Consider the following 121896-nt stretch of genomic DNA (forward strand, 5'->3'; position numbering starts at 1 on the left):
GATTATGTACAGCAGTTGTTTTTTTTAATTTTAGAATGTTGACATCTGTAGTATTTCACTTTTAATGGAGGGTGTTCTGTTTGCATTACAAAAAAAAACAGAATTTATGTTCCAATTTCATTGTGTTAAGTGAGCAAACATCGGGAAAAATGACAGAAGATGGAGAAAAGAGAATCAATTGGTAACTACGAATATTAAAGCACAAATCAAAATGTCATCAAACTGAAAAATACCTGTACTTTTCCTCCTTTGTAAAATGGCTCAATTTTGCTGGAAATAGCATAGCTGGAAGAGATGCAAATATTGAATTAGTCATAGTCATACTTTATTGAGCCCAGGGGGAAATTGGTTAAAATTACACAGTATTTACACAGTATTATACAGAATTACACAGCAATCAAGAAAATAATTAAAAACTACTAAAAAAAACTAAATTGGATTGGAAATAAAGTAAACACTTATCACATGTTCATCCAGTAATGCATCATGGCCAGAGCAGCAGGAATACCCATGCATAGTCCTGGAAGGGCTTATCTGATGACCAATCCTGTCATTTATTAAGTAAATCAATATCATTTCACCCATCAGCGGAGGATCCACAACTTTGAGGGATGGACACAAGATATAATTACAGCATTCTCACTATATGAGCCATACATCAGATCTCTATCTGCACTGTATTCTGTGCTAGGCATTTATTGTGTGTATTATTGTAACTAGTCAGGTGAGTGGGGGGCGCGGTAAATGCATAAGGGAACAAGCTATGTATTTATGCTTTCTTCCAGGCTGCTTGGAACTGGGGACCGATGGATGTCACATCTTTTGTTGGCCTCTTGAGTATGCTTAATTGCATCACTTCAAGGTTGTACGTCTTGCTAGTTGCTAGTAAAGGATCAAATAAATTTCTTCGACTTTGTGAAACATCATTACTGGAAAATTGCGGGGCACATCATACAAGAATAATAATCCGTGGGGGTCACCAGCAGCGGGATTGGTTTGTTACGCTCTGTCAGCAATGATTGGCTGCTACACCCACCCCTCAGTTTACATTCATTGCTTGCTACCTGCCCATCCCTCACTTTCCTGCAAAGACTTCCAGCATGGACTCACGGTATCATATAATTCCACTTACGAGCACTAAGGCACCCAAAGTCCTCAGTAATGCATAAAACCGATCCAGTTTTAATGATTTCCTCACTACTCCATGATCCAATTAATCTTGTATAGTGTCACAACTAAGATCACATACACTTAATAGCTCATTTCAGATTATTTTTTGCAGAAACTCAGCTGGACCAGCCATATAAATACAGTGGCTACAAAAGCTGAGAGGCTGGATGTCCTGTAGCAAGTGACTGTTCCCCTGACTACCCAAACACAAGTTAGGAATGTCATGGAATACTCTCCATTTGCCTGGATGACTACAGCACTGACAATTCTCAAGCCTAACACCTTCCAGGACTAAGCAGCCTGGTTGATTAGCACCCATAAACATTCATTTTCTCCATCAGCAATGAGAGTAATGCGTACCATCTACAGAATACAATGCATTTATCCACGACAGATCCTCCAAAATCTACAACCTGTGCCACCAAGGATAAGGATACCAGGTATACAGGAAAACCACCTGCAGGCTCCCTTCCAAGTCACACATGACATGAGTCTCCTCAGGGGCTCAAGTGTGTTGTAGATAGTGATAGCTGTAATTTAATTGAAAACTGGAAATAGTGTATATTATGAAGTCTAAATATTGCATAATACTGCGATATTGTAGTTATTTGAATAATCTTTTACATAAAAAATTGACTGAAGTACAGAGTATTCTGATTAATTGAGCTATTGGTTAATTGGAACAAATGCTTATTTGGGACAACTCTTAAAGAACAAAAACTAGTTGTTAAAATAGCCATGATTCCCTTCTTTTATTTGGGACACGATGCTGCTTAACTGGGACAGGAGACTATTGCCATACAGTTTCTAACTAGCATCAGTCGTGTGCACTTGAGTGGCCATTAATCACTGCACCGCGCTTAGAGTGAACAGTTTTTAAGTAGCGTGAGGTGCATGTGTTGTGCGTTCAAAAAGCAGTAATTTTTAAATACTGATAGCTGGCAAGAAATTAGCAGTGAGACAATTTAAAATCGTTTTGCTCACTGCAATTTCAAGCTTGGAGATGCCAGAAATGCACAGGAGTAAAAAATAAACAACTTCACGACTTCAACAAGTTAGAAACTACGAAGAATTTGAAGGTATCAACAATAATCTTGAATAATACAATGAAGGTGAAGATTTGGAGGATGCAATATTCAAAAACATTGCATGAAAGCAGTGCATTATCTACACTAGGTATCGGCGCTGATTGTGCTAATTTACAGTCAGTCAAAAGGACATGGCAGTGAACACTGGATGAATTCTATTGATAACTATTTGGAACTAATACAGTTTTATAGTACTGTAGTAGTTTTGGTAGTGTTCTAATTTGTTCTGTATTTCATTTAAATGCATAATTTGTTACTCAGTTTGTCTTTTTTTAAATACATTTTTAACCATTTCCATGAAACTTCAGCTAATTAGGACAGCCACTTAATTGGGCCAAATAACCAGAATCCACTGTATATTGCTAATACTTTATAATACTGGGTCTTAATGCAAAACATTGGCAATTCCTTTGCTTACAGATGCTGCTCAACCTGCTTAATTTCTCCTATGGTTTGTATAATTTCTCTTGATTCCAGCATCTATAGTCTCATGTTTCTGTATGGTGAAACTTCCTACTAAAAGCACTGTGGGAGTATCTTAATCAGAAATGCAGCTATTCAAAATAGCAGATTACCACCATCTTCAAAGACAATTAGCGAAGAGCATAAATACTGCCCTTGCCAGCAATAATCGATCACCAAAACTAGTAAAAACACTAATTCAGGATTCACAATAGTACAAGTGTAAATCCAGTTTGACTCAGTACAGAGTCCAGTGTCACATCAACACACATCAAAGTTGCTGGTGAACGCAGCAGGCCAAGCAGCATCTGTAGGAAGAGGTGCAGTCGACGTTTCAGGCCGAGACCCTTCGTCAGGACTAACTGAAGGTAGAGTGAGTAAGGGATTTGAAAGTTGGAGGGGGTGGGGGAGATCCAAAATGATAGGAGAAGACAGGAGGGGGAGGGATAGAGCCAAGAGCTGGACAAGTGATAGGCAAAAGGGGATACGAGAGGATCATGGGACAGGAGGTCCAGGAAGAAAGACAAGGGGGGGGGGGACCCAGAGGTTGGGCAAGAGGTATATTCAGAGGGAGAAAAAGGAGAGTGAGAGAAAGAATGTGTGCATAAAAATGAGTAACGGATGGGGTACGAGGGGGAGGTAGGGCCTTATCGGAAGTTAGAGAAGTCGATGTTCATGCCAGCAGGTTGGAGGCTACCCATCGGAATATAAGGTGTTGTTCCTCCAACCTGAGTGTGGCTTCATCTTTACAGTAGAGGAGGCCGTGGATAGACATCTCAGAATGGGAATGGGATGTGGAATTAAAATGTGTGGCCACTGGGAGATCCTGCTTTCTCTGGCGGACAGAGCGTAGATGTTCAGCAAAGCGGTCTCCCAGTCTGCGTCGGGTCTCGCCAATATATAAAAGGCCACATCGGGAGCACCGGACGCAGTATATCACCCCAGTCGACTCACAGGTGAAGTGTTGCCTCACCTGGAAAGACTGTTTGGGGCCCTGAATGGTGGTAAGGGAGGAAGTGTAAGGGCATGTGTAGCACTTGTTCCGCTTACACGGATAAGTGCCAGGAGGGAGATCAGTGGGGAGGGATGGGGGGGACGAATGGACAAGGGAGTTGTGTTGGGAGCGATCCCTGCGGAATGCAGAGAGAGGGGGGGAGGGAAAGATGTGCTTAGTGGTGGGATCCCATTGGAGGTGGCGGAAGTTATGGAGAATAATATGTTGGACCCGGAGGCTAGTGGGGTGGTAGGTGAGGACCAGGGGAACCCTATTCCTAGTGGGGTGGCGGGAGGATGGAGTGAGAGCAGATGTACGTGAAATGGGGGAGATGCGTTTAAGGGCAGAGTTGATAGTGGAGGAAGGGAAGCCCCTTTCTTTAAAAAAGGAAGACATCTCCCTCGTCCTAGAATGAAAAGCCTCATCCTGAGAGCAGATGCGGCGGAGACGGAGGAATTGCGAGAAGGGGATGGCGTTTTTGCAAGAGACAGGGTGAGAAGAGGAATAGTCCAGATAGCTGTGAGAGTCAGTAGGCTTATAGTAGACATCAGTGGATAAGCTGTCTCCAGAGACAGAGACAGAAAGATCTAGAAAGGGGAGGGAGGTGTCGGAAATGGATCAGGTAAACTTGAGGGCAGGGTGAAAGTTGGAGGCAAAGTTAATAAAGTCAACGAGTTCTGCATGCGTGCAGGAAGCAGCGCCAATGCAGTCGTCGATGTAGCGAAGGAAAAGTGGGGGACAGATACCAGAATAGGCACGGAACATAGATTGTTCCACAAACCCAACAAAAAGGCAGGCATAGCTAGGACCCATACGGGTGCCCATAGCTACACCTTTAGTTTGGAGGAAGTGGGAGGAGCCAAAGGAGAAATTATTAAGAGTAAGGACTAACTCCGCTAGACGGAGCAGAGTGGTGGTAGAGGGGAACTGATTAGGTCTGGAATCCAAAAAGAAGCGTAGAGCTTTGAGACCTTCCTGATGGGGGATGCAAGAATATAAGGACTGGACATCCATGGTGAAAATAAAGCGGTGTGGGCCAGGGAACTTAAAATCATCGAAAAGTTTAAGAGCGTGAGAAGTGTCACGATCATAGGTCGGAAGGGATTGAACAAGGGGTGATAAAACAGTGTCGAGGTATGCAGAAATGAGTTCGGTGGGGCAGGAGCAAGCTGAGACAATAGGTCGGCCAGGACAGGCAGGTTTGTGGATCTTGGGTAGGAGGTAGAAACGGGAAGTGCGGGATGTGGGAACTATAAGGTTGGTAGCAGTGGATGGGAGATCCCCTGAGCGGATAAAGTCAGTGATAGTGTGGGAGACAATGGCCTGGTGCTCCTTAGTGGGGTCACGATCGAGGGGTAAATAAGAAGAGGTAAGCACCACTAAGCACATCTTTCCCTACCCCCTCTCTCTGCATTCCATAGGGATCGCTCCCTACACAACTCTCTTGTCCATTCATCCCCCCCATCCCTCCCCACTGATCTCCCTCCTGGCACTTATCCGTGTAAGCGGAACAAGTGCTACACATGCCCTTACACTTCCTCCCTTACCACCATTCAGGGCCCCAAACAGTCCTTCCAGGTGAGGCAACACTTCACCTGTGAGTCAACTGGGGTGATATACTGCGTCCGGTGCTCCCGATGTGGCCTTTTATATATTGGCGAGACCCGACGCAGACTGGGTCTTTGCTGAACATCTACGCTCTGTCCGCCAGAGAAAGCAGGATCTCCCAGTGGCCACAAATTTTAATTCCACATCCCATTCTCATTCTGACATGTCTATCCACGGCCTCCTCTACTGTAAAGATGAAGTCACACTCAGGTTGGAGGAACAACACCTTATATTCCATCTGGGTAGCCTCCAACCTGATGGCATGAACATCGACTTCTCTAACTTCCGATAAGGCCCTACCTCCCCCTCGTACCCCATCCGTTACTCATTTTTATGCACACATTCTTTCTCTCACTCTCCTTTTTCTCCCTCTGAATATACCTCTTGCCCAACCTCTGGGTCCCCCCCCCCTTGTCTTTCTTCCCGGACCTCCTGTCCCATGATCCTCTCGTATCCCCTTTTGCCTATCACTTGTCCAGCTCTTGGCTCTATCCCTCCCCCTCCTGTCTTCTCCTATCATTTTGGATCTCCCCCTCCCCCTCCAACTTTCAAATCCCTTACTCACTCTTCCTTCAGTTAGTCCTGACGAAGGGTCTCGGCCTGAAACGTCAACTGCACCTCTTCCTACAGATGCTGCTTGGCCTGCTGCGTTCACCAGCAACTTTGATGTGTGTTGCTTGAATTTCCAGCATCTGCAGGATTCCTGTTTTTTCCAGTGTCACATCATCCTGTTTTTGCACCTATACCAATCCAGTTTCAAATTAAATACTGAGAGGAGAGTTTCTTCTCCCATACTCTGGTGAAGAAATGGCAGAATACAGCCACTAGCATGTCCACAGATCTACTTTTGCTGGAACCCAAAATGCCTTGACCAGCCACGCTGTGAATACATACTCGTCATCAATTAAAATTCTTATTTGTATTTTGTCTCATTATATAAATTAAGCCTCTGCCACCTGAACTGGACAAAATGCTTTTCCACAGCAAAAAAAAAATGAGCTGCTGAAGGAATACCATCATCCCCACAATCCTGATTGAGAAATTGCAGAACCTGGGCCTCTGTACCTCCCTCCGCAATTGGATCCTCGACTTCCTAACAGGAAGACTACAATCTGTGTGGATTGGTGACAATATCTCCTCCACGCTGATGATTAACACTGGTGCACCTCAGGTGTGCTTAGCCCAAATGCTCTACTCTATATACCCATGACTGTGTGGCTAGGCACAGCTCAAATACTATCTATAAATTTGCTGATGATACAACCATTGTTGGTAGAACCTCAGATGGAGATAATAAGGCGTACCAGAGCGAGATATGCCAACTAGTAGAGTGATGTTGCAACAACAACCTGGCACTCAACGTCAGTAAGATGAAAGAGCTGATTGTGGACTTCAGGAAGGGTAAGACGAAGGAACACATACCAATCTTCATAGAGAGATCGGAAGTGAAGAGAGTGAGCAGCTTCAAGTTCCTTGGTGTCAAAATCTCTGAGCACCTAACCTGGTCCCAACATATCAATGTAGCTATAAAGAAGGCAAGACAGTGAATATACATCATGAAGAGTTTAAAGAGATTTGGTATGTCAACAAATACACTCAAACACTCCTATAGATGTACCGTGGAGAGCATTCTGACAGGCTGCATCACTGTCTGGTATGGGGGGTGGGGGGGGGGCTACTGCACAGGACAAAAAGAAGCTGCGGAGGGTTGTAAATTTAGTCGGCTCCATCTTGGGTACGAGCCTACAAAGTACCCAGGAGATCTTCAAGGATTGGTGTCTCAGAAAGGCAACGTGGATTACAGTATTAAGGACCTCCAGCACCCAGGGCATGCCCTTTTCTCACTGTTACCATCAGGTAGGAGGTACAGAAGCCTGAAGGCACACACTCAGCGATTCAGGAACAGCTTCTTCCCCTCTGCCATCTGATTCCTAAATGGACATTGAACTCCTGAACACTTTTTAAATATGTATTATTTCTGTTTTTGCACAATTTTAATCTATTCAATATACGTATACTATAGTTGATTTATTATTTTATTTTGTTATTTTCTTCTATATTATGTATTGCATTGAACTGCTGCTGCTAAGTTAACAAATTTCACGACACATGCCGGTGATAATAAACCTGATTCTGAACTCCACGCGCCAGGCAGCATCTGTAGGAGTGGACAGTCAACGTTTCACGTTAATACCCTTCACGTAAACACATGAAGATATTCGCGTCTGCATAAAGGGCCTGGACCAGAAACGTAGACTGCTAATTTCCCTTCATAGATGCTCAATTGCTGATTGATCAGGCTGAGTTCCTCCAGCACTTTTTGTCGTTTTCAAAGACATGTGAAATATGAATATCCAATATAAAGAATGCTTATTTATGAAATCCTGAATTCAGTAACCTTAAAGTCACGTTACATGAAAGATTACAGCAACAGGGTAACAGGGAAGCAGCGTTCATGACCGGATGAAAAAAAAAGCTGATGGCAAACCCACTTAAAGCATGTAGCGGCACTCATCTCTTAACGGGAGAAGGGTTTGCTGGCGGCACTCACTTTGTCTTGAACTGCACTCCACCGGCAGCCATCGTTTCGGCCCCTTCACTTCACGCTCACACCACATCAGCAGAAAACAAGCAGATCTCCAGCAGGCTGCTGCCTCGCAGCACGTTTCCAGCAACCGGACACTTCCGGTGCGCTCTGATGACATCACGAACAGCGTCCACATCATTTCGTTCCCTCGTTCCCATAGCAACAGGTCCGTCTGCTCCCTGTCAGCGTCCATCTCTGGTTCAAGCTGTACACGGGAGGGGTTTTGTTTTGGCCAGGTGAGTTTCGTTTTAACAAACACGAGACAATCTGCAGATGCTGGAAATTCAAGCAACACACACAAAATGCTGGAGCAACTCAGCAGGCCAGGCAGCATCTTTGGAAAATAGTAAACAGTCGACGTTTCGAGCCCAAACCCTTCTTCAGGACTGAGTTTAGTTTTATAAGCACGTTTGCCAATAATATTGCACTCATTGCCATTGTCTCAGCCCTATGAAGCAACACACCAAGCTGGTCAAGCTGCATTTGTGGGGGCAAATAGACAAGTGGACGTTTCGTGTCCAGACCCTTCATTTGGACACCCCTCTGAACATGGGAGCACAAGTAGGAACACAAGGAAAATATTGTCCCATTCGAGCCTGCGCCCCCATTCAAAGTTCAAACTAAAATTATTCTCGAAGTACATACATGTCACCATATACAAAACATAATAGAATCAATGAAAGATTGCACCCAAGAAGACAAACAACCAACCAATGGGCAAAGGACAACAAATTCTGCAAATACAAAGGAAAACATAAAAAATAATCAAAAATGAGAGAAAATGAGATGGCAGTAGTTCAGTGATGGGGCAAGTGAAGTTGACCGAAGCTGTCCCCTCTGGTTCAAGAGCCTGATGGTTGAGGGTCGTGACTCATAGCTGTTCCTGAACCTGCTGGTGTGGTTCCTGAGGCTCCTGTACCTCCTTCCTGATGGTGGCAGCAGGGAGAGAGCATGGGCAGGGTGGTGGGGGTTCTTGGTTGATGCTGCTTTCCTGCGACAGCACTCTATAGATGTGTTCAATGGTGGGGAGGGCTTTGCCCATGATGGACTGGTCGTGGACAAGAAAATCTGCAGACACTGCATATGCAAGCAACATACACAGAATGCTGGAGGAACTCAGCAGGCCAGGCAGCATCTATGAAGAAGAGTAAACAACAATGTTTTGGGCTGAGACCCTTCAACAGGATTGGGGAGGGGTGAAGTAAAGAGCTGAGAAGTTGATTGGTGAAAGAGATAAAGGTCTGAAGAAAGGGGAATCTGGTAGCGGGTGGGAGACCATGGAAGAAAGGGAAGTGAGAGGAGCTCCAGAGAGAGGAGATGGGCAGGTAAGGAGATGAGATGAGAGGGGGAAAACAGGAATGGGAATGGCAAAGGGGAAGGGGCAATTACCAGAAGTTCGAGAAATCGATGTTTATGCCATCAGGTTGGAGGCTACCCAGACAGAATACAAGGTGTTGCTCCTCCAACTTGAGTATGGCCTCCTCTGCTGCAGCTATGAGGCCATGGACTGACATGTCAGAATGGGTGTGGAAGTGGAATTGAAATGGGTGGCCTCTGGGTGATCCTGCTGTTTCTGGTGGGAGGAGTATAGGTGCTTGGTGAAACGGTCTCCTAATCTACATTGAGTCTGACTGAGGCCACATCGGGAGCGCCGGATATAGTAGGTGACCCCAACAGACTCACAAGTGTTGCCTCACCAGGAGGGACTGTTTAGTGCCCTGAATGATAATGAGGGAGGAGGTGTGGAGGCAGATATGGCACTTGTTCTACTTGCAAGGATAAGTACCTGAAGGGAGCTCAGTGATGAGGGATGAACGGACAAGAGAGCTATGTAGGAAGCAATCCCTGCAGAAAGCGGAAAGTGGGAGGGGAAGAAAGGATGTGCTTGGTTGCACACACCTATAGAAGTTTCTCAAAGTTTTAGATGTCATTCCAATCTTCACAAACATCTAAGGAAGTAGAGGCACTGCCATGCTTTCTTCATAATTGCACTGAGCCCAGAACAGACCTTCTAAAATGATAACACCGAGGAATTTAAACGTTACTGACCTTCTCCACCTCTGATCCCTTGATGAGGTCTGGCTTACGGACCTCTGGTTTCCTACTCCTGAAGTCAATAATCAGCTCCATGGTCTTGCTGACATCGAGTAAGAGTTTGTTTATTGTGGCAGCACTCAGCCAGATTTTCAATCTCCCTCCTATATGCTGATTCAGCCTTAGATGGGCCTATGACACTGATGTCATGAGCAAACTTAAATATGGCGTTGGACCTGTGTTTAGCCTCACAGTCATAGGTAATACAAGTAGAGCAGGGGGCTAAGCACACAGCCTTGTGGTACACCTGTGCTGATGGAGATTGTGGAGGAGGAGATGTTGTTGTCATTCTGAATCAGTAGGGTCTGCAAATGAGGAAATTGAGGATCTAATTGCACAAGGAGGTATTGAGCCAAAGTCTTGAAGCTCATTGATTAGTTTTGAGGAGATAATAGTATTGAATGCTCAATTTGTAAACGATACAGAGCATCCTAATGTATGCATCTTTGCTGTCTAGGCGTTCCAGGGTTGAGTAAAGAGCCAATGAAATTACATCTGCTGTGAACCTGTTGCGCTGGTAGACAAGTTGGAATGGATCCAAATCACTTCTCAGGCAGGAGTTGATGTGTTTCATCACCAACCTCTCAAAGTACTTCATCACTATGGATGTAAGTGCTACTGGACAATAGTCATCGAGGCAGGTTCTTCTGAGGCACCAGTGGGTACCTCAAAAGCTGAAGCAGGAAGTTAAAGATCTCAGTGAACACTCCAGCCAGTTGATCAGCACAGGTTTTTGGTGCTCAGCCCTATATCGGCCGGATGCTTTCCGTGGGTTCACCCTCCTGAAGGATGCTCTTATGTCAGCCTCAGGACTGAAACCATAGCGTCATTGGAGGCTGTGAGAGTCCGTAAAGGTTTCTCCATGTTTTAATGGTCAAAGCAAGCATGGAAAGCAATTGTCAAGATCAAAAAAAGCTTCTGGTAAACACTAATTAGATTCATTAATTAATTCAAATAATCAGATTCATGACTTACAAAACAGTGTAAACTACAATTACTTTATTAGTTATACAAGTACCTGTACATCACATCTCTAGACTATCCAATTCTGTCAACATATTGGAACCATGTTAATTGCTGAGTAAAGCAATTTGTTAAGATGAAAATTATATACAATAGTTGCTGTTGTTGAGCGCCGTCGAGTTGTCATTGACTTGTGGTGACTTTATGGTTAGTGTACTTGTCCATAGGTTTTGTGTGGCAAGATACAGAAGTAGATTGCCAGGCTTTTCTTCTGTGCAGATATTGCTGCTGCCCAGGTTGGGACGCAGCCAGATTTGAATTCAGGACCATCCACCTTGATCCAGTGACGATGCCACTACACCACTGGCTGGCCCATACAATAGTTAGTAACTATTATTTATTTAGAAATACAGCCTTCCACCCTTTGCGCCACACTGCCCTGCAACTGATTGATTTAACCCTAGCCTAATCATGGAATAATTTACAATAACCTACTGTCTTCAGATTTTGGGAGTCTCTGAAGCACCCAGAGGAAATCCACATGCACATGGTAAGGAACATACACACTTGCTCACAAAGGATGTTGAAATTGAAGTTCGATGCCCCCAGCTGTAATTGCATCACACTAACTGCTATGGGCCTCCTCGGATTACAACAGGGCTCCATTGCCAAAAACTGTCTGTAACCAAAACAGTTTGTAAGCTCCCTGAAAATATACACAAAAATAAGGGCCAACCAGAGCATTTAACTCAATCTTTCAAATGTTTCTGCAAAATGCAGTGATGTTGCCTCCAACATAATTCTTACACAGCACATGATGCCTGAGGCCCTGGAGCAACTGGCAAATCCATCCTGTTCTCAAATGCTTGTCCGCATGTACAGGTTGTCCTTAAATCAGGCATTCATAATCGAGGGAGGACCTGTATATAAATAATACAAAATATAAAAGAATTGCAAGTGAACAAAAGGTTGTCATAAAATGCTTTACAAACAAGTGAAATACAGCATTCTTTAAACTGCAGTCACTGTTGCCGTCTAGAAAATATGACTTCCTATTTTTCTCCTAAAGAAAACTGAAACAAGTTGCAACAAAATAAGTAACAAAATCATTTTGCATCTTAGGTGTTGGTTAAGGAGTAAAAGTTGTCCAGATTATGGTAGAACTCTCTCCTTCCTCTCCCCATTAACGTTCAACAAAATAAGTAACAAAATCATTTTGCATCTTAGGTGTTGGTTAAGGAGTAAAAGTTGTCCAGATTATGGTAGAACTCTCTCCTTCCTCTCCCCATTAACGTTGTCCAGCCAAAAGCAATGGAAGATTGCAAAACAGAAAATAATAGAGTTTATAACACATAACCCATAAAAGTTTAAAAAAACAATGTAGGTAGGTGAAATTATAGATTGGCCATGATGCACTTCATATCAGAACTGGCTCGGTTGGGATTGTATTATCTAGCCTATGCACCAAAGAACGAAAGTGCATTTAACCACAAAACCTTTCTAAACATAGATGTGTTTTGCCTTTTATTGCAGTCAGCTTCCAGCGCAATCGGTTCTAGTTCAGTGTGTCCACGACTGGCCCGTGCGATTCAGCTCTTTTTGATTACAATTCCATTCACTCATTACAATTTCTCTGCACTCCATAGGCTTCTACATTGTTGGTTTGTTTTATAGTACAACCCCCCCCCCCCCCCATTCTCAGCTTAGCAACTGTGTTCGAGTGCCTACAGATAGAAGTATCCTGCGTGTTACAACGGATTTTGTCAGCGAAACGCGCCTTGTAACAGATTAATCAAGCCTCCACACATATGATTGGAGGTCGAGTCGTAAGAACTTGATCAGGGAGAGACAGAATTTACTTTTTATCCAGTTGAAATACAGTTATTGACGTTTCACCAGAATGGAATCGGCTGAGGAACAGGAGCCGGAACAGGTAAGGGGTAGTAGTGTACTATGACTGTAAAGAAGTTATGTACTCTTACGTATGTGGTTTTATGTACTAAGTTTATTTTAAAATAGAATGTACTCATAAATTGACCTGTCGAATTGAGCTAACTTTAAAAAAAGTTTGAGGTGTTTCGTTAGATGGTCTCCAGCATTCTGTGTATGTTTCTCTACTAAACGACTCCTGTATTGCCATTTAATGCGATTTTTGTTTTTTTTTTCGTGGTTAAATATTACTTTTCAGCGTTTCAGTGTGCTGACCGTGATATAAATGAGATGTTCCTCAGTCTCTTTATCGGGCGTCTTCAGTCATCAGAGGCAAAGATTTCCCTCATAGGAACAGATTGTGGCTCAGGCTGTCTGTCCATCAAGTACTTTAGTACCGTATCTAACAACACACATCAAAGTTGCTGGTGAACGCAGCAGGCCAGGCAGCATCTATAGGAAGAGGTACAGGTTCCAGCATCTGCAGAATTCCTCGTGTTTGCACTTCAGTATCTAGTTCATTCTCCCGCCGCCCCTCTGCCTTCTCTCCAAGTCCTTGCCCACCTTTTACTACTACTACTATGTCGACTCAGGCCTAGGGGGCCGACGTCGGGCACGATGACGGACTCTCCACTTCTCCCTCTCCCTCTCCCTCATCAGTGTGTTCAGTTCATCTACATTAGCTGCGCCGCTGTCTTCTAGGAGCGTATTGACCATAGTCTTGGGAGGGTACCCAGGGTTCATCCTCCCGTGCTTGGGCTCCCATATGATTGACTAAGCTGGCACGTAGCTCGGGGTGGCGTAGACAGTGCCCCGCTAGTTGCAGTCTTCTCGCCTCGATTTTAGTGGTGAGCATCGGTAGGTTGTTTTAGAGCTCCACGTTCATCATGTGCTATTGCCAACTCACGTCAAGAGCCATCCGGAGCATTCGTGTATAGCAACCATCTAGAGACTTTCGCATCGTCTTGGCGAGTGTCCACGTCTCGAATTCGTACGTGAGAATGGACTCTATGACTGCTGTGAAATCCTCTTTTTAAGCCCTCTGGTCAGGTTTGACTTCCAGATTTCCTTCATGTCGTTCATAGCCCTCCATGCCAGCGCCTTCCGTATCTTTATGTCCTTCTCCGAACTCATCATTCTTGACCCGAGGTACTTGTAGTCAAAGACTTTCTCAATGGTATCATTCTTTACAGTCTTGAGAGTACTGTACCTTCCTTGCAGTTAAACACCATGTACTCTTGTCTTTTTAGCGTTTAGATGAAGCCCAACTTTATTGCACTGAATTTCCACTTTTGTCAGTAGCTGCTGTGCTTCCTTCATCTGGTCAGAGAGCAGGACTATGTCATCTGCAAAATCGAGATCCGTGAGCGTAACTGGTCTGACCCTTCTGGTTCGCCCTGGTTTTATGGTAAAAACCAAGCTTGTCATGATCTTTGGTAGCTTGACGCAGAGCGTAATCAAGGACGATTATAAAGATGTAGGGTGCCAGAGTGTCTCCTTGCAGCACACCTTTGCTCTACCCTATATTGCTTTAACTTCTTTCACGTGTTTATCCCTCCGTCTGTTGGCTTCTCAAAAATCCGGAGGCTTTTTTCTCAGGGTGAAAATGACTAATGGCGGGGGGAGAGTGATATAATTTTAAGGTGACAGGAAAGTATAGGGGGGTATCAGAAGTAAGTTTTGTACATATGTGTGTGGGATACGAGCACAAAGGTGGTAGTAGAGGCAGACACATTAAGGACAGTTAAGAGGCTCGTAAAGAGATAAACGAAAAATGGAGACTATGTGGGAGGGAAGGGTAAATTGAGGTGATAGTTCGGCATAACATCTTGGGATGAAGGGTTTGCGTTATGTTGTACTGTTTGTTTATTCACTCAATTACCACGTGGAATAGGCGCCACCCAGCAATCCACCCCCCCCCCCATCTTACAGACTTTTGGTTGTGTATATTTTTGATGTTTGCCTCAAATGCTTAATTTTGCACGACACCAGATTTGTTCTGTGCCTAATCCACTCGCAAAATTGCTGTGTTACACCACGTGGTAGATTTAGCTTAGCTCCAGTGTATGTGATACTTCGACCAATTCTATCTGATTATTTTTTGTTAGAAGCTTCTGACTTCTGTATTTCAGTTTCCCAGTATTGATGTGAGCATTTTTATCTTTTCATTCTTCTGTAGCCATTCTTTTTTAAGACCTGAAGCTAAGAGGTGAATGTGTTCAGCATCTGTGGAGCAGAAACCAGATTTAACATTGCCAGCACAGACCTTTCATCTAGTCGAAATTAGAAGCCATTGATTGAAAATCTGAAGTCTGTTTCTTTCTCTTGTATTGTCTGACCTGTTAACATTCAACAGTATTTTTGTTTCAGTTTCAAACTTACAATTTTGTCATTTCTATTTTGGTTTAAAATAGGATTTTGGATACGATGTCGAGCTATTTGTAAATGCACCAGATCCTGAATTTATCTGTACTATCTGCCACGGTGTGTTCAAAGGTCCTGTAGAGCTCTCCTGCCAACATGTCTTTTGCAAAGGCTGCATTTCAAGCTGGCTTGTGAGGTAAAAACTATTTGATAATTTTAAAATTGTCTTCAAAATTATTTATAAATGGTTTTAAACCTATGGGGAAATACAAAACCTGGAGATGTCTAGACATTTTTTGAAGACTTACTTGAAAGAAAGGATGTATGTCAATTTTTGGGAAAATGTTTTCCCTTTTTAGTCACGTATTTCATATTTAACAGTAAAGAGTCTGTCAATATTATCAGGATGTATTTGGTTCCTTTGTTCCTATATGTATTCTAACTCTAACATGGTGTTTCTGGAGGAAATGCCTCCACGTAACTTGAAGTGTTTCTGTTGTCTTATACCCATATGACTATGTTTTGAGTATCTTCCCTTTTCAACTTTCATTCCCTCTTGCTTTAATCCTAGTAAAAGAATTGCTTTAATCATTCTGAAATCACATTAATATGTTTTTGGTAAAACAACGTGCAAGAGGCTTTGGCATTTTTATCATTGAACACAGACCCTCCCATAAGAAAGAGTAGCATTTTTCTGTGTGTTTGCTTAATATTGTAGTATATTCCTCTGAATAGAAATGTTAAATAGTTTTTCCCTCGTTCCCTGTATGGAATTGCTAAATTCTGGATAATTCTGTGTTGTGGTCAGTCATATTTTAAAAATGGGTTCAGAGGGAATAGACAGTGAAATGTTTCATCAAATTCATTTTAAGTTCAACTTCAGTATGTTCCACTTGATGCACGTTACAAAATGCTCATCTTTATAACTTTAAAAATTAGGCTTTCTCTTGCATTATGTACATCCATGAGATTTTGGAATACAGATATTTGCTTAAGTGTTTACTTTGATGCAGTTATAAAGTCCCACTTCAGATTTGTCTGTGACTTTGTATCACATCTGTAATATACTTGTTTCTCTATTCTTAGCACCAACTTGATTGGGATTCTTAAAACAGAAACACAGAGAATGGCAACATGTGCCCGGAGATTCACCTTGAATACTGTCCATATGCTGTAAAAATGAGCCTGTTTCTCCCGTGATCAGGAGTGTTTTCCCCCTGGGTGCTCCGGTTTCCTTCCGTATCCCAAAAAATATATATACTGGTTAGTAGGTGAAATGGCTTCTGTAAGTTATCCACAGTGTAGGTAGATAGCAGGAGAAACAAGGGAGTTGATGGGGTATGTGAGAAATGGGTTAATAAGTATTAATTGGAGAAATAGAATTGCTCATAACTGATAACAACAGGAATTCTGCAGATGCTGGAAATTCAAGCAACACACATCAAAGTTGCTGGTGAACGCAGCAGGCCAGGCAGCATCTATAGGAAGAGGCGCAGTCGACGTTTCAGGCCGAGACCCTTCGTCAGGACTAACTGAAGGAAGAGTGAGTAAGGGATTTGAAAGCTGGAGGGGGAGGGGGAGATGCAAAATGATAGGAGAAGACAGGAGGGGGAGGGATGGAGCCGAGAGCTGGACAGGTGATAGGCAGAAGGGGATACGAGAGGATCATGGGACAGGAGGTCGGGGAAGAAAGACGGGGGGGTGACCCAGAGGATGGGCAAGAGGTATATTCAGAGGGACAGAGGGAGAAAAAGGAGAGTGAGAGAAAGAATGTGTGCATAAAAAAGAGTAACAGATGGGGTACGAGGGGGAGGTGGGGCCTAGCGGAAGTTAGAGAAGTCAATGTTCATGCCATCAGGTTGGAGGCTACCCATACGGAATATAAGGTGTTGTTCCTCCAACCTGAGTGTGGCTTCATCTTTACAGTAGAGGAGGCCGTGGATAGACATGTCAGAATGGGAATGGGATGTGGAATGAAAATGTGTGGCCACTGGGAGATCCTGCTTTCTCTGGCGGACAGAGCGTAGATGTTCAGCGAAGTGGTCTCCCAGTCTGCGTCGGGTCTCACCAATATATAAAAGGCCACATCGGGAGCACCGGACACAGTATATATTAACTTGATAAGATGAATAAGCTGTTTTCAGGGAGACAGCTAAATAAACAGTCTCTGTATGACTGCTATTCAGTCACTTCTTCGGTAAAGGTTATAGACAAAGGAGGTAGTTTATTTCTATTTATGTTTGAATGGTTTCATGATTCTCACTAGCTGTTGTCTATATAGACTTTAGCCAGACCTTTTGAGAAGGTTCCATATTATAATAATAGACAAGGCTGGAAGGTTAGATCACATGGTATCCAGTGCAAGCTAGCCAACTGTCATAAAATCGGTTATGTGGAAGGAGTCAGAAGGTGGTAGTGGAAAGTTGTTTTTCCGGTTTAAAGGCACGTGCTCAGTGGTATACTGCAGGGAGTGATGCTGGGTCCTCATTTGTATATCATGTATAATAACAATTTCGATGAGAGTGCTGGTGGCTTGATTAGTATAATCCACTGACATCAATAGGGGTGGTGGGATGGTCAACGAAGGAGGTTGTTTAAGGATGCAACCAGATTTAGATTTCCAGCATGTACAAAATCTCGTGAGTTTGCCCTCATAGGAAAGGAGATTGGGACCAGATCTAAGATCTCATGTTGCAGCTGTACAAAGTAGTGATAGTGATCTGAAATATTGTAAGCATTCCTAGTTTCCAAACTATAAGAAGGATGACATGAAACTAGAGGGTGAAGAAAATGTTATTGAGTCTAGAGGATTTGAATTACAAAGCTTGAAGGATATTGTTAGTCTTTTCTCCTAAGGCAGGGAATTCTAAAGCTAGAACACATAGGTTTAAGGCATGGGTGGGGGAGTAGAGTTAAAGGGGACCCGAGAGGTCTATTTTTCAAAGGGGGGGGTTAGTGGGTATATGGGATGAGTGGCAGAAGAAGTGATAAGGATGGGGACAATTAGAATGTTTAGATGGTTAGGAAAACTTTAGAATATTAGTTAGAAACAGTCCAGTGAGACTAACTCAGGAAGATACCGTGTTGGCATTAATTGTTTGGGCTGAATGATCTGTTTCCATGCTGTATAACTCTGATACAGATAAATATTATACCTCCAAGCTGTACTACAAGAATACCATATTTATAAACCAAAGATTTTAGCGCTGCTCTAAAACTTGCTATTTGCTCCTAGTTTAATCTCCCACTTGAAAACAGGCACTCAGCTGATTCAAACCAGTGTCACTTTTTTCAGTATTAATATTATTACTCTGGGCCATCAGAAGAGTTCTAAGCCTAGTTAAACCACGTAACCATCTTTTTCTCTCTCTCTCTCTCGCTCTTGCTCGCTCTTTTGTGCAGGTTCAAGGGTAGCTTAAGTGTTGCATATCTGCAGAGGTTTTCGTCCTCTGCAGGACATGTATGAGGAAATCAACAGTGATGCATTGGAATCCCTGTGATAAAATTGATGGCAGCAGTTGGCTGAGTGGGAGTCCTGATATCCTGATATTTCCACTCTTGCATAAGACCAAGAATCTTATTACCACCCTTTTAGATAAATACAAGCCAGTTTTTCTAGTCAGAACTGCTATTATGTAGAAGGTACAAGCAACTGCTCTGTAATAGAAAGCCAATGAATGGGTCACATTCTGTATACTGAATGCGATATATTTGGCAATAAATCACAAACATCCTTGCGCTTAATGTAATATTGTCTTCTAGGAAGCATGATTGTCCATGTTGCAGGAAAAAGGTGAAAGGTGTGACCCGATCTGTGATTCCTATGATTCACAACATGATTGGACGATTAATAATGAAGGTAAATTATGGGTATTACTGATTAAGGTATAACTGAAAGCTTATCAGTTGAAATTCTCATCCTGAAGCTAGGGTAGTATACAGAGGGCTTCTGTAAACAGATATTGGTTTCTGTGTATATTCCTGAAGCATGCTGCTAGAAAGATACTGAAGTTAAAAGTGGGTGTGGGAAGGATGAGTGGAAACAAAAATTAGAAGGCCTCTAGATTTCTTCCTTCATTTTGGTATGTACAAAAGAGATTTAGGAATAATCTTTAAAACAAGGTAGGAACTGTTTAAGAATTCTTATCATTAACTCTTCCAAGGCAAAGGACTCATTTGTTTCTTGATAAACAAATTATTGACTCTGCCTCTGCTCCTTTTGAAAAGAACTTAAACATGAGATAATTTTGTCTCATCTGTGTCTTAAATGGGTAATGCCATTTTCTAAATTCTCTTAATGGAAAGCTTCAGCTCTCATCCTGTCAAGATGCCTTGGGATTATTAGTTTTAATCAAATCTCCTCCTGCTGTTTTGAAGACCTAGTGGATACAAACCTAGCTTGTTCAATTTTGCATTTTAAGACAACCTGCCCATTCTGGTAAATTTCTTCTGAACATCTTTCTTTTAATTACAAGAATTAAATCCTTTTTCAAGGAGGCTGATACTCTTCTCTTGATGTGATCTTGCAAATGTCCTGTATGTAACTAAAGCATAACCTCTATATGATCTTGAATTCCAGACTTGTGAATGATGTACTGGATTTCTTCACAACTTGCATTTCTACAGTATTTTGCCATTTAGGTTGCACGTAGCTTTCATTTGCCAATATGGACAATTTCACATTTTCGCCCACATACACTCTGTGGCCACTCTATTAGGTAAAGGAGTGGAACCTAGTAAGATCTTCTGCCATAGCCCAGAAATGCTCTCCTGCACACCACTGTTGTAACGTGTGTTTATTTGAGTTGCTATTGAACCAGTCTGGCCATTCTCCTCTGACCTCTCTCATTAACGAGGCATTTTCACCCACAGAACTGGATGTTTTGTTTCTTGCACCATTCTCTGTAAACTCTAGAGACTTGTGTGTGAAAACCTCAGGAGGCCAGCAGTTTCTGAGATACCTCGTCTAGCAGCAAGAATCATTCCACTGTCAAAGTCACTTAGTTCACATTTCTTCTCCATTCTGATGTTTGGTTTAACAACAACTGAACCTCTTGACCATGTCTGCGTGTTTTTATGCATTCAGTTGCCGCCACATGCTTGGCTGATTAGATATTTGCATTAATGAGCATGTGCACCTAATAAAATGGCCATTAAATGTACTTGCTTTATTTTCTAGATCATTATTCACTTAAACTGTCAATCCTCCTTTCTGTAACGTTGTGTCCTTTCCAAAATTTGCTTTCCAATCTGCAGTTTGTCATTCACAAATTTAATAATTGTGGTTCAGGTCATTTTTATCTAAACTGTAAGAAATTGAGGCCACAGCCTTAGTTCCTGTGACAACCAACACAATACATTTTACCAAATGGAAGAACATGGAACATCACTGCCAGGAACAAGATCTTTGAGCCATGATGATGTGCCAAACTAATTAAAGGCCTGAGTCCTTTCTGCCTACCCAAGTCCATATCTATTCACTATCTAAGAGCCTCAACATTTGTTTCCTTTACCACCCCTGGCTATGAATTCCAGGCACCCACCCCAGAGTGCATGTTATTAAAATAAATAAAACTTGCCCTGTACATCTCAGTTTGAAGTTTCCCTGATTGGCCCCTCCCCCCCACCCCCGGCCCATCTCCTTATTTTCCATTAGTTTCTTCTGTCCTGCTTTCACTTTCTGGAAACTACATTTACTTTTGAGGTTTTGTTAAACTTGTTGCCTGGCTTCTCTTACTGTCTATACTGAATTTTTTTTAGTCCACCTCTTATTTGTTAATTCTATGTTCTGTGATGACCCACCTCCCCACCTCCAAATAAATTTCCTGAATCCAAATGCTGTGCAGGTCACACAGCCTTCTAACTCTTGCTCTCTTCTGCAGAGAATGGCATCAATCACTCTTGTAATATTGGCCCAGACTACCACTATTTCTGTTTGCTTCCATGTTTGAATAATTTCATATTGTGCAGTGCCATAGTTGGTGGCTCAACTACACTATAGACCTTGTTCTTATCTGAACAAACTGAAAGAGCATTAAACCCATTAGATAGATACCACAACCCCTTATCAATCTCATTTGTCATCATATTATATTGACCACCAACTGAATCAGAAAATCCTATCGTTAACACCCAAGCACTAAATAAATTAACAATATTTCAGTTAGATCAATTTTTGTGCCAAGTAACTTAGTCTGGGATAGTATTGTGTTGCATAAAAGAAATGAATAGGCACTTTAAATTTGATTTTCAAATATTTAAGGGATGAAAAATGTGTGTACTGTGTTGGGTATTATCGTTCAGAAGCTGGATATTTTCCTGCAAAATGTTAAGGTATCTTTGATTCAAAAAGTTTGCTTAATTCTGTTCTAGACTTTGTCCTCATTTTTTAATTTCCTTTTTCTGCATTGGCCTCCGAAGTAAAAGGATATCAGTGCTTTTGTTTCTGGATGCTCAATTTAACAAAAATTGCTCACTGCTGTTTTGTTATTTGTATGTTCACATAGTGCGAAAACAAAATCTATGGTTGCCGGTACACTTTTCCACTTGAACAGTATGAAAAGCACAAAGCTACTTGTGAATATCGAATAGTGAGCTGCAGGTATGAAGGGTGTGCCACTGAAATGTTTCATAAGAACATTGCTGCTCATGAACAAATTTGTGAACATTGGAACCAGCCATGCAGGATGGGATGTGGAGTCCAGCTTAGCCGGAACCAGTTAGAGGAGCACAACTGTTACAGGGATACTAAAAGAAAATACAAGGGAAAGATTACAGTTCTTAAAAGGCGATTGAGTTGTATGCACCATCGTCTAAAGTTAGTAGAAGAAATTCTGCAGAGTTTGACTGTCGACAATCACTTGCAGCTGTTGGAATCGTGTGTTTGTGAAGATGCTGGTGAGTAATTGCAAATTATTGCAGAGTAGATTAGATTCTGAGCATAGTTGCAAAAGAGCAATGAGGATTGAATTTAAATTTTGTGTAAGGTAGTGTTTAATACTTTAAACCATAGAAACGGCTAAATTCTCTGTCATATCATGCTGGGCAGACAGTAAACTCAATGTTTTTCACATAATTTTGTGGAAATCTATTTGCATTGATTTAAATCGAAGATTGGAAATCCTAGCTTTTAATGAGAGAGGAATGTATAAAGGTCTTTTTTTTATCTCTCATATTCTTTAAAGTTCTTTCCCAATATGTAACATAAACTGTTTTTTTCTGACAGCTGCAGAATGTATTATAGATACTTTATTGATCCCAAAGGAAATTACAGTTTTACAGTAGCATTACAAGTGCACAGATATACACATATTAGAAAAGAAACAAGAAAGAATAAAAAAATACCTCAAACAGAAGGGATCATCACTTCCTTGGCTGTAGGTTGACTCTTTATAGAGCTTAATGGTCAAGGGTAAGAATGACCTCATATAGTGCTGTTTGGAGCAGTGCAGTTGTCTGAGTTACTAAATGTGCTCTTCTGTTCAGCCAAGGTGGCATGCAAAGGGTGAGAAACATTGTCTAGAATTGCTAGGATTTTCTGTAGAGTCTTTTGTTCTTCCACAGCCTCCAGTGTGTCCAGTCTGTCTCCAAAAACAGAGCCAGCCTTTCTAATCAGTTTAAACGCAAACAACAGGAATTCTGCAGATGCTGGAAATTCAAGCAACACACATCAAAGTTGCTGGTGAACGCAGCAGGCCAGGCAGCATCTATAGGAAGAGGCGCAGTCGACGTTTCAGGCCGAGACCCTTCGTCAGGACTAACTGAAGGAAGTCCTGACGAAGGGTCTCGGCCTGAAACGTCGACTGCGCCTCTTCCTATAGATGCTGCCTGGCCTGCTGCGTTCACCAGCAACTTTGATGTGTGTTTCTAATCAGTTTATTGAGCCTGTTGGCATCACCCATATTGATGCCATTGCCCCGGCACACCACCACATAGAAGATATTACTGGTGACACCATACAGGTAGAACATGTGACGTTGAGTCCTGTTTACTCCATAGGACCTCAGTCTCCTCAGGAAGTAAAGGCGACTCTGGCCTTTCTTGTAAACAGCCTCTGCACTCAAGTCTATCATCCAGGTGCACCCCCAGGTATTTGTAGATCCTCACCACATCCATGTCCTCACCATCAATAGGGAGCAGTGCAGGCTTCGTCTTAAAGTCCATCACCATCTCCTTTGTCTTACTGATGTTGAGCTGCAGATGATTCAGCTTGCACCGTTTGTCAAAGTCCTCCACCAGGGCCCTGTATACATCCTCCTGTCCTCCCTTAATACACCCAACTATTCCTGAGTCATCAGAGAATTTCTGCAGATGACACGACTGAGTATGGTATCTAAAGTCTGAGGTATACAGAGTTAACAGCAAGGGACCCAGTGCTGCTTATAACCATGTCTAATGCACAGCTCTGAAACCACACATCCCGTGGTCTGTCAGTCAGATAGTCCATTATCCAGGATACAATGGAAGTGCCAACCTGCAGTGAATGGAGCTTTTCCCAGCAATTGAAGGCATATGAGAAATCAAAAAACATGATCCTCACAGTGGTGCCTCACAAGCATGATTGAATGGTTTGGGGTAACAGCTGAGCAAAGAAGCTATACAAACTAATAAAGACAGTGATTACAGAAACTATTTTTGTTACAGTATTGTAATGTCTCAAATGCATTGTGACCACAAGAACCACAACTAAAGAAGATGGATCACTAGTAGTGGCAACTAACCCAGTAAATCCCTCTGAAATCCTATGAAATTGCTGACCGAATTCAAACAGCACACCTGCTAGCCTATGGACTAGGACCAGGATAAATGACCATGAAAGTTGCTGCTTTGTTTATCTTAAGTTTGACTGATTTGTCTTTGGGGGAATTGTATGTTCCACTCTGACAGAAGTTCTTGACTCATGTATTGCATTAAATTTATTTTTGTCGACTTATCAAAAATGGCTTTGTAAAGTCATAGATACATGACAATCCACCTGGAAAGTAGCAAGGTGCAGTAAATTTGGCCTTGTCAATATTACCATCTTAAATTTTTTCATGCAACTTTTGGATAGTAGATGGCATCCCAGAAAAGGATGCTCCTTGAAACACTGAGATGGAAGCAGACCAAAGATCAAAATTAGTAATGTGATTGAAGTCTGTTTAATGCAAATGGTACCTGAATAAAACACTAGAAGAGATCAAGTTTATTGAGGTTACTATTCACTTCTAGAGAATGCATTGTCTTTGTGCACAGGTATGTTATGTTTTGTAACTCCAAAATATAAACTAATTGAAAGAAAAACATGAGCCAGGGATAACTCGTGTACATTTAGTTTTTACTTCAGTGAGGTGCACTGTTATGATGTGGTGGTGTAATGACATGTGCCATTCACATACTTCCACATGTAACCTGTAATGAATTATGTAAGACAACAAAATGCTTAATCAAATATATTTACAAAATTACTCAAATTTTACTTAAGTATTAAATACACAACAAGATGTCCTGAACTACGATCTTTCGGTACCCCTATCAGATGTTGGAACATACTATAGGAATCCCTTATAGTACTAACAAGCTCACTAGATTAATTTCTTCCAAATATATCAGGCAAGCCCACAGAAGGCCAAGAAAAAGGCAACAGAAACATACTTCATGCTTTGGAATACCGTGAAAATGGAAGTCAGTATTCCAGGAGTTCTGTATCAGCTTTGGAAAAGGCAAAAACACCACCAATGGATGACGGTGAGTTGGGAAGAAGAATTCATTGATTAATTGAATATAAAGGTTTGTCAGTTCGAGCTATCATCTGGGATCAACAATTCAAACTGATGCCAACATGGTTATGGGGAAAACCCAAAAGCAACATACTACAGATGCTGGAAATACAACAGATCGCCTGAAGATGATCTAAGCTTTAGCTTGATAACTTCTCATCTTCTGCAATTTCAAAACATCTAACCTGTCATCTAGATCTAGATGAGGAAGGGTAGAGAGAACAAATGTTCTGTGAAGGAGTGAAGACCGGGACAGTGAATGCCACTAGTAGCAGCTCTGCTGGCTGAAAGGGTTTGATAAAAGTTAGTAAGAAAAACTACATATGTAGAAGATGTAAAAAGGAGATTAATTACAAATGGCAGAAGAGGTCAATTCAAGCATTGTTTTTCTTTTAAACCCATATGAAAGATTGGACAGATTGATTATCAGAATCAAAACAATTGGGATCTGGTAATCGATCACCATTCCTGTTTGAACAGAATTTTTTTTTTAGGTTTAATGAACTTGAAGTAAAGATATTTCTGTCTGAAACTGAATTTCTCTATCAGCAGGCCTATCATCCTTGAGATTTTACATTGTTCTAATGTTTAAAAGTTCCTCTTGTGCAATAGAAAATCTACTAGGGAACCTTCAAAAGGATAAGATAATTAATAAACTCTATAATGCCACATTTGTATTCAAATGTAAATTGTGGATCAGATGATACTTTCAAAACAATTGTGCCAAAGCTATTTTCTTTCAAAGACATGCATATTCTTCTGATTGGATACATAGTTACCCCATGTGTTCTGTTTTGTCCCAAATGTGAATATGAATTTAATGTTCACATCTGCTTCTGTCAGTTTGATGACCAAGATGCAGTTTTGAGTCCCAATTCAATTTAAAGAAGGAATGATAGTGTTTTTTTAATATATATTGTGAATTTTATTGAAGGATCGTATGGGAGGCAGGTAAAAATTTGCAATAAATGCAAAGCTACAATTATAAACTATTGTACTACTTAAATACATTTTAAAGGATTTAGTTATCCATTAAAATTTTGTTAACTGAAGTCAATAATAACATGAGAAATTATAAATTATTCAAATACTTCCAAGGACAATTTAGTGTATTCTCAAATTAAACTGTTAAGGAAGCTGCTAAATGCAAATTAAAGCTTTCAATTTAACAATAGCAATATCTGTTGCCAAGTGCAGGTTATAATTACTTTCTTTCAGTGAACTTGCTTTGATGTAGTTCTGTACTAGAGTAGTAGTAGTCCATCAAACTAATTTATCCATAATTTAAGAAAACCTGAGGAAGGGCTGGCATATTAACTGGGCTGATTGCAGTAATCATCGCTGTTTGAATTAATGCAATCTGTTGTCCATTTTAGCCATCATCTAATTGAAATATACCTGAGTATTGTAGTAATTGTTCAGTTTTTTTTAATCTACTTATACATTGCAATTGAATTAGGATTTTTTTGAGAACAACTTAGTCTTTAGTACAAACTATTTGACCTTGGGTACCTTTCCATTTGTTCAGACAAGCATTTGAATTTTCACTTTTTTGCATATTGGAACCTATTTAAGTCACAATTTGGACTGGCAAACAAGCATTTGTAATTCTGATAAAATAAATATATAAATTAATTTACAGCTGCTTTTAGGATTCAATGTGTCTAATTTTTCTGAAGATGTTGCGAAGAACTTCAAGCTGTGTAGTTTATTTTTCAGGTGAATCAGAAAGTATTCCTGATGGAGTGATGGATGAAACAATATCACAACGCACAAATGAGGACAGTATTTCCAACAGTTCCACTTCTAGCACTGAACAAGAATCTAGTCTATATGGAAACCGCACTGGTTCACAGATGTCTCATTTGTATTTTGAAACAGATGATGTAAATGAGAACACTGCTTCGCAGACTGCCAATACATCAATTGGTCAAAGTGCTGCTGTCAAAAAGAGACACAGGCCATGGATATTGCGTTCATTGAGGTAGTTTTTTTTTCACAATAGGTTCATTAGACTCCAAATAAGTGACCAATTCACTAAAGCTTTGGCTCTAAAATTCCCATAATAGAGATCATTCTACAGTTAATGATTTGGCAAATGTTAAATAACTATAGTTAAACTTAATGGTGTGTTGCTCTTGCTTGTTAATCAATTTCATGATTTTAATTTGCTTTTGATTTTATTTCAGTAGAATTGTTGGCATGTTTATAGTTCACTGTTAATTCCAATTGCTTTAAGGGCCATTTAGCTGTCATTTGGGGTCCAGTTCTAGTATCATCAGCTGCCATCAGTGTGAGGTCCATACTCTCGCTGGGCCAGGGAATGTGGGAAGTAACTTAAAACAGGGTTTCTGTGCACAGTTATCAGTATCATCCTGAATGCTGCTCCCACTTTGAATAGTTGAAGGCTAGGGGTGAGTTTTTTTTTATGGGGTGGGGAAAGGAAGCTTTGAGTCACTTCATCTCTCGCTGTGCTGGAATTCTGAATGGTATTAGAATTGGGAGTATGGTGTCAGGCTTTGTCAATGACATCGTAGCTGAGCAAGTCTAAATGGGACCTGTGGTACTGTGCACATACAAGGCTAGTGTTCCTAAAAACTTTTGCACAGTACTGTAATTTTATGTATTGTATTGCTGCTGCATAAAACATTTTGTGACATACATGAGTGATGATAAACCTGATTCAGATATGGGTCTCTTTTTTTTCTACTGAGAGTGGAAAGGGGGAGAGTGGGAAGCACCAGAGAGGCATCCTATAATGATCAATAAACAAATTGTTTGAAATCCAATGACCTTGCTGTGTCTGCATTCACACCACCCCGTACCCTAGCACTTCTCTGCCACTTGCCTCTCAGCCCTCCCGTGGTGCTCCACCCTCACCATTCCCAACATCCTTTGCTCCTGCCAGATTTACAAGCTTGCTCTCTGCTTCACATTCACAAATACTGTTCTGTGCAAGTGTTAGCCACCTAGTTATACATATGTGACTGTGACCTTTGAACAGTACTGTTTAATACTGGGAATACTTTAGGCAAGGAAGTTGCCCATCATCCCAGTCCTCAGGGAAGATTTTGTGGAAATAGTTATTAGCAGAATCTCAGTACTTGTCTATAATGACCACTTAACCAGCATTTAAAACGCAAACACATTAATGAACAAGAGAAAATCTGCAGACGCTGGAAATCTAAGCAACACATACACAAAATGCTGGAGGAACTCAGCAGGCCAGGCATCGATAGAACGGAGTACAGTCAATGTTTTCAACCGAGACCCTTCAACAGGACTGGAGAAATGAAGACGAATCAGTGTGAAGGTGGGGGGAGGAGAGGAAGAAACACAAGGTGGTTGGTAAAACCAGGAAGCGTGAAGTAAAAGAGCTGAGAAGTTGATTGGTAAAAGACATAAGAGGGCTGTAGAAGGGGGAATCTGATAAGAGGACAGAAGGCCATAGAGGAAAGAAAAGGGGAAGGAGCCACCAGAGGGAGTTGACAGGCAGGTAAGATGAGAGAGTGAAATGGTAATGGTGAAAGGTGGGGGGGGGGGGCAATTACCAGAAGTTAGAGAATTAAGTGCTGGATGGGGAGGCTTGTAGAATGGTAGGTGATACTCCAGTTTGTGGAAAGCAGACCTTTCAATACTGTTTATCATCATAAACTGGACTTCAATGCTAAAATGTTGAAGAAAAAGCTAAATCTATTTTTTGATAGACTAACCAATTAAAAGATTAAATTTGCAACTGATATTTAGACACAACCTCCTGTTTTAAATGCACTTTCGTCCCCCTTATTCCTATCAACCTAGATTTTGTCATGAAGCAAGAGCTTAAAATTCCACTCTATCTTTTTAGAAGACGAAGCAAATCAAACTTGATGGTCACCAGAAAGAAGGAAAAAGAATCTACCACTTGATAACAGGTTCAATGAGTTAATTACTTTGAATTGTTATTCAGGCTGCATGATCCAAAACTTTTCAGTATATGCTATTACCCAAGATTATTTGTGACCCAAGTTTATTTTGAATATAACTGGTTGCATTTAAACTTTCCCAAGAGACTAAATGACACATTAGATACAGCATAGGACATGTTGAAAAACTTTAATCTGATGCATTTTTATTGGTGTTAGAGTCAATCTTTCCAAATCTGGCTATAATTTGTAAACTAGTTTATTTTTATTAAAGCAAGCTAAACCTAAAAGTAAAGCAAATAGGTTAGTCTTGTGACCAGACAATTCTCTTCTCCACCACCCCACCCCACCCCCCCGCATTTGCATTTAATTACTTTCATTATTCAACAAAAGTAACCTTTGTGGTCCAGTTACAGTCTACATGGTCCAAGTGATGCTCTGATCTCTTCCTGCCTCTGCCATCCTTTTCAATTAGGAGCATTCACTGTTGGTACAGGCATGTTATTATACTAAATTTTAATTCTTTTCTGCAATTAAATATTTCAAGTGTACTGAACATTTTTTTCAATCATATTTCAACCCAAATAAACACTAATCACAAGTGGACACGAGTGAATGCAATAAAGTGAAAATCTGTACTTTGGTCTTTGAGAATTGAATTAGTTATTAAAATATTCAATAATCAAGTCAATTTACTTTTTTAGCTACCAAGGAGTTACTTCACAGGAACACACACAAGATGTTGGGAGTAACTCAGCAGGCCAGGAAACATCTATGGAAGAGAGTGCAGTTGACATTTCAGGCCAAGATCCTTTAGAACTGGAAAAAAAGATGAGTAGAGTTAAAAGGTGGTGAGAAACAAAGTGATAGGTGAAACTGGGAGGGGGAAGGGTGAAGTAAACAACTGGGAAGTTGATTGATGAAAAAGATGCAGGGCTGGAGGAGGGGAAATCTGACAGGACAGAGGCCATGGAAGATAGAAAAGGAGAGGAGCACCAGAGGGAAGCAATTGGACAGGCAAGGAGATAAAGGACGGAAAAAGGGGACGGGGAGTGGTAAGGGGGCGGGGCATTAGCAGAAGCTCAATCAATGCTTATGCCATCAGGTTGGAAGCTACCCAGACAGAATACAAGGTGTTGTTCCTACAACCTGAGTGTGGCCTTATCACAACAGTGGAGGAGGCCATGGATGGACATATTGAAATGGAAGTGGAAGTAAAATGAGTGGCCAGTTGAAGATCCCACTTTTTCTGGTGGATGGAGCATTGGTGCTTGCAAAGCAGTTTCCCAATCTACATTGGCTCACAGATGTACCAGCCACACCGCTAGCACCAGACACTGTACATAACCCCAACACTCACAGGTCAGCTTACGAGGACCTGTTTGGGGCCCTGAATGGTAGTGAGGGAGGTGGTGTAGCTCTTGTTCTTGCTGGGAGCAGAGATCAATGCAGAGGGAGGAATTGACCAGGGAATTGCAGAAATCAGAAAGTGGAGGGGTGGAGGGAGGAAGAGGGAAAGATGTGCTTGGTGGTGGAATTCCATTGGAGATAGCAGTTATGGCCAATTATGTGCTGGATGTGGAGGATGGTGCAGTGGTAGGCAAGGACAAGAGGAAACCTATCCCTTGTAGGGTGGTGGGAGGATGGGGAGAGCAGATGTGCATTAAATGAAAGAGACATGGTTGAGGGCAGCATTGATAGTGGAGGAAGGTAAGACCCCTTCTTTGAAGGACATCTTCATTATGGAATGAAAAGCCTCATCCTAAGAGCAGTTGTGGGGACAGAGGAATTGAGATAAGGGGATGGTGTTTTTAAACAAGTGAAAGGGTGGGAGTTATAGTCCAGGTAGCTGTGAGTCCATGGGTTTACAATAGACATCACTAGATAAGCTGTCTCCAGACAGATTGAGAAAGGGGAGGGAAGTGTTAGAAATCGACCTGGTAAATTTGAGGGCAGGGTGCAAATTGGAGGCGAAGTGGATGAAGTCAATTAAGTTCCACATAGATGCTTTAAGTAGCACCAATGCAGTCATCAATGTAGCATAGGGAAATTGTGGGACAGCCATGTTGCCAACAAACAGGCAGGCATGGTCACCAATCAACTTTCCAGCTTTTACTTCACCCCCCTCCATCTTTCACCTATCTTGTTTTTCTCCGCAAACCCCCCCCCCCACACCCTTTAACAACTTCTCAGCTTTCTCCTCCAGAAGGGTCTCAGCCCAAAACGTCAACAGTACTCTTCCATAGATGCTGCCTGACCTGCTGAGTTCCTCCAGCTTTGTGTGTGTTGCTTGGGTTGTCAGCATCCACAGATTTTCTCTTATCTATTGTGATTGAATTACTTCTGAACAGCATGTAGATGCCAACTACATTTTGAAAGCTAGTTTCATGTACCACAATGATTAGCTCTAAAAGACTCTGGTGTTCTAAAAGTGTTATAGCACTACTTCTGAACATCCGTATCCCTACATTCTTGCTTGAGAGTCGATACTTAGGATATTGCCAATAAAACTTGTGGTTTGACAAGTTTAGAACACTTGGAAAGGGATCCAACAGACACTTCAGAGCTGAAGTCCATTTATTCCATCACCCCAGCTCTGCATGATCTAATAACAGATTTAGGCACCTGGCTTTCAACTGTCAAGTACCAAAGTTTTATTTCATTCCCAAGCCATAGCAAAATCATTGTGATTGTCAAGCATTCCATTGTATTAATGCAAAGCAAAAAAAACCTTCATGTGCCCAATATTTGAAATTAAGCAGAAAATGATCAGAAACATTATGGTCAAGCAACACTCAATTTATATTTGAAACACCTGACATCTCAACAAACACCTTTCCTCAGATTATGAACAGTTCTTTATATATTAAAAAAGTTTGTCAGAACAGAGCGACAAAGTGCAATCATTCCTTCCCACATTAGTCAGAAAACCAGAAAGAGAAGCAGCAATGATAGTATTAATTCAAGGTCATTTTCTAATGTGGTCAAAAGATAGTGCTCAATTGAAAGAATAATGACAAAAACATCAAGCTATTCAATATATCCACTATCGTTTTATTTCACTTCTAACAGCTAACATATTTCACCTAATCTCAGTACAAGTCTCTAATTTAGTTTTAAGAGCATTATACAATTCAGGAATGGTAAATATACTGTTTCAATATCCACCCAGGTGTGGAACCCAGTGTAGTCTTCCGATGCTGTAACCCATCCACTTCAAGATTCAGTGTGTTGCATGTTCAGGGATCCCTTCTGCACATCACTGTTGTAACAGCTATTTGAGTTACTGTTGCCTTTACATCCGCTTGAACTAGTCTGGCCAATCTCCAGACCTCATTAACAAGGCATTTTCACCCACAGAACTGCCGCTCAAAGGAGGTTTTCTGTTTTTCACACCACTCTTTATAAACTCTAGAGACTGTAGTGCGTGAAAACCCCAGGAGATCAGCAGTTTTTGAGATACTCAGACCACTCAGCCTGGCCCCAATAATCATTCCACGTTCAAAGTCACTGAGATCACATTTTTTCTCCATGCTGCCGTTTGGTCAGAACTGTACCTCTTGACCATTAAAAGTGTACCAAACAAAGTGGCCACTGAGTGTGATGATGTTCCTGTGAAAACAGTGAGCACACTTCAATCCATTAAAGTTCAGACCTGTAACAAGAATGAAAAAAAGGTAAGTACTTCTCTTCAAATTACAATTTAACAATTCACCCAAAGTGGTGGGTATGTGGAATGCTCTGCCCCAGAAGGCAGTGGAGGCCAAGTCTCTGGATGTTTTCAAGAAAGATGGATAGAGCTGTTAAAGATAGCGGAATCAAAGGTTATGGGGATACGGCAGGGACTGGATACTGATTGTGGATGATCAGCCATGATCACAGTGAATGGCGGTGCTGGCTCAAAGGGCCAAATGGCCTACTCCTGCACCTATTGTCTATAACAATTAATCAGACCTTGTGTACAATGGAATCCAGAGTTCAAATGACCTTATAACCTTGCACTTTATTTACCTGCACTGCACTCTGTAACCGCAACACTAATCAGTACTGTTATTGCTTTTCCCTTGTACTAATTTAAGGTAATTATGCCATGGACTTGCCTGTATAGATGGCCTCCAACAGCAAACGTGACAATAAACCAATTTAAACTGCTGAATAAAAAAGTGCAACACAAGTGCTCAACAGGTCAAGGAAAATCAGAACAGAGTTAACATGACTCTGGGAAGGGAAAATAAAGTTACAGAGGATGGAAGGACAATAGACTCTTGTTTCTAATAGTGCAAGGCTCAGGTCTTTGAAATTCCAAGAGACTACCCAGTCAAATTAACAGGTGCAGTTAGAAAGAGCACAGAAGCTATGAATAGGGCAGCAAGAACAAAGCACAAGTTGGAAAATTGTGAATTTTTTTCAAGTGTGAAAATAACAATTGCATTTTAAAGGTGAACAGATAATCTAACCTGGTGTGGGGCAGTGCAATAAGGTCAACACTAGTGGCAGTAATGCAGGTGGTGTGAAGAGTCACACCTCTGGAACAGAGAACACAGTTTGCATTAACATACTGGGTAAAACTACAAGGGCGTGGAGAAAACGAAGCAAGCATATAAATTAGCAAAGGAGAAATGAAAACCATTTAAAGTGAAATAAAAAAAGTGGATAAAACAAAGAAATGAAGAGAGAACAGGAACACATTTATAATATCCAGAAAGAGGTGGGATGGTTGAGAAATGTGGGAGGGGGTTAATATTAAGTTTGAGGTTTGGGTGCATAAAGAAACACAAGAAAGTCTGCATTGGCTGGAAATCCAAAGCAACACACAAAATACTGGAGGAGCTCCAGTCAGGCAGCATCTATGGAAATGAATAGTCAAATGTCAACCATCTGTTCATTTCCATGGATGCTGCCTGACCTGCTGAGTTCCTCCAGCACTGAGTTGGGTTAAATAGTACATTGTTTCTAATAAACAATGGCAGGTGCAAGTACTGTAATCAACAGTTGAGTATGTACTGATAGTATCAATATAATCAAGAGGATGCTTGATTTTAAAGTTATTATGGAATAGAACACTAACAGCATTTTGCAGAAAGGATCTCAGGATCATTGCTTTAAATATATAGTGCAGTTTTTAAAGAATACAGGTTTTTTTTAAAATATAGAATTTGATTCAAATAAACATAGGATTTAGATATCCTGACCCACACTCCAGTTCAGAAGGTGGCACTAAGATTGTAGGACTTACAGCCAATTGTCAGTTGTGAAAGCCAGGAACCAAGTAACCAAGTAACTGTACACAAAAGAACAGTATGAGGGACAAGAACAGGGCTGGACGACCAAGAGAAAATTAGGCCCACAACCAGGACAGTGTCCAGCAAGTTCAGAAATTTAGATGGAAAGAAGGATATTTGATCAGCAATAGATCAAAAGGGCTGCTTCTGTGCTGCCAAATGTAAAACATTTGTTGTCAGTTCTGATAGAATTCATTAATCTAAAACATTAAAGCCATTTTCCTATCATCACTTGGGTTTTTGACATTTTTTGATTTTTCAACATCCGTTCCCTAATGTCCAATTATTGGTATGCAGGTTTTATCAGCCACAAATAAGAACAGTGGGCAATAAGCTTAGCATACCAGTTAATTTTGGCACACTTATCTTACCAACAACAATAGATAATGCTGTTGGTAACTTTCAGAGTATGCCACACTCAAACTGGTAAGCCACTCACTGTAAACAATGACAGCACCATGAAACACTGCTTATTGTCCTTTTAGTCACTGCTGATATCAACCCAAAATTTGAAGTACCCACATACACAGTAGCTTGTAAAAAGGTATCAACACCAGGTGGGAGGTACCAAATGATAGCACTCCATTTAATGTACTTCATATTAAATCAAAATGCTGAAATCTGGAGCAGGAATTTGCTGGAAGAACTCAGCGGTTCATGCAGAATGCCTGGGAGAAAAAAAAAATCCACCACCTTTCAGGTCAAGATCCTTTATCGCTCTTCCAACAGATTGCTGCTTAAGGCGGTGGTATTGATCATTAAGGACCCTCATCATCGGGGATGTGGCCTCTTCTCATTTCTACCATCGGGGAAAGGCCCACACTCAACAATTAAAAACAATCGCATTCTTCCCCCCCACACACACACACACTATCAGATACCAAAATTCATGGATATGACTTCGTTTTGTGCTACACTATTTTGTAGTTCAGAACAATACTCTGTACCTTTAAACTGCATTATTACCGTAAAATGAAGGCTTTCACAACTACATCATAGATAACAAAGAGAATATATTCTTTAATTAAAGCTCAACAGGTGCAAACACTCACACTGTAATCTTAAGATTTAGAAAAAAAATCTCCCCCATTAAATTTTGAACTGCTCGTGATTATTCTGCACTATTTTGTAATTTAACGTATTAAACATGTTCGTATACGCAGCACCTCATACTGCAAATAAGCGTGTTCGATAATGAGGTGTACTACTACAAAACCACTACAATTTGTAGTTTTATACCGTGAATTATCAGACATTTACCTCACCTTCCTTAGACTGCGACACAAAAGGCCGCAGCACCGCCGAGCTACCGATTTATACCACTACAGCGTCGTCACCACACCTCGTTACCCACCCCAACACTGAATAACACATTAATACAAGCTTGTTTGAGACCGTTGAATTGCTCCATGCTCGGTCTGGGCCAGATAATCTCGGTTGGTTAATCTCGCGAGATCTCAGAAGCTTTAATAGTGGCGCGCGCCGCAGCTCGGCTTTCTGTGGAAAATTATCAGGTAATTAGGTTGTTGGGAGATCCTCGGTAATTGGTGGCTCAGGCCGGGAAGCAACCTTCTCCAATTAATAAAGCTTATTTTGTCCCCAATGCGAATCTAATCGATGGCGAGGAGTTTAATACTGGCCGAGTTCTGGGGCTTCTATACCCCGATTATGAAAAATTACTTGGACCTACAATGTTCTTCTTAATTTCTGGTTTTTCGCCTCGATTGTCTTCAAAGAATTCCTGAATATACTCAGTCCATTTGTTCATAATCTCATCTTTTGCCATGATAATGGTACCGTCCTTTGCTTTCAAACATCCACCTGAAGAACAGAGGAGCTTTTTACCAGTGATATTCTTGAAGTTGGTAATGCAATAAATACGATGAAGAAAGGAAAGGCAGCAGTTCTTGATTATCGCATTTGAAGATTACGGAATTGAAAAACTTACTGATTTATTCAACGACATTAATGAGACTGGAATAATACCAGAAGAGATGAAAAAATCAGTATTTATTACTCTTTCTAAGAAACATGGAGCAATAGAATGTGAATTACATAGGACCATAAGTTTAATGAGTCATATCACCAAGATACTTCTAAGAATTTTGATGACAAGGGCTAAAAGTAAGATACAAGCTGAAATAGGTAAAGAACAATGTGGTTTTGTGAAAGACAAAGGTATAATGAACACGATATTGATGTTAAGGATACTATAAGAACGAGCTATTCAAGTGCAAAAAGATTTGTTTGTTTTATCGACTACACAAAAGCATTTGATGAAGTGAAGCACAATAAGTAATTTGAAATATTACAGGAAACTCTAGATCTAGGTTTGAAAAACCTCCGACTAATCAGAAATCTGTACTGGGAACAAACTGCCGCTGTAAGAATAGATGGAGAAGTGAGGCAGCTTACGAAAATCAAGAGAGACCTTAGACAAGGGTTTGTTTTCTCCCCTGATTTGATTAATATGTACAGTGAAACAATATTACAAAAAATAAGAGACATCTTGGGGATCAAACTTGGTGGTGAAAACAATAATTTCAGATACGTGGATGACAAGTACGGAGGAAGAACTACAAAACTTAATATAGTTGTTGAAGAAAGTGCAAAAATGGGTCGGTCTATCAATCACAAAAAGACAGAATGTATGGTGATATCCAAAAAGAAGGAGAATCCTATCTGCAGGCTGAAAATAAATGGGGAAGACATAAAACAAGTACAGAATTTTTGCTACTTAGGAAGCTGGGTGACATCAGATGGCAGGTGCGACATGGATATCAAAAGAAAAATAGGGATGGCATTTACGAGAATGAAGAGTATACTGACCAATACTAAACTAGGCATGACAACCTGCCTCAGAGTACTGAAATGTTACGTTTATCCAGTTATGTTATATGGATCAGAATGTTGGACAATATCTAGTAACATGAGGAAACAAATTGAAGCAGCAGAGATGTGGTTTTTGAAGAGGATACAAAGAATATCATGGACGAAATGAATATCTGACAAGGATGTCATGAACAGAGCAAGCACAAAAAGAGAACTAATGTATGAGATCATGAAAAGGCAACGTAACTTCATTGGACATGTGATTAGGAAAGAGGAGTTAGAGTGCACGGTAATTATGGGAAAGATTGAAGGGAAGAAAGCAAGAGGAAGGCAAAGACAATTGACATTGGAGCCAGCAGCCAGAGAGCTGGAAATGAATACCAATGGATTGATCCACTTGTCTCGAAACAGGAGTGTGTGGGCCATGGCAGTCAAAGCTCAATCTGGGCATGGCACCTGATAATGATGATGATACCCTGATTAGGCCAAGAGCCGGACTGGACTAGCAACCGCGTTTATTTCCATACAGTAGTGGATTGTATTTGTTTTCTTGCGTGAAAAACAGTTCACAGCCCTAACCTTAAAGAGAATCAAATTTCACTTAAGATTTATGAAGAGAGTCTGAGTTATTCACATGTAGCTAGGCTTCAGTAGAAAGATGCATCAAAGGAAATTGAGCTGTAAAATCTTTGATTTCACTTGAATCAACTTCACATCCACATCTTTATTAACATATTAAGGAACTGTGATGAGACGACGCTTTATGCTTTTGCAGTTGTTAGCATTTTGTTTAAAAATACAAAAGCGCGTTTGAGTACAAAGTGCAGTGATTACAGGTGGAATTGGTATTGGTGTCATGCTCGATGTTTAGCCCTCCGTGATAATTGATGGTGCAACCAGCTTGGTTGTGTATTTATTGTAATGAGTGGGAATTTTCAGTAAGTAAATTGGCTGCTGTTGTCTATGATAGAATAGTGACACAGGCAAATAGTTTTTAAAGTGATTTCATTAAAATCTTTGAGGTCCATTAATAGTCGGGCAGTACTTCATCCATTGGTGACTGAAAATTCTAACCCCTTGTATTTTTTTTTACTGTACACCGACCATAGAGACACTCCCTTAGAGTGTGGGAGTTTTGAATCTGTTTCTTTAGTGAGAAACATAAAAAAGGAATAGTAACCAGAGTTTTGTAATAGTGGGTGATGATTTGATAGTGAGGTACCAGGATGTGATTTATAATATGATCAGGGAATGCTATACTAGAACAATTTTATTTATGTAATGAGGCATATTAATTGGTTTATTACTGTGGGCAATTATTGAGTATATTACTTTATTAAAATTTCACTTTAATATTTCTGTTTCATTATTATCTAACTTGTACTAATTTACATGATATTTTAAAAGTATGATGAGGCGGTTAGCTATTGCTTAATGTGATCCTTCTGAAATTTGGCATTTTCACTAATCTGGCACTCCTCAGGTTCCAGTGGTGCTGGATTATAGAAGGTCGACCTGTATTACCAGGTTCAAGGACAGCTCCTACTCAGCTGTTACAAAAATCATGAGAGACTCTTCACCTCACATTCTAATTCATTATGATCTTGCACCTTATTGTCTATCTGCACTGCACTTTCTCTGCATTCTGTTAATATTTTACCTTGTTCTATTTCAATGTATTGTGTAGTGATTTGATCTGTATGAACAGTACGCAAGACAAAATTTTCACTACCTCGGTACATGTGACAATAATAAACCAATTCCATTCATGCCACAGGAACTTAGGTCTATCCAAATGACCAATTGAGGTCTCAGTTTGGTGTTGTATAGTATTCACTCAATACTGTTAATGTATCAATGGAAGACTATTATCCTTATAGTGAACTCACAATCTTCTGACAAGTGTTAGCTTTGGCTTAATTAGTAGAATACAAAGTCAATGAATTCTACCAATTAAATCATAGTATGTGAAATCTTGGCCATTTTTCAAATAAACACTACTAAGGCTAATTATGCATCTTCCACACTGCAAATTATCTAACGTCCCTCTCAGTGATATTCCTTCAGAAATAATTCATTGACTGCAAGGCATTTTATAGGAGTCAAAAGAGTGAAAGGCTTTGAACTGTGAGGTCTGGAGTATAAGAATTGAAAGAGGATTACTAATTACTGTTTAAGCAAAAATCTGTGATGGAAAAAGCATCATATTTACCTTTAATCACAACCAGTACTGTCTGGGGCTGGTCCAAAGAGATGGCTAATCCTAAAGCTTTCAAGTATTTTCGCTCATGCAATAAATTAGATAATTCTTGTTGTCAGGAATAGAAAGGTTTATTTTGATTAATCAAAGAACTATTGTAACACTAAGAAGAGCACCCAAGCTTAGTGTTCTAATAAGAATAAAGAGACCAGAAAAAATACACATTTTTTACAGTATCATTTAAAGGATCTCATACCTGTTATCACTTCCAATAGTAACAACACCAAAAGTGAATACTTTCATCTTTGCTGTTTTCTATAATTTCAGACCAAAGAATTGATGGACCAATTCAACTATCTTTCTCAGACTTGGTTAGTATGCTATATTGATGTTAAGTTTAATAAGGCTCCTTATTTGGAGCAAAAATCACTTTAACAAACATAGCATTTCTTAATAATACCATAATTTGTGCCAATTTTTAATCCAAGTTTAAAAGATACCTCCTATGTGATAATGAATGCTACAGCACTACAAAAATAAGGGCCAACCAGAGCATTTAACTCAATCCTTCAAATGTCTCTGCAAAATGCAGTGATGTTGCCTCCAACCTAATCCTTACACAGCACATGATGCCTGAGGCCCTGGAGCAACTGGCAAATCCATCCCGTTCTCAAATGCTGGTCCGCATGTACAGGTTGTCCTTAAATCAGGCATTCATAATCGAGGGAGGACCTGTATATAAATAATACAAAACAAAAAAGAATTGCAAGTGAATAAAAGGTTGTCATAAAGTGCTTTACAAACAAGTGAAATACAGCATTCTCTAAACTGCAGTCTCTGTTGCCGTCTAGAAAACATGACTTCCTATTTTTCCCCTAAAGAAAACTGAAACAAGTTGCAACAAAATAAGTAGCAAAATCATTTTGCATCTTAGGTGTTGGTTAAGGAGTAAAAGTTGTCTAGGTTATGGTAGAACTCCCTCCTTCCTCTCCCCATTAACGTTGTCCAGCTGAAAGCAATGGAAGATTGCAAAACAGAAAATAATAGGTTTTATAACACATAACCCTTAAAAGTTTAAAAAACAATGTAGGTACGTGAAATTATAGATTGGCCATGATACACTTCATATCAGAACTGGCTCGATTGGGATTGTATTATCTAGTCCATGTACCAAAGAACGAAAACTCATTTAATCACAATACCTTTCTAAACATAGATGTGTTTTGCCTTTTATTGCAGTCAGCTTCCAGCGCAATCGGTTCTAGTTTAGTGTGTCCACGACTGGCCCGTGCCATTCAGCTCTTTTTGATTACAATTCCATTCACTCATTACAATTTCTCTGCACTCCATAGGCTTCTACATTGTTGGTTTGTTTTATAGTACAACCCCCCCATTCTCAGCTCAGCAACTGTGTTCGCGTGCCTACAGATAGAAGTATCCTGCGTGTTACAAAGGATTTTGTCAGCGAAACGTGCCTTGTAACAGATTAATCAAGCTTCCACATATATAATTGGAGGTCGAGGCGTAACAACTTGATCAGGGAGAGACAGAATTTGCTTTTTATCCAGTTGAAATACAGTTATTGACGTTTCACCAGAATGGAATTGGCTGAGGACCAGGAGCCGGAACAGGTAAGGGGCTGTAGTGTACTATGACTGTAAAGAAGTTATGTACTCTTGCATATATGATTTTATGTGTTAAATTTATTTTAAAATAGAAGGTACTCATAAACTGACCTGTCGAATTGAGCTAACTGTAAAAAAAAGTCTGAGGTGTTTCGTTAGATGGTCTCCAGCATTCTGTGTATGTTTCCCTACTAAATGACTATTTCCATTTAATGCGATTTTTATGTTTTTTTATTGTGGTTAAATATTACTTTTCAGTGTTTCAGTGTACTGACCGTGATATAAATGAGATGTTCCTCAGTCTCTTTATCAGGCGTCCTCAATCATCAGAGGCAAAGGCTTCCCTCATAGGAACAGATTGTGGCTCAGGCTGTTTGTTCATCAAGTACTTTATTATCTACTTCATGCTCCCGCCGCTCCTCTGCCTTCCCTCATAGGCACAGATTGTGGCGTACCGACATGATGGCTCAGGCCATTTGTCCATCAAGTACTTTATTATCTCGTTCATTCTTCCGCTGCCCCTCTGCCTTCTCTACAAGCCCTTGCCCACCTTTTGCTCTACACTATATTGCTTCAACTTCTTTCGCGTGTTTATCCCTCCATCTGTTGTCTTCGCAAAAATCCAGAGACTTTTTCTCAGGGTGAAAATGACAAATGGGCCGGGGGAGTGATATAATTTTAAGCTGACAGTAAGGTATGGGGGGGTATCAGAATTAAGTTTTGTACATATGTGTGTGGGATATGAGCGCAAGGGTGGTGGTAGAGGCAGACACATTACGGACAGTTAAGAGGTTCGTAAATAGGTGAACGAAAAATGGAGACTATGTGGAAGGGAAGGGTAAATTGAGGTGAAAGTTCGGCATAACATCTTGGGATGAAGGGTTTGCACTGTGGTTGTACTGTTTGTTTATTCATTGAGTTACCACACGGAATAGGCGCCGCCCAGCAATCCACCCCCCCCCCCGCTTGATTTTACAGACTTTTGGTTGTGTATATTTTTGATGTTTGCCTCAAATGCTTAATTTTCCATGACCAGATTTGTTCTGTGCCTAATCCACTCGCAAAATTTCTGTGTTACACCACGTGGTAGATATAACTTGTTTCCAGTGTCTATGATACTTCGACCAATTCTATCTGATTATTTTTTGTTTGAAGTTTCTGACTTATGTATTTCAGTTTCTCAGTATTGATGTGAGCATTTTTATCTTTTCATTCTTCTGTAGCCATTCTTTTTTAAGGCCTGAAGCTGAAAGGCGAACGTGTTCAGCATCTGTGGAGCAGAAACCAGACTTATCATTGCCAGCACAGACCTTTCATCTAGTTGAAATTAGAAGCCATTGATTGAAAATCTGAAGTTTGTTTCTTTCTCTTGTATTGTCTGACCTGTTAACATTCAACAGTATTTTTCTTTCAGTTTCAAACTTACAATTTTGTCATTTCTATTTTGGTTTAAAATAGGATTTTGGATACGATGTCGAGCTATTTGTAAATGCACCAGATCCTGAATTCATCTGTACTATCTGCCACGGTGTGCTCAAAGGTCCTGTAGAGCTCTCCTGCCAACATGTCTTTTGCAAAGGCTGCATTTCAAGCTGGCTTGTGAGGTAAAAACTATTTGATAATTTTAAAATTGTCTTCAAAATTATTTATAAATGGTTTTAAACCTATGGGGAAATAAAAAACCTGGAGATATCTAGACATTTTTTGAAGACTTATTTGGGAAAATGTTTTCCCTTTTTAGTCACGTATTTCATATTTAACAGTAAAGAGTTTGTCAATATTATCAGGATGTATTTGGTTCCTTGGTTCCTTTGTTCCTATATGTATTCTAACTCTAACATGGTGTTTCTGGAGGAAATGCCTCCGCGTAACTTGAAGTGTTTCTGTTGTCTTATACCCATATGACTACGTTTTGAGTATCTTCCCTTTTCAACTTTCATCCCCTCTTGCTTTAATCCTAGTAAAAGAATTGTTTTGATCGTTATGAAATCACATTCACATATTTTTGGTAAAACAATGTGCAAGAGGCTTTGGTATATTTATCGTTGAACACAGATCCTTCCATAAGAAAGAGTAGCATTTTTCTGTGTCTTTGCTTAATATTGTAGTATATTCTTCTGAATAGAAATGTACAATAGTTTTTCCCTCGTTCCCTGTATGGAATTGCTAAATTCTGGATAATTTTGTGTTGTGGTCAGTCATATTTTAAAAATGGGTTCAGAGGGAATAGACAGTGAAATGTTTCATCAAATTTGTTTTAAGTTCGACTTCAGTATGTTCCACTTGATGCACGTTATAAAATGCTCATCTTTATAACTTTAAAAATTGGACTCTCTCTTGCAGATGTACATCCATGAGATTTTGGAATACAGATATTTGCTTAAGTGTTTACTTTGATGCCATTATAAAGTCCCACTTCAGATTTGTCTATGACTTTGTATCACATCTGTAATATAGTTGTTTCTCTATTCTTAGCACCAACTTGATTGGGATTCTTAAAACAGAAACACAGAGAATGGCAACATGTGCCCGGAGACTCACCTTGAATACTGTCCATATGCTGTAAAAATGAGCCTGTTTCTCCCGTGATCAGGAGTGTTTTCCCCCTGGGTGCTCCGGTTTCCTTCCATATCCCAAAAAATATATATACTGGTTAGTAGGTGAAATGGCTTCTGTAAGTTATCCATAGTGTAGGTGGATAGCAGGAGAAATAAGGGAGTTGATGGGGGTATGTGAGAAATGAGTTAATAAGTATTAATTGGAGAAATGGAATTGCTCATAACTGATATTAACTTGATAAGATGAATAAGCTGTTTTCAGGGAGACAGCTAAATAAACAGTCTCAGTATGACTGCTATTCAGTCACTTCTTCGGTAAAGGTTATAGACAAAGGAGGTAGTTTATTTCTATTTATGTTTGAATGGTTTCATGATGCTGACATACCCAAATGTCTGGCAGGCTGCTATTATTTTCCAATTACAAACGTACAAGACCATCAAGAAGGACATGAGGGCATTAGGAGGAATGGCTTTCGGTCTGTTAAGTAACTTTGTATCATTAAGAAGGTAGGGTAAAACAACAATTGTATTTACAGTATTTGTGTTTTTTTAAATGGAAGTGATTTTAAGAGCTTATCAAGAGTTTTGGGTAGGGCACCAGCTGTTGTCCTTTTGACAAGGTTCCATATTATAATAATAGGCAAGGCTGGAAGGTTAGATCACATGATATCCAGTGCAAGCTAGCCAACTGTCATAAAATCGGTTATGTGGAAGGAGTCAGAAGGTGGTAGTGGAAAGTTGTTTTTCCAGTTTAAAGGCACGTGCTCAGTGGTATACTGCAGGGATTGATGCTGGGTCCTCATTTGTATATCATGTATAATAACAATTTTGATGAGAGTGCTGGTGGCTTGATTAGTATAATCCACTGACATCAATAGGGGTGGTGGGATGGTCAACGAAGGAGGTTGTTTAAGGATGCAACCAGATTTAGATTTCCAGCATGTACAAAATCTCGTGAGTTTGCTCTCATAGGAAAGGAGATTGGGCCCAGATCTAAGATCTCATGTTGCAGCTGTACAAAGTAGTGATAGTGATCTGAAATATTGTAAGCATTCCTAGTTTCCAAACTATAAGAAGGATGACATGAAACTAGAGGGTGAAGAAAATGTTATTGAGACTAGAGGACTTGAATTACAAAGCTTGAAGGATATTGTTAGCCTTTTCTCCTAAGGTAGGGAATTCTAAAGATAGAACACATAGGCTTAAGGTATGGGGGGGGGCGAGTAGAGTTAAAGGGGACCCGAGAGGTCTATTTTTCAAAGGGGGGGGGTTAGTGGATATATGGGATGAGTGGCAGAAGTGATAAGGATGGGGACAATTATAATGTTTAGATGGTTAGGAAAACTTTAGAATATTAGCTAGAAACAGTCCAGTGAGACTAACTCAGGAGGATACCGTGTTGGCATTAATTGTTTGGTCTGATTGATCTGTTTCCATGCTGTATAACTCTGATACAGATAAATATTATACCTACAAGCTGTACTACAAGAATACCATATTTATAAACCAAAGATTTAATCTCCCTCTTGAAAACAGGCACTCAGCTGATTCAAACCAGTGTCACTTTTTTCAGTATTAAAATTATTACTCTGGGCCATCAGGAGAATTCTAAGCCTAGGTAAACCATGTAAGCATGTTTCTTTCATGCGCTCTCTCTCTCGCTCTTTTGTGCAGGTTCAAGGGTAGCTTAAGTGTTGCATATCTGCAGATGTTTTCGTCCTCTGCAGGACATGCATGAGGAAATCAACAGTGATGCATTGGAATCCCTGTGATAAAATTGATGGCGGCAGTTGGCTGAGTGGGAGTCCTGATATTTCCACTCTTGCTTAAGACCAAGAATCTTATTACCACCCTTTTAGATAAATACAAGCCAGTTTTTCTAGTCAGAACTGCTATTATGTAGAAGGTACAAGCAACTGCTCTGTAATAGAAAGCCAATGAATGGGTCACATTCTGCATACTGAATGCGATATATTTGGCAATAAATCACAAACATCCTTGCGCTTAATGTAATATTGTCTTCTAGGAAGCATGATTGTCCATGTTGCAGGAAAAAGGTGAAAGGTGTGACTCGATCTGTGATTCCTATGATTCACAACATGATTGGACGATTAATAATGAAGGTAAATTATGGGTATTACTGATTAAGGTATAACTGAAAGCTAATCAGTTGAAATTCTCATCCTGAAGCTAGGGTAGTATACAGAGGGCTTCTGTGAACAGATATTGGTTTCTGTGTATATTCCTGAAGCATGCTGCTAGAACGATACTGAAGTTAGAAGTGGGTGTGGGAAGGGTGAGTGGAAACAAAAATTAGAAGGCCTCTAGATTTCTTCCTTCATTTTGGTATGTACAAAAGAGATTTAGAAATAATCTTTAAACCAAGAGTAGGAACTGTTTAAGAATTCTTATCAATAACTCTTCCAAAGCAAAGGACTCATTTGCTTCTTGATAAACAAATTATTGATTCTGCCTCTGCTCTTTTTGAAAAGAACTTAAACATGAGATAATTTTGTCTCATCTGTGTCTTAAAAAAATGTTTATACTTAATCCTTAAAAATAAGCTGGGGAATGCAGAAACAATCTCCAAAAACACCAAAACAAAAAAAATTAAACAGAGAAGAATGCCTATGTAATCTCTAACGAAGAAAAATCAGCGCCAATTTCCATTTAACTTTCATGACCAATGAAAAACTGTTTTTAGAAAAAAACTAAATATCTATCTACTAAGCACTCCCAACTATTTATATATAAGTTAAAGTCCTTATGAACTATGAAAACTATCACTTAATTAATGAAAAAAAAGAGGATAAAAACAAATAATCAAACTGGTTAACAATCTGTCCACTGTGTTAATTTGCTCAGTAAACCAAACAGATTTCGGAAAAGTCATTCATCAGTCACATCAAAAAGTTCACATCTTCTTTAAATAGTCCATCGATCAAAGGACATCTTAAGCAAATCAAAAATCTTCAAAGCTTGTTTTCTTTCCGAAATAACAATTATTCAGCAGACCTAAAACCATTCAAACCTTGGCTGCAACCAAAATAGAGTTAACATAGTCCAATGCCGCTTTGGAATCCAGAAAGACAGTGGAGTCGAATCTTTGGGAAATAATTTTAATCGGGCTGGATAGCGAAGTGATGGGAATAATCCCTTATCATAGGCTATCTTCATGGTTGGAGCGAATTTAGACCACAGGTCCATAACTTCCCGTGGATAATCTTCATAAAAACAAATCTTGGAGCCCTTGAATTTAAAAACTCTGTGTTTCCTTGCATATTTCATGATTTGGTCTTTAACTTTGAAACGAAGAAAGCAGACCTAAACTGACGTTGTTTTATACAGATCCTGAGATTTCGAAGTGAAAATTCTATGCGCTCTTTCAATATCGGGAGGTTGAGGTAAAATATCTGGAAACAGAGACTGAAACAAGTTAGCAAATTAGTCCAATTAATCCCCACTCTCAGATCTTTCCTTCAGTCCAACAATTCGAACAGTATTCTGACGAGATCTTGCTTCCAAATCGATAATCTTATGTTGAGAGTTTTCCAAGCGGGCTGAAATATCCGCTATCTGACGCTTTGTCTCTTTAAGATCAGAATTCAATGAGATAATATTTTCCTGCACAAATTGAAAACTGTCTAGTAACGACTTCATCTCAGAAGAGGTAGCATCAAGTTTTACCGTGTTGTTGTCTATTTTCCTGTCGAGAGCCATCAGTGTATGTTCTAAACGCTGAGCCCAAACAGGCATATCCTCTGATTTTCCTTCCGAAGTTTTCCCCTTTCCATTGCTGGATTCAGGAAGCTGATTTCCACTTCTTAAAGCTTGTGACATAACAATATATTTCCCTTAAGATCTGACAAATAAAAGTTAAAAATTCAAAGTTTAAACTGGGGAAGAGGAAGAATTAATCGCAGCTACACAAAATGTGTGTCACTCCATTGGGCAGTAGGCAGTCGGAGACTGTTAAATGTTATATATTCATCCTTTTCTAAGACTCCCCAGTGTGTTGTCTCTCGATGCTGAAAAGGCATTTGACAGAGTTGAATGGAAATACTTATTTAAAGTTTTAGAGAGATTCGGCTTTGGTATTAATTTTAATAAGTGGATCGGAATTATATATATATATACTTTTCCACTCAAACAGTATGAAAAGCACAAAGCTACTTGTGAATATCGAATAGTGAGCTGCAGGTATGAAGGGTGTGCCACTGAAATGTTTCATAAGAACATTGCTGCTCACAAATAAGTTTGTGAACATTGGAACCAGCCATGCAGGATGGGATGTGGAGTCCAACTTAGCCGGAACCAGTTAGAGGAGCACAACTGTTACAGGGACACTAAAAGAAAATACAAGGGAAAGATTACAGTTCTTAAAAGCTGCTTGAGTAGTATGCACCATCATCTAGAGTTAGTAGAAGAAACTCCGCAGAGTTTGACTGCCGACAATCACTTGCAGCTGTTGGAATCGTGTGTTTGTGAAGATGCTGGTGAGTAATTGCAAATTATTGCAGAATAGATTAGATTCTGAGCATAGTTGCAAAAGAGCAACGAGGATTGAGTTTAAATTTTGTGTAAGGTAGCGTTTAATACTTTAAACCATAGAAACCGCTAAATTTTCTGTCATATCATGCTGGGGAGACAGTAAACTCAATGTTTTTCACATAATTTTGTGGCAATTTATTTGCATTGATTTAAATGGAAGATTGGAAATCCTAGCTTTTAATGAGAGAGGAATGTATAAAGGTCTTTTTTTTAATCTCTCATTTGCTTTTAAGTTCTTTCCCAATATGTAACATAGACTGTTTTTTTCTGACAGCTGCAGAATGTATTAGATAGATACTTCATTGATCCTAAAGGAAATTACAGAGTCACAGTAGCATTACAAGTGCACAAATATACACATATTAGAAAAGAATCAAGAAAGAATAAAAAAAATACCTCAAACAGAAAGGATCATCACTTCCCCGGCTATAGGTTGAATCTGTATAGAGCCTAATGGTCAAGGGTAAGAATGACCTCATATAGTGCTGTTTGGAGCAGTGCAGTTGTCCGAGTTACTAAATGTGCTCTTCTGTTCAGCCAAGGTGGCATGCAAAGGGTGAGAAACATTGTCTAGAATTGCTAGGATTTTCTGTAGAGTCTTTTGTTCTTCCACAGCCTCCAGTGTGTCCAGTCTGACTCCAAAAACAGAACCAGCCTTCCTAATCAATTATTGTGCCTGTTGGCTTCACCCATATTGATGCCATTGCCCCAGCACACCACCACATAGAAGATTTTTCTGGTGACACCAGACAGGTAGAACATGTGACGTTGAGTCCTGTTTACTCCATAGGACCTCAGTCTCCTCAGGAAGTAAAGGCGACTCTGGCCTTTCTTGTAAACAGCCTCTGCACTCAAGTCTATCATCCAGGTGCACCCCCAGGTACTTGTAGATCCTCACCACATCCATGTCCGTACCATCAATAGGGAGCAGTGCAGGCTTAGTCTTAAAGTCCACACCATCTCCTTTGTCTTACTGATGTTGTGCTGCAGATGATCCAGCTTGCACCATTTGTCAAAGTCCTCCACCAGGGCCCTGTATACATCCTCCTGTCCTCCCTTAATACACCCAACTATTCCTGAGTCATCAGAGAATTTCTGCAGATGACACGACTGAGTGTGGTATCTAAAGTCTGAGGTATACAGGGTTAACAGCAAGGGAGCCAATATAGTTCCCTGTGGGGCCCCAGTGCTGCTTATAGCCATGTCTAACACACAGCTCTGAAACCACACACCCCGTGGTCTGTCAGTCAGCTAGTCCATTATCCAGGATACAATGGAAGTGCCAACCTGCATTGAATGGAGCTTTTCCTAGCGATTGAAGGCACATGAGAAATCAAAATACATGATCCTCACAATGGTGCCTCACAAGCTTGAAGACATGAAGACAAGAATGATTGACTGGTTTGGGGTAACAGCTGAGCCAAGATGCAATACAAACTATTAAAGGCAGTGATTACAGAAATTATTTTTGTTACAGCATTGTAATGTTTCAAATGCATTGTGACCACAAGAACCACAACTAAAGAAGATGGATCACTAGTAGTGGCAACTAACCCAGTAAATCTCTCTGAAATCCCATGAAATTGTTCACCGAATTCAAACAGCACACCTGCTAGCCTGTGGACTAGGACCAGGATAAATGACCATGAAAGTTGCTGCTTTATTTATCTTAAGTTTGACTGATTTGTCTTTGGGGGAATTGCATGTACCACTTTGACAGAAGTTCTTGACTCATAATCTGTATTGCATTAAATTTATTTTTGTTGACTTCTAACAAAAATGGCTTTGTAAAGTCATAGGTATATAACAATCCACCTGGAATGCTAGCAAGGTGCAGTAAATTTGTCTTGTCAATGTAACCATTGTCATGGTCCGGTCTGTGGACTCCGGACTCCAGGTCTTCCAGCTGTCCCCTGTTTCAGTTGGGCTTAATCATAGGCACCTGATGCTCACCTTGGGGCTGGGAATATAAGTGGCCCTGGGTTCGAGTGTGGTTGCTGGTTCATCTCGTCAGTATCCTGTCCTCACCTCCATGGGGTAAGTCAGGCTGTCTTTGCCGTTGCTCTGAGGCTGGACTGTTCCTTTCCTTTCCCTTCCTTCTGAAGCCTTGCCCCGCAACCTTGTCAAGTTCTACCACCGGAGCGAGACTGGAGCCTTGCTGTGTCAAGATAAGGAACCGTCTGTGGCTATGCCTTCGCTAGGTAGGTCCAGCTGTTTGCCGCTACCTAGTGTCAGGAACTTTCTCGTCGTGTTCAGCATTCTGTGTAGTGCCCCGGCCCCAAGTCCTGTTCCCAAGGAGGGGTCTGGGCTCTGTATTCCATGTACGAGTCCCAGCCCTAAGTCCTGTTCCCAAGGAGGGATCCCGGCTCTGTGTTCCTGTCTGTCAAGTCCAAGGCTCCGTGTTCCCATGTTCTAGACCAAGGCTCTGTGTTCCTGTCCTCCCCAAGACCAAGGCTCTGAGTTCTGCGTTCCTGTCGTCCCAAGTCCAAGGTTCCAAGGTTCCGAGGTTCCTGTCATCCCAAGTCCAAGGCTCGGCTGTTCCTAAGTACCAAGTCAAGGCTTCGTGTTCTCATCCTATCCATGTGCTTCGTCCTGTGCTGGCGTTCCCTCACCCTGTAATGGAGTTCCCTCGTCTTGCCCAGGAGTCTCTCGTTCTGTCCTGTAGCCTTGCCTAGTCCTGTCGCCCAAGACCACGTCATGTCTTCACCTAGTTCCAGAGTCCGAACCCGAGTCAAGACCCAGGTTTTAGGTCCTTGTCCAGTTTTTGGCTCGGAGTTCGAACCCAAGCCTCTTCATGTCCTCGCCTCGAAGAACCCAAGCCATGTCCAGCCCTGTAGCCATGTCATGTCCTTGCCTAGTTCCGGGGTCCGAGCCCGAGTCAAGACCCATGTTCTGGGTCCTTGTCCAGTCTCCGGCTCGGAGTCCAAGCCCAGGCTCCTAGTTCCCAGTCCCTTGTCCTGGTCCCACTTGCCTAGCCAATGTCCTAGCCCAAGTCTGTGTTCTTGTCCCAGCTCTCTAGTCAATTCCTGTTCCTAGTACTTCAGTGTCTGTGTCTTGCATTTGGGTCCGCTCCAGCGTGCCTCCCCCCACCCCGTTATGCCAACCATCTTAAATTTTTTCATGCAACTTTTGGATAGTAGATGGCATCCCAGAAAAGGATGTTCCTTGAAACACTGAGATGGAAGCAGACCAAAGATCAAAATTAGAAATGTGATTGAAGTCTGTTTAATGCAAATTGTACCTGAATAAAATACTTGAAGAGATCAAGTTTATTGAGGTTACTATTCACTTCTAGAGAATGCATTGTCTTTGAGCACAATGAGTGCAGGTTATAATTACTTTCCTTCAGTAAACTTGCTTTATTGTAAATTGTGCTTTATAAAAATAAAATAATTTGCAATTTTTAAAAATTCAGTCATTTAACTTTTCAATGCCAGTACTAAATTGAACCATGCATAATAAATTACATTTTTAGTTAACTTCTAGTTAATACACGGAGGGTCTCGGCCCGAAACGTCGACTGTACCTCTTCTTAGAGATGCTGCCTGGCCTGCTGCGTTCACCAGCAATGTTTATGTGTGTTGCTTGAATTTCCAGCATCTGCAGATTTCCTCGTGTTTGCATCCTTTGCTCCTGCCAGATTTACAAACTTGCTCTCTGCTTCACATTCACAAATACTGTTCTGTGCAAGTGTTATACCTAGTTATACATATGTGCCTATGTGTTATACCTAGTTATACATATGTGCCTATGACCTTTGAACAGTACTGTTAAGTACTGGGAATATTGTTTTAGGCGAGGAAGTTGCCCATCATCCCAGTCCTCGGGGAAGATTTTGTGGAAATAGTTATTAGCAGAATCTTCTGGTCTATAATGACCACTTAACCAGTATTTAAAATGCAAACACACTAATGAACAAGAGAACATCTGCAGATGCTGGAAATCTAAGCAACACACACAAAATGCTGGAGGAACTCAGTAGGCCAGGCATCTATAGAAAAGAGTACAGTCGATGTTTTGGGCCGAGACCCTTCATCAGGACTGGAGAAATAAAGACGAATCATTATGAAGATAGGGGGAGGAGAGGAAGAAACACAAGGTGGTAGGTAAAACTAGGAAAGGTGAAATAAAAGAGCTGAGAAGTTGATTTTAAGGCATCCGTTAGTCTTGTGAGACCATGGATCTGCACCTGGAAAGTCTTCACTCTCCAGGGCGCAGGCCTGGGCAAGGTTATATGGAAGACCAGCAGTTGCCTATGCTGCAAGTCTCCCCTCTCCACACCACCGATGTGGTCCAAGGGAAGGGCATTAGGACCCATACAGCTTGGCACCAGTGTCATCGCACAGCAATGTGTGATTAAGTGCCTTGTTCAAGGACACAACACGTTCCCTCGGCTGGGGCTCGAACTCACGACCTTCAGGTCGCTAGTCCAATGCCCTAACCACTTGGCCACGTGCCCACACAGAAGTTGATTGGTGAAAGACATAACAGGGCTGAAGAAGAGGGAACCTGATAAGAGGACAGAAGGCCATAGAAGAAAGAAAAGGGAGAGGAGCCACCAGAGGGAGGTGATGGGCAGGTAAGGAGATGAGATGAGAGAGTGAAATGGTAATGGTGAAAGGTGGGGGGGCGGGGGCGGGTGGTATTACCAGAAGTTTGAGAAATCAATGTTCATACTATCAGGTTGGAGGCTACCCAGACAGCATATAACTATATAACAATTACAGCACAGAAACAGGCCATCTCGGCCCTTCTAGTCCGTGCCAAACTCTTACTATCACCTAGTCCCACCAACCTGCACTCAGCCCATAACCCTCCATTCCTTTCCTGTCCATATACCTATCCAATTTTTCCTTAAATGACAATATCAAACCTGCCTCTACCACTTCTACTGGAAGCTCATTCCACACAGCCACCACTCTCTGAGTAAAGAAGTTCCCCCTCGTGTTACCCCTAAACTTTTGCCCCCTAATTCTCAACTCATGTCCTCTTGTTTGAATCTCCCCTACTCTCAATGGAAAAAGCCTATCCACGTCAACTCTATCTATCCCCCTCATAATTTTAAATACCTCTATCAAGTCCCCTCTCAACCTTCTACGCTCCAAAAAATAAAGACCCAACTTGTTCAACCTTTCTCTGTAACTCAGGTGCTGAAACACAGGAAACATTCTAGTAAATCTCCTCTGTACTCTCTCTATTTTGTTGACATCTTTCCTATAATTCGGTGACCAGAACTGTACACAATACTCCAAATTTGGCCTTACCAATGCCTTGTACAATTTTATCATTACATCCCAACTCCTATACCCAATGCTCTGATTTATAAAGGCCAGCATACCAAAAGCTTTCTTCACCACCCTGTCCACATGAGATTCCACCTTCAGGGAACTATGCACCATTATTCCTAGATCCCTCTGTTCTACTGCATTCTTCAATGCCCTACCATTTACCATGTATGTTCTGTTTTGATTAGTCCTACCAAAATGTAGCACCTCACACTTATCAGCATTAAACTCCATCTGCCATCTTTCAACCCACTCTTCTAACTGGCCTAAATCTCTCTGCAAGCTTTGAAAATCTGCTTCATTATCCACAATGCCACCTATCTTAGTATCATCTGCATACTTACTAATCCAATTTACCACCCCATCATCCAGATCATTAATGTATATGACAAACAACACTGGACCCAGTACAGATCCCTGAGGCACACCACTGGTTACCGGCCTCCAACCTGACAAACAGTTATCCACCACTACCCTCTGGCATCTCCCACTGTTGAATCCATTTCACTACTTCAATATTAATACCTCACGATTGAACCTTCCTAACTAACTTTCCATGTGAAACCTTGTCAAAGACCTTACTGAAGTCCATATAGACAATATCCACTGCTTTACCCTCGTCAACTTTCCTAGTAACCTCTTCAAGAAATTCAATAAGATTTGTCAAATATGACCTTCCACGCACAAATCCATGTTGACTGTTCCTAATCAGATCCTGTCTATTCAGATAATTATATATACCATCTCTAAGAATACTTTCCATTAGTTTACCCACCAATGACGTCAAACTTACAGGCCAATAATTGCTAAGTTTACTCTTAGAACCCTTGTTAAACAATGGAACAACATGAGCAATATGCCAATCCTCCGGCACCATCCTCATTTCTAATGACATTTGAAATATTTCTGTCAGAGCCCCTGCTATTTCTACCCTAACTTCCCTCAAGTTCCTAGGGAATATCCTGTCAGGACCAGGAGACTTATCCACTTTTATATTCCTTAAAAGTGCCAGTACTTCCTTTTCTTTAACCATCATAGTTTCCATAACTTCCCTACTTGTTTCCCTTCCCTTACACAATTCAATATCTTTCTCCTTAGTGAATACCAAAGAAATTGTTCAAAATCTCCCCCATCTCTTTTGGCTCCACACATAGCTGTCCACTCTGATTCTCTAAGGCAGGGGTCCCCAATCTTTTACCTTTTTCGTACTGCGGACCGGTTTCATATTGACAATACTCTTGCGGACCGGCAGACCAGGGGGGAGGGGGGTATGGTTGCCAACGTACAAGAGTAGCAGTCAAATACGTTGGGTTTACCCCGAGAAAGACAACAATGACCATGAAGTCTTGCGCGGGCACCAGTGCGCATGCGTTTACGTGCTGATTTCTTAAAAGCAGGATCTCCCAGTGGCCACACATTTTAATTCCACATCCCATTCCCATTCTGACATGTCTATCCACGGCCTCCTCTACTGTAAAGATGAAGCCACACTCAGGTTGGAGGAACAACACCTTATATTCCGTCTGGGTAGCCTCCAACCTGATGGCATGAACATTGACTTCTCTAACTTCTGCTAATGTCCCACCTCCCCCTCGTACCCCATCCGTTATTTATTTATATACACACATTCTTTCTCTCACTCTCCTTTTTCCCCCTCTGTCCTTCTGACTATACCCCTTGCCCATCCTCTGGGTTTTCCCCCCCTCACCCTTTTCCTTCTCCCTGGGCCTCCTGTCCCATGATCCTCTCATATCCCCTTTGCCTATCACCCGTCCAGCTCTTGGCTCCATCCCTCCCTGTCTTCTCCTATCATTTTGGATCTCCCCCTCCCCCTTTCAAATCTCTTACTAAACCTTCCTTCAGTTAGTCCTGACGAAGGGTCTCGGCCTGAAACGTCGACTGAAACTCTTCCTAGAGATGCTGCCTGGCCTGCTGTGTTCACCAGCAACTTTGATGTATGTTGCTTGAATTTCCAGCATCTGCAGAATTCCTGTTGTTAACTTTTATGTGTGTTGCCCGATTTCTTAAAAATTGTTTTTGCCGATTCTGTTGGCGGCGGCGGCAGCGGGGCGGTGTGTTAATCACGACCGGAATATAGGTGATAAGTGGCTAATACACTCAATTTCATTTCTAAAAGGGTTTATCTAACGAATTTAGTATTAAACACCAGCGCATATTTTCCTCGCATGAATATAGCGATAAGACAATTATCAGGGGAGGACAGGGGAGCTTGAAGTGTTGAACGAACTTCCAGTAGAAGTGGTAGAGGCAGGTTCGATATAATCATTTAAAGAAAAATTGGATGGGTATATGGACAGGAAAGGAATGGAGGGTTATGGGCTGAGTGCAGGTCGGTGGGACAAGGTGAGAGTCGCGTTCGGCACGGACTAGAAGGGGCGAGATCGCCTGTTTCCATGCCGTAATTCTTACATGGTTATATAAGTCACTTATAATAGCATCATAACATTTTAAGTAACGTTTGGATATCAAACACACAGCACATATTTTCCTCATATGAAAATATAAAATTATTGCAACGCACCAATATCGCTGAATCAGTGGGAGCCCTGGGCTTGTTTTCCTGCAACAAGACGGTCCCATCGAGGGGTGATGGGAGACAGCGATACTCGAAGGGGGTTCCTTATGTCCAGTCTATTCTGCAATTTAGTTTTCGTTGCATTCATTGCAGAGATATGTTGGAAATGGAAGCAATGTTTTCTGTGCTTTCCTGACTATCTCCGGATATTTAGCCTTGACTTTGATCCAGAATGCCGGCAGAGATGTTATATCAAACATACTTTTCAGCCTGGCGTCATTTGCAAGCTCAAGGAGTTGATCTTCTTACCGCCCTGACATGGATGACGCGCGGGTAATGACCTCGCGTGCGTAATGGCTCAACAGTGGGCGTGACAGGGAATGAGGAAAGGTGCAGCTGACTCCTATCGCCAAATCATATCGTTTCCTCGCAGCCCGGTAGCGCCTGCCTTGCGGGTTGGGGACCGCTGCTCTAAGGGACCAATTTTATCCCTCACTATCCTTTTGCTATTAATATAACTGTAGAAACCTTTTGGATTTATTTTCACCTTACTTGCCAAAGCAACCTCGTATCTTCTTTTAGCTTTTCTAATTTCTTTCTTAAGATTCTTTTTACATTCTTTATATTCCTCGAGCACCTCATTTACTCCATGCTGCCTATACTTGTTGTAGATGTCTCTCTTTTGCTGAACCAAGTTTCCAATATCGCTTGAAAACCATGGCTCTCTCAAGCGTACAAGGTATTGCTCCTCCAACCTGAGTGTGCCCTCATCATAATAGTACAGGAGGCCTTGGGCTGACATTTGGAATGGGAAATGGAATTAAAATGGGTGGACACTGGGAGATCTCACTTTTTCTGGTGGTGCTCGGTGAAGTGGCCTCCCAATCTACATTGGGTCTCACTGATATACAGATGACCCCAACATAATTCAGGTTAAGTGTTACCTCGCCTGGAAGGATTGTTTGGGGCCCTGAATAGTAGTAAGGGAGGTATAGCACTTAATCCACTTGTAAGGACAAGGGCCAGGAAGGAGAGCAGTAGCAAGGGATGAATGGACAAGGGAGTCATGTAGGGAGCAATCTCTGTGGAAAACAAAAAGTAGGGAGGAGGAGGAAGGGAAAGATGTGCTTGGTGGTGGGATTCTGTTGGAGTTGGCAGAAGTTAGAGAATTAAGTGCTGGAGGGGAGCCTTGTAGAGTGGTAGGTGATACTCCAGTTTGTGGAAAGCAGACCTTTCAATATTGTTTATCATTATAAACTGGACTTCACAATGCTGACATGTTGGTGAAAGAAAAAGCCAAATCTATTTTTGATAGACTGGACCAATTAAAAAATGAAATTTGCAACTGATAATTAGAGATAACCTTTCTCAGTGTTTGTTTGTACCAAAGTGAATATTTAAATGCTTTGCAAATTGAATGCACTTTCACCCCCCCCCCCATATTCCTGTCCACCTAGGAGATTTTGTCATGAAGCAAGAGCTTAAAATTCCACTCTACCTTTTTAGAAGACGAAGCAACTCAAACTCAGTAATTTTCCGAAGACGACACCAAATCCAGCTATGCTCATGGTCATCAGAAAGTAGGGAAAAAACCTTCGACTTGATAACAGCTTCAATGAGTTAATTACTTTGAATTCAGGCTGCATGATTTGAAACTTTTCAGTATATGCTATTACCCAAGATTATCTGTAACCCAAGTTTATTTTGAATGTAATTGATTGCATTTAAATTTTTCCCAAGAGACAAAATAACACATTAGGTACAGCATTGGACATGCAGAAAACCTTTAATCTGATGCATTTTATTGGTGTCAGGATCAATCTTTCCAAATCTGGCTATAATTTGTAAACTAGTTCATTTTTACTAAAGCAAGCTAAACCTAACAGTAAAGCAAATAGGTTAGTCTTGTGACCAGGCAATTTCTTCCTCCTTGTTTGAACTTGATTAGTTTCATTATCCAACAAAAGTAACCTTTGTGGTCCAGTTACAGTCTACATGGTCCAAGTGATGCTCTGATCTCTTCCTGCCTCTGCCATCCTTTTCAATTAGGAGCTTTCACTGTTGGTACAGGCATGTTATACTAAATTTATAATTCTTTTCTGCAATTAAATATTTCAAGTGTACTGAACATTTTTTTCAATCATATTTCAACCCAAATAAACACTAATCACAAGTGGACACGAGTGAATGCAATAAGGTGAAAATTTGTACTTTGGTCTTTGAGAATTGAATTAGCTATTAAAATATTCAATAATCAAGTCAATTTACTTTTTTAGCTACCAAGGAGTTGCTTCACAGGAACACACAAGATGTTGGAGTAACTCAGCAGGCCAGGACATCTATGGAAGAGAGTGCAGTTGACATTTCAGGCCAAGATCTTTTAGAACTGGAGAAAAAGACGAGTAGCGTTAAAAGGTGGTGAGAAACAAGGTGATAGGTGAAACTGGGAGGGGGAGGGGTGAAGTAAACAACTGGGAAGTTGATTGATGAAAGAGATACAGGGCTGGAGAAGGGGAAATCTGACAGGACAGAGGCCATGGAAGATAGAAAAGGGGAGGAGCACCGGAGGGAAGCAATTGGGCAGGCAAGGAGATAAAGAAAGGAAAAAGGGGACGGGGAGTGGTAAGGGGGGGGAGCATTACCAGAAGCTCGAAATCGATGCTCATGCCATCAGGTTGGAAGCTACCCAGACAGAATACAAGGTGTTGTTCCTACAACTGGAGTGTGGCCTTATCACAACAGTGGAAGAGGCCATGGATGGACATATTGAAATGGAAGTGGAAGTAAAATGGATGGCCAGTTGCAGATCCCACTATTTTCTGGTGGATGCAGCATTGGTGCTTGCAAAGCAGTTTCCCAATCTACATTGGCTCACTGATGTACCAGCCACACCACTAGCACCAGACACTGTACATAACCCCAACACTCACAGGTCAGCTTACGAGGACCTGTTTGGGGCCCCGAATGGTAGTGAGGGAGGTGGTGTAGCTCTTGTCCTTGCGAGGAGCCAAGATCAGTGCAGAGGGATGAACAGACCAGGGAATTGTGGAAATCAGAAAGTGGAGGGGTGGAGGGAGGAAGAGGGAAAGATGTGCTTGATGGTGGAATCCCATTGGAGATGGCAGTTGTGGACAACTATGTGCTGGATGTGGAGGATTGTGGGGTGGTAGGCGAGGACAAGAGGAAGCCTATCCCTTGTAGGGTGGTGGGAGGATGGGGAGAGCAGACGTGCATTAAATGGAAGAGACATGGTTGAGAGCAGCATTGATAGTGGAGGAAGGGAAGTCCCCTTTTTTGAAGGACATCTTCATTCTGGAATGAAAAGCCTCATCCTAAGAGCAGTTGTGGGGACAGAGGAATTGAGATAAGGGGATGGTGTTTTTAAACAACTGAAATGGTGGGAGGTATAGTCCAGGTAGCTGTGAGTCCATGGGTTTACAATAGACATCACTAGATAAGCTATCTGCAGGCAGACAGATTGAGAAAGGGGAGGGAGCTATTAGAAATGGACCTGGTAAATTTGAGGGCAGGGTGGAAATTGGAGGCGAAGTGGATGAAGTCAATTAAGTTCCACATAGATGCTGTAAGTTGCAGCAATGCAGTCATCAATGTAGCATAGGGAAATTGTGTGACAGCCATGTTGCCAACAAACAGGCAGGCATGATCACCAATCAACTTCCCAGCTTTTTACTTCACCCCCCTCCATCTTTCACCTATCATCCTGTTTTTCTCTGCAACCCCCCCCCCACCCTTTAATAACTCCTCAGCTTTCTCCTCCAGAACAGTCTCAGCCCAAAACGTCAACAGTACTCTTCCATAGATGCTGCCTGACCTGCTGAGTTCCTCCAGCTTTGTGTGTGTTGCTTGGGTTTTCAGCATCCACAGATTTTCTCTTGTCTATTGTGATTGAATTACTTCTGAACAGCATGTAGATGCCAACTACATTTAAAGCTGGTTTCATGTACCATAATGATTAGCTCCAAGTCCCTGGTGTTCTAAAGTGTTATAGCACTACTTCTGAACATCTGTATCCCTACATTCTTGCTTGAGAGTCGATACTTAGGATATTGCCAATAAAACTTGTGGTTTGGCAAGTTTAGAACACTTGGAAAGGGATCCAACAGGCACTTCAGAGGCTGAAGTCCATTTATTCCATCACCCCAGCTCTGCATGATCTAATAACAGATTTAGGCACCTGGCTTTCAACTGTCAAGTACCAAAGTTTTATTTCATTCCCAAGCTATAGCAAAATCATCGTGATTGTCAAGCATTCCATTGCATTAGTGCAAAGCAAAAAAACCTTCATGTGCCCAATATTTGAAATGAAGCAGAAAATGATCAGAAACATTATGGTCAAGCAACACTCAATTTATATCTGAAACACCTGACATCTCGACAAACACCTTTCCTCAGATTATGAACAGTTCTTTATATATTAAAAAAGTTTGTCAGAACAAAGCAACAAAGGGATCATTAAGACAAAGTGCAATCATTCCTTCCCACATTAGTCAGAAAACCGGAAAGAGAAGCAGCAATGAAAGTATTAATTCAAGGTCATTTTCTAATGTGGTCAAAAGATAGTGCTCAATTGAAAGAATAATGACAAAAACATCAAGCTATTCAATATGTCCACTATTGTTTTATTTCACTTCTAACAGCTAACATATTTCATCTAATCTCAGTACAAGTCTCTAATTTAGTTTTAAGAGCATTATACAATTCAGGAATGGTAAATATACTGTTTCAATATCCACTCAGGTGTGGAACCCAGTGTAGTCTTCTGATGCTGTAACCCATCCACTTCAAGATTCAGTGTGTTGCATGTTCAGGGATCCCTTCTGCACATCACTGTTGTAACAGCTATTTGAGTTACTGTTGCCTTTACATCCGCTTGAACTAGTCTGGCCAATCTCCAGACCTCATTAACAAGGCATTTTCACCCACAGAACTGCCGCTCAAAGGAGGTTTTCTGCTTTTCACACCACTCTTTATAAACTCTAGAGACTGTAGTGCGTGAAAACCCCAGGAGATCAGCAGTTTTTGAGATGCTCAGACCACTCAGCCTGGCCCCAATAATCATTCTACGTTCAGTCACTTAGATCACATTTCTTCTCCACGCTGCCGTTTGGTCAGAATTGTACCTGTTGACCATTAAAAGATGTACAATGGCATGCAAAAGTTTGGGCACCCCTGGTCAAAATTTCTGTTACTGTGAATAGCTAAGCGAGTAAAAGATGACCTGATTTCCAAAAGGCATAAAGTTAAAGATGACACATTTCTCTAATATTTTAAGCAAGATTACTTTTTTATTTTCATCTTTCAGTTTCAAAATAACAAAAAAGAAAAAGGGCCCGAAGCAAAAGTTTGGGCACCCTGCATGGTCAGTACTTAGTAACACCCCCTTTAGCAAGTATCACAGCTTGTAAATGCCTTCTGTAGCCAGCTAAGAGTCTTTCAATTCTTGTTTGGGGGAGTTTTGCCCAGTCTCCTTTGCAAAAGGATTCTAGTTCTGTGAGATTCTTGGGCTATCTTGCATGCACTGCTCTTTTGAAGTCTTTCCACAGATTTCTGATGACGTTTAGGCTGGGGGACTGAGAGGGCCATGGCAAAATCTTCAACTTGCCTCTTGAGGTAGTCCATTGTGGATTTTGAGGTGTGTTTAGGATCATTATCCTGTTGCAGAAGCCATCCTCTTTTCATCTTCAGCTTTTTTAAGATGGTGTGATGTTTGCTTCCAGAATTTGCTGGTATTTAATTGAATTCATTCTTCCCTCTACCAGTGAAATGTTCCCCATGCCACTGGCTGCAACACAAGCCCAAAGCATGATCGATCCACTCCTGTGCTTACAGTTGGAGAGGTGTTCTTTTCATGAAATTCTGCACCCTTTTTTCTCCAAACATACCTTTGCACATTGTGGCCAAAAAGTTCTACTTTAACTTCTTCAGTCCACGGGACTTGTTTCCAAAATGCATCAGGCTTGTTTAGATGTTCCTTTGCAAACTTCTGACACTGAATTTTGTGGTGAGGACACAGGAAAGGTTTTCTTCTGATGACTCTTCACTGAGTCATATTTGTGCAGGTGTCGCTGCACAGTAGAACAGTGCACCACCACTCCAGAGTCTGCTAAATCTTCCTGAAGGTCTTTTGCAGTCAATCGGGGGTTTTCATTTGCCTTTCTAGCAATAATACGAACAGTTCTCTCGGAAAGTTTTCTTGGTCTCCCAGACCTCAACTTGACCTCCACCGTTCCTGTTAACTGCCATTTCTTAATTACATTACGAACTGAAGAAACGGCTACCTGAAAACGCTTTGCTATCTTCTTATAGCCTTCTCCTGCTTTGTGGGCATCAATCATGTTAATTTTCAGAGTGCTAGGCAGCTGCTTAGAGGAGCCCATGGCTGCTGATTGTTGGGACAAGGTTTGAGGAGTCAGGGTACGAAGGTCTACTGCAGTAAAATGGGGGTTGTGATTTGCCTTTCTAGCAATCCTACGAACAGTTCTCTCGGAAAATTTTCTTGGTCTTCCAGACCTCAACTTGACCTCCACCGTTCCTGTAAACTGCCATTTCTTAATTACATTACGAACTGAGGAAACGGCTACTTGAAAACGCTTTGCTATCTTCTTATAGCCTTCTCCTGCTTTGTGAGCATCAATCATTTTAATTTTCAGAGCACTAGGCAGCTGCTTAGAGGAGCCCATGGCTGCTGATTGTCGGGACAACGTTTAAGGAGTCAGGGTTTTTATAACGCATGAAATTTGCATCACCTGGCCTTTCCTAACGATGACTGTGAAAAGCCATAGCCCTAACAAGCTAATAAAGGTCTGAGACCTTTGGTAAAAGTTATCTGAGAGCTCAGATCTCTTGGGGTGCCCAAACTTGCATCCCACTGTACCTAACAAAGTGGCCACTGAGTGTGATGATGCTCCTGTGAAAACAATGAGCACACTTCAATCCATTAAACTTCAGACCTGTAACAAGAATGAAAAAAATATCAGGTAAGTACTTCTCTTCAAATTACAATTTAACAATTAATCAGACCTTAGAATCCAGTGTTCAAATGACCTTATAACCTTGCACTTTATTTACCTGCACTGCACTCTGTAATCGCAACACTAATCAGTACTATTATTGCTTTTCCCTTGTACTAATTTAAGGTAATTATGCCATGGACTTGCCTGTATAGATAGCCTCCAACATCAAACATTACAATAAACCAATTTAAACTGCTGAATAAAAAAGTGCAACAGAAGTGCTCAACAGGTCAAGGAAAATCAGAACAGAGTTAACATGACTCTGGGAAGGGAAAATAAAGTTACAGAGGATGGAAGGACAATAGACCCTTGTTTCTAATAGTGCAAGGCTCAGGTCTTTGAAATTCCAAGAGACCACCCAGTCAAATTAACAGGTGCAGTTAGAAAGAGCACAGAAGCTATGAATAGGGCAGCAAGAAACAAAGCACAAGTTGGAAAATTGTGAATTTTTTTCAAGTGTGGAAATAACAATTGCATTTTAAAGGTGAACAGATAATCTAACCTGGTGTGGGACAGTGCAATAAGGTCAACACTAGTGGCAGTAATGCAGGTGGTGTGAAGAGTCACACCTCTGGAACAGAGAACACAGTTTGCATTAACATACTGGGTAAAACTACAAAGGCGTGGAGAAAACGAAGCAAGCATATAAATTAGCAAAGGAGAAATGAAAACCATTTAAAGTGAAATTAAAAAAGTGGATAAAACAAAGAAATGAAGAGAGAACAGGAACACATTTATAATATCCAGAAAGAGGTGGGATGGTTGAGAAATGTGGGAGGGGGTTAATATTAAGTTTGAGGTTTGGGTGCATAAAGAAACACAAGAAAGTCTGCATTTGCTGGAAATCCAAAGCAACACACAAAATACTGGAGGAGCTCCAGTAAGGCAGGATCTATGGAAATGAATAGTCAAACGTTGATAACGCAAACAACAGGAATTCTGCAGATGCTGGAAATTCAAGCAACACACATCAAAGTTGCTGGTGAACGCAGCAGACCAGGCAGCATCTCTAGGAAGAGGTACAGTTGACGTTTCAGGCCGAGGCCCTTCATTGGTAGATAATGCTGTTGGTAACTTTCAGAGTATGCCACACTCAAACTGGCAAGCCACTCGACTAAACAATGACAGCACCATGAAACACTGCTTATTGTCCTTTTAGTCACTGCTGATATCAACCCAAAATTTGAAGTATCCACATACACAGTAGCTTGTAAAAAGGTATCAACACCAGGTGGGAGGTACCAAATGATAGCACTCCATTTAATGTACTTTATATTAAATCAAAATGCTGAAATCTGGAGCAGGAATTTGCTGGAAGAACTCAGCAGTTCATGCAGAATGCCTGGGAGAAAAAAAACCCAACAACCTTTCAGGTCAAGATCCTTTATCGCTCTTCCAACAGGTTGCTGCTCAAGGTGGTGGTATCGATCATTAAGGACCCTCATCATTGGGGATGTGTCCTCTTCTCATTTCTACCATCGGGGAGAGGCCCACACTCAACAATTAGAAACAATCGCACTCCCCCCCCACACACACACTATTAGATTTCCGAAGTTCATGGAGATGACTTCGTTTTGTGCTGCACTATTTTGTAGTTCAGAACAATATCTGTACCTTTAAACCAAGGGTAACCAACCTTTTACATTCCATGCATTAATTTTTTCACGCACGAGTTCAGATGCGCCATACAACTCTTGTACCCCCATTCAATTCTTGTAAAAATGTTAATATAGACATATTTAGCACATTTTTACATATATTGATTTTATATAAAAAGATAAACATTACTTACCTTAATGAGACTTTTAACAAATATTTTGTCTTCTTTTGATTTCCTTTTTCTAAATCACATATTCTTTCCGTAATTCAGACCCAAGCACTAGCTTCAGTTTTCCTTCTATTTCAGTCTGATGTTGTGTTTTATAGTGTCTATTAAGATCATGTCTTCTATTGTGTGAAAGTGTTTTCACAAACAATGCACAACGGTTTTCCTGACGGACCCGCTATAAATAAGAACTGATTTTTCCACTGTTTATTGTATTCACGCTTACGATCACTTCCTGATTTTCTTTTGCTCATTTTCTTTTGCACTGTGATGGGTAACTGAATGTAAAAACAAGGCTTAATTCCAAAGAGTATAAAAGTGCAAATGTTCACAAAGGACGAACAAAGCACAACTCCGCAACGCACGAGTGTCAATTGTAAACTGACCGGCGAAAACCTGCGACGCTCCGCTGGTGCAGACACCTGGCGCCTCAGGATCAAGCAAGTACAGTATCAAACGTGTATTGAATAGGTATGGAACGACTGGAGAACGAAAGTTCTTCTTTCCTGGTTTGATTCATTGAACATTTTTTTTTAAAACTGAAAACAGATTAATGTGAAAACAGATAGCATTCGCCAAAAGATGTGCACAAAATAATTAAATCGCTAAAAATAATTGCTAAATTTTAGATTTATTCTCAGTAAAACCCATTTCTAGCTCTAAGCTACTTGAATTCCTGTTACAGTTTTTTTCTACAAATCGGTTTTTGGTTGACTTTTGCAGGAGTTGGCTTACTTTTATATTGTTATATCGCTGGGGTGCAATGCGCCACTTTCGGCGCATGCGCCCTGGCTTCCCCGTCCCTGCGCCATTTCATTTAGATAATGAACAGAACTGATTTTTTAATTAAAGCTCAACAGGTGCACACACTCACATTGTAACCTTGAAAAAATTCTCCCCCACCATCAAATTTTGAACTGCTCGTCAATATCGTTCTGCACCATCTATTTTATAGTCTAACATGTTAAACATGTTTGTATGCGCTACACCTGATACTGCAAATAAGCGTTTTCGACAATGAGGTGCACTGCTGCAAAACCACTACAATTTGTAGTTTTATACCGTGAATTATCAGACATTTACCTCACCTTCCTTAGACTGCGACACAAAAGGCCGCAGCACCGCCGAGCTACCGATTTATACCACTACAGCGTCGTCACCACACCTCGTTACCCACCCCAACACTGAATAACACATCAATACAGGCAACACACACAAAATGCTGGTGAATGCAGCAGGCCAGGCAGCATCTATAGCATACAGTCATCGTTTTGGGTTGCGACCCTTCGTCAGGACTAACTGAAAGAAGAGAGGGAAAGAGATTTGAAAGTGGGAGGGGGAGATCTGAAATGATAGAAGACAGGAGGGGGAGGGTTGAAGCTAAGAGCTGGAAAGTAGATTGACAAAAGGGATACAAGCTGGAGAAGGGAGAGGGTCATGGGACAGGAGGCCTAGGGAGAAAGAAAGGGGAAGGGGAGCAACAGACAAAGATGGAGAACAGGCAAGGAGTTATTGTGAGAGGGACACTGAAAGAAAAATATAAATAAGTAATAAATTAGGGATGGGGTAAGAAGGGGAGGAGGGGCATTAACAGAAGTTAGAGAAATCAATGTTCATGCCATCAGGTTGGAGGCTACCCAGACGGAATATAAGGTGGTGTTCCTCCAACCTGAGTGTGGCTTCATCTCGACAGTAGAGGAGGCCATGGATTAACATATCAGAATGGGAATGGGATGTGGAATTAAAATGTGTGGCCAGTGGGAGATCCTGCTTTCTCTGGCGGACAGAGCGTAGGTGTTCAGCAAAGCGGTCTTCCAGTCTACATCGGGTCTCGCCAATATATAGAAGGCCACATCGGGAGCACCGGACGCAGTATATCACCCCAGCCGACTCACAGGTGAAGTGTTGCCTCACCTGGAAGGACTGTCTGGGGCCCTCAATGGTGGTAAGGGAGGAAGTGTAAGGGCAGGTGTAGCACTTGTTCCGCTTGCAAGGATAAGTGCGAGGAGGTAGATCAGTGGGAAGGGATGGGGGGACGAATGAACAAGGGATTTGCGTAGGGAGCGATCCCTACGGAAAGTGGGGGGGAGGGAAAGATGTGCTTAGTGGTGGGATCCCGTTGGAGGTGGCAGAAGTTATGGAGAATTATATGTTGGACACAGAGGCTGGTGGGGTGGTAGGTGAAGACAAGGGGAACCCTATTCCTAGTGGGGTGGCAGGAGGATGGGGTGAGAGCAGATGTGCGTGAAATGGGAGATGTGCATTTGAGGGCAGAGTTGATGGTGGAGGAAGGGAAGCCCCTTGCTTTAAAAAAGGAAGCTTGTTTAAGGCCGATGAATTGCTCCATGCTCAGTCTGTGCCTTCACATCCCTTCTGCTCCGTTTGGGCCAGATAATCTTGGAAGCTTTCATAGACGTGCGCCAGAGTTCGCCCTTCTGTGGAAAATTATCACATAAGTAGGTTGTTGGGGGATCCTCGATAATCCCTGGCACATCCCAGCCATCTGCCCTTCAGGCCGGGAAGCACCCTTCTCCAATTAATAAAGCTTATTTTGTCAGCCTTTTTTGTGCCCGATGCGAATCTAATCATTGGCAAAGAATTTAATACTGGCTGAGTTCTGGGGCTTCTATACCCCAATTAGGCCAAGAGCCAGACTGGACTAGCAACCACGTTTATTTCCGTACAATAGTGAATTGTATCTGTTTTCTTGTGTGAAAAACAGTTCCCAGCCCTGCACTGAGAGCAGTAAGCATAAAGGAGTTGGGTGCTTATTGTTCTGGCTAACAACAGATGGTGCAATCTGGGGCATATTATGATTGAGGAACGTGTTTGCAGACTAGATATTGAACTTTTTACTGTTGGACTTCGGCCACATTCCACCGTGATACAACACTTGGCAGCACGGGAGGTCGTTCCTGCCCGTGGCCATCGAACGAGCAGCTCCTCCCGTGGAGGGTCAGACACCCTGAGCCAAATAGACTGGTCCTGGACTTATTTTCCATCTGGCATAGTTTGCATTTTGTTGTTTGATTGTTGGGGTTTTTTTGTATTGCTATATTTACGCTCTATTCTTGGTTGGTGCAGCTGTAACGAAACCAAATTTCCCTCAGGATTAATAAAGTATATCTATCTATCTATCTTAAAGGGAATCAAATTTCACTTAAGGCTTATGAAGAGAGTCTGAGCTATTCACATGCGGCTAGGCTTCAGTAGAAAGATGCATCAAAGGAAATTAAGCTGTAAAATATTTGATTTCACTTGAATCAACTTCACATCCACGTCCACGCCTTTATTAACATATTCAGGAACTGTGATGAGAAGAAGCTTTATGCTTTTGCAGTTGTTAGCATCTATGTACTACTAAAATTCTCATGCTCTGTTTGTCTGTTTGTGACCTCCAATTAGCCCAAATGGTGCATTACAGCAGCATTTTTTTGACTAAATCGACTTAAAATGCACTAACTTACAGAATGCATGCGAAGTTCAGGGTTATATATTCATATAAAATTGCTCACTCATCAATCAACAGGCCCCGCTTTCCACAACCCGAGCTGATTCCACCCTTCATGGAAACCGCGACACAACACCACGATGCATGCGCAAGGCCAGCCTCAGCAGCACCTCATGATGCTCACAGCAGCGATGCCAACCGCACCAAAAGGGCAGGGCTATCGTGTCTACTTAGGAGAGTGCCAACCACATCATCAGGAAAAATCAGCATCCTGGAGACTTTGGTGTTAACTGCTTCTTATCTTCTATCAAGCATTAGGGTAAAAAAAATATGGACAGCCTAATTATGCCGCGTGGAAAGAGAAGGGGGACATTATGGTCAAGAGATTATGCCAAACGTCTTCGGGAAGCAGCATGGAGAGGGAGTCAGATGAAGACAATCAGATGAAGCCAGGGCCGCACAACTCCAGGTTCAAAGAGTCAGGACAAAAAAGATGAGAGGAGAAGAAGAGACAGAGGAGGAGAGGCATGCATGTCTCCAAAATGACAAGGGGCATGGAAGGAGGAGAGAACAAGAATCGGATCAGGCCAGGGCCGCACGACTCCAGGATCAGAGAGGAAGAACAAATGGTAGAAGTGATGAAGAGACGAAGGATGAAAGGGCTGCGCTTCTCCAGAATGACAAAAACAGGCAGAGAAGGAGGAGAGAGGAAGAGACAGAGGAGAAAAGGAAAGATCAACTCGAGAATATGCGGCAAAGAGTACCCTATTGAATAATGAGCAAAGAGAAGTATATGAATATGTGTGCGACCGCATGGAAAGGAATCTCTCTTCAATGATTTTCACTAATGCACCAGGAGGAACGGGCAAGACATTTATCATCAACTTGATCCTCGCTAAATTAGGGGAGATGGAGGTGTTGCTATTGCTGTAGCATCATCAGGTATTGCAGCAACATTGATGCCTGGTGGTAGGACAGTGCATTCAAGATTCAAAATACCCCTCAAAGTCAATGAAGATGCCCTTTGTAACATTGATAAAAACACCAATACTGCAAATTTACTCCAAAATGCAAGCTTATTGTCTGGGATGAGAGCCCCATGATTAGCAGGGAGGGCTTCGAAGCCATGGAGGACTCTACGTGATGTATGCGGCAAGAATGAAGCCTTCGGGGGTATTTTAACCATTTGCTGTGGCAATTTCCATCAGCTTCTAGCAGTTGTGAAATGCGGAAATGATGCTGATGTGGAGAATTCATGCATAAAAAAATCCTACTTATGGAGAAGCTTCATGAAGTTTCAATTGAAGAGAAACATGCGATTGAGTGAGGGAGAAGGATGATATTCTGAGTTCTTATTGGATGTTGGAAAAGACAACATTGAGAAAATGAAAACGATAAAATCGAATTATCTGAAGATATGATTCTGCCAGCAAAAACTATGGAAGAACGCATTAATTTCATCTTTCCGACATTCGACAATCCTGCAGAACTGTTCACGAGGAATTCAATCTTGGTTCCTCTCAAAGAAATGATGCAAAAAATAAGCTTCACGTGCATTAGACGCTTCCTTGGAATCATGAAAGAATACTGTTCCTTCAATGCTGTAAGTGAAGGAGCTAACGCCACTCATTTTCCAACAGAGCTCCTTGATTCAGTCGAACTACCTGGATTGTCACCACATAAACTGGAATTGAAGAGGGGATCTCCCATCATTTCAATGAAGAACTTGGATCCACCAAGGCTTTGCAATGGAATGCGAATGATGGTGGAAGAACTGCACGACAATCTCATTGTATCAAAGATAAACATTGGTGCGTTCAAAAATGACATTGTCATGATCCCAAGAATTACTCTCAGTTTATCAGAAGGGGAAGATGTCCCTCTTCAATGGAGCCAGTTCCCGATACAGTCATGCTTTGCCATGACCATACATAAGGCCCAAGGCCAAACCATGGAGAATGTGTTGATTTATCTGGAGAAACCGCTATTCCAGCATGGTCAGCTGTATGTAGCTTTAAGCCGGGGAAAAAGAAATGAAAACGTTCAAGTACTCTTGAAGGGTGGCAGATCAACCAGAAATGTTGTCATCAAAAGTGTCCTTCATTAAACAAGGAGGAGCTATATTTGTCTTGCTACGCGTCTTTCTTCTTTAATAAACTGAGTTTTTCTTCTTTAATTTCCAGAGCACATCACATCAGACTGCACTACCTTTCTCTCAAAGGCTGCCCCAACGGGTCAACGGGTTGTCTAATTTTGTTTAAATATACAACAGCGTGTTTGAGTACAAAGTGCAGTGATTACAGGTGGAATTGGTATTGGTGTCGTGCTCGATGTTTATCCCTCCGTGATAATTGATGGAGCAATCAGCTTGGCTGTGTATTTATTGTAATGAGTGGGTAAATTTTCAGTGAGTAAATTGGCTGCTGTTGTCTATGATACAGGGGCGGCGCTAAGGTGGTGCTAGCTGGGGCTATAGCCTCAGCAGAAATTGCAATAGCACCACCATAGCACCACCAAGAAATTAACTGCAGCTGCTTTGCTTTCTCTGTATAGTTTTGAATACAGCTTGTTTCTCCAATTGATCTAGTGAAACAGCGCCCCCAATTACCATAGCACCCACGCAGCAATAAAGTTATAAACTCTGTCAGATCCACTCTACACTTCTGCTTATTCGTTCGTTGTCAATGTCTTGCCATTGCTGTCCTCAGATCAGTTAAGCTGATCTAAGATCACTTAAGGTGGTGATGTCACTCACTCACTCACACGAGAGATTGATCGTATACATCCAGGCGCAGATCCGTGGTCTCGCGAGACTAACGGACGCCACATGCGCACGTTGTGCTTTTACAAGCAAGCGTGGGCTTGGCACGTGCATTATTTTGGCCAGTGTGAAAAATGGATCGATTTTTAGTCAGAAAACGACCTCATCCAGAGGAATCAGTGGTGTCTCAGCCTGAGCCTGTCTTAATTGAAAGTGACATGCAGAAGGAAGTAAGTTGGGATGAGGACGACAGCAGTTCATCGAAGGAGTGTGAGGGCGAAGTAGAGGAACAAGAAATGGAGCGGAATTCGGAAGAGAACATGGATGAAGCTGCTCTTAGTGCGAGTGGGAATACTGTTGGCGATGTTAGCCAGCAGTCTGAGGAAGGACCCTGTCGGCCAGCATTGAAAAAGTACCCTTCGCAACAGTTTGGCAATCAGCAAAGGAGTATGAGTGGCTGGTTTGACCTGTACTCCTGGCTGGAATATTCAATCACAAAAGATGCTACATTCTGCTTCGCATGCAGGCATTTCCTGCGTGGAGGACATGGGTTCCATTCTGAGTCTACCTTCACTGTCACCAGTTATCGCAACTGGCAGAAAGCTACAACAGTTTTCAAAACCCACCATGTAAGTGCAGCTCATAAGTTTGCTATGGAGGCACGGGCCGAATTCAGATTGAGAAAACAAGACGGTTCAAGATTGGGAAATGTGCTTGATTAAGGACATGCAAAGATTGTCCAAGAAAATCGTGAGTATATGAGAGCAGTGATTGAGTCTCTACACTATACTGCGTGCCAAGGTATTGCCCAGCGAGGACACCGGGAGAATGATGGATCTGGCAATAGGGGAAACTTTGTTGAGTTGCTCAGTGTAATTGGGAAATTTGATAAGACTGTAGCTAAAAAAAAGAGGACAATCCTGGAAATGCAAAAAACACCCATCACGATATCCAAAATGAAATTATGGGCATTATGGCAGATATGGTCAGACGTCAAATAAGTGCAGAAATCAAGCAGGCTGGATATTTTGCCATCATGGTGGATGAAAGTAAAGACTTGAGTAAAAAGCAGCAAATATCAGTGGTGGTGCGGTATTTGAATAACAAAACAGTGCTTGAAGAATTTGTGCACTTCACTCCAGCAGAAGGGTTGGACGCAGAGTCGCTTCTTAAAAGCATTGAACAGACACTCGCCCAGTGTGTTATTGATAAGAACGCGTGTATAGGTCAGTGTTATGACGGGGCAGCAGTGATATCCGGGTGCAATAACGGGGTACAAGAGAGGTTCAGGAAAGAGGTCCCGCATCCCGCAGGCATTATATATACACTGCCATGCTCACAGACTTAACCTTGTTTTAGTGGATGTTTTGAGCAATGTACCACAAGCGGGTGAGTTTTTTGAAACTGTGCAGCTGCTTTACAACTTCTTTTCAAACTCTGTTGCCCACGATCTTTTCATGAAGAAACAGAGAGAACTGGAATCAACCTGTGGAGTTGAAGAAATTGTCAGATACACACTGGGCATGACAGTATACAGCTTTGTGGGCTATAAGGAAATCACTCCCTGCTAATCTAGCTACACTACCAGATATTATGGGTCAACCAAATGCACGGAGGAAAACGGAGGCCAGAGTTGTAAATGGACTGATTGACAAGCAGTTTGCTTTACTTCTCACTCTGTTTGAGGATTTATTCCGAGTCACCAAGTTCATGTCAAACCAGCTACAATTTCCCAGTTTGGAAATTTCATCCGCTGTGGACTTGGCTCAGTCTGTTATCGATGCACTCTCAGCAAAATGGGGAGAGGAATCATGGAGTGAAATTCAGTCAAGAGCTAGGGACCTGTGCGTCAAGGCCGGTATACAGAGCAGAACATATGAAAGGAGACAGGCCCAGCCACCCCGCCGCCTACGTGATTTTGGTATTGAGGCCCAGACTGAACGCACACCTGTCACATCCTCTGATGACCTTCGCAACCACTGTTTCTATCAAGTTATAGACAGACTTCTGACTGAAATGAAAAGACGGTTCTCAGTTGAGACTGGGAGTGTTCTGACTGGAGTCTCAGCATTGAGTCCCAAGCACAAGTTCTCCCTAGACATGAATTGTCCTTGGCCAATGGCCCAATACTGTGGAGTGACTGAAGTGAACCTGACTGCAGAGCTACATCAGGTTCGGCGTCTGCTGGAAATAAAACAAAAGCAAGGACAGACAGTGAATGACACAGTGGAATTTCTAGCTCTAATGAGACCCTACCATGATGCATTTATAGATTTATACAAACTAATCTGCATATCATTGACTCTGCCTGTTACATCTACCTCATGCGAACGGAGTTTCTCTTGCCTCAGACGCGTCAAAAACTACTTAAGGAATAGCAGCGGCGATGCTCAGAACAGCCAGTTGGCCGTGTTGGCCATAAACAGCCGGAGGACCAAGGCACTTGACATCCAGAAAATCATTGATGCTTTCACCACCAATCGCAACAACAGACGGATTGCGCTTCTCTGAAAACATTAATGGTGAGTGCAGTTGATTTTTTAAAAAAATTTGGGCCAAGACTAATGCTGATTATTATTATTATTTTGTGTTGGATACCCCATAGTCCTTATGTTTTCTGCAAATCCTAAAATATTACGTTTACTGCTATTAAGCCTACTGGTTTTGCTTAGACTTCCAAGCGGTGATTCTGTTGATTTTTGTTTTAAATTCAGTAGCCGAATTAATTGAGGTATTGCATGGTCAGAGTACGATTTGACCAACTCCTGGAAAAGCCTTGCATCTGTTGCTTGCCTTATTTGACTTTAATAACTGTGTATCTTTTGGCATTGCTGTCTATGTAATGCAAATAGCAGTGGGTTTGTGTTGTGTTTTTCAGTTGATAAGCACGCATTTGAGGCTGATTGCGGGATTGGTGCGTGATTCATGTTGTCCGCTGTTGCTCGGATGCTCTGTTTGTTTTTTTTTGTTTATGCTCCGTGTAGCCCAGGTTGCCGCTGATGCTGTTGACACTGTAACAGTTCACTTCTTTATTAGATCTATCAATTGCAGTTGCTTGTGAATCAACAGAGGCATTTATAGTAGGCACATAACACTTGAAACTGACTTTTTAATGCCGCGCATCTGGCCTTGCGAATACATATTACCATACAGTGCATCCCTCAGCACCATCACTGAATAATTCAGCCCCTCCGTAGCACCAGCAAGAAGAAACCTCTGGCGCCAGCACTGCTATGATAGAATAGTGACACAGGCAAATGGTTTTTAAAGTGATTTCATTAAAATCTTTGAGGTCCATTAATAGTAGGCCAGTACTACATCCATTGGTGACTAAAAATTCTAACCCTTTGTATTTTTTTACTGTACACCAACCATAGAGACACTCCCTTAGAGTCTGGAAGTTTTGAATCTGTTTCTTTAGTGAGAAACATAAAAAAGAAGGAATAGTAACCAGAGTTTTGTAATAGTGGTGATGATTTGATAGAGAGGTACCAGGATGTGATTTATAATAAAATCAGGGAATGCTATACTAGAACAATTTTATTTATGTGATGATGCATATTAATTGGTTTATTACCGTGGGTAATTATTGATTTAGATCTGTCTAGAATGTAGATTTTACTCTGCTTTTGAAATCTGAATGTGTTGCTACTACACACTGATTTATTTTTTGCTTTACAGCAAATGGCGGACGACGCCGGTGGTAGAGGAGGATTTCGTGGTGGGTTTGGTTCTGGCGGCCGTGGGCGTGGTCGAGGCCGCGGTAGGGGTCGTGGTCGAGGCCGGGGTGCACATGGTGGTAAAGCTGAAGATAAAGAAGTAAGATTCACAATTGAGTAAATGAAATAATTCTTGACTTTTTTTGTGTACATGCACAAACTTGTTGTGGGGTTAGTTCTGAAATGTGTTCCTTACATCTCCGCAGTGGGTACCAGTAACAAAGCTTGGGCGCATGGTAAAAGATGTGAAGATCAAGACTCTGGAAGAAATTTACCTTTTCTCCCTTTCTATTAAGGTGAAGTCCTGACAATTTCATATTCTTACTATGACACATTTTTATAATTACTCATGTGAAACATTGTCCTGAGTTTAAAGCTTGTTTTTGTATAGGAGTCTGAAATCATTGACTTCTTCCTGGATTCAGCCTTGAAGGATGAAGTTCTCAAGATCATGCCTGTGCAGAAGCAAACCCGTGCTGGCCAGCGCACAAGGTTCAAGGTCAGGGCTTTTGTCTCTAGATTACTATTGTACAAAGTGAATTATGTTACTTATTTGAGAAGTAAATTTTAAATTTCCATTTAAAAATTTTCAGGCTTTTGTTGCTATTGGAGATTATAATGGCCATGTTGGATTGGGTGTCAAATGTTCAAAAGAAGTAGCCACTGCCATTCGAGGAGCTATCATTCTGGCAAAACTATCTATCATTCCTGTACGACGTGGTTATTGGGGTAACAAAATTGGAAAACCACACACTGTACCTTGCAAGGCAAGTTCACGTACTGATTTAATTCTTCATTTAATGTGGTAAGGTTTCAGTTATATTTGTGGTTCTGTGAAGACAGTGATATAGCAAATACCTGACACAACATAAATAATTAATTCAGACAATTGTTTGGAATTTTGGCTGCATTAAGTGTATGTATAAGGGTTAATAAAGGGGTATGTATGGATCCAAGTGGCTGTTCTACCATTAAGAGAGTTGCATGTACTTTCTCCCTTTAGGACAGAGAAAAGGAATGATACTCTGGTATGGAAAGATAATTGACATGACATGTATTATAATGTAATTTTAAGCAGTGTTACCTGCATATTATTTTTATATAGCCCTCTGTCCAAAGCCATTGTATCTTTTGCACGCTATATTACAGGCATATTGCTCACCATTTTCATTGTAGTCTGAACAAAACTTTGCATAACTTTGTTTAATGCCAGGTCTTTGGGTAGAAAGGCCAGCATTTCTAGCTTTTTTTGATTCAGTCCCTGCCAATATTTTAATGTGTACGCATGTTAAAAGTCCATTTTAAAATGGACTTTTTCTGCCCTTTTCAGTTCCTTAGTGGTTGCCTTCTGCAGTCTGTTCCGATGAAGGAACTTTTCCCTGAAATGTTAACCTTTTTGCTCTTGCCACACATGCAGCCTGACAGGATTATTTTGTGGTTTTATTTCTGGTGTGTCACTCTCTGGCTGTTCACCTGCATTGGTCCTAAACATAAAAGGCGCTGACTTCTGACAATGATTCTTAGTCTGTAGAGGTTGCATGTTTTCAAACAGTATCTGTCTTGCTGTGGCCCTGGTGCGAATTGCACCAAATTGAGTCCGATTTATGCGAAACCTGTTTTTGTGGTGCACTTTCTGCCTGTGCCAGTATGAATGCCAGTGTCACAATGTTTCTTAGCCATTTATTCATCTGCTTATCCCAAATGCTAGTTGCCATGTGGCAGTGGTAAACAAAATGCAGGCAATATCTCAAGCCTGCTGTAAAATGTAGGAACTCGCATCCAAAGTAATGACAACTGTGTCTTTCCAATCAAATGTACTTTCTATATGGCTTGAAGTATTCTATATGCTGACACTAGAGCAGTTTATGGTCAAGTCCATCAGGGAAAAAGTGATTCTAGATTGGGTGTTGTGTAATGAGTTAGATTTGATTAGGAAGCTTAAGGTAAAGCAACCTTTAGGAGTCAGTGATTATAATATGATAGAATTCATCCTGCAGTTTGAAAGGGAGAAGCTACAGTTAATGCTTCAATGGAATAAAAAGCATTGCAGAGGCATGATAGCGGAGTTTGCTAAATTTGTTTGGAAGGGGACATTAAGGAATGATGGGTGGAGTTTCTGGAGGCAATTTGGAAGCCACAGGATACATCCTAAAGATGAAGAAGTATCCTAAGGGAGGAAGAACACCATGGCTGACAAGGGAAGTCAAAGACAGCATAAAAGCATATGAGACAGCATGTAATATAGCAAAAATTAGTGGGAACTTAGAAGATTAGGAGGCTTTTGAAAATGCAACAAAATGCAACTAAGAGAAAACAAGAAATATAAAGGTAAGCTAGTCAATAATATCAAAAGAGGATACCAAAAGTTTTTTTTATATAAAAAATATATAAAGGATAAAAGGCAACAGTGCATATTGGATTGCTAGAAAATGATGCTGGAGAAGTAGTAATGGGGGACAAAGAAATGGCAGATTAATTTAAGTACTCTGTGTCAGTCTTCACTATGGAAGACAAAAGCAGTATGTGAGAAATCCGAGTGTCGGGGCGCAACAGTGTAGTTGCTATTACTAAGGAGAAGGTATTTGGAAAGCTTGAAAGGTCTGTAAGTAGGTAAGTCACCTGGACTATATGGACTACACCCCATGGTTCTTAAAGAGGTTTTGGAGGGATTATTAATGATCTTTCAAGAAGCACTAGATTCTGGTATGTTTCCAAAGGACTGGAAAGTTGTAAATGTCACTCCACTCTAAGAAGGGAGCTAGGCAGAAGAAAGGAAATTAGAGGCCAGTTAGCCTGACTTCAGTGGTTGGGAAGATGTTGAAGTTCATTATTAGGGATGGGATTTTGGGGTACTCGAAGGCATATAACATGCGAAAGTCAGCATGGTTTCCTTGAGGGGAAATCTTGTCTGACAAATCTGTTGGAATTCTTTGAGGAAATAACAGGCACGGTAGACAAAGGAGAGTCTGTAGATGTTGCTTGCTTAGATTTTCAGAAGGCCTTTGACATGGTGTTATAGGAAAGATACGAGCATGGATAGAAGATTGGCTGACTGGCAGGAGCCAAAGAGATAAAACAAAGGGGCCTATTCTGGTTTGCTGCAGAAGATTAGTGTTCCACAGGGGTCAATATTGGGAGCACTTTTTACCTTGTATTTCAATGATTTAGATGGAATTGATGGCTTTGTGGCCAAGTTTGCAGATGATACATGGATTGTTGAGGAAGCAGAAGGACAAGCAGATAGGGAGATTGGGAAAAGAAGTGGTAGATGGAATATTGTGCAGAGAAGTGTATAGTCATGCACATTGGCAGAAGGAATAAAGGCATAAAATGGGGAGAAAATTCAAAAATCAGGTTCAAAAGGACTTGAAAGTTCTCATACAGGATTCACTTGCAGGTTGAGTTAGTGGTAAGGAAGGCAAATGCAATGTTAACATCCATTTTCAGAGGACTAGAATATAAGAGCAGGGATGCGATGCTGAGGTTTTATAAGACATTAATGAGATAGCACTTGGAATACTGTGGGCAGTTTTGGGCTCCTTAGATATGTTGGCATTGGAGAGGGTCCAAAAGAGGTTCACAAGAATGATTCTGTGAATGAAAGGGTTAATATACGAGGAATATTTGGCTCTGGGCCTGTACTTGCTTGAGTTTAGAATGACGGCTTATGTTTAAACCCGAGAGAATATTGAAAGGCCTGGATAGAGTGGATATGGACAGCATGTTTCCTCTCGTGGGTGAGTTTAGGACTTGTGGGTAGAGCATCAGAATAGAAGGATGCAGAAGAGGATTTCTATAGCCAGAGGGTGGTGAATTGGTGGAATGCTATGCCACAGACAGCTGTGGAGGCCAAGTCATTGAGTATATTTAAAGTAGTGATTGATAGGTTCTTGGTGGTCAGAGCATCAAAGGTTACGAGGAAAGGCAGAGAATGGCGTTGAAAGGGATAGTAAATCAGCCATTATGGAATGGTGAAGTAGAATTGATGGGCTGAATGGCTTCATCTGCTCCTATGTCTTTGGGCTACTTGTAAAAAGGTATAGTGAATGGGACTTTCAGTTCTGTTGACAAGATACTGTAATTATGAAAGCTTCTCAAATTGTCATACCATGCTTCCTTTTCCTCACTCCGAGAGCCTCAATATATTTGATAAACCAGCAATTTAAAACAGTTCAGCCAAGGTTCTTTCTCTTCCTCTAGATCAGTGGTTCCCAGATCTTTTTGGGTTGCCGGCTCCTTGCTCCCAGACCACATCCCCAGTGTTTTCTTCTCCCTTTCTGGACATCATGTAAATACTATAAAATATTTTTATTTATGATACAGTGAAAGAAAATTCAAAGTAGTGACAAATAATCAAATCAATTTGTTCTGGTGCCTCTGCTAGTCAAGGTCAACCATAGAAATCCTAGCTATCTATATTCGATAACCCAAGCCAGGGCAGTATGATCTGGCGAGCAAGCTGATGAATCCAATGGAATGCAGAGACCCATACAGTTTGGCACCAGCAGCGATGTAGGAGTTGCCAATTGGCATTAAACTCAACGCAGGACTGCCTCAGATTTTCCTTGGAATATATTCCCAAAACTTTTACCATAAGTAAGGAGGGGGAGTAGAAGATGGTGGCGCGACACAGCCTGTGCGGCCGCTCCGAAATAATATCGGTATTTGTACCATGCACAATCCTGATTTGATGGAGACAGACATGACAAGCACGGAGGAACATCTAGAGAAACATCTGAAATGCCTGCTTCACTGCCACTGCTACTGTGTGATCAAGAATCTCCAGAGGGGAAGGCCCCAAATCCTCGGCTTTGCCTATTGCCTGTTGCCAGGGCTGGGGTCGAAGCGCTTGGTGCTCAGTATCGAAGGCTCGAAGTTTTTGGACGGACTCAAGAGTCGGCTGTGGTTGGGTGCTTCCAGGGTGCTGCATCGGCAAGTTTGCGGTGCTGGAGGTTCATGGCAGGGAGAGTTTCTCAAATTATGGTATTGCTTTGCACTGTTGTAACTATATGTTATAATTACATGGTTTTTGTCAGTTTTTTTAGTCTTGGTTTGTCTTGTGTTTCTGTGATATCATACTGGAGGAACATTGTATCATTTCTTAATGCATGCATTACTAAATGACAATAAAAGAGGACTGCGTGTCCTCATAATCTAATCTAATCTAAAAAATCTAAGTGGATATACATGCAAGGTAGCAGTGGTTTGAGCTCTGTGTTTTCCTTCTAGATGAGCTACCAACCATGGCTGACGAGCTCTATCTGCCCAGAGTGACTGTTTTTAAGACACTAGTAGCCTGCCTTTGCCCCTTCAGTAGGAACGCTTCCGCCAAGCTTAGTAGCTAAGCCACACATGAAGGCCGGGAACTGGACTAGGTTATCAGAGGCTATTTAAGATACATTACATTGGAAACATTTAGTAGTTTATCTCCCCCCTCTGCTATGACAGCTTAAGGAACCTCAAATATTGTACTGTACTACAGTAGTGAACAGATAGAAAGCATAGGCTGGGCCTGGAAAAAGACAGATCTCGGGAGGTTGGGAGGAGAAGATGGCGGCGCAACGCAGCTTGCAGCGGCCACTCTGCTGAATGATATCTGTTATCTGACAAGTATGATGCCATGCACAATTCTGATTTGATGGAGACAGACGTGAGAGCACAGAGGAACATCTGGTGAAACTTCTGAAATGCCTGTTTCGCTGCCGCTGCTACTGTGTGATCCAGAATCTCTGGAGGGGACGGCCCCAAGTCCTCGGCTTTGCTTGTTGCTTGGCGGCCAGGACTGGTTCGAAGCGTTCGGCAGAGATGGTGCTCGGTGCTCGGTGTCGGAAGCTCGAAGTTTTCGGACAGACTCAGAGTCGGCTGTGGTTGGGTGCTTCCAATGCATCAGCAAGTTTGCGGCGCTTGGAGGTTCATGGCAGGGAGAGTTTCTCCCTTCTACTGTCTGCGTGAGATGATGGGGCTATCGGGACTTGAGACTTTTTTTTACTGTGCCCATGGTCTGCTCTTTATCAAATTACGGTATTGCTTTGCACTGTTGTAACTATATGTTATAATTATGTGGTTTTGTCAGTTTTAGTCTTGGTTTGTCCTGTGTTTCTGTGATATCTTTCTGGAGGAACATTGTATCATTTTTTAATGCATGCATTTCTAAATGACAATAAACGAGGACTGAGTGTCCTCATAATCTAATCTAATCTCTTCAGTCCAGGTTTCTCGTGATATGCCAAATACTGAAAAGTCGCTTTGCTTTTCAACTATAATGCGAATAAACTCTTCTTGGGCTTCCAGCCGGAGGCAGCTATTGATTATAATCAATGTTTCGATGACAAGCTCTGCCATCTTCATCCCTGAATAAGAGTTTATTTGTCATATACACCTTTTTTAACTGTAAAGTGTTTTGACCAAAGTCTTAAGAGAATGGTGGGTTAGCAGGAGATTGGGTGATTGCACGTTCATTGTAATCAATAGAAGCACTGAAGATCAAATATATTAAAGTCATTCACTTCTTAAATTAAGCCTGTAATTCTTCAGTTGCTCCCTTGCTACCAAGCACACACTCACCACCCCCTTAATTTTTATTGGCTTCTTAGAAGCTCCCACCTCCCCCAGGGATGTGTCATCACCTGTTTTGGGAACCACTGCTCTAGATCATTAATCGGACTAAACTGTTTCTGAAGGAACACAAGGGACTGCAGATGCTGAATCTGTGGCAATAAACTATCTGCTGGAAGAACTTAGTGGGTTGAGCAGCATCTATGGGGGTTGGGGAGGAATTGTTGATGTTTTGGGTTATAAACTTGATTCTGCTCATGTACAACTTTGACCTGAAACATTGACAATTCTTTTTGCCCACCAATGCTGCTGAGTTCTTCAGATTGTTTGATGAACCCTATTCTGATCTTGCATTTATTTGCAAAGTGTGACAGGTCTCAATTAAACTCTTCAGCATCACTGATGTCAAAGCCAAAGATGCTAGTACTGAGCAGGGTCACTTGGAGCAATCTTGCTCTCTGCAGTTCAGTCGAATTTTTGTTTGTGATATTAGACTTAGTTTTACACAATGCTGCATAAAATCTCCTGGAGCCCACTAACTTGAACAAGAATTTTGCACTATAAAAATGTTTTCTGTTTTTGTCATTGAGAATTGACTAAAATGTGAACTGTCAATTTTTCATTGAGTATCTTGTAAAATTAAGTGTTAGAGTTTAGTGTTTTTAAAAACAAAAATTTAGTGTTCCATTTACATTTTGAAAATAAAATGTTACTTGTTAAATGTAGTCTATACAGGTGACAGGCCGATGTGGTTCAATTTTGGTTCGCCTGATCCCTGCCCCATGTGGTACTGGTGTACAGGCAGTCCCTGGGTTACGAACGAGATCTGTTTCTAAGTCTGTCTTTGTCGAGTTTGTAGGTAAGTCGGAACAGGTACATACAGTTCTTAATTAGCGTCAGTTAGTCAAATGTTTGTCTTAGTATATAGTATGTATTTTATCATTCCATGCAGAGCTTTTCTTTTTCTCATCATAAATGGCCTTGTAGCAGCTGAGGCCCTTGGTAACTGTACGGTAAACTTTGGTGAACCTTTCTGTATTAGGATCTTGCTCCTCTAACTTTGCCATCCCTGCTTCAATGAGACGAAAGGCTTCAGCTATCAAAAACTTTTTCAGTTCTGGAGTTTTTAGGTCCCAGTCTTCTTCCTCAGATGCTATCAACAGTTTATCCTTTAAAATTGTTCCGATCGTTGACCGACTGTAGCCTGATGCTTTTCCAATGACCGATGGCGTTTCACCTCTTTCCGATCGCTTTATTATTTCCACTTTATTTTCAATTGTGATCGTTTTCCTGTTCTTTGCATCACCAGCACTTGCATCGGATTTACGCTTTGGAAGCATGGTCACAAGTGTAAATAAGAGAAAAAATGAAGCCAAATCAAAGTTACACACTCAACACAGTGTTAACGGCAACATGATCTGACTTAAAATAGCAGATGGCTTTCTCCTTCCTCAGGCCAACGAACTGCTGAAGCCACACATTGTCTTCATGAGCATCACAAAGTAGTGCGTGCATTCGTTGTTACGAACCATTGTATTTAACTAAAATTTTTAATATAATAGGCTTTATGGCAGTCCGTTCATAAGTATGAGTCAGCCGTAAATTGGCCGTTCATAACCCAGTTGCCTGTAGTCTCAGCACTGGTACCCAAGAAACTACTCCAGATGGCTGGTACTGATGATTGCTACACCTCAGCCAGCGGCTGTACAGCTACACCGGGCAACTTTGGCAAGTCAGAATCCTGATCTTGGCAATAGCATTTCTGTTTATTTTTATGTGTAACTTTTGTGGAAAAAGTTGTGAATCACTTGGTGTTGGAGTTGTAATTGTTTGAAGGTAGAACAATATGAAATTCAAGCAAACAACAGGAATTCTGCTAAATTATTTGTTTACTGGCACCAATGTTAGTAGTAGTTGGAAACCATTATAAATTATGTGACTTTATCACTTAGTTATGCTCAGTATAAAATATTTTTTGTGTGTCTTAGTTCTACATAATTTAAGCTGCTGGTCTGTAATAGTGAGAGAGGGAAATGGAAAAAAAATGTTTTTTTTAAAAGGTGAACACTGAATTTCAAGTTTCATTTTTGAAACTAACTGAATTGGCCTAATTTGTTTTGCTTATTTACAGCTAAAGCTACCTTGGATACCATCTCTGACTTACAGCTATCTAACCCCAGATCTTTGGAAAGAGACTGTATTTACCAAGGCTCCTTACCAGGTAACCAAAGTCATCTATAAAGACCTTTGAGAGGTTCTGATATGTGTATAAAGTCACGAGTTTGTTTTAGTATTATTGACTTAAACTGAACATGATTATAAAAATAAAATGATTTGCAATTTTTAAAAAATTCAGTCATTAACTTTTCAATGTCAGTACTAAATTGAACCATGCATAATAAATTACATTTTTAATTAACTTCTAGGTAATACACTTTCATTTGTATTTAGTGTTGGTATCTGTTTCATTGGTCAGCATTGCCAGCTTTCAAATATTTGTTTTTCCTTTTTAGAAGTTCACTGATCACCTGGCCAAAACTCACACCCATGTGTCTGTTCAGAGGTCCCAGTCTGCAGTTGTTCAAGCAACATAAGCATTTATGAAAGAACTGATCTTGTGTTACTGTGTTCTGATATGATGTAATAGATTTTGAATGAAGTATGTAGGAAGTTATAAATTACTTGCCAAATTATTTTTATATGGCATGGGTATACAGGTAATATCAAATGTAGTTGCATTTTATATAATACCCTTTGGCTCTGTTGGGTGTCAATCAGGAGTTGTGAAAGGAGTCTCTGTCCTCCCTGTGGAATGCAAGGGTTTTCTCTGGTTTCCTCCCACAGACCAAGTGATGATAAACCTGATTCAGATATGGGTCTTTTTTTCTACTGAGTGGAAAGGGGAATTATGGTTGGGAAAAGGGGGAAGAGTGGGAAGCACCAGAGAGGCATCCTGTAATGATCAATAAACAAATTGTTGGAAATCCAATTTTCATGTGATTATATTTCTTTTAGTTGAATGGCAGTTATTGAATTTGCAAACTTTAATAAAACAATTTTATAGGTTGTATTTTGTAATAGATCTATGACCAGGTGCCCTGCATCAGCATCCTGATGATCCATACAAGTTCCTTGGTTTATGTATATTCATCTTTACTGTGCAAAATGTAGAATTCAGTGTATAGAATTGATCTGCAAACCCGCTGAAGCTCCATTTAATTATTTATTGACCTACAATGTGGAGCAGGCTCTTCTAGCCACACTGCCCACTAATTTTCTTGTCTATTGTAATTGAATTACTTCTGAACAGCATGTATATGCCAACTACATTTTGAAAGCTGGTTTCATGTACCACAATGATTAGCTCTAAAAGACTCTGGTGCTCTAAAGTGTTATAGCACTACTTCCGAACATCTGTATCTCACATTCTTGTTCGAGAATCAATACTTAAGATATTACCGATAAAACTTGTGATTTGACAAGTTTAGAACGCTTGGAAAGGGATCCAACAGGCACTCCAGAGGCTGAAGTCCATTTATTCCATCACCCCAGCTCTGCATGATCTAATAACAGATTTAGGCACCTGGCTTTCAACTGTCAAGTACCAAAGTTTAATTTCATTCCCAAGCTATAGCAAAATCATCATGATTGTCAAGCATTCCATTGCATTAGTGCAAAGCAAAAAAACCTTCATGTGCCCAATATCTGAAATTAAGCAGAAAATGATCAGAAACATTATGGTCAAGCAACACTCAATTTATATCTGAAACACCTGACACCTCAACAAACACCTTTTCTCAGACTATGAGTAGTAGTTCTTTATATTATTAAAAAAAGTCAGAACAGAGGGACAAAGGGAACATCAAGACAAAGTGCAATCATTCCTTCCCACATTAGTCAGAAAACCAGCAGCAATGAAAGTATTAATTCAAGGTTGTTTTCTAATGTGGTCAAAAGATAGTGCTTAATTGAAAGAATAATGACAAAAACATCAAGCTATTCAACATGTCCACTATTGTTTTATTTCACTTCTAACAGCTAACAATTTCACCTAATCTCAGTACAAGTCTCTAATTTAGTTTTAAGAGCATTATACAATTCAGGAATGGTAAATATACTGTTTCAATATCCACTCAGGTGTGGAACCCAGTGTAGTCTTCTGATGCTGTAACCCATCCACTTCAAGATTCAGTGTGTTGCATGTTCAGAGATCCCTTCTGCACATCACTGTTGTAACAGCTATTTGAGTTACTGTTGCCTTTACATCCGCTTGAACTAGTCTGGCCAATCTCCAGACCTCATTAACAAGGCATTTTCACCCACAGAACTGCCGCTCAAAGGAGGTTTTCTGCTTTTCACACCACTCTTTATAAACTCTAGAGACTGTTGTGCATGAAAACCCCAAGTCAGCAGTTTTTGAGATGCTCAGACCACTCAGCCTGGCACCAATAAGCATTTCACATTCAAAGTCACTGAGATCACATTTCTTCTCCGTGCTGCTGTTTGGTGAGAACTGTACCTCTTGACCATTAAAAGATGTACAGCGACATGCAAAAGTTTGGGCACCCCTGGTCAAAACAGGACTTTCCCCCCCAAAATGCATCAGGCTTGTTTAGAAGTTCCTTTGCAAACTTCTGACACTGAATTTTGTGGCGAGGATGCAGGAAAGGTTTTCTTCTGATGACTCTTCCACGAGTCATATTTGTGCAAGTGTCGCTGCACAGTAGAACAGTGCACCACCACTCCAGAGTCTGCTAAATCTTCCTGAAGGTCTTTTGCAGTCAAACGGGGGTTTTCATTTGCCTTTCTAGCAATAATACGAACAGTTCTCTCGGAAAGTTTTCTTGGTCTCCCAGACCTCAACTTGACCTCCACCGTTCCTGTTAACTGCCATTTCTTAATCACATTACGAACCGAGGAAACTGCTACATGAAAACGCTTTGCTATCTTTTTATAGCCTTCTCCTTCTTTGTGGGCATCAATTATTTTAATTTTCAGAGTGGAAGGCAGCTGCTCAGAGGAGCCCATGGCCACTGATTGATGGGACAAGGCTTGAAGCGTCAGGGTATTTATAAAGCTTTGAAATTTGCATCACCTGGCCTTTCCTAACGCTGACTGTGAAGAAGCCATAGCCCTAACAAGCTAAAAGGTCTGAAACCTTGGTAAAAGTTATCTGAGAGCTCAGATCTCTTGGGGTGCCCAAATGTTTGCATGCCACTGTACCTAACAAAGTGGCCACTGAGTGTGATCATGCTCTTGTGAAAACAATGGGCACACTTCAATCCATTAAACTTCAGACCTGTAACAAGAATGAAAAAAAAGGTAAGTACTTCTCTTCAAATTACAATTTAACAATTAATCAGACCTTGTGTACAATGGAATCTCAAGTTCAAATGACCTTATAACCTTGCACTTTATTTACCTGCACCTTGTAATCACAACACTAATCAGTACTGTTATTGCTTTTCCCTTGTACTAATTTAATGTAATTATGCCATGGACTTGCCTGTATAGATAGCCTCCAACATCAAACATTACAATAAACCAATTTAAACTGCTGAATAAAAAAGTGCAACAGAAGTGCTCAACAGGTCAAGGAAAATCAGAACAGAGTTAACATGACTCTGAGAAGGGAAAATAAAGTTACAGAGGATGGAAGGACAATAGACCCTTGTTTCTAATAGTGCAAGGCTCAGGTCTTTGAAATTCTAAGAGACCACCCAGTCAAATTAACAGGTGCAGTTAGAAAGAGCACAGAAGCTATGAATAGGGCAGCAAGAACAAAGCACAAGTTGCAAAATAGTGATTTTTTTTTCCAAGTGTGGGATTAACCATTACATTTTAAAGGTGAACAGATAATCTATCCTGGTGTGGGACAGTGCAATAAGGTCAACACTAGTGGCAGTAATGCAGGTGGATTGAGGAGTCACACCTCTGGAACAGAGAACACAGTTTGCATTAACATACTGGGCAAACCTACAAGGGCATTACAAAGCAAGCAGATAAAACAGCAAAGCAGGCAACAAGATGAGAAGTGTATATCTAAATTACAGTAAAGGTGAAACAAAAATCATTAAAAGTGAAACAAATAAGTAGATAAAACAAAGGAATGAAGAGAACAGAAAGACATCTTTATAATATCAAGTAGTGGGAAGGTTGAGAAATGCAGGAGGGGGTTAATATTGAGTTTGAGGTTTGGGTGCATAAAGAAACACAAGAAAGTCTGCATTGGCTGGAAATCCAAAGCAACACACAAAATACAGGAGGAGCTCTGGTCAGGCAGAATCTATGGAAATGAATAGTCAAATGTAAACTATCTGTTTATTTCCTTGGATGCTGCCTGACCTGCTGAGTTGCTCCAGCGTTTCTGTTGTTTCTAATAAACAAATGGCGGGTGCAAGTACTGTAATCAACAGTTGAGTATGTACTGATAGCATCAATATAATCAACAGGATGCTTGATTTTAAAGTTATTACGGAATAGAACACTAACAGTATTTTGCAGAAAGGATCTCAGGATCATTGCTTTAAATATATAGTGCAGTTTTTAAAGAATACAGGTTTTTTAAAAAAATATAGAATTTGATTCAAATAAACATATAGGATTTAGATATCCTGACTCACACTCCAGTTCAGAAGGTGGCACTAAGATTGTAGGACTTGCAGCCAGTTGTCAGCTGTGAAAGCCAGGAACTAAGTGACTGTACACAAAAGAACAGATGAGGGACAAGAACAGGGCTGGACGACCAAGAGAAAATTAGGCCCACAACCAGGACAGTGTCCAGCAAATTCAGAAATTTAGATGGAAAGAAGGATATTTGATCAGCAATAGATCAAAAGGGCTGCTTCTGTGCTGCCAATTATGTAAAACATTTGTTGTCAGTTCTGACAGAAGTCATCAATCTAAAACATTAAAGCCATTTTCCTATCAAGACATCACTTGGACTTTAACTTTTTTGACCTTTCAACATCGTTCCTTGCTGTCCATTTATTGGTATGCGGGTTTTATCAGCCACAAATAAGAACAGTGGGCAATAAGCTTAGCATACCAGTTAATTTTGGCACACTTATCTTACCAACAACAATAGATAATGCTGTTGGTAACTTTCAGAGTATGCCACACTCAAACTGGTAAGCCACTCAACTGTAAACAATGACAGCACCATGAAACACTGCTTATTGTCCTTTTAGTCACTGCCGATATCAACACAAACTTTGAAGTATCTACATACACACTACCTTGTGAAAAGGAAGCAACACCAACAGGGAGGTACCAAATGATAGCACTCTATTTAACGTACTTCATATTAAATCAAAATGCTGGAAGAACTCCGCGGTTCATGCAGAATGCCTGGGAGAAAAAAAACAACCACCACCCTTCAAGATCCTTTATCACTCTTCCAACAGATTGCTGCTGACGGCGGTGGTATTGATCATTCAGGACCCTCATCATTGGGGATGTGCCCTCTTCTCATTTCTACCATGGGGGAGAGGCCCACACTCAGCAATTAGAAACACTCTCTCCCCCTCCCCCCCACACTATCAGATATCCAAAATTCATGGATATGACTTCGTTTTGTGCTGCACTATTTTGTAGTTCAGAACAATACTCTGTACCTTTAAACTACACTGTTCCCGTAAAATGAAGGCTTTCACAACTATATCATAGATAACAAAGAGAACAGATTATTTTAATTAAAGCTCAACAAGTGCAAACACTCACACTGTAACCTTGAAAACGATTTAGAAAAAAAATTCTCCCCACCATCAAATTTTGAACCGCTCGTCAATATCGTTCTGCACCATTTTATAGTCTAACATGTTAAACATATTTGTATGCGCAACACTTGATACTGCAAATAAGCGTTTTCGATAATGAGGTGCACTGCTGCAAAACCACTACAATTTGTAGTTTTATACCGTGAATTATCAGACATTTACCTCACCTTCCTTAGACTGCGACACAAAAGGCCGCAGCACCGCCGAGCTACCGATTTATACCACTACAGCGTCGTCACCACACCTCGTTACCCACCCCAACACTGAATAACACATTAATACAAGCTTGTTTGAGGCCGTTGAATTGCTCCATGCTCGGTCTGGGCCTGATAATCTGTTGGTTAATCTCGCGAGATCTCGGAAGCTTTAATAGACGCGCGGGCCGGAGTCCGTCCTTCTGTGGAAAATTATCACGTAAGTAGGTTGTTGGGGGATCCTCGGTAATCGGTGCCATATCCCAGCCATCTGCCCTTCAGGCCTCCCGTCTAGGCTGGGAAGCATTCTTCTCCAATTAATAAACTTATTTTGTTGGTCTTTTTCGTGTCCGATGAGGATCTAATTGATGGTGAGGTGTTTAATACTGACCGAGTTCTGGGGCTTCTATACCCCGGTTAGGCCAAGAGCCGGACTGGACGAGCAACCGCGTTGATTTCCGTACAGTAGTGGATTGTATCGGTTTTCTTGCATGAAAAATAGCTCACAGCCCTAACTTAAAAGGAATCAAATTTCACGTAAGATTCATATGTGACTAGGCTTCGGTAGAAAAATGCATCTAAGTAAATTAAGCTGTAAAATCTTTGCTTTCACTTGAATCAACTTCACATCCACGCCTTGGTTAACATATTCAGGAAGTGTGATGAGACGACGCTTTATACTTTTGCAGTTAGCATTTTGTTTAAAAATACAACAGCGTATTCGAGTACAAAGTGCAGTGATTACAGGTGGAATTGGTATTGGTGTCATGCTCGATGTTTAGCCCTCCGTGTAATTGATGGTACAACCCCAGCTTGGTTGTGTATTTATTGTAATGAGTGGGAATTTTCAGTAAGTAAATTGGCTGCTGTTGTCAATGATAGTGACAGGCAAATAATTTTAAAAGTTATTTCATTAAAATCTTTGAGGTCCATTAATAGGGCAGTACTTCATCCATTGGTGACTGAAAATTCTAACCTCTTGTATTTTTTTTACTGTACACCAACCGTAGAGACACTCGCTTAGCATCTGGGAGGTTTGAATCTGTTTCTTTAGTGAGAAACATAAAAAAGAAGGAATAGTAACTAGAGTTTTGTAATAGTGGGTGATGATTGGATAGTGAGGTACCAGGATGTGATTTATAATAAAATCAGGGAATGCTATACAAGAACAATTTTATTTATGTAATGATGCATATTTATTGTTTTACTGCTGTGGGCAATTATTAATTTAGATCTGTCTAGAATGTAGATTTTACTCTGCTTTTGAAATCTGAATGTGTTGCTACTACACACTGATATATTTTTTGCTTTATAGCAAATGGCGGACGACGCCGGTGGTAGAGGAGGATTTCGTGGTGGGTTTGGTTCTGGCGGCCGTGGGCGTGGTCGAGGCCGCGGTAGGGGTCGTGGTCGAGGCCGGGGTGCACGTGGTGGTAAAGCTGAAGATAAAGAAGTAAGATTCACAATTGAGTAAATGAAATAGTTCTTGACTTTTTTGTGTATATGCACAAACTTGTTGTGGGGTTAGTTCTGAAATATGTTCCTTAAATCTCCGCAGTGGGTACCAGTAACAAAGCTTGGGCGCTTGGTAAAAGATATGAAGATCAAGACTCTGGAAGAAATTTACCTTTTCTCCCTTCCTATTAAGGTAAAGTCCTGACAATTTCATATTCTTACTATGACACATTTTTATAATTACTCATGTGAAACATTGTCCTGAGTTTAAAGCTTGTTTTTGTATAGGAGTCTGAAATCATTGACTTCTTCCTGGGTTCAGCTTTGAAGGATGAAGTTCTCAAGATCATGCCTGTGCAGAAGCAAACCCGTGCTGGCCAGCGCACAAGGTTCAAGGTCAGGGCTTTTGTCTCTAGATCACTATTGTACAGAGTGTTACTTTGTTACTTGTTTGAAAAGTAAATTTTAAATTTCCTTTTTAAAATTTTCAGGCTTTTGTTGCTATTGGAGATTATAATGGCCATGTTGGATTGGGTGTCAAATGTTCAAAAGAAGTAGCCACTGCCATTCGAGGAGCTATCATTCTGGCAAAACTATCTATCATTCCTGTACGACGTGGTTATTGGGGTAACAAAATTGGAAAACCACACACTGTACCTTGCAAGGCAAGTTCACATACTGATTTAATTCTTCATTTAATGTGGTAAGGTTTCAGTTATATTTGTGGTTCTGTGAAGGACAGTGATATAGCAAATACCTGGCACAACATAAATAATTCAGACAATTGTTGGGTATTTTGGCTGCATTAAGATGAATAAGTGTATGTATAGGGGCAAATAAAGGGGTATGTATGGATCCAAGTCGTTCTGCCATTGAGAGTTGCGTGTACTTTGTCCCTTTAGGACAGAGAAAAGGAAAGGTATTCTAGTATGGAAAGATAATAGGTTTTCCATGTCTGATAATGTAATGTTAAGCAGTGTTACCTGCATATTATTTTTATGCAGCACTCTGTCCAAAGCCATTGGATCTTTTGTACTCCATATTACAGGCATATATATTCCTCACCATTTTCATTGTATTCTGAACAGAACTTTGTATAACTTTGCTTAATGCTAGTTCCTTAGGTTCTCTAGCTTTGTTTGATTCAGTCCCTACCAACATTTTAATGTGTATGCATGTTAAAAGTTCATTTTAAAATGGACGACATCTGCCCTTTCCAGTTCCTTAGTGGTTGCCTTCTGCAGTCTGTTCCGATGAAGGAACTTTTCCCTGAAATGTTAACCTTTTTGTTCTTGCCACGTATGCAGCCTTACGGGAGTGTTTTGTGGTTTTATTTCTGGTGTGTCACTTGCATTGGTCCTGCATATAAAAGTGCTGTCTTCTGACAGGGACTCTTAAGGCTGATTTATACTAATGCATCAAATTGATGCCGTAGGTACAGCGTAGCCACGAACCCTACGCAGGGCCTACACGGACCCCTACGCTATAGTCTGACGCGCACCTCTCCCAAAATGTAACTACACGTCATGGCAACACAGACCGCAACAACTGCGATTGGTCTGCTTGGTAGCATCGCATTTCCTCCTACACTGCAATAGCTTCCCATTGGCGACTGAAGGGCAGGGAAGGAGCGCTGGCTGCAATGCTTTCCATAAAGCTTTACAGACCTCTGAAAGTATGGAGGACACATTTTGCTTTTACGATAAAAGATGCTTGCTTTAAACTTGTTTACCCCGGGAAGGACTACCATGATCATGAAGCCTTGCACGGGCAGGTGTGTGCGCATGCGCGACATGCCCGAATTGCAGAGCAGTGATGCAGACACACCAACGCACAAGTATAAATGCTCATAACGCGCGTAGGCCACTTGCGTAGGTTATGGCATCCGTTGGTCGCACAAATATAAATCAGCCTTTAGTCTGTAGAAGTTGCACGTTTTCAAACAGTATCTGTCTTGCTGTGGCCCTGGTGCGAATTGCACCAAATTGAGTCCAATTTGTGCGGAACCTGTTTTTGTAGTTCACTTTCTGCCTGTTCCAGAATGAATGCCAGTGTCACAATGTTTCTTAGCCATTTATTCATCTGCTTATCCCAAATGCTAGTTGCCATGTGGCAGTGGTTAACAAAATATAGGCAAAATCTCAAAAGTCTGTTGTAAAATGTAGGTCCTCGCGTCCAAAGTAATAACAACTGCGTCTTTCCAAACAAATGTACTTTCTACATGGCTTGAACTATTCCATATGCCGACGCCAGAGCAGCCCACTGATTCTAGAAAACTGATTCTAGATTTGGTGTTGTGTAATGAGCTAGATTTGATTAGAAAGCTGAACGTAAAGGAACCTTTAGGAGTCAGTGATTATAATATGATAGAATTCACCCTGCAGTTTGCAGTTTACCCTACAGTTAATGTTTTGATGGAGTACAGAGAATTGAAGAGGCATGAGAGGGGAGTTTGCCAAATTTGTTTAGAAGGGGACACTAATGGATGATGGGTGGAGTTGCTAGAGACAATTTGGAAGCCACAGGGTATGTCCCAAAAATGAAGAAATATTCTAAAAGGAGAATGAGCACCATGGCTGACAAGGGAAGTCAAAGACAGCATAAAAGCAAACAAGAGCATGTAATATAGCAAAAATTAGAGGGAATTTGGAACATATGGAAGCTTTTAAAAACCCAACAGAAGGCAACTAAAAACAAGGAGAAAAAACAAGAAATATAAAGGTAAACTAGTCAATAATATCAAAAGAGGATAGCAAAAGTTTTTTTCAGATATATAAAGGCAAGAGTGCTGGAAAATGATGCTAGAGAGGTTGTTACAGGGGACAAAGAAGCGGCAGATAAGTATTTTGTGTCACCCTTCACTATGGAAGATGAGCAGTACGTGAGAAATTTGAATGTCGGGGCAGAACAGTGTAGTTGCTAATACTAAGGGGAAGGTACTTGGGAAGCTTGAGAGGTCTGTAAGGACTACACCTCAGGATTCTTAAAGAGGTAGCTGAAGAGATTTTGGAGGCATTATTAATGATCTGTCAAGAAGCACTAGATTCTAGAATGTTTCCAAAGGACTGGAAAGTTGAAAATGTCACTCCACTCTTTAAGAAGGGAGGTAGGCAGAAGAAAGGAAATTAGAGGCCAGTTAGCCTGACTTCAGTGGTTGGGAGGATGTTGGAGTTCATTATTTAGCATCAGATTTTGGGGTACTCTGAGGCATGATAACATGCCATGCCAAAGTCAGCATGGTTTCCTTGAGGGGAAATTTTCCATGCTGGTGGTCTGACAAATCTGTTGGAATTTGAGGAAATAACAGGCACGGTTGACAAAGGAGAGTTTGTGGTGTTGCTTACTTTTTCAGAAGGTCTTTGACATGGTTTTATAGGAAAGCCATGAGCATGGATAGAAGATTGGCTGGCAGGAGCCAAAGAGTTAGAACATAGGGGCTATTCTGGTTTGCTGCAGGAGATTAGCGTTCCACAGGGGTCACTTTTTACCTTGTATTTCAGTGATTTAGATGGAATTGATGGCTTTGTGCCCAAGTTTGCAGATGATACATAGATAGACGGAGGGGCTTCTAGTGCTGAGGAAGCAGGAAGTCTGCAGAAGGACTTGAGCAGATAGGGAGATTGGGCAAAGAAGTGGTAGATGGAATATTGTGGAGGGTAGTGTATAGTCATGCACTTTGGCCGAAGGAATAAAGGCATAAAATGGGGAGAAAATTCAAAAATCAGGTTCAAAAGGACTTGAGAGTTTGCATGCAGGATTTACTTGCAGGTTGAGTCAGTGAAGAGAGGCAAATGCAATGTACAGAGGACTAGAATATAAGAGCAGGAATGTGATGCTGAGACTTTATAAGGTATTGATCAGACAGCACTTGGAGTACTGTGGGCAGTTTTGGGCTCCTTAGATGGGTTGGCATTGGAGAGGGTGCAGGAGAGGTTCACAAGAATGATTCTGTGAATGAAAGGTTAATATATGAGGAATGCTTGGCTCTGGGCCTGTACTTGCTTGAGTTTAGAACTGCAGGTTATTGTTAGACCCTAGTGAATATTGAAAGGCCTAGATAGAGTGGATGTGGACAGCATGTTTCCTCTCGTGGGTGAGTTTAGGACTAGTGGGTAGAGCATCAGAATAGAAGGATGCAGAAGAGGATTTCTATAGCCAGAGGGTGGTGAATTGGTGGAATGCTATGCCACAGACAGCTGTGGAGGCCAAGTCATTGAGTATATTTAAAGTAATGATTGATAGGTTCTTGGTGGTCAGAGCATCAAAGGTTACAGGGAATGGCAGAGAATGGCGTTGAAAGGGATAGTAAATCAGCCATTATGGAATGGTGAAGTAGAATTGATGGGCTGAATGTCTTCATCTCCTATGTCTTTGGTCTACTTGTAAAAAGGTATAGTGAATGGGACTTTCAGATCTGTTGACAAAAGATACTGTAATTATGAAAGCTTCTCAAATTGTCATACCATGCTTCCTTTTCCTCACTCCAAGAGCCTCAATATATTTGATAAACCAGCAATTTAAAACAGTTCAGCCAAGGTTCTTTCTCTTCCTCTAGATCAGTGGTTCCCAAATCTTTTTGGGTTGCCGGCTCCTTGCTCCCATACCACATCCCCAGTGTTTTCTTCTCCCTTTCTGGACATCATGTAAATACTATAAAGTATTTTTATTTATGATACAGTGGAACAAAATTCAAAGCAGTGGCAAATAATTGCAATAATTCAAATCAATTTGTTCTGGTGCTTCTGCTAGTCAAGGTCAACCATGGAAATCCTAGCTATCTATATTCGATAACCCAAGCCAGGGCAGTATGATCTGGCGAGCAAGTTGATGAATCCAATGGAATGCAGAGACCCATACAGTTTGGCACCAGCAGCGATGTAGGAGTTGCCAATTGGCATTGAACTCAACGCAGGACTGCCTGAGATTTTCCTTGGAATGTATTCCTAAAACCTTCATGAGTGGATATAAACGCAAGGCAGCAGTGGTTTGAGATCCAATGTTTTCCTTCTAAATGAGCTACCAGCCATGGCTGATGAGCTCTATCTGCCCAGTTACTTTTTAAGGTGCTAGTAGCCTGCCTTTGCCCTTTCAGTAGAAATAGTTTTGCCAAGCTTAGTAGCGAAGCCACACATGAAGGCTGGGAACTGGACTTGGTTATCAGAGGCTATTGAAGACACTCCATTGGAAAGATTCAATGGTTTTATCTCTTCTCTCCTCTTCCCCCCCCCCCCCCAAACTGCTATGACAGCCTTAAGGAACCTCAAATATTGTACTGTAGTACAGTAGTGAACAGTAAGAAAGCATGGGCCAGGCCTGGAAAAAGATAGCTATCTTCAGACCGGATTTCTCATGATGTCAAATACTGAAGAGTCACATTGCTTTTCAACTATAATGTGAATAAACTCTTCTTGGGCTTTCAGCTGGAGACATGTATTGATTATAACCAATGTTTTGATGGCAAACTCTGCCGTCTTCATCCCTGAATAAGAGTTTATCATTTACACCTTTTTTAACTGTAAAATGCTTTGACTGAAGTCTTAAGAGAATGGTGGGTTAGCAGAAGATTGGGTGATTGCACGTTCATTGTAATCAATTGGGGCACTGAAGATCAAATATATTCAAGTCATTCACTTCTTAAATAAGCCTGTAATCCTTCAGTTGCTCCCTTGCTGCCAAGCACATACTCACCACCCCCTTAATTTTTTATTTCCTCCTTAGAAGCTCCCATCTCCCCTGGGGTGTGTCATTATTGCTCTAGATCATTAATCAGACTAAACTGTTTCTGAAGGACATGAGGGATTGCAGATTCTGAGTCTGTGGTAATAATCTGCTGGAAGAATTTACTGGGTTGAGCAGCATGTATGGGGGTTGGGGAGGAATTGTTGATGTTTTGGGTTATAAACTTGATTCTCCTCATGTACAACTTTGACCTGAAACATTGACAATTCTCTTTCCCCACCAATACTGCTGAGTTCTTCAGATTGTTAGATAAACCCTATTCTGATCTTGCATTTATTTGCAAAGTTGTCAGGTCTCCAACTCTACAGCGTCACTGATGTCAAGGCCAACGATACTAGTACTGAGCAGGGTTACTTGGAGCAATCTTGCTCAGTGCAGTTTGGCCAAATTACCCATTTTTGTTTGTGATATTAAACTTCTACACAATGCTACATAAATTTTCTGGAGCCCACTAACTTGAACAAGCATTTTGTATTATAAAAATGATTTCTGTTTTTGTCATTGAGAATTGAACTGTCCATTTTTCATTGAGTATCTTGTAAAATTAAGTGTTAGATTAAAAAAAAATTTAGTGTACCATTTACATTTTGAAAATGTATTCTATACAGGTGACAGGCAGATGTGGTTCAGTTTTAGTCCGCCTGATCCCTGCCCCACGTGGTACTGGTATAGTCTCAGCACCCGTACCCAAGAAACTACTCCAGATGGCTGGTATTGATGATTGCTACACCTCAGCCAGAGGCTGCACAGCTACACTGGGCAACTTTGGTAAGTCAGAATCCTGATCTTGGCAGAAGAATTCTGCTTACTTTTATAGAAACATAGAAAATAGGTGCAGGAGTAGGCCATTCGGCCCTTCGAGCCTGCACCGCCATTTATTATGATCATGGCTGATCATCCAACTCAGAACCCAGCCTTCCCTCCATACCCCCTGACCCCTGTAGCCACAAGGGCCATATCTAACTTCCTTTTAAACATAGCTAATGAACTGGCCTCAACAGTTTGCTGTGGCAGAGAATTCCACAGATTCACCACTCTCTGTGTGAAGAAGTTTTTCCTAACCTCGGTCCTAAAAGGCTTCCCCTCTATCCTCAAACTGTGACCCCTCGTTCTAGACCTCCCCAACATCGGGAACAATCTTCCCGCATCTAGCCTGTCCAATCCCTTTAGGATCTTATACGTTTCAATCAGATCCCCCCTCAATCTTCTAAATTCCAACGAGTACAAGCCCAGTTCATCCAGTCTTTCTTCATATGAAAGACCTGCCATCCCAGGAATCATCTGGTGAACCTTCTTTGTACTCCCTCTATGGCAAAGATGTCTTTCCTCAGATTAGGGGACCAAAACTGCACACAATACTCCAGGTGTGGTCTCACCAAGGCCTTGTACAACTGCAGTAGTACCTCCCTGCTCCTGTACTCGAATCCTCTCGCTATAAATGCCAGCATACCGTTCGCCTTTTTCACCACCTGCTGTACCTGCATGCCCACTTTCAATGACTGGTGTATAATGACACCCAGGTCTCGTTGCACCTCCCCTTTTCCTAATCGGCCACCATTCAGATAATAATCTGTTTTCCTATTTTTGCCACCAAAGTGGATAACTTCACATTTATCCACATTAAATTGCATCTGCCATGAGTTTGCCCACTCACCTAACCTATCCAAGTCACCCTGCATCCTCTTAGCATCCTCCTCACTGCTAACACTGCCACCCAGCTTTGTGTCATCCGCAAACTTGGAGATGCTGCATTTAATTCCCTCATCCAAGTCATTAATATATATTGTAAACAACTGGGTTATGTGTAACTTTTGTGGGAAAAGTTGTGAATCACTTGGAATTTGAGTTGTGTAATTGTCTAAAGCTAGAACAATATGAAATTATTTGTTTACTGATACCAAAGTTAGTTAGTTGGAGGCCAGTATAAATTATGTGACTTTATAACTTAGTTGTGCTCAGTATAAAGTATTTTTTCTTCTCTGTTCTGTTAATTTAACCTGCTGGTATGTAATAGAGAGGTAAATGGGGGAAAAAAATGGGTGTTTTTTTTTAAGGTGAACACTGAATTTCAAGTTTCATTTTTGAAACTGAATTGGTTGTTTTGCTTATTTACAGCTAAAGCTACCTTTGATGCCATCTCCAAGACTTACAGCTATCTGACCCCAGATCTTTGGAAAGAGACTGTATTTACCAAGGCTCCTTACCAGGTAACCAGTCAATTTATTTGGATTCTGATTATAAAAAATAAAATGATTTGCAAATGATTTTAATTCAGTCATTTTAACTTTAATGCCAGTACTAAATTGAACTATGTATAATCAATTAACTTCTACGTAATACACTTCAGTTTGTAATTAGTGCTGGTATCTGTTTTGCTCGTCAGTGTTGCCAGCTTTCAAATATTTGTTTTCCTTTTCAGGAATTCACTGATCACCTGGCCAAAACTCACACCCGTGTGTCTGTTCAGAGGTCCCAGTCTGCTGTTGCTCCAGCAACATAAGCATTTATGAAAGAATGAAATAAAATCAAATCATTTTCTCATGATCTTGTGTTACTGTGTTCTGTTATGATGACATAGGTTTTGAATGAAGTATAAATTGTTTGCCAAATTATTTTTTATATGGCATGGGTGTATAGGTAATATCAAATGTAAATGCATTTGATACCAAGCTGTATCGATCAGGAGTTGTGAAAGGAGTCTGTCCTCCCTGTGGAATGTATGGGTTTTCTCTAGTTTCCGCCCACAGACCAAAGATCTATTGGGTCTTCGGACTGGTTAATTGGTCTGTAAATTGTCCCATGATTGGGTTAGGGTTATTTGGGTTTCTTGGTGGTTGCTGGGGTGGTGTGGTGCCAAGGGCCTACTTTGTATCACTAAAATAAAATAGTAGTGAATTAAAAATGAGAACCAATCTTTAGGAAATAATAATTGTACGCAATTTAACTTCCAACTGATACTTTGTGGTTTGTGAAATCAATTGGGTGTGGGATATTCTGTCCCACTGAAAGCTCATAGAGAAAGACAACAGATGACTGTTTCCAATCAGAAGAGAAAACCTGCAGATGTTGGAAAGCCAAGTAGGGGATTGGTGAAACTGGGAGAAGGGGAAGAGTGAAGGAGATAAAAGGGCTGAAGAAGGGGGAACCTTGATAAACAGAAGGCCATGGAAGAAAGGGAAATGGGGGGAGCGCACCAGAGGGTGGTGATGGGCAGATGAGATGAGAGAGGGGAATGCCGGGGGCGGAATTATCAAGTTTGAGAAATTAATGTTCAAGCTGTCAGGTTGGAGGCTACCCACCCAGGTGAAATGTGTTGCTCCTCCAACCTGAATGTGGCATCGTCATAGCAATAGAGGCCATGGACTGACAGTCCATGCTCCTCTTTCTTCCCTGTCCTGAGTTCTATCAGATGCCTTCTCCAGCCTTTTATCTCCTTCAGCAATTGACTTCCCAGCTCTTCATCCCTCCCCTTATGGTTTCACCCATCACCTACTACTATGTACTACTTGCTCTCCTCCCCTCACCTTACTCTGACTTATCTTTTTTCTCCAGTCCTAATGAAGGGTCTCAGCAGGCCAGGCAACATCTATGGGAAAGGTGTTCTGGGCTGAGTTCCTTCAGCATTATGTATGTGTTTCTAAAATGAATGTTTCCACTACTAGCCCACTGTTAAAGCTGTTTCAGTTACCCAAGGCATAGTTAAATTTATTATCCATGTATAAGTCATCGTATACTACCTTGAGTTTCATTTTCTAGCAGCCATTCGCAGTAGAACAGACAATAGAATCAATGTGAAACTACACAAAGGCTCAGTTACTTAAGCTAGTCAGTTGTATATTCATGGAGCCTCCTGCAATACTAACAAAAGGGTGTATTTTGGGTGTGTGTCCTTAGAAGGGGTTCTGCTAGCTGGGATGTGCTACCTTCTACCATGTTTTACTTATATATGCAATACTGTATTAATTTGAGTATATTCAAAATGTTTAGATGATATTAATCAAAACTAGTTAATTGAAGTGTAAAACAGGAAGTTTCTTGGATGCTTCTGATCTCTTGCTCTTATTGAGGTTTGCTGCATTTCCCAGTTATAGCTTCTTTGTGGCTCAGTTGTAGTCAGTCACCACAACCCCCTGCAGAATAATTATGAACATACTAGGTATATGGAGGGTACATAGTCACAAGAAGTTAACATACTGTAAAGTGCAGTGGGATAGGGGTCTATTCATTCTTGTATTATTTTTCTTTACTGCTTTTTGGGTGGCACTATTACAGCTCAGCATTCAATCCTGGCATCCTCTAAAGAGTTTGTATGTCCACCCTGTGGAATGTATGGGTTTCTTCCAGGTGCTCCAGTTTCCTCCCACAGTCCATAGACATACTGTGTAGGTTAACTGGTCATTGTAAGTTGTCCTGTAAATAGGTTAGGGTTAATCAGGTGGCATAGCTTTAAGGGCCTGCTAAATATAAACTATTTCCTGTCCACAAATCTGTTCTCCCTTTCCTGACTAGTCTATTGGCTGTTCCTTAGATCCTGCCTTTGCTCCAGAAAATTCCTATTTACATTGCTCCATGGTTTTTGTGCTGTGAATTTTCACGTGATTACATTTATTTTAGTTGAATGGCAGTTACTGAATTTGCAAATCTTTAATAATAAAAGCCATTATTATTTTATAGATTGTATTTTATAATAGATCCATGACCAGGTGCCCTGCATCAGCATTCTTATGGATCCATATAACTTCCTTGGCTTATGTATGTTCATCTTTATTGTGCAATGTAGAATTCAATATATTCAATTGATATTTATTGACATACAATGTCAAGCCAAACTGCCCACTATCACCCCCCCCCCAAATCATAACCTAATCACAGGACAATTTACAATGACCAATCAACCCAGCAAATGGTATGTCTTCGGACGATAGGAGGAAACACCAAACTTTTGCAATTGTTCCTTCTTTTCCCACCCTAAAATTGTACAAAAGTAATACACTAATCTTGCTTAAAATGTTGAAAAGAATGTTTCATCTTTAACTTTATGACTTTTGGAAATCAGTTCATCTTCTACTCAACTATTCATAGTAACAGGAATTTTGACCAGGGGTGCCCAAACCTTTGTGTGCCACTATGTAATGAGGTCCATTAGTCCCGATATGTGATGATTTTAATTTACAAAATACAATAAAACAATCAAATGCTGGAAGAACTCAGCAGGTCAAGTAGCACCTATGGAAATAAGTAAGTCAACACTTCCATAGATGCTACCTGACCTGCTGAGTTGCTCCAGTATTTTGTGGGAGTATTGTTCTGGATTTTTAGTATCTGCAGAATCTTGTGTTAGTGATAAGTCTATTAGTATACTGAGATAAGAAACTGTACAGAGCAGGGTGGGAAGGTAGCTGTGAGGCAGGTGCCAAAGGATATTGTGAATGTGTAGGACACTGGCAACTGGAATGCAGGTCCAGAAGAAATAGTAGGATTTTAACAATTTTTAAAAATGGCATCTGGAAATATTGGTGCAGTGTTTGGAAGGTGGTATATGAAAAGAATGCATCCAACTACTATCAATTTTCTACTCTATCCCCTTGGCCCTTGACTTCCTCACAGAATAAATGTTAGTCTACTTAGCCTAATTCTGTTTCTATGTTTTATGGTCTTGCACTGGGATCTGGGTTCAGCCATGATCAATGGCGGACCTGACTTGATGGGACAAATGGCCCAATTCTGCTATGTTTTATGGTCTCGAATATATTCAAAGCCAGCCTCTGTCAATAACCAAGATCTTGTATGTTTCAATAAAATCACAATTTTTCTGAACTCTAGTGAATCCAATATGTTGAACCTCCAATTCTTAACCCTTTCAACCCAGGAATTAGTCAAGTGAACCTTCTCCAATGCAAATTTATCCTTCCTATTAAGACAACAAAAACATACTTGAAGCAACACACATCAAAGTTGCTGGTGAACACAGCAGGCCAGGCAGCATCTGTAGGAAGAGGTGCAGTTGACGTTTCAGGCCGAGACCCTTCGTCAGTTCACCAGCAACTTCGATGTGTGTTGCTTGAATTTCCAGCATCTGCAGAATTCCTGTTGTTTGCGTTTTAAAAAAAATACTTAAACTGTGGTTTCACCAGCACTGTTTAGAATTGTATAAAAACTTCCCTTTGCAAGATATACTAACACCCCCCCTTAACATCCTATTTACTTAAATAACTTCATACCAATCTTTGTTGTTTCATCCCTTCCCCCCACTTCTACTACTGAAAGTTGTAATCTCCCTTGTTTTAACTTTTTAAAAGTTTTTAACTTTTCCACCAATGTTGATGACCTCATTTTCCCTACACATTTGTTTGCTGCGTTCTCACAATTTGCTAAACCGTCTCAGAATCAGATTTATTATCATTGTAATATATTGTGAAATCTCTTGCTTTGCAGCAGCAGTGCAATATATTGAAATACTATAAATTACAAAAATATTAAAGTAGTGCAAAAAGGAGAGGTACTGTTCATCAATTCATGGGCTTTTTACAAATGGTAGAGGGGAAGAAACAGTTTCTAAAACAATGAGTGCTTGTTTTCAGGATGGCATGTCCTGGGTGGTGGGGATCCTTAATGATGAATGCCAACCTTGTTTACTTCAGTTAATTATGGAGTCCAGCCCAATAATTGTTCATTTAACATTTAAAATACCAGTTGTAGAACCATACCTTTCTCCCCAAAACCAAATTTAAAATCACGCTCATTGGTATCTAGAAGGAAGATGGACAAAGTAATATGCAAGGTGGACAGTAGCTGAAGAAAATTAAGTTTCAACAACTGATTTAGTTTTTATAGAATAAAGATAAAAACCTCAAAAGAAAAATGGCATATGGCCATCCAACCTCTGTTTACAATTTAGCAGCTTTCCACCATAGTTAACAGATTGTAATAATTTGCTGATCAGGTTACTCTAAACCAATTTTGAGGTGCAATATGTAATAATTTGCTGATCAGGTTACTCTAAACCAATTTTGAGGTGCAATATACATATACAGTGATATCAAATACAAATTAGGATTTTGTGGAAATATCCTACCCTTGCAAACTTTATACAAATAAAATTGAGGATGATGTTCCAAATTCATTTACACTTTGGAAATTGTTAGGCATAGCATTAACTGAATCACAAAAATACCTTTGCAATACCAGGATAATTGAGAAGGTCAGGTAGTGCTGGATATGTTTAACCAAAACACTGGTAAACTCTTGTGAGTGGAGAAGCTAAAATTTTTCCAAATGAACACTACTGAAGTGAGAGCTAATTTTCTAATCTATAAAGTGCAAATATTACCTGCATTTTCAGAGGGTCACAAGGACCAAAACATCCAGAGTATTGACAAGCATAGGTTACAGATTAGACATTATTTATTATTTAGAAGGTCCATGTATCTTAATCACATTCATGTGAAATTTAGCATTCTGCACAATTTGAACACATTCAGACTATACACGAGTGATGGTTATCACACATTTCATTTAAAAATGACCACAGGCATGTTTGGCAAGGGCTCTCATGCTTCACCTTTTGCCTTTTTTCTTTCCTCAATCATTCGATGTTTCTGCTTCATTAGACATTTTTTGGAACTAGCATAAGCCCCAAGATCACCATCTAAAAGAAGAGGGGGAAACCATCAGCAAGGGAATGCAATTTAAAAAAAAATTCCATCTACTCAACTATTCATATGCATCCCAAGGGGGAAAAAGTGGAAAAGAAACATGGCACATCTAGTTACCTACTGCAAGGAATTCTTCCAATAAATTACACTCTTCATTTTCAACTTTGAAATCTTTTAGTAAAGTGTATGTATGATTTCAAACTAGAAAAGGCTGCTAGTGTCATACACCATGGAAACAGACTCTTCAGCCCAACTCATCCATGCCATGCAGGATGTCAATCTAAGCTAGTCCTATTTGCCTGAATTTAGTCTATATATCCCTCTAAATCAGGGCACCCCAACCAATGTTGTGCCATGGACTCCTACCATTGACTGAGGGGTCCATGGATCCCAGGTTGGGAACCCCTGCTCTAAACCTTTATTTCTAAAATCCACGCATCTGTCCAAATCTCTAAATAGCTCTAATCAAACTTGCGTCTACAGCTTCTTCTGGTAGCTCATTCCATACACCCACCACACAATGTGCACAAAAAGTTGCCCTTCACGTCCATTATAAATGTTTTCCTTCTCACTTATAGTTTTAGATGCCCCTGCAGTGCCTCTCAAGATTTTACTCATCTCTAAGGTACTTATCTCTCTGACTTTAACACTCCAAGGAAAAATGTCTAGCCACTGCAATCCTGTGCTCAACATAATGACCAATAAAGGCCTTTTTCACTTCCATTCCAGTCCTTATGAGAAGGGTCTTGGCCAGAAACATTGACCGTTTAATTATTTTCATAGATGACCCGGACCTATTGAGTTCCTCCAGCATTTTGTGTGTGTGTGTGTGTGTGTGTGTGTGTGTGTTTGCCTTCTTCACTAATCTGTCTACTTGTGGCACCACTTTCAGGAAACTATGTACCTATACCCCAGGTCTACCTATTGTACAACACTCCCTAGGGGACTAGCATTTACTGTGCAAGTCCTGCTCTAGTGGGACTTCCCAAAATGCAACATCTCAACTTGTCTAAGTTAAACTCCATCTGTTATTCATTATGCTGTTTCTCTAGTTCATTTAAATCCTTTTGTAATATTGAAACCTTCTGTACTGTCCACTATACCACTGAAACTAGTTATAATGCATTATGTGAGCAAGTTCGTATATATTTCAGCAGGGTATACAACTTGGATGCTCAAAAAGACTTTGCTACACAAGATTCAATACTATTTTATACAACTGGTCTAATACTCTAAGATCCAGTAAAAGATCAGATGTTTAATTGGAGCTTTCTCAAAAATATTGATACAGATCCATAAAAGGGCATTAAGATAAATGACCTAAAGCTAATGGAAAGATTTTGTGTTGCAAACCAATATCCAGGTGCAATGATCATCAGCTAGGATAGCAAATACTACACTAGCTTTCAAGAGAATTTGAGAAGGGGAATGAACATACTGTAATTGTACAGGCCAATGGTGACACCACACCAGGAGTATGCAATTGAAGTTATGGTCATCAACATAGGAAGGATTTAAAAAAAAAATCAGGAGTAAGCACGAGGTCAGAATTAGCAAAGCCAAATCTCAAACAATTACTTTACAGAGATGTTCGATGTATCAGGTGACAAGGACTAAACTAACTGAGACAAAGGAGGCTCGAAAAATGTGAAGCGAGGTCATGTACAGACAAGGGCAACATTTAAAAAGATAAAAATACTACAAAGCAGGTTGAGCAGCATCAGTGAGAAAGTGAGAAATTATCCTCAAATAAAGATGTCAGAGTTAGAGGAAGAAATAAGTAATTTGGTCCTTCAAATTTCTGTACCTCCATCGACATAATGACCAATCTTCTACCTCAATACCACTGTCCTGCACTATCGCTATACCCGTTGACTCTCACAATATTCAGAAATCTATAAACACAATGATAAAAGTCTCTGCCACACCCCCCCCCCCCCCAACCACCACAGGGAATTCCACAGATTCATTCATTATCCTCTGGTTGAAGACATTTCTCATCTCCATTTTAACTGCTCAAACTGGCCTGAAACCATGACCCAATTGTAAACTCCTCATACCAAGAGAAACATCCTCTCTGTATCTGCCATGCCAAACCCGGTCTGATTTTTGTAAGCTTCAATAAGCTCTTCTCCCAGTCTAAATTAAGAGAACACAGGCTCTCTACACACTGATTCCTCATACAGCAAACCCTTTAGGTGCTAAACTGGTTCCCAGACTCTTTGCTGTAATCACTCTAAAGCAGATACATCTTTTTTTAATGTAAAGAGACCAAATCTATACACAGTACTTTCTCACCAATGGCCTATATAATTATAGAATTCTTTTAATTCCTACTCAAAATCTCTTGCAATAAAAGCTAACATACCATTGGCCCTCTTAACTAATTGTTGCACCTGTATGTTAGCTTTCAATTACTTACAAGAACATCTCTTCGAAAATGAACAATTCGAAGCATATTGTGATTTAAAAATATTATGCTTTGTTCTCTGCACCAAAGGGGAATCTTCATATTTTTCCACATTATGTTCTATCTGCCATGTTCTCACTCAATTAGCTCATCTTCCTCCTCTTTAAGCTTTTGAACATTCTCATTATTAACAATCCCGCCAAATTTGTTACCATCAGGAAATTGGGCACATGACACATGACTCTCTCTTGCAAATCACTGTTACAAGCACTAATTCTGCTGTACCTCAATTACTTGCCATTCTGGAAAAAACCTGTTTATTCCCAATTTTTGCTTCTGTCAAGTAACCAGTTTATAAACCATGCCCCAATTCAATACATTAACCAGACTAAGTGGTACTCTATCAAAAGTCTTTTGAAAATATGAATACATTCTCAGCTTTGAATCAATTTATTCTACCAGAAATATTCTCAAATTACTTCCAAGATTAGTTGAAGACATTTCATCATATTTATATATGCAAAGAGAATTCTTACACCAAGAATTATTACACAAAGGCCTTGGTCAGACCGAACTTGATAAGCAATTTTGGGTTCCTTACCCAAAGAATGATGTGTTGGCATTGGAGAGGGTTCAGAGGAGGATCACGAGAAAGATCCCAGGAATGAAATGGTTATTGTATGAGGAGTGTTTTATGGCTGAGCCCGAGCTCACTGCAGTTTAGAAGAATGGGGGTGGGGTGGGGAGAGACCTCATTGAAACCAAATATTGAAAGGCCTAGTTAGAGGGGACATGGAGAGGATGTTTCCCATAGTGGGGAAGTCTACAACCAGAGGGCACAGCCTCAATAGAAAAACATCCTTTTAGAACTAATATGAGGAGGAATTTCTTTAGCCAGAGGGTAGTGAATCTGTGGAATTCATTGACACAGACAGCTGTGGAGGTCAAGTGATCGGGTATATTTAAGGTGGAGGTTGATAGGTTCATTAGTAAGGGTGTCAAAGATTACAGGGAGAAGCAGGAGAATGGGGTTGAGAGGAATAATAAATCAGCCATGATGGAACAGAAGAAGACACTTAATGGGACAAATGCCTTAATTCTGCTGCTATGTCTTATATTCTTATTGCCAGATCAGAACAGAAGTTCAGATGAAGTGTGACAAACCTGAAACATCACCTTTTCCTCTCTCCACAGATACTGCCTGGCTTGCTGAGTTTTCCCAGTATTTTCTATTCTTAATTAATTTAAAAAAATATTTTCAGAGACAATCTTGACAATCTAACAGCTGAACAGAACTGCGTGGGTTAGGATTTGGACATTAGGCTTCAATGAGCAAGTTTACGAACATTGACTGGAATAAGGGAGGACAGCCAATGAGGCAAGTGAATAATGTGTGTCTTGAGGATGTTCTGTACCTCATGCTACATGCCCCTGATACCACTGCAAGTAGAATTTTCATTGCATCTGTGCATAAATATTATGTACCCAACAAACTTTACTTTGGAAGAAAGGGCTGATGGAAATGGAAATTTCAGCAAACGAGCTGAGCCAAAATTGAAAATGGAATTTTCATTCAAATAACTACGCTGTAAGAGTTACTTACATCTTGACTGGTAGCCTTTAGCTGCTTCCTTGAACTGCTCCAGTTCTTTGGCGCAGTTCTGTACGTAGCTGTTACCTTCCCGTTGCTGGCAGGCCCTCAGACGCTCCTGGAGAATTTTAATAATTTCTTGATCGACTTTGCTGAAGTAAAAGGTGCAGGTTTATTTAAAACAAAGAAAAGTTTTACTTGATTTTAGAAGATTTACTGGTTTGGTATGATCTATGTGGTTTAGCCATCACTCAATATTCGATTTCCAACAACTCTATCCATGGCTTAACCCTAGACTTCATTACTTGTTTGCTTTGACTTTCAATGAACTAAGTATAGTAAATATACAACAAAAATCACACATAACCCTGCCTACAAAAGACAGCAATGAAGAAGAACTGAAACTAGCAACAGGCCTGACCTTTATAAGGCGTGATAGATTTCCCCCTTTGTCCGAGAACATGTATATTCTCTAAAACCCCAATCCTCTAGCTGAATAGATGCTGCTCAGGGAGAGCACAGATTAGGTCCAAAATAATGAGGGCTGAGAAAAGGGCTAAAAAAAGAAACCCAAACTGTTGAAGTTTAATACAAATTTTATATGCTTTTTATGCTTTTCGACTCTCCTTTTTCTACATTAAACAAACAGTATTGCTCATTTTCAGGATTTGTGTAACTGTATCCTGGTTTAATTTACGGCTTTGCTCCAGTCAGTACGTTAACCAAGTCAAGAAAGACAGAAGGTACAAGTTATTGAAAAAAGTGAAAGGGAGACAAAACCAAGGGAGAAATGCACAGGAGAATCACATCTCATGTAAACTATTGGAAAAAAAGTCACTAATATTCCTTTTGAAGTGGCTTTCTTGAAAATTACTGGCACTACATTACAGAGATTATGAGTATCTACCTAGATAAAATGCTTGTAATTTTGCTAGTGTACAGTTTTCTCTCCTTCCTGCTGGGCTTCAAAAGATTGGCTACCCCATGCCAGAAGAATGAAGGAAATAGTTCAGTGAAACACTTTCTAGTTCCTGATGTACTTTGGTATGTGAGAAGGAAACCAACCTGAATAACTTAACTGAAATCATTGTCTGTCTCCATTCCATAAGAACAACCATGTTTGTCTCACCAGCAAAACAGTACTTTCAAAATTAAAAATAAAAAGTAGGTACATACTAATCCCTTCTCCACTGCATCTCTGCCTCATAATAGCACAGGTAATCACCCAGTTGACAGTCAGTCAAATCTGGCACTCGTCTGAAATTCTGATGGTAGTAGTAAAATTTATTCTTTTGTTGTTGCCGTTCCACCCATTCTGCAAAAATAAAAACACTACATTCAGTTTGTAAGCAAGTCCATATTCAAAATTTCTCAAGGAAACTTTTTTCTTAACCAATGGATTTGCAGTTGATTTTGGTATTTACCAGAATACATGGGGATGAAACAGTTAACAGTTTAGGTGACTGTTTCCATGTGAATCTTTGGTTGAGCTTCAACCATTACTATGAAGTGTTAGACAACTGTACACCAGTCAAGTTTGGTTTCACAATCTCGAAGGAGTACTGCCCATGTTGAAAAGGAAGATATAACATGGAAGCAGAAATGTTCAACCTACAACTACACAACGCTTCCATTAATAATGGAAGTACAGCAACAGCCTCTTTTGTAGAAAGGATTTCAAATGCTGGAACATCTGATACAAACAAGGAATATATTTGATTCAAGCCAGGTGAGATTATAGTTGTTCAGTCCATAATCAAAGTGGGATGGACAATCATACTTCCTAAGCACACAGTTGAGAGAAATGGCATAAGGAATTACAGGAGCAAGTGATATGGCTCCTGAGACTACTTTATCAATCAATTCAATCACAGATAAATCTTCTACCTCATTCAATATTTAAATCAAATAGTCAAAACCACTAATTAAAGTTGTTTAAAAACTCAAACACGAGAAAATCTGTAGATGCTGGAATTTCAAGCAACACACAAAGTTGCTGGTGAACGCAGCAGGCCAGGCAGCATCTGTAGGAAGAGATGCAGTCGACGTTTCAGGCCGAGACCCTTCGTCAGGACTAACTGAAGGAAGAGTGAGTAAGGGATTTGAAAGTTGGAGGGGGAGGGGGAGATCCAAAATGATAGGAGAAGACAGGAGGGGAAGGGATAGAGCCAAGAGCTGGACAGGTGATAGGCAAAAGGGGATACGAGAGGATCATGGGACAGGAGGTCTGGGAAGAAAGACAAGGGGGGGGGAGACCCAGAGGATGGGCAAAAGGTATATTCAGAGGGACAGAGGGAGAAAAGGAGAGAGGGGGAGAGGGGAGAGGGGGAGAGGGGAGAGGGGGAGAGGGGGAGAGGGGAGAGGGGGAGAGGGGGAGAGGGGGAGAGGGGGAGAGGGGGAGAGGGGGAGAGGGGGAGAGGGGGAGAGGGGGAGAGGGGGAGAGGGGGAGAGGGGGAGAGGGGGAGAGGGGGAGAGGGGGAGAGGGGGGAGGGGGGAGGGGGGAGGGGGGAGGGGGGGGGGGGGAGGGGAGGAGGGGGAGAGGGAGGGAGGGAGGGAGAGAGAGAAAGAGAGAGAGAGAAAGAGAGAGAGAGAAAGAGAGAGAGAGAAAGAGAGAGAGAGAAAGAGAGAGAGAGAAAGAGAGAGAGAGAAAGAGAGAGAGAGAAAGAGAGAGAGAGAAAGAGAGAGAGAGAAAGAGAGAGAGAGAGAGAGAGAGAGAGAGAGAGAGAGAGAGAGAGAGAGAGAGAGAGAGAGAGAGAGAGAGAGAGAGAGAGAGAGAGAGAGAGAGAGAGAGAGAGAGAGAGAAAGAGAGAGAGAGAAAGAGAGAGAGAGAAAGAGAGAGAGAGAAAGAGAGACAGAGAGAGAATGAGAATGAATGTGTGTATAAAAATAAATAACGGATGGGGTACGGGGGGAGGTGGGGCATTAGCGGAAGTTTGAGAAGTCAATGTTCATGCCATCAGGTTGGAGGCTACCCAGACGGAATATAAGGTGTTGTTCCTCCAACCTGAGTGTGGCTTCATCTTTACAGTAGAGGAGGCTGTGGATAAACACATCAGAATGGGAATGGGACATGGAATTAAAATGTGTGGCCACTGGGAGATCCTGCTTTCTCTGGCGGACAAAGCATAGGTGTTCTACTGCCCCACCGAACTAATTTCTGCATACCTCGACACAGTTTTATCCCCCCTTGTTCAATCCCTTCCTACCTATGTTCGTGACACTTCTCACGCTCTGAAACTTTTTGATGATTTTAAGTTCCCTGGCCCCCACCGCTTTATTTTCACCATGGATGTCCAGTCCCTATATAATTCCATCCCCCATCAGGAAGGTTTCAAAGCTCTCCGTTTCTTTTTGGATTCCAGACCTAATCAGTTCCCCTCTACTACCACTCTGCTCCGTCTAGCGGAATTAGTCCTTACTCTTAATAATTTCTCCTTTGGCTCCTCCCACTTCCTCCAAACTAAAGGTGTAGCTATGGGCACCCGTATGTGTCCCAGCTATGCCTGCCTTTTTGTTGGCTTTGTGGAACAATCCATGTTCCAAACCTATTCTGGTATCTGTCCACCACTTTTCCTTCTCTACATCGACGACTGCATTGACGCTGCTTCCTGCACACATGCTGAGCTCGTTGACTTCATTAATTTTGCCTCCAACTTTCACCCTGCCCTCAAGTTTACTTGGTCCATTTCCGACACCTCCCTCCCCTTTCTAGATCTTTCTGTCTCTGTCCCTGGAGACAGTTTATCTACTGATGTCTACTATAAGCCTACTGACTCTCACAGCTATCTGGACTATTCCTCTTCTCACCCTGTCTCTTGCAAAAATGTCATCCCCTTCTCGCAATTCCTCCGTCTCTGTCGCATCTGCTCTCAGGATGAGGCTTTTCATTCCAGGACGAGGGAGATGTCCTCCTTTTTTTAAAAGAAAGCGGCTTCCCTTCCTCCACCATCAACTCTGCTCTCAAACGCATCTCCCCCATTTCACGCACATCTGCTCTCACTCCATCCTCCCGCTACCCCACTAGGAATAGGGTTCCCCTTGTCCTCACCTACCACCCCACCAGCCTCCGGGTCCAACATATAATTCTCGGTAACTTCCGCCACCTCCAACGGGATCCCAACACTAAGCATATCTTTTCCTCCCCCACCCTCTCTGCTTTCCGCAGGGATTGCTCCCTACGCGACTCCCTTGTCCATTCGTCCCACCCCCCCATCCCTCCCCACCGATCTCTGTCCTGGCACTTATCCTTGTAAGCAGAACAAGTGCAACACATGCCCTTACACTTCCTCCCTTACCACCATTCAGGGCCCCAGACAGTCCTTCCAGGTGAGGCAACACTTCACCTGTGAGTTGGCTGGGGTGATATACTGCGTCCGGCGCTCCCGATGTAGCCTTCTATATATTGGCGAGACCCGACGCAGACTGGGAGACCGCTTTGCTGAACATCTACGCTCTGTCCGCCAGAGAAAGCAGGATCTCCCAGTGGCCACACATTTTAACTCCACGTCCCATTCTGATATGTCTATCCACGGCCTCCTCTACTGTAAAGATGAAGCCACACTCAGGTTGGAGGAACAACACCTTATATTCCGTCTGGGTAGCCTCCAACCTGATGGCATGAACATTGACTTCTCAAATTTCCGCTAATGCCCCAACTCCCCCTCGTACCCCATCCATTATTTCTTTATATACACACATTCTTTTTCTCTCTCCTTCTTCTCCCTCTGTCCCTCTATACCCCTTGCCCATCCTCTGGGCTTTCCCCCCACCCCCCCTTTTTCTCCCTAGGCCTCCTGTCCCATGATCCTCTCATATCCCTTTTGCCAATCAACTGTCCAGCTCTTGGCTCCATCCCTCCCCCTCCTGTCTTCTCCTATCATTTTGGATCTCCCCCTCCCACTTTCAAATCTCTTACTAGCTCTTTTTTCAGTGAGTCCTGACAAAGGGTCTCAGTCCAAAATGTCGACTGTACCTCCAATTAAATAAATTTGTTTTCTCAGTTCTAAGTGGCCTACTATTGTGCTCAAAGGACATCTGAAATGCAGTGAAATAATTCAATAAATCAAAAAACTACCTATTTTATGGATTATAGACAAACTTGCAGTCTCCCTGCATGCAGCAAAACTTAGACAAAAGTTGTAGGCATGGATTGAAAAGTAGCAAAAACCCAGAACTGCCAGGCCGTAACTATTTCCAACAAGATAAAGTGACACTGCGGTAAAAAGGTCACTTATGATCTTCTTAAATGGCACAGCAGGGACAGGGAGATGAAAAGTCCTCTCCTACATCTATATTCCGATATTCACATAACCTTTACAATCTAAGGGATTACTACTGTTAACTCCACTATTAGCAACATCATGGAGGTCACTGTTGCCCAGAAGCTCCACTGGGCCAGTTCCATAATAGCGTAACTACAACAGCAAGTTAAAACTTCAGTTGGAACTTGCTTACATCATCTCCTCAACCATTTCAGCTTTTTCACCATCTTCAATGCATATGTCAGAAGCCTAATGGGATGCTCTTCATGTGCCTGGATGAATACAGTTCAAAAATTTCAAGATGCCCCATATTATCAGGACCACTACCATGATTGTGCGTTTCCCCCCTCCAACACTATACTGACTTCATTGTGAACCAATTTCAAAATGCCCTGCAGTCACTCACCACGTCTCCCAATCCAGACCTCTACTACAAAGAGCAGCATCCCACCTTAATTTGCACACCATTCCTCCCAGACTTGGAATTATTGTCAATGGGTCTAATTGCTGAAATCACTACACAACTACTTGCATTAGGGTTAGGATAAGCCTAGCCTGCCCTACCATCTGCAAGTGGTTTGAGAAGATAACTCATCACCACCTTTTCACAGGTAATTAGCATCAGGCAATAGCAACATTCCAAAGAAACAATCTTAAAAAACACAGTTAACACATTTTTCTACTGTGGAGATAGCAAATACTGATATTAAACAAATTACAGTGCATTGTTTCAAAGGCTTTTTCTATCTGAGTATAATTATGAGTTTTGTGAGTGGTTACATCTTTTGTCTGCCTATCTCAAAGGGTCTATTATTAAGCTTTTTTTTGTTAATGACTATAATGAACAGTAGGCAATAACTGGACATCATGTTGTTGTACAAACTTTACAATTATAGTAGTATTTCTTCACTTGCCTAATTTTTAAATCTCCCTTACCATAGGCCTGACAAGTGATTGGGTGAACAAGTTTCCACTAAGTTCATCAATTTTACTCTAAAATGAGTAAATAGAAACAGAGTGATCCAGAATGTGGCACCCTCTTTCAGGCAATCTCATCAAATTACAAATGCTATTCAACAAATCCATTGAATTAACTAATATACCATCATTATCTGGCCATAGTGAACTTAACCATGGTCTTGTATCCTTGAACTAAGTACTGCAAGAAGATGGAACCAAAGGAATGTTTCATCCACAGCTTGGAGAGAAGGTCCATTTCTTCCCAGCAAGTACAACAGTAGAACAGGCAGTTCTGTCTTGGATCTAAATATGAACACCCTACTGCACATGTGCCTCTTCAGTGTTGTACAGCTAAAGCTCATCATAAATGACATTTGAGTTTTCTCATCGTAGTTGAGGAAAACTGCACAGTTTGTACAAACCCATCAGACATGGGGGGGCGGGTGTGGAAGTGAGACATACAAAAAAAAACACAATTGACACATACAAAATGCTGGAAGAACAGAGCAGATCAGCATATATGGTGGAAAATGAAGAGTGGATGTTTCCTCAACACTGGTTTAAAAAAAGAGGGCAGAAGTCATAATAAAAAGGTGGGTGAGGAGCACAAACTGACAAGTGAATAGAAAGCACAATGCAGTCCACACCCAGAAAGTCCAAGTCTCAAACCTGAAAGGAAGCAAATGTTGACTTTTTAAAAATGTAACATTCTTCTGATTCTCACAGGACAAGATGGGTTTATGTCAATTTTTTGAAATTCACAGTAGGAAATGAAATCTCCAGCATCTGTTGCACAGGGTATTTACAATGTGACAAGAAATACAGATTAACCCTCTTTTATATATGCACATTATAAATTAAATTGTTAGAATTCTAATGAACCGTAGAACTGAAAAGTTAACTGTTTTTTCTTCCTCTCTCCCAGATGCTGTTTGACCTGATGAGTCTTTCTAACGTTTTCTGCCTGAACAGACACCCAGCATCTGCTTTGGAACTAAAACTCAGGGTGCGTGTGCTTTAGGTGCTAACACTCGCTGTGACTGCAAGCACTTGCCATTGCAAACACTTCTGCTCAGTGAAGGGCATCCCCGGCCCAGGACAGAAGTCGGCCTCATCCACATTCAACCCTCACTCACCCCTGAAGGTTGTAACCGGTAAATCCACCGCATAGTAAAAAAGCTTGCTAGCGATAAATGCAGGATTGGGCAGGGCGGTCTGCTTGTCCACTACCGGAGTCCGACTGGCAGGCTGTTTGTAAACGTCCTTGTCCCAATCTTCCGGCATTGCTGCTACAGTACCTTGGTAAATGAACCCGGACCAGACCGCGCAGGCGCACTTACACCGGCGTAAGGAGCGCCTCTCGTGCGAAAGGACGCACTACGTATTGCTATTCACGCCACGGAGACACACACAACATGGCGCCACTTGTACACAGAGACACACACAACATGGCGCCACTTGTACACAAAGACACACACAGCATGGAGGCAAAGCCAATTTTTTTCTGAGCATATTCCACGTAATGATATGTTACGCCCTTTTAACGGATTTTACGTATCTTTCTCCACAGATGTAGTCTGAATTGTTGAGTGTTTCAACAATTTATATCTTCATTACATCTCTATTAAATATAACTCGATTCCTTCTGCTTTAATACACAGGCCAACATTAAAGCCATACATCAGATTTCCTGAAATAATTATCGCCCCATATAATAAACTATTTAAAAAAATTAAAATCTTAATCTGACAACACACATCAAAGTTGCTGCCTGGCCTGCTGCGTTCACCAGCAACTTTGATGTGTGTTGCTTGAATTTCCAGCATCTGCAGAATTCCTCGTGTTTACTATCTTAATCTGACGTTGTTTTCTATTGATTACGTTAAATCAAATTGGAACCACTCTCTGAAATGTCACCTGAAATACATTAGTTAGCCTGGTCTCACTGGCATTTTCCCAGTTTAGTTGTAGACCTGAAGCTCTGCATTCGCTGATATATAAATGTGTTCCCAAACAAAGAAAGAATCACTGATAAATGGGGTTTCAGGATTTCTGCTTCTTAAGTCCAAATATATGATTTTTGGCTTTAGAAGAAAGATTACTGATTGTGAATTGTATCCATATGATTCTCCACTAGAAAAGGTCAAGGTATTCAAGTCTTTAGGTGTCTGGTTTGATGAAGGACGTACTTGGAGGGTTCATATAGATAAAACAATTGGAAAGTGTGAGAAAATTTTAAATGTTATGAGAAGTATTGCTGGATGCGACTGGGGAGCAGGGCGGGAAACTATGTACTTAATATATCTAGCTATGATTACATCAGTTACTGATTATGGTTGTATTGCTTATGGTTCCGCTGCTACGGCAGTGCTTGGAAAACTAGACACTGTGCAGTCCAAAGCACTTAGACTCTGTTGTGGAGGTTTTAGAACAACATCAGTCCCGGAATTATGTGTGGAGATGGGAGAAGTGCCTCTATATTTAAGACGAATTCAGTTGGGCCTGCAGTATTGAGCAAAACTAAATGGATTCAATCACAGCTGTCTGCTAAAGTGTCTTTTGCAGGGGAAGTCGGAGCGCCAAAGTAAAATTAAGAGATATCGATTTTTAGATTTGGTTACTAACTGGGCTGTGAAATTGAAACTGACAGAGGAAGAAATAGTTGACCAAATTTGCTTGCCACCTGTCCCTTTTTGGCTCTTGCAGGAACCAGTAGACCTATTCCTCCATTTTCAGCTTCAAGGAAGCAGAGCAATTTCATCAGCATTGATCACAAATGAATATTTAAATAATAGATGGGGATCTTATCTGAAGATTTTTACTGATGGCTCAGTGGACCCAGAGAGCAGTAGGGCAGGATTTGGGATGTATGTGTCTCAACTTGGAGTTAAGATTGGTCACAGGGTTTCAGATGGGGTTTCTGTCTTTGCAACAAAATTATTAGCAATCCTCTCGGCCTTATGGTGGATAGAAGACTCTCGACCATGCAGGGTTATCATCTGTTCGGATTCTGCCACTGCCTTAGAGTCTATAAAAGGAGTACATCAAAAGCTCGTCCTGACATAGTTATTGAAATTCTCTTAGTGTTGTTTAGAGTAGGGAAGATGGGTTGTGCAGTTAGATTTTCATGGATACCAGGGCATGCTGGGGTGGAGGGAAATGAAACTGTGGATGGCATTGCAAAGTCTTCCTTACAGAGCAGGCAAGTAGAAATTAGAGTTCCCCTAGGCAGAGCAGAATTGAGAAGTAGGATTAAAAAAGGTATAGAGAAGAAGTGGCAGGAGGATTAGAAAAATGAATTAAAGGGCAGGCATTATTTATCTAGTCACCCACTAGTTAAAAAGGTCCCAGATTGTTACCTTTTAAATTGTAGAGATATGGTGAAATTAACAAGACTTAGGTTGGGGTATTGTGGGCTAAACTATTATTTAAAGATAATAGGAAAACATCCTACTGGATTATGTGACTGTGGTAGTCCAGAGACAGTCCAGCATGTTTTGCTGAGCTGTAATCGATACAAAATTGAAAGAAGTATGTTGTTCAAGAGGCCATCTGGCTTAAATGTATTTTGGTTTTCTATTAAATCTTTGTTTGGCCATCAAGAGAACCAACATCTGATTGAAGATAAACAACAGGAATTCTGCAGATGCTGGAAATTCAAGCAACATACATCAAAGTTGCTGGTGAACGCAGCAGGCCAAGCAGCATCTATAGGAAGAGGCGCAGTCGACGTTTCAGGCCGAGACCCTTCGTCAGGACTAACTGAAGGAAGAGTGAGTAAGGGATTTGAAAGCTGGAGGGGGAGGGGGAGATGCAAAATGATAGGAGAAGACAGGAGGGGGAGGGATAGAGCCGAGAGCTGGACAGGTGATAGGCAAAAGGGGATACGAGAGGATCATGGGACAGGAGGCCTAGGGAGAAAGACGGGGGGGGGTGACCCAGAGGATGGGCAAGAGGTATATTCAGAGGGACAGAGGGAGAAAAAGGAGAGTGAGAGAAAGAATGTGTGCATAAAAAGGAGTAACAGCTGGGGTACGAGGGGGAGGTGGGGCCTAGCGGAAGTTAGAGAAGTCAATGTTCATGCCATCAGGTTGGAGGCTACCCAGACGGAATATAAGGTGTTGTTCCTCCAACCTGAGTGTGGCTTCATCTTTACAGTAGAGGAGGCCGTGGATAGACATGTCAGAATGGGAATGGGATGTGGAATTAAAATGTGTGGCCACTGGGAGATCCTGCTTTCTCTGGCGGACAGAGCGTAGATGTTCAGCAAAGCAGACTGGGAGACCGCTTTGCTGAACATCTACGCTCTGTCCGCCAGAGAAAGCAGGATCTCCCAGTGGCCACACATTTTCATTCCACATCCCATTCCCATTCTGACATGTCTATCCACGGCCTCCTCTACTGTAAAGATGAAGCCACACTCAGGTTGGAGGAACAACACCTTATATTCCGTCTGGGTAGCCTCCAACCTGATGGCATGAACATTGACTTCTCTAACTTCCGCTAGGCCCCACCTCCCCCTCGTACCCCAGCTGTTACTCCTTTTTATGCACACATTCTTTCTCTCACTCTCCTTTTTCTCCCTCTGTCCCTCTGAATATACCTCTTGCCCATCCTCTGGGTCACCCCCCCCCGTCTTTCTCCCTAGGCCTCCTGTCCCATGATCCTCTCGTATCCCCTTTTGCCTATCACCTGTCCAGCTCTCGGCTCTATCCCTCCCCCTCCTGTCTTCTCCTATCATTTTGCATCTCCCCCTCCCCCTCCAGCTTTCAAATCCCTTACTCACTCTTCCTTCAGTTAGTCCTGACGAAGGGTCTCGGCCTGAAACGTCGACTGCGCCTCTTCCTATAGATGCTGCTTGGCCTGCTGCGTTCACCAGCAACTTTGATGTATGTTATCTGATTGAAGAGTTTATTATTCGGTTTATACGTGAGACTAGGCTACGTTCAAGAATTTGAGTTCCCTGAAGTTCTATAATTAATTATACATCCTGTGGAGGGCAGTAATATGCCTAGATGCGTCTAAACTGTCGGAAATAGAAGAAGAAGAAGAAGAAGAAGAAGAAAGAATCACAATTGTCGTTAGTATGAACTTTCTGCTCATCGTATGTTATTAAGATCAAAAGAATACGTTTCAGGCTGAGACCCTTTTTCAGGACTGGAAAGGAAAGAGGAAGACACCTGAATAAAAAAGTGGCCGGGGGGGGGGGTGGTGTGGTGCGAGGGGTGCGGAGGGGAAAGACGAGCTTGAAGGTGATAGGTGAAGACAGGTGGGTGGGAAAAGTAAAGGTAATGGTCTCAAGAAGAAGGAATCTGATAGCCGAGGAGAGTGGGCCATGGAAGCAAGGGAAGAAGGAGGGACACTTGAGGGTATGATAGGCAAGTGAGGAGGGGCCAGAGTGGAGAACACAAGAAGATGAAAGGGGCAGGAAAAAAATTACCGGAAGGAGAAATCGATGTTCATGCCAACAGGTTGGAGGCTAGCTAGATGGTGTTGCACCTCCACCCTAAGAGTGGCCTCATAGTGGACAAAGGTGAGGCCATAGACTAACATGTCAGAATGAGGACAGGAATTTAAAAAGTTGGCCATTAGAAAAATCCACTTTGGGTGAATGGAGCAGAGGTGCTTGTCAAAGCAGTCCCCTAATTTTGGATGAGTGTGTGCCCACAAAGACTTGCTGCTATACATTCCCAAACCAAAAGCTGTGGATGAACCAAGAGGTACATCGCCTGTTAAAGGCTATATCTGTGGCATTTAAGGCTGGCGACCCAGACCTGCACCAGAAAACCAGGTATGACTTGTAGAGGGCTATTTCTAGGGCAAAGAGACAATTTTGAACGAAGTTGGAGGTGACATCGGATGTATGACAACTCTGGCAGGGTTTGCAAGACATTACTTCCTACAAAGTGAAACCCAATACATAGCATGAACGGCGGCGATGCTTCACTATCAGATGAAACTCAACACCTTCTATGCCCGCTTTGAAAGGGAGAATATAACTACAGCTGTGAAGACCCTGCTGCACCCAGTGACCCTGTGAACTCTGTCTCGGAGGCCAATGTTAGGCTGCCTTTAAAGAGCGTGAACACTCGCAAGGTGGGAGGCCCTGACGGAGTACCTGGTAAGGCTCTGAAAACTTGTGCCAACCAACTGGTGGGAGTATTCAAGGACATTTTCAACCTCTCACTACTATGGGTGGAAGTTCCCACTTGCTTCAAAAAGGCAACAATTATATCAGTGCCTAAGAAGAATAACGTGAGCTGCCTTAATGACTATCGCCCAGTAGCACTGACTTCTACAGTGATGAAATGCTTTGAGAGGTTGGTCATGACTAGACTGAACTCCTGCCTCAGCAAGGACCTGGACCCATTGCAATTTGCCTATCACCACAATAGGTCAACAGCAGACACAATTTCAATGGCTCTTCACATGGCCTTAGACCACCTGGACGATAGAACCACCTATGTCAGAATGCTGTTCATTGACTATAGCTCTGTATCTAACACTATCATTCCCACAATCCTGATTGAGAAGTTACAGAACCTGGGCCTCTGTACCTCCCTCTGCAACTGGATCCTCGATTTCCTAACCAGAAGACTACAATCTGTGCGGATTGGTAAAAATATCTCCTCTTCACTGACTATCAACACTGGCGCACCTCAGGAGTGTGTGCTTAGCCCACTGCTCTGCTCTCTCTATGCCAACGACTGTATGGCTAGGCATAGCTCAAATATCATCTATAAATTTGCTGATGATACAGCCATTGTTTGGTAGAATCTCAGATGGAGATGAGAGGGCGTACAGGAGTGAGATATACCAACTAGTGGAGTGGTGCCACAGCAACAACCTTGCACTCAACATCAGTAAGACGAAAGAGCTGATTGTGGACTTCAGGAAGGGTAAGACGAGGGGACACAAACCAATCCTCACAGAGGGATCAGAAGTGGAGAGAGTGAGCAGTTTCAAGTTCCTGGGTGTCAAGATCTCTGAGGATCTAACCTGGTCCCAACATATGGATGCAGTTATAAAGAAGGCAAGACAGCAACTATACTTCATTAGGAGTTGTAGAGATTTGGTATGTCAACAAAAACACACAAAACCTTCTATAGATGTACCGTAGAGAGCATTTTGATAGGCTGCATCACTGTCTGGTTATGGGGGCAGTGGGGGGTGGGGAGGTTCTACTACACAGGACTGAAAGAAGCTGCAGTGGATTGTAAATTTAATCATCTCCATCTTGGGTATTAGCCTACAAAGTACCCAGGATATCTTCAAGGAGTGGTGTCTCAGAAAGACAGCGTCCATTATTAAGGACCCCCAGCACTCAAGGCATGCCCTTTTCTCACTGTTACCATCAGGTAGGAGATACAGAAGCCTGAAGGCACACACTCAGTGATTCAGGAACAGCTTCTTCCCCTCTGCCATCTGATTCTTAAATGGTCATTACCCCAATTTTTAAATAGATATTATTAATACATATTTGCATAATTTTTAATCTATTCAACATACATATACTAATTAATTTATTGGTTTATTTATTTATTATTTTCCCATTTCTTCTATATTATGCATTGCATTGAACTGCTGCTGCTGTTAACAAATTTCACAACACGTCAGTGATAATAAATCTGATTCTGATTCTAATTTACGCCAGGTCTCAACAATGTAGAGGAGGCCATATCATGAGCACCAGATACAATAGATAACCCCAACAGAT

The 121896-nt window shown here is 41.2% G+C and overlaps 6 protein-coding genes, 1 long non-coding RNA gene and 2 other non-coding genes across 12 annotated transcripts in view; 3 read left to right on the plus strand and 6 right to left on the minus strand.

Moving 5' to 3' along the window:
• Positions 1–8003, minus strand: part of tbl3 (transducin beta like 3) — an 85027-nt gene extending 77024 nt beyond the window's left edge. Inside the window, exons 1-2 of the mRNA XM_063058864.1 lie at positions 7874–8003; positions 234–285 (exon numbers count right to left, since the gene is read on the minus strand). Coding sequence (XP_062914934.1) covers positions 234–285; positions 7874–7905 — 84 coding nt within the window. The 5' untranslated portion in view covers positions 7906–8003. The remainder of the gene's footprint in view (positions 1–233; positions 286–7873) is intronic.
• Positions 8004–34485: 26482 nt separating this feature from the next.
• LOC134352411 (small nucleolar RNA ACA64) lies at positions 34486–34615 on the minus strand. Its single transcript, XR_010019408.1, has one exon. It is a non-coding gene; the product is annotated as a small nucleolar RNA ACA64 (small nucleolar RNA).
• Positions 34616–36818: 2203 nt separating this feature from the next.
• On the plus strand, positions 36819–51097 carry rnf151 (ring finger protein 151). Its single transcript, XM_063059562.1, has 5 exons — positions 36819–36852; positions 39564–39607; positions 42320–42465; positions 45446–45542; positions 49448–51097. Exons 1-5 carry the CDS (start codon positions 36819–36821, stop codon positions 49472–49474), a joined length of 348 nt encoding a protein of 115 aa, XP_062915632.1. The 3' UTR covers positions 49475–51097.
• A 9327-nt stretch (positions 51098–60424) lies between these two features.
• LOC134351933 (uncharacterized) lies at positions 60425–65855 on the minus strand. 4 transcript variants are annotated; one of them, XM_063058867.1, is made up of 3 exons: positions 65739–65855; positions 64618–65156; positions 60425–62762 (listed from the first exon to the last, which is right to left on the minus strand). In XM_063058867.1, exon 3 carries the CDS (start codon positions 62490–62492, stop codon positions 61764–61766), a length of 729 nt encoding a protein of 242 aa, XP_062914937.1. In that variant the 5' UTR covers positions 62493–62762; positions 64618–65156; positions 65739–65855; the 3' UTR covers positions 60425–61763. The 4 variants fall into 4 exon arrangements, with proteins under 4 accessions (XP_062914937.1, XP_062914938.1, XP_062914940.1 ...); XM_063058868.1 differs by having other exon boundaries at positions 64618–64928; positions 65739–65803; XM_063058870.1 differs by lacking the exon at positions 64618–65156 and having other exon boundaries at positions 65739–65809.
• LOC134351932 (small ribosomal subunit protein uS5-like) lies at positions 65103–84035 on the plus strand. The gene is made up of 8 exons (XM_063058866.1): positions 65103–65121; positions 74544–74681; positions 74788–74877; positions 74973–75080; positions 75175–75348; positions 81863–81995; positions 83268–83357; positions 83650–84035. Exons 2-8 carry the CDS (start codon positions 74547–74549, stop codon positions 83658–83660), a joined length of 741 nt encoding a protein of 246 aa, XP_062914936.1. The 5' UTR covers positions 65103–65121; positions 74544–74546; the 3' UTR covers positions 83661–84035.
• Positions 84036–85135: 1100 nt separating this feature from the next.
• LOC134351355 (uncharacterized) lies at positions 85136–89168 on the minus strand. Its single transcript, XR_010019133.1, has 2 exons — positions 89082–89168; positions 85136–86435 (listed from the first exon to the last, which is right to left on the minus strand). It is a non-coding gene; the product is annotated as an uncharacterized LOC134351355 (long non-coding RNA).
• LOC134352410 (small nucleolar RNA ACA64) lies at positions 88122–88251 on the minus strand. Its single transcript, XR_010019407.1, has one exon. It is a non-coding gene; the product is annotated as a small nucleolar RNA ACA64 (small nucleolar RNA).
• A 1234-nt stretch (positions 89169–90402) lies between the features above and the next one.
• On the plus strand, positions 90403–98846 carry LOC134351934 (small ribosomal subunit protein uS5). Its single transcript, XM_063058872.1, has 7 exons — positions 90403–90561; positions 90667–90756; positions 90852–90959; positions 91055–91228; positions 96911–97070; positions 98418–98509; positions 98722–98846. The coding sequence occupies exons 1-7, from the start codon at positions 90427–90429 to the stop codon at positions 98800–98802; spliced, it is 840 nt and encodes a 279-aa protein (XP_062914942.1). The 5' UTR covers positions 90403–90426; the 3' UTR covers positions 98803–98846.
• A 765-nt stretch (positions 98847–99611) lies between these two features.
• ndufb10 (NADH:ubiquinone oxidoreductase subunit B10) lies at positions 99612–115518 on the minus strand. Its single transcript, XM_063058873.1, has 4 exons — positions 115316–115518; positions 109135–109273; positions 107971–108110; positions 99612–103950 (listed from the first exon to the last, which is right to left on the minus strand). The coding sequence occupies exons 1-4, from the start codon at positions 115461–115463 to the stop codon at positions 103853–103855; spliced, it is 525 nt and encodes a 174-aa protein (XP_062914943.1). The 5' UTR covers positions 115464–115518; the 3' UTR covers positions 99612–103852.
• Between the last annotated feature and the right edge of the window lie 6378 nt (positions 115519–121896).

This window comes from Mobula hypostoma, chromosome 9 (assembly GCF_963921235.1).
Source record: "Mobula hypostoma chromosome 9, sMobHyp1.1, whole genome shotgun sequence".
In the NCBI taxonomy this organism is placed as follows: Eukaryota; Metazoa; Chordata; class Chondrichthyes; order Myliobatiformes; family Myliobatidae; genus Mobula; species Mobula hypostoma.

What these genes read in the sequence shown, in the direction of transcription:
- LOC134351933 (XM_063058867.1), bottom strand. Translation starts at nt 62,492, where the DNA reads ATGGGCTCCTCTAAGCAGCTGCCTAGTGCTCTGAAAATTAAAATGATT.
- rnf151 (XM_063059562.1), top strand. Translation starts at nt 36,819, where the DNA reads ATGGGTCGGTCTATCAATCACAAAAAGACAGAAT. An exon ending in CAATCACAAAAAGACAGAAT is followed by an intron (nt 36,853 to 39,563) that starts GTATGGTGATAT and finishes CTATAATTTCAG; the next exon opens with ACCAAAGAATTGATGGACCA. An exon ending in ATTTCAAGCTGGCTTGTGAG is followed by an intron (nt 42,466 to 45,445) that starts GTAAAAACTATT and finishes ATTGTCTTCTAG; the next exon opens with GAAGCATGATTGTCCATGTT.
- ndufb10 (XM_063058873.1), bottom strand. Translation starts at nt 115,463, where the DNA reads ATGCCGGAAGATTGGGACAAGGACGTTTACAAACAGCCTGCCAGTCGG. An exon ending in ACCGGTTACAACCTTCAGGG is followed by an intron (nt 109,274 to 115,315) that starts GTGAGTGAGGGT and finishes TTATTTTTGCAG; the next exon opens with AATGGGTGGAACGGCAACAA. An exon ending in TAAAGGCTACCAGTCAAGAT is followed by an intron (nt 103,951 to 107,970) that starts GTAAGTAACTCT and finishes CTCTTCTTTTAG; the next exon opens with ATGGTGATCTTGGGGCTTAT.
- LOC134351934 (XM_063058872.1), top strand. Translation starts at nt 90,427, where the DNA reads ATGGCGGACGACGCCGGTGGTAGAGGAGGATTTCGTGGTGGGTTTGGT. An exon ending in GCCAGCGCACAAGGTTCAAG is followed by an intron (nt 90,960 to 91,054) that starts GTCAGGGCTTTT and finishes TAAAATTTTCAG; the next exon opens with GCTTTTGTTGCTATTGGAGA. An exon ending in TTACCAAGGCTCCTTACCAG is followed by an intron (nt 98,510 to 98,721) that starts GTAACCAGTCAA and finishes TTTCCTTTTCAG; the next exon opens with GAATTCACTGATCACCTGGC.
- LOC134351932 (XM_063058866.1), top strand. Translation starts at nt 74,547, where the DNA reads ATGGCGGACGACGCCGGTGGTAGAGGAGGATTTCGTGGTGGGTTTGGT. An exon ending in GCCAGCGCACAAGGTTCAAG is followed by an intron (nt 75,081 to 75,174) that starts GTCAGGGCTTTT and finishes AAAAATTTTCAG; the next exon opens with GCTTTTGTTGCTATTGGAGA. An exon ending in CACACACTGTACCTTGCAAG is followed by an intron (nt 75,349 to 81,862) that starts GCAAGTTCACGT and finishes TGTTAAATGTAG; the next exon opens with TCTATACAGGTGACAGGCCG.